We start from the raw sequence: 144,179 nt of genomic DNA, 5'->3' as shown, positions 1-144,179 counted from the left end.
ATGAGGACAAGCTTGGTGAAGAATTGGAGAGGGTGAACAAAAAATGAATCATGAACGATGAAAAGCCTCGTGACACTAAGCAATTGCTAGAGAGGATGGAGGATGCGGTGATGCATTTACAGGTGTACTGGGCAAGTCCTTGGTTGAAACACATGCTGCAGAGGGAACAAGCCTCACTAGCCAAAGGTAAACTGAGGACAAAAAAGAAAGAGATGATGCTCAGCTAAGAAGTGGAGAGGGTCACGTATGATGAAATGCTCTATGAGACTGTGGTGTTGTTAGAGAGGGGGCAAGAAATGCTGTTGCATTTACAGGAGGACTGGATAAACCCTCAGCAAAACTACAAGGAGGTGAAAGGGTTCCTGAAGTGTGACAATTACAAGTGCAAAATTACATATAGCCCCTCATAAATAAACAACAGCCCTGTCATAACAAATATTCCACATAAACTAAGCAAAAGTGTGATTGGTTGTGACAAGATTTGTAAACAGCATTGTAGGTGAAAAAATAGAGGCAAGCAGGCAAACATTAGACAGAAGCAACAAAGTGGCGGAAAGATACGAATCACAACCATCCAGTCAGGTTTACACAAAAAAACGGAGTGGAAATAGGCAGATCGTAGATTGCGATTCTACTCAAAAAGATTGACATATGGTCTTTTGGCTAGATTGCCCACCCCTAGTTGGGTGGATGCTAAATTATTTGATTGGATGTAATTTAATTTTTAAAGCATGAAAGCAACTCACAGATATAGGAAGTGACATGGTCTACTGGTCTGGTAGTACTCACAGAACAAACCCGTTAAGAGCAATATTTAAAAGATTCAGAGTCATTTTTGTCCACTTGACTATATACCAACAAAACAGACTAACAAAGACGGGCGTCCTTCTAGCACCACCCACCTAGGAAACAGCATGTGGTGGTCTGGATCTACCTGTTGAAGAGCTGTGCTCTGTGGTGAAACTCTCGGCCACAGCAGAAGAACATGAATGTGGAGGGCCTTTTTAAAGACTGAGCGCCTTTCAAGTTGCACAATGGGCACCTGTCAAGAAGCTGGAGAAAAAAAAAAAAAATCTCCTCCATATTCATTGTGGTTTCAGTCAGTAGGAGTCATTTATGATCACTGCTTCAGTGTTGGTGTTCCTAAAGCGTACATTTCACAATAACTTGTGGAGAAATCTTTGTTTCTTCCTTCAGTTCGTCAAAGCCTCTTACAGCTGATAATAATCAGAGTGAACAGAGATTAAGGTTGACTGCACTTTATTGATCTATCTTTGCTTTCAAAGTTACAGAGGACAGTCACTCTCACTGTTTCCGCTGTGTAGCTTCTATTTTAGTCCAGTTACCATGACGGAGGGAATGTAAAGATAGATAGATAGATAGATAGATAGATAGATAGAATTGGGAATATTGGTATGTGTGCTTTATCTGTTGGCAGTGCTGCTTTGTGGAGATTGACCCTTCTTAACTGGAGGGAGATGATGCTGCATCTAAAACCTGAAAAATTGAGATTCATAATACGTGTCTTCTCTGATAACTTTGAGAAATTGGAAAATCATTTATGGATTACATTAGAACTGATCTTTAAAGGAGCTATTTGCAAGTGTTTGCTACAAAGCCAACGTTAGCATTAACAAATGTTTTACGTACCAGTCTTGCTGAGAGCTTCTGCCATCGTTGTGCTTATAAGACGAGAGGTTACAATGCTCCCTCTGAGCAGTGGCACTTCTTCAGGGCTGACTGGACACTACAGTGACTCGCTATCAGAAAGTGAGTTTGTGCAATTGCATATTTAATAGTATGTGTCTAATCTTAATCTTAATCTAATTTTACTCCATGCTGAATTTGTAAATAGAAAACTATATCATGCTACATAAGAACTTTATAATGTGGTTATGTTTACATTTGTTCCAGTGCCACAAAAAGAAAAAAAAATGCTGTTTAGAATCATCACACTTGTTGGAGAGTTTCTCTATTCTACAGTAGAGTTTATACTGTAGATTAACTAAATCACTTATTTGATTAATAGTTTCAACACCAGCTCTGAGACTCTGTGAAGTGCTGGGTGCTGATATTCAGACACACACAGAGTTGTATAACTCCACCGTGTCTACCACCCGCTGGGCCAATTTCATGACTTTCAGGAGGAAAACGAGCAGCCTTCTTGCTCTGAGTATATTCATTCATTCACACCGAGTTGAAGGCAGAGGGACTTAAACGTATTGATTGATCACAGAGCTGTGAGAGGCAGAAAGGAATCAGACCTTCAGCTGCATTGAAGGGTCGAATGTGATGGTGTTGATGATGATGGTCTCAGCTCGCTGTGTCTAATTTCTCTTTTTTGATTATAATAGCCCAACACTGCAGGCCATGTATAATACACTGCTTCTGCTTCTGTTGATGGACTCGCTGTCTGTTTAAGGTGTTTCAGTGCCTTTTGTGCTGTGAATTAATGGACGATTTAATCAATGTGTCTATTTTGGGTTTGCATATATTCCAAGCTTCAGTGTTTATTCTGAGATGGTCTGATAGTCTGTTACAGTTAGTGTGTCGTGAACCCTCGTCACACCAGGCAGCAGGAAAATAACTTGAAGGAGAAAAGGAAACACAGAGACGTGAGGAATAGTTGGAGACCCAATTACTCCTTCCATGCCATATATGAAGGACATGGTTTGGTGTTAGAATACAAAAGGCCGCCACAGCCCGTCGATGGCTGCACATTCTGGGATGATTTTTTTTCTCAAAACTCACTGGATGAAACAATCGTTAGTCTTTCCATTTAAAACGCTGCACAAGGTTTTGATCATCAATACAAGCAACGGATAAACCAAGTCCTTATTAAGCAAAGGTAGAGATTTGGGGAAATCTGCTTCTTCGCTTTCTTGCTAAGAGTTAAATAAGAACATTGATCTATGTTCATACTTATTTGCTAAATATGAAGCCACAGCTTAACTTAACTTATTGAAAAACAGGAGGATACAGGTAGCCTGACTCTGACCAACATTAACAAAACTAAGGTTGGCCTAAGGTGATTGGTGACTAGAAGCATTACTTCCGATCTACCCATCACATATTTTTAATGAAAATTGGCTGGTAATGATTGACAGCCAATCAATCTGGGCATCCCTTACTAAAAAGTGAATAAACATATTTCACAAAATTTCAAACTATTTCTTCAGGACTTACAGTTTTAGATTTTTGACTTTACAGATGAGTGTGTCCTTTGAGATTTTAAAGCTTCACCTGTTGCATCTCTGCTTTGTCTATTCTTCCTAGACAGTCACCTCCTCCTTTTTCTTCTTTGTCCTCCTCTCCTCCCCCTGTCTCCTCCAGTCTCATCTGGTCACATGGTCTCTGGCTGCAGATTTAGGAGACAGATGAGAGGATTAGCCTTAGATTTGGTTTGCTTTTTCTCTGTAGAGCTGAGGGCCATGTGCTCCTAAAAAGCAGACAGACAAGGGAGTGTAGATTTCCTCTGCAACCAGGCTTAATAAATCACTTATATCACTTTTACTCTGCTTTCACACCCACATTATACACCACACTTCAGGATCTGCTTAAAATGTTTAAGGGACATGCACAATTTAAAATCTAGTAATGTGCAGTACCTTTTTAAAAAATTACTGGCATCATTTAAAATGATGAGCCAACAAGACTTGCAGCAGCTGAATAAGGCAGATAATGAGCAACATTTTGCTTTTCATTTGTAATTTCTCTTTTTTAGATGGAGCTCTTCAAATGTGCTTCATGGTGTGCAATAACCATTCTTCAAAGGTCACACTTTGTGGCAACCTTTCACAGCTAATTAAAGTCTTAAAATGAGATGAAGAGTATATTACCAAATTATGTCTTAGCATTTCACATGAAACCCTCGTGGATCAACAAGCCTGCACTTTATACTGTCGTCTTAAATTTTATGAAACTTGAATCGATTTTTTCAAATCATCTTATTCACCCATTGTTCTCTCATTTTTCGTAAAATGCCAAACAGAAGAAAAATCAAATATTATGATGATATCTAAGCTTAAAGCACTACTTACATGTGCCTATATACCAAGATAAAGCTTGTGCATTTCCTCATGTTAATTTATTATTGATCTGTGTTTGGGCAACAAAGTGAGAACTTATCTCTTTTCAGTTGCTTGACATTTCAGATACCCATGATACACATTCGCTAAGTCTGAGTGTTTTCTATTATTCTCTCATTCCTACTAAGTTACAAGGAGCTGCTCACAGTCAGTCAAAAACTGCAGGTAATGTGCCTCATCAAAAAAAAAGAAAGTTTCAGTTTGTAGTGCTGATGAACTCAAATATATCTACTGTCTGTGACAATTATCCATGAAACCAAACATATGCTCTTCAGATACACTTTTGTTTGATAGCTTATTAAACGCACTATTGAGAAATCACAAGTAAATTAAAATGCAGAGATTTCATGGCCATTGATTGACTAGTCACCTGTCAACCGATCGTTGACATAGTGAGTAAGTTAATGACCATCACCTGCCTTCACACCTGTTCCTCATTCATCCAATCAGCCACATTTCTTGCATCATCTATTGTGTTTCTCCTCCTTCAACTCGCAGCCATCTTTCTGTGTCTCTGCTAATGATCTCAGTTTGTTTTCGGTTTTATCTTGCCTTTCCTGCCATCGCTGATTGTCTATCTGTTACTGACCCTGTTTACAAATCAAGACCAAGTAACTGCACCTGCTCTACCTCTGAGCCCTGCTTTTGTTCCACGCAACTCTCACCAGATTTTTCACAATACAGTAGCCTATCTAAATCTAAATCTATCTTATTGTATGTATAGTATACATGGTATACTTTAGTATACATAGTGAACATAAATTATTATTAGTCTTGTCTAAGAGGACAGAAGGAGTTTTAATTACTTTTACGTCCACATCACAGATGTACCGACCTTCCTTAATCCATTTTAGATCACTCTCTAATCTCCACATAACAACCTCAGAGTGACTATTTTTCCTCACAGCATAAGCAATATGTTCAACAATTCATACTAACTTTTATTTTATTTTTATTTTTTTTACAACATTAGTATGTGGGTTATGTTACTTTCTGAACAGGTTGCTTGGAGAATGGTTATCTAATCTGATTTTATGGCCCCTCCCCAGTGTCAAGTTCCTATTCTGTCATTTGGTTCTTAATTTTTAGTGTGTTTCAGCTTTTGTGGGTCAGAATTGAGTGAATCAGTTTTTTTTTTTCTCTTCTCCCATGTGACCTCGTGTTGAAATTCAGCTCATGCCCTCTTGTCACTGAATTTGATGACAGTCCATGTACACAAATTAAATGGGAGTGAACCAAGGCATGATCTCAGTGATGGATTGGGGAATTGAGGATCCAATGGGAATTGGTCCTGCCACTGCTTTGTAACAATAAGGCCCAACTCAACTCTATGGTCAGGAGGTGTTCATCACTCCAAACTGACCCCAACAAAACCATTTTGGGGACAAGAGAGAAGTCATTTGGTTCAGTTGTCACAATAATGTCGGCAAGAGCCCTTTTCAACCTTCTACAGGCATGACAAACACACACTGGATAACAAAACCCTGTCTCTGCTCACATCTGGTGAATGGCAAAACTCTGAAACAGCTCCATCAACATGCTATTGAGATTTTTTTTCGTTCTACCTGTGCTGTATTATTGGACAACAACATTTGGATTTGCTTGTGAGATATTGCCAGATGTTTCCTTTCCAAGAGAGAAAAGTTTATTTGGTGGTAAATCAGACAGCTCTGAATATTATCGAAAAATCAGTGCAAACTACAACTTAAGTCACATCATTGTGTTAAAACATTTTTTGCATGCACCTCCTCTATTATACTGTATTTGGTGATTTGCGCAAATGAATGATGAGTGGTTTGTCAGATTAAAGATGGAGGGTTTCTGAACATAACTACAATGACAAAACATCATGGCGCCTGTGTTTTTGTCAGCAAAAATATAACAAAAAATATTTGTCGACAACATATTTTTCATTAAAAAAAAGTAAGCAAGATCTATGATGAAATGTGTCACATTTTTCATCTTCAAAGGAAAACTCAACACTGATGTGACAGGCTGACAAATGCACAAATTACATAATAACTATTTCAATGCAAAGTCCTATTTACTGACCAGCATTCACTCTGGTGTGCGGCTGGAAGCACTGTCAGCAGCCCGGCAGCAGAAAAACTCTGCTGTGTGGTAGAATTTCATAACTAATTTATAACCTAGACAACAACTTTTACTTTCTGACTGTGTGGAAATCAGATGTTTTCACAACCCAAATGATGAACAAAGATATTAAGATGTGAGCTTTTAGATAAAACGTACGAGAGTACGGTGTGGAGCAGCTGAGCTGTGCTGCCACTTCATGTGCAGGGGAGTGAATTATATATTTCTCTTATTTGTAGATATGAGAGAAGAAAATCATCAGTTACAACGTTACTGTTTTTAAAGATGAACCACAAGCATTTGACCAATTGATCTACATTGGAAAACAACTAAAATCTAACTAAAACTAATATACAATTTCATCAAATGACTAAAACTAAATCAAAATAGGCTCTAAAATTAACACTGCATCAGATCAGGCTAATGCAAATTAATATTTGACATTAAATTACCTCCCCCATCCCTCCAGGAATCCTGTGCAATGCAAAGCATCATACTTTGTATTCCAATATAATGTGAATACTGTGTTAGTCTTTGCCAAAGTTTTCAGGACTACCGGAGGGGCCCTGTTTTGATCCAACTCAGATTGTGTTCTGCTCACATTGGAGCCCAATGTGCTTTAAAACAGCAACAGGTGGCTCATGTGTTAGAAACAAATGCCCTGAATACATCAGTGTTCCTCTGTCACTTGTGAAATGATATGCCTGCAGATATGATGAATACCTGCAGGCAGATTTTTCATTAGGGTCTCTCTCCAGGTCGCTTCTCAGATTTTCAGATTTTCTCAGTCATCCTCACCCCACCCCTTCCCCCCAGAGGGAGCATTATCTCTCTGCTTTCTCAACCTTATCCCTCCTGTTTTTTTGCTCGATATCCCTCCATCTCTTCTCCCAATTCCCTCTTTAATCTCACCTCCTGCACACGCGCACACACACACACACACACACACACACACACACACACACACACACACACACACACACACACACACACACACACAGATATCTCCTATCTACTCTCAGGGTCATAGCTGGAGGGTATCCGTATTGTGTTCAAATGACGTCATCCCCTTGGCTCACTGTTGGTGGTCGCCATGGTAATGCTATGTTTAAGCTTATAGCTAAACATAATAAAAACACAATTTACCAGAGGTAAAAGTGCTCTGCGGCCGCCAGCTGCTCGTGTGGAAACAACTCAGCTCTCATTATGAGTTGCAGCATTAGTGTCGTGCTTTCTAATTATTATAAATAACATTATTAAACTGCTACTTTGTAACATCCATTTAAAACAATACAGACCATACTTTTTCTGCTTCAGTAATTTATGGGTAAATAGACTTGAAAAGTAGAAATATTTTTTAGCTTCCCATTTGAAAGTTTTCTTTTAATCATATCCCCAATGTTGATCAACCCAGAAACACATTATCCAGGAGAGTCCCTGGATTACCTGCAGTTGAAGTTTTTTACTGGTATTAAATATATGTTTGAATCTTTAATGGTGATAATTGTAAACACATTACATAACAATAAGATAACAACAAAAGCCATGAATCATGAAATAAATGAATTACTGATGCAAGTTTGCCATGATCAGTTGACCACCGCTCTGATGAATTAAACTCAAAGAACTTAAATTTATGTATTTTTCTGAACCAGTTTTGTAAGACATTGTTTGATTTGGAGGTAGAACCTGGGGGATTGTTATTAAACCTTTTCATGAGATCATTTTTAAGAGCGTAGTGGTCTCTCCTGGCTGTGTACACTCATCCAGTCTCTAATCCAAATGGGTAGCCCCAAATTGCCACGGTTTATGAACTGCTTTGATTGCTCATTTGCACTGATTGTAAAGGTTTAATTAATTTCTTCTAGATGTATTCTTGCACACAAACAGGTTGTTGTTTAATTATGCAACTGCAGGTGCTCCATCTCTCAACTCCTTTCACCCACCAGCAGTGGTGATCCTGTTCCTTTACTAGGCAAATTAAGGCCAGTTTTATTATGATGACATGGATTTATTCCAATTGAACATGACTTTATTTATTCATTCACACTGGCTTTACAATAGCTTGTTTTTCTTTCATCACCAGCTTTTGAGTTGTGAGTTTTTTTTTAACCTTTGAATGGAAACAGGGAGCTTTACTGTCTCTCCTGTAGCAGCTGTCAGCTTGTACTAAGCTTGTAATGTCCATCCATAGACCTTTAAGTATAAATATTCTCTTTATTACAGTCTAAGGCCCTTAATTCAGTCACTCAGCCTCAGCTCTGTAGTCTCTCAGGTCTCGGTTCCCTGCATTTAACAGCCCTGCACTCCCCTGCTGTTGCCTTCACTGCAGACAGCTTCCCCTTGCTTCACTGCCTGTCTGATAAGAGGGAGAAAGAGTGAGACTGACAGAGACAGGTGGAGGGAGGGTGGGAGGAGCAGAGAGGTAGAAAGAGATGAGGGTAGAGGGTGAGAGGGGGTGAAAAGAGAGGAAGATGGAGAGAAGTTGAGACATTGGACTAGACAGAGAAAGGCAGACAGTCAGTGCCATTTCACGAGAGAGAAGAAAGGAGTAGTTGGACGGGCTTTGACGGAGGTGGGCATCAGTGGAGGGGAGGGAGGCCAAAAGCTTCATCACTCCCTCATTCCAAATTTTATTATCCATTTTATTCATCCAGGGCGACTCATAACTTTCCACCTCCTGTGAATTAAAAAGTGTGTATCATCGTCTGCATTCACCGGCTGAGCTGGGCTCTGGTGTCTCTCTCCTGCTTTAAAAGTTCAAATGATATCAGTCTTTTAGGCATCGGAGTCAACAATGGGTCAGTATTTGCATTGTTATGACTCTTTTGATTAAGAAGGATGAGCCCGGAGCTGCTCATCTCTCCATTACCTGTCTAATTACACCTCAGATGATGAAGGAGAGCAGGGGAAACCTTGTTACGGCTAAAAGCCTAATGTCATTCTGGTGTAGAGCCCCACCAATGCATAGTGAAGATTAGACCAGGAAAGTGTCAGTTTGCAGTGATATTATTTTAAAAAAGAATAATGACAGAACAGTAACAGTTCATAGTGAAAAAGTAATCATTACAAACTGAACCATAACAGTAAAGGGCCATGTTTTTTAAATAGCTTGAGTGCAAAATATTTAATGTTACCAGCCGAGAGGCCACATATCTTCAGTTTTCCATTTTGTGATCAAGATTACCTACAGATACCACCAATACTATGTATTGCTTTGAGTACAGATAATATCAACATTTGTTATTTATCATATATGTATTTTAAGTACTTAACAGAGAAGTGTAAAAAGAATGTTTAGCAAAGCATTTGGTGAAATGAAAATGTGTTATCTAGTGGCTTAATAATAATTCCTTCACATCATACTGTAAATCATCACATGCTGATGATTTACACATCTCTCTCACGTACATGATTGTGCATTTGCTAGTTTTTTTTTTTATATATATAGTTTATTGGTGAAATAACATGACAAACAAGTATGGATGAATTCCCCTAAGGGATAAATAAAGTATCTATCTATCTAGAAGATATGGTGACTTAGACATGATAAAACATAATAGACAGTTGACATAACATAGGACACTTACATTGTGTGTTACGTGGGGGCAAAGATTGGAATATGATTGGTAAGGTGTCATGACAGTGTTGTTCTGTAGAGGGACAGAAACAACAAGAGACAAGCAATGCTAACAATGGCCTTACATAATGATTTGCCAATTGTCCTTCACTTCAGAAATGCATTCTGACATTGTGCTCATGGTAGCCCATTTCTGTTTAGGAGCTGGGGTTATGTGTTTGGTCTCATATCCTTTCCAACGATGTCATTTTCAGTTGTCAGAAGAAATATGCAGATTTCAGAATGATCTCTTACACCCGTGTTTGTTATAATTTTTCTGATTCACTAGCACAGGAAGATCAAGCCCCCATTCATCATCCATTTTGCCTCAAATGAAATTGGCCATTACCAACGGTAGCCACTGAATGACCTGTACGTCACCAAGCTTCCAGCACCACGTATCTCATGAAGACATGCAATTGAATGTATAGTAGCTGTGCAGGCACTTAAACTAAACACTTTCTGCATCTTATTGTAAAAATAAAAGTCACATTAAACATATTTTCATGAGAAAGCAGGACATGTTTTAACAAAACAATTTCCTATCTCGCCTTCGGATGGGGAAAAAAAAAAGTCTCCTTCGCGTAGGGGAGTGAGAGATGACTCTTAGTTTAAATGATATTCATGTACGACTCATGTATGTAAGAGATGAATAGTGAAAGTTTACTTTTGTCTGGGAATTTCTCTCTGTTGATTTCGTTGATCCACGAGGTCCCAGACCCCAACAGATGCACTGATTGCAGTGGTTTGACTACGGCAAAGCTCATCAAGTGATGGATTCAGCTGTTCTGCTGAAATTGCAAACACCCCAGTATCATCAACAGAATGAGGCTCCCTAAGAAACTCAGCCCCTGAGGCAGAGGGGAGGTAATTGTTTTTTAAAAGAGAACAACACTACAGAACAAAACATAAACATTAAAGGATCCAAATAGTTGCAGTTTCAACCAAACAAAACACATTCTAACTCTATAAATAACAGTTTTGAATTTATAGTTTATAATTAACACTTTAAATAGAAATTTGGCACAGTATCACAGTAATACAATATTGAAAAATGTGTTTTTACGAAAGCATGTATCTTGACATGCTTATTCTTGTCACGTCAGAGCTCAGTGATCCTATCACAGCCATGATAGCTGCATTAATTGGCCCACAGAGGTTTGTCACGGTGTTGATATGGAGTAGGGCAGGAAACAGGGGAGCCTTTCTGATGCTCTGCTGCCAGGTAAGCTCAGTAAGTCATCTGCCTCCTGCAAAGTTAGAGGGAGAATGATATCTAGACCCAGGGGTCGCATTAACCGAATATGTTCTGCCATTGATGACATTGATGAATTTTTTTAAACAATGACAGAAAAATCTGAAACGCTTCCCATCATTTTGGCAGATTAGGACAGAGACAGACAATGGGTTCTGTGGCATCACGCTCGCACAGGCAGACGCACAGACCTCTTCCATTGTGCGCACAGACTACATCGTGGAGGTAGCTAAATTCCTCTTTGAGCAACACCTCTTAGTATCCAGGTGCTGACAGTGTGTTATGGACAGAAGGCTTTTGGAGCGCTGCAGGATTTCCTCCCATGAGGCGAGTGCTTGCAGAATCAGGAAATCCCACGGTCTTGCCAACTTCTGATCACTTCCAGTGGCGACAGAGTGTGGGTTCAGCCCTCAGAACAAATTACACCCTTGAGAAGTCATCCGTCCAAAGAAAAGACACAAAGCCTAATGACAATTGCCTCTGCAGCAGTCTCAGTTGTTTGAATCCATGAAGTAAGTTTTGAGTTAAGACTGGGCTTCTAAATCCACAACAGGTGGATTTAGTTCAATTTAATTTCTTGTCAATAGTTTCTTCATATTTAAATCGTAATTGTCGAACTCACAGTGTCTTAGTGCCCTCCACTGTCACTGCGGGGGGAAAAAAAATTCATTCACCTGCTTCATGTGGTTTTGACATGAAAAGTCACTGGATTTGGGTTACCCTTTGTCTTTAATTAAAATGTGCCGTCGTTAGTTTGGACTGGCAGCACAGACGAGGCATGAGAGTATGGCCAGACAGTTAAGGTTGTTGTGAGTTATTTTATGAGCATATCAATGAGATGAACAATGAAATATGTGTGCATTAATGAGCAGGTGGGGGGGGGGGGCCAGGCAAAGAGGACATCTCTGTGTTGACAGGTGACTGCAGGTCAAAACTCAGATTCCCACAGTGATTTAGAAGTTCCTTTATCCCCGACCATAGTCACATAGCATAGTTTAATTTCAAGCATGATCCATGTTGATGAAGATACAAAAAACTAGGAAATGCGTGGCAAATTAACATTGTTAATATCTTTTATAGCAAAATGCTATATACTGCCAGAGAACACTATGTGCTAAAAGAAGCCGGAAAAATGCATGAATGTTGGTTACGCCTTTTGCTTAAGTTCACTAACACAAATACGCAAAGAGGCAATGGGCACATCCCTGCAAGTCACCCAGAGCCACAATGAAAATGTTATTACAATGTTGTTAGGCATGGGTAAGTGCTCCATAATGTCTTGATTTGAAAGGCTGAGAGTGCATTTAAATACCCCCCACTTACTCCCCTCCACACTCATCTGAAATCTCACAGTGTTACTCCCCCTCTCACTCTTTTATCAGTGTGTCACTTAATGCCTCTCTCTGGCTGGTTTTAGCAGGAATTTACTTGTCCATCAAGTAGAGAAGCACTTGCTTTAACCGAGTTATACTTCTTTAAGGTATAGTTTGACATTTTGGAAAATTTCCTTATTTACTTTCCTGCTTTGAATTAGATGAGAAAAACAACACCACTCTTGTGTTTGTGCGTTCGGTATTGAGACAGGAGAGCCAGGAGGCTAGCTTAGTTTATCTTAAAGACTGGAAGGAGGGAGAGACAGCGAGCCCGACTCAGTCCAAAGCAAACAAAATTCACCTCCCAAAACCTCTAATGGTGTTTTATCCCATGTCTAGGTAGGGTTGTGCGAACTTAACCATAATCAGAGCGTCCTATCGTCATCCTGTGGCATTGCCGTGTATGTCCCGTTTTACTCATCACTCTCTCTCTCTCCCTCATTGACTCTCCAAATGTTTTGTTCACAACCATAGAAAGTGGCAGGAAAAGAAACCAAACAAAATTACATTTGCTGTACACAACAAGCAGCGCCTCAGTGACAATACATGAATGGTGCTGCACAAATGTCCTGTGCTTCAGTCTGAGTCCTTCCCCTCACTCTCAGGCTGCTTTTGTGCTTTTGCAACACTTGTGCACTCCGATTTTCTTCTTCTCAAAATTTTCCAGCCAATTAAATTGTCACTGCCTCATTGCGGGTGCGTTTGGTTTACTTCTTACAGCATCTCTTACGGATAATTGCTGTTTAACCAGATTCAGCAGAAATATTGTTCTCAAAATCAAATACCACGCTTTTGAATACAGATGGGAAAGAAACACCACAAACCCAGCTGAGGCCAGTAGCTCCAGCAGCAGCAATGATATCGCTCAGCCCGAACTGAAATCTGCTAGCTCCACCAGCCGCAGAAGATATTACCCCAGGGGCAAGCGAAATCAGAAAGGGCCACCAGTCCCACTCAGCTATTCTCCTCCATCTCTCTGCAACAAATCTAATGAGCGAATTACCCAAAACTGTTCCTTCAACTAAAGCTTAAAATTAGCTTTTGTTATACAATGTGCTTGTGTCACTCTGATGTAAGTGTGTATGTCTGAGAGTATTTTTGTGTCACTGCCTCTCCACAGTATGGCAGCCGCCTCATCACAGCTCTCATTCAAAAAAGGAAAGGTCAGGCTCATCCACCTCTTCTAATCAAACATCCATTAGTTAAAGATGTGTAAATAGGCCACCCAGGTCCTACACTGAGGTATGCAGGTTGCAGCCCCTTTCTGACAACCCCTTAATTCATCTACAAATACACACACTTTTGTGGGGCTCACTTGCAGTGTACTATTTCTAATGGTAATTATTACACTGTTACATTCATCTATCTCTATATCTGAAATTATAATCTTAGCAGACGTCCGTTCATGAATTTGTTTTACTTCCACAAAAGCCTCACCAGTTCTTCTTGAATCACATAAGAAGACATTCACAGCACAGAAATAGTCTTGTATCCAGTTTGGAAGAAATTATGATTACATCCACTAAAATAGCTGCAATCATATTATATTTATCAATGACTTTTACTTTTATGGCATCAAAATTTTTGTTAGAGAAAATTTTGATGAAACTGAAAGACAGTAACAGTATTTTATATAGTATATTATAGTTTATAATTCATATAAAAACAAAATAAAATTAATAAATTGGTGTTGTATTGCTGTAACAAGTTGTGTCTATATGCTTTTTAAATTTATTTTACAACAACCCTGTTCAGTCCCAAAACACATATTAATATAAAGATGAGAAAAGTTCTCCTAATGGTGATGTCCAATATCATACAAATAATAAATATAGATAATGAATATGATGGTATTTGCCAAAACTGACTTTTTGAATGAGTGATTAAGTATGGCCTTTTTATATGGAAATAAGTTTTAAAACCAATTATAATCTAGAAGTTGTTCAAGTGCACAGTTCTTATTCCGTCAGGAGCTCAAAGAGGTTTGATGTAGGTAGGAATTGTTTCAGATCATTTAAATAAAAAGAAAAGGCATAAGCTTTTGGATCGTGTTTGTTCTCCCCATGACTTAATTGCTACACTGGAGCCTGGTTGCTGCTGCTTGCAGCTGTAACTGTTCTTACATGTGTCTGTGACACTCAATCAGCCTGAGCTCCTCAAACCATCATGACATCCCTGTCACATCATGACTCAGCATGTCATCACAGCATGTTTGAAATGAAGCCATTAAAACAAAAGACAAAGGGCTGCAGTGAGGGTGTCAGTCACAGAATTCATTTCTTTTTACCTTAGTGCTTTGTCTTCATGATTGAGTTTGATTGAAATTGATCCAATGCTATAATATACAGAGTTCTATTAAGGCAGAGGACTGTTAAGTTCTCATATCTCTCATCCCCTTAAATGTCTGTTGAGCCACTACATCAAGTAGTTAAAACTAATATAAGATATGACTGTATATTATTACATTACTATAGACTTATATAAGAACTGGGTAATTAACAGAAACAGTGATAGCCACTATCACTGAGCAGACAAAGAAAAAGATGGTGTAAATTTACTGAAAATTAGACTGCACCAAATGAAAATCCAGTTAGTCTGAGGGAGGTGAGCACATTTAGGAGCAAAGGCACAGTGTCTGAAATTACAGTGAACATCTGTTGGGTTTTCAAGATGCTCTCTGAGATACAGAAGACTGAAGCAGATGAGCCTAGGTCTGTTAAAAGTGATATTTTTCTTTCTTTAGCATGATGCCTACATTTATTGTTTATGGATTTGGTTGTTGTGAGACCTCTGAGAGAGATTTTGCTGCTGAAAACACTACAAGTAGTTAATTTTAAGTAGTTCAGTTTTTTTGACATAATATCCACTTAACTTGTTGAGCAGGTCATGTTTTAAAAAAACTTCCTCTAAAGCACTTAATGAATGTGAGTTTTAACCCCTTTGTATGATGAACATTGATAAACATTCTTGTGTACTGTTTACCTTAGTAGTTTTGATTTGAACAGTTTTAAATTTGCATGCAAAAAGTGGGAAGTCACAACCAAGTTAAATTTGACCCTGAACAAAAAGTTCAACGTAGGGGTGGGCGATGTGACCATCTTATATCGTGGACCATCTTACTTTGGCATATTATCTACTTTAAAGATTAATTGTACAGAGTAGGCCTACGTCAGTAAAAGCTGCTATATTGAGATATTTAATTTTAAAAGTTCAGTCGCTGCGAATCAGTCCATTGTTAACTGTTAAACAGCTAGCCCGATAACTGCAGTTGGTGACGGCAGTCCTTGTTCTGCCCTGCAGCCTTGGCGAGCTCGGCATAGCACCACACGTACCATTTTTCCACCGGAGCGGAACAAGAACCGTCACCAGCTGCAGGAAGGGACACACGAGGCAGGATGAGCCGGGGCTTGTTTGTTATACGACGTCTCAGTTATGAACATCAGGATTTTAGCAGTACAGGGCAGCAGCTTGTAAATGGCTTGGAAGTGACTGGGGGTTAACATGTCTGACAACAGTAACATTAAAACATAAATGAGCACAGCTTTATTGGGAATTCGGCTTTATCGAAATACTGTAAATGTGAGGAGGAGAGAAGCAAATGGATAAAAGGCTGAAACTGGCTGACACTACTGAGACCCCAGTTGACAGGACAATGAACGCAGGGTCTTGAGTCTTGAGATCTGAAAGCACACAGTTATAGAGACACAGATTTCAGTAGGTTTTTTCATCAAAAAGCATGGCTTTCATCAGAGTGGGAAGACATTTAAATTGCCTGTGCTCAGTCAGTAGCTGTCTCACATAGGATGGACAGGCTCTGGTGTGTTTGACTTGACTTAATTTTAGCCGACAAACCACATCATATATTTTCATTCAAAATTTATGGACATCCATTTCACTTTCAAACAGTGTGGTTTTGTGTCTGTCCCAAAAACAGATGAGTAAAAATGAACACATCAATAAATAATATTGTTAGCTAAATAAATAAAAAGGGAATGTATGAAGAAGTATAAAGTTGTTTATTTTGCCTTCACCTGCTCATTTTATTTTGTAACTTTTCAATTTTCCCTTTTTTTTCTCCAATTGCTGTTTTACCCCATGTAACATTTCTCACCTCCCCAATTTGAAATCACTTATTTCAGTAATTCATATAGTTTAAGAATCTTCATGTTTTTTTTTTTTTGTTGAAAGTGATCATAATAGCAGACATGCTCTTCTCTTCACTGACACTGACAAAAGCTTGACTCTTTGTTAAGAGCCGTTTGTGTAACCCAGCGCTGCTTTCCCGCCTTTGACTCACCTGTATGCATCACACTGTGTAGGTGGCCAGTATGAATGAGCCTTTGTAATTGTAAGCCCCCTCCGAACCCTTTCCCTACTTTGCCGGGGGGACTACCGGTGCAGATACTGTCATTACAGGCACAATGTTGCAGAAACACGCTCATTGTTCGCCGTTGTATCTCCCTCATCTATCTGTTCCCCATTCGTGAAAGCAGAAAGGCTGAGAAAAGTGGTGGAGGCTGACAAAATGAAAGACGCAGAGAGAAAGATGGAGGCAGAAACGGAGATGAAGACAGGCCAAAAGATGAAAGCATGAAAGTTGGAGATAAACAGGTGCTGAAAGAGCAAAGGAAAAGTCAGGGGAGGGAGGGCAAGACGTACAGCCAGAGAAAAAGAAAGCGCCAGAAAAGGAAATGATTGACATGAAATCCTGCTGCCATTCTGCCTGGGGCCTAATTAGAACGCTATTATTGAATCGCTATAATGACGCATCATTTAGCGCGCTGTACTGCTGCTCTGACTGGTGGAGTCGCACCAGTGCAGAGCTCCATTGTTCTGTAACGCCTTTCCCACTTCCTTTTGCGGCTGTGCACCCAGACAAGGACAAGAACAAAAGCTGTGTGTGGGTGCAACTTATTATTCTGAAGGCCAATGTGCGCCTAAGATTAGGAGTCCACCCTCAGGGCTGGAAAGACCAGCTGACACGGTGTTGATAATTTCACTTCTGCTCTCCTGTGCATGGACGGAGATCTTTTTGACTAAAACGTCTCGTGCTTTCCTGTTTGATTCAGTAATTCATTTTGTATGTGGACAAACTGATTTTCATACATGCATGTGCCAAAACTAGCATTAAATACATGCACACCCCAAATACACCCATTACCTTATTTTCTTTACCCACTGTAAATTACTGTTTTGGTGTTGTGGAGGGATACTGACTCTACACCTGTACAGTCCATTGTAGATATTTGGCTCAGCATTTGTTTGAACTGCTTTCAACTGATGTCTACATAACCTGTAGCTAAAATTACTGTCCCATTAATATATTCCCTTTTTTTTTTTAATTGATTATGCAGGCAAGTTTTTTTTTTTTTTCTAAAGGGTGACATATATATGATTCAGCCCCCCACCTCACCCCAGTCATTTTCCTACAATCCCAAATAAACCAAAAATACTAATGACCCCCATTTCATTACATTAACTTGTAGCTCAGAGGGTCTGAGCTTCAAGAGCAGATGTTATAGACTCACAAGAACATGTTGGATGACGTGAGATGAACCCTTTTGAGCAGGAAGCTACACACACAAACACACACACACACACACAAAAACACACACATTGTCAGTGAAATTATCAGTGAAATGAGAAATTATATTTCAGATGCATTTTTTATGGTTGAAATGACAAAATTGAAGAGATAAGAAAAGCAGAAAGGAGCCACGATCAAACGCCACTGGAGATGTTAGACTCTCTGGCCAGCTCATACTCACAAAATATTAAAACCCCAAAAAGTTTCAGCTCTGCATTCATTATCGTTGCAGTGTACATTTAGAGGATATGAATCCTCTTCTTTCATTTCTGCTGCACGAGTATTGCACCCCGGCACAGTGCAATTATGTGATGCTCAGGAAGATTGTTACCCGGGGAACCAAAGTTTGTGGCACTCAGGCTCTTTCTGGCTCCCAGGTGGTAGAATACACTGTTAGAGATATCGGCCACTGCATACACACCATCTGTCTCTGTAATTCTCATTCCTCCCCTCTGGAAGGAAAGGCAGAACTGTAAAATCGCGGCAGCTTCAAGGCTCACAGAAACAACACATCGTGGATGAGTAAGTGACTTACTCACTAATACACTGAGTTTGTACTTTGCTGTCTTTGCCTTGTTTCACCTCTTTGTCCTCCTCTTGTCTGCACTGACATTTTGTCAGTTTGGCCTATCGGTCACATTGCCAGATACCTGAGGGTCTGTAGTCATTCCTCTAAGTCTAACGCATAACTGGCTGATACTCATGTTAACCCTGTGGAGTCCATCTGTAAAAAAAATAAATAAAAAAAATTGACTCATTTATAATAACATGACTTTGTAATCGTGTGTAGAAACAAGTAGAGAAAACCAGTTGAAAACGCTGATGTGGGACTTTCGTCCCAGGCGGCTCATTTATGTCTGGAGACCATATAACATTTTTAAAACTAAATTATTATTTTCAGTGATTTACAGACATTCAATGAAAAAAGGCACAAAACTGTTGACAGATAAACAGGATGTTGTGGATTTATTTAATGCAATTTTCTCCTGTATCTGTGTACATGAATAGTAAAACAAATATTTTCCACCTTTGACCTGTTATATAAGATAATATCAGAGATTCAAGATTTGTACATTTTCATAGGTGCCTGTGTCATTTTAATTTGTTTTGGGTTCGTGGCGGCTTTAAACTTAATTAAATTGACTAAATGACCTAAGTGGAGCTCAAAGGTCTGATTACTTTTAACTATACATACGTAAAAAACTGGTTCAACATTTTTGAAAATACACTAATCTGCTGTCTTGTTAAGAGTTGAATGAAATGATCAGTGCCACTCTAATTTCGGTCCACTAAATATGACGCTACAGCCAGGAGACAGTTTGCTTAGCATAGCACAGAGACTAGAAACAGGGAAACAGCTAGCCTGTCTCTGGGCAAAGGTAACAATATCCACTTACCAGCACCTCTAAAGCTGACCAGTTAACACGTTGTATCTTGTTTGTTTTTTTAATCTGTACAAAAACCAAAGTAAGTTGTGGTTATGTGCCAGGCTATTTCTTGGCCGGGCACAGACTCCATGGAAGTCACTGCTCACAATAACTCTTTGTAGAAAGAGATAAAACTTGATTCTTTCAACTTGTCAAGTTCGCTCTGGTAAAACCAAAAACATCGCTTCTACTTTCAGTGCCAGAAGATCTGTTTTTGAGAGTTTGAGAGTCATGAGATTGTAGAGAGGAAATGAGAGGAGGGTTTGCTGAACGGGCAGGTTTTCGTTGTGATAAGGCTACTGTGGTTATGTGGAATTAATTGTATTAAATGTTAGTGCATGGTGTGTGGAAATTTAGGTACGTAGAAGAAGAAATGTGTTGTTGTTGTTTGTTTTGGTTTGGAGGATACAACATATTCTTACCATAAGAAGAATAAACTTCCTCACCTTGTTGAAAAGAGGCCTCGGTGGGTTACTTCAAATCCCTTATAAAAAAATTATTTAAAAAAAATGCTCAGATTAAGTTCTGAGATGTTGTGAATGGACAGATAATAGTAAAAGCTGTTAAATCTGGATTTCTAAATGGCCTTCTTATTTATTTATTACACTGCACACAGAATAATAAGCAGTTGTATAAGCTCCAGACAAAGCTATCTACTGCAGATGCGAAGACCAGCTTTACTCTTCTAATCAGGACTTGTGTGACCACTGGGCCAAACTCACAAAACGAGAAAAACATAATCTGCTGAAGGAAAAGAACATCAGCTAAAAGCTTGATGGCAGAGGCTTAATTGTTCTAATTACTTCAAATGTGTATGATGCCATTTGTCTACAAAGAGGAGTCAAACAGTCTCTCTGAGTGCCGAATTATAAGTAATTACAGACTCATGTAATTAGGTTATGAAAATACGGAAAGTAACACATAACATTGGAAGTAAAAATGTAAGTTTCCCGTTAAAATAATTATCCGTTCTTTTTTGGTAACTGAAGTCTGAGAGCTAAGGTACAATATGCGTCTATGAAGAACCAGAAGTAGTTATTTACATTAAAGTGGTTCACTCAAGAAGTGTCACAGTCTCCTCAGCCTGTAATTGTCCAGGATAGACAGGCAAAGCCGTTGTTGAGGAGTTCTTTCAGAGAGCCAGGGTATTATCTGCATTTTCTACATGCACCGCTGAATGCCATAATTACTTCTATCATATTTCAGTAGCCTGTGCAACACTCACACATGAAGAGGTTTCACTTCTCCTTGACAGCTTTGCCTTTCAATCACATACCCACCTCACATAGGCAATTACGTCAATTCATTCACATACGTTCACATATACTGTAAAAGAAGACGTGAATGCAAAATTTTATTCTGCAAGTGTAAAGTCAGTCCACTGCCATGTATTCTCTCTTTAACTATTATCTCAACCCGTGTTATTGCATCTTTTCGTCGGCTCTCTCTCACTAGAGTAGACTCAATGTTACTGCTGACCATGTTCTGAAGCGTGCCAGGCGGCCGCTGGTTCCATGGTAGTATGGTGTGATAGTTAATTAGCAGAAGCTGCTTGAAGCTGGTAATCCAAGTATCCTCCAGCACCTGAAATCTGAGCTACCCGCAGAGGGACACAAGCAAAGATCACATAAACGAGTTATTACATTTGACTGCTCGCTATACTCCTCCTCAGACAGCAATTGTCCAATTGTGGCATAGCAACCGCAGCTATGCACAGCGGGTCGAGCTTTGGATTTCTCCACACGTTGATGCAGTCTAGATTAAACACTGTTTAGAGTAAGCTGCACATGAGCATTAGCATGTCCAGCTACCTAGTTTACCAGTTAACTGTTTGGTCTATGAAACATAAGAAAACTGTGAAAAATGTTCATCCCAGTTTTCCAGGCTCCAGGGGGACGTCTTCAAAAGTCTTAGTTGGTGCATCCAACAACATCTAAACTCAAAGATATTCAAACATATGACATTATGAAATATGAACTCGCAGGGTTCAAACAGGGTTAAATGATCTTACAGTTTGCTTCCTCATACTTGCAATGCTACGACTAAACTGTCTCTATTCTCCAATATAATGATGTTTCTTTATTTATTTACGGTACTTCATATAGTGAGGAAACTGACTTTTGTTTGGGAAATGTAGCTTTAGCCTCGGCCTTTTAGCATAATCCCAGGTATATAGTCATATATTGCATATTGAAAACCACTCTCATTTTAAAATGAGTCAGCTGGAGACCAAGTCATGGAGCTTATGTTTGCTCAATTAGCTAACTAGCTGTAGCTGATAAAATCTAACTGTGACATTTGTCACTTGCTCACTGGCTAGAAATGAAATGGCAGCTTCTGTCAATCGCTGTGTGGAAACAGGGGCCTGTTGTTTCCAAAATAACTTAAGGTTTTGATGGTTAATCTGCCACCATTATCACTGTAAACTGCATGTGCAGCGTGAGACAGTGGAAAGGTTAAGGCTTAGCAAAAGTGAAGCGGGGGGGGGGATTAGGGAACGGTTAATGGTGTGATTGTTTGAGCAAAGGAGATCTGCAAGTTCATGAAATCCAAACACGATGAGACATTTGATCTAAGAAGCTGTCCTTTTTATATTATCTAGAAATTATAGCAAATTTACAGATTAAACACTCGGAGCAAAATTAGTTTAAATTTCTGTAAAAAAAAACCCAAAAAAAACAAACCAAAAAAACAGGTACACAAAGTGTCCTCCATCACTCCAGATAAACCAGGTTACTCCCCTTGGATTACTACAACTACGAGCTTTTAAGGCATTTTACAGACTGAACTGCTGCTCGAAACCAGACCAGACCAGACAATGTATTCCCTCAGGGAGAGGAGTGGGCCACAGAGACAAAACCTCTCCAGTTTAGAAAAGCGCCAAGCTGCTGACCCAGTGTTGATCTCATATCTTGCCAGCGCTCCCCCCAGGCTACAAAAATATATGTGTGTGTGTTTGTGTACTTTTTCATTCGATTTGGTGTCAGTGGTCAGTGACATTAATGGGGTAAACAGTGTATAGTTCATTGACTGTCTGGCCGACTGGAAAGAAAGAACTTTTTTGGAAACTTTGCTGTAATGTATTTGTGTGGGAGGAGGAAGAGAAGGTGAGGGAGACTTCAGATATACTTATGTGTATACACAATGAATACCAGTGTTTGTGTGTGTGTGTGTGAGAGAGTGATGGGGTATCACTAAGCCCCGAGGGAGATGAGAGAGGATGATCGTCAGTCTCTCTGGTCCTTTTGATTTGTGTTCCATTAGATGAAGTGATCAGAGTGGCACCACACAGAGTGACTAAGAACAGAGAAAGAAAACGACACAAAAGGCTCTTGTGATGCACAAAGACATCACAGCAGCAGAAAGGAAATGTATTGTCCACTATATGAAAATACTTTGAGCTGTTAGGAGCAACTTAGTGGCAACAAACAAATCACTTCAGCATCAGCAAAATCATTCTGTTTTAATTCTTGAGAATTATTCAATAATTTTACCTTATCTGTCCTTTTTAAAAGGGTAAAAATAAAAACATTCTTTTGGTCATAAATGATAGACTTAATCATCTGGTGATAATGAGCGACAAGTAATCATGCTTCATTTTAATGGGTCATGAGCCAAAGAGCAATTAGACAACGATTTAACACCAATTAGGCTCTGAAACACTTGAGGTCTAAGCCTCTTTGTGTTGGTTTGGAACAGATATCTAAAAGCCCCTAAAGCACCTCAGGGTCTGTCTTCAGCATACATTTGTGAGTTATTTTCCTCCACTCAGATGATAGAAAAAAAAAAAAAATATATATTACTATTAGTCCCCCAGACATAAAAGTAAAGACAATTGCCCATTGGCTGTTAGGCCCCAAAACTTATTACTTACTTACTTTTTTGCTTTTCTGCTTTAGGTTGTGTTTTATGTGCCAGACACATTTGATTGATTTGAGTTACCTTTATGAATGGAGGTGCATTTTCTTTTTATTGTGCAAATAATTTCTGTTATTTATTTTGCTTCTTTTTGCGTCTGTGAAACACTCGGTAACATTGTGGTGAAGTACTATGCAAATAAAGGCTGTTATTATTATTACTTTTTAAATAATATATTTTTCAATGTCATGCTGAATAGTCAGCTTTATATTGTGTCTGTATTTTACTGTTGTTAGTGTTTAATTGTGAGGCACTTTGTGATGTCTGATCTGTAAAGGTGTTATATAAATAAAATCTTCTTCACTTACTTCCAAATGGCTTTTTAAGATGAGCAACCTCTGTTAAAAGACATAGCTGTTGTCATGTGAAATCCTCACACCTCTCATATCGTCAGTCTTTATTTCTGGAAAGAATGACTGTAGTTTTATACTAATTATAAAGAAAACTAGAAAATTCCAGGGAAATTTTGAGTGCCACGGGGGCTACTGCCGGGATGAGTACATGATTTATTTCCAGTGTTCAAAAGTCACCCTGATCATATTCTGGTTTTGAGAAATGTCTTGATATAAAAGACTCTGATATAAAACAATGTCACATCCCTCCATCATGTATTATGTGGGAAATATCTCATATTCTGTGTTTTTTTTTTTAATAAAACAAGAGGCAACATGTCTTCAAACTGGCATTTAAAGGGTTAAAATCCTGAAAACTAATAAACATTTGGTAGGTTTGAGCAGAACTGAAGTGGTTTAAGAGATGTATGCAAAAAAAAAAGCAGAAGAAAATATTGATATATGATGATTTTATAGCATTTTCTTTGTGTGTCCTTTTTTGGACGCGAGGAACCCCAGAGGGTACAAAATGTGTTACCAGTGTATAATAGACCTGTAACAGTAACTGACATTAGATTTTAAAAATATGTAAAAAAAGACACTTTCTTGCAGAAATCCATACCTTCAGCTGTAACACAGCCAAAATGATCAGCAAATCAAAAAAGAAAAGTGAAGAAAATGTCCAAAAAAGAACAGAGGGACCCCTGAGGGTTAATAAATCCCATGAACCGCTATTTAAATTACCACTATTATGTTTTTTTCGGTGCTAAATTTAACATTACTGGGGAGGAGAGCAACGCGACTAGAAGAGACAGCGAGAGAGGGCTAGTAGCTTCTCCTCTCCTCTGTCTCAGCGGAGACCGTCACAACTTCATTCACTCTTTTAACAAAACAAAACAAAAAGCAACGAAGGAAGCAGTAAATGGACTTACATATTTAAGACCTAATTAAATGTAATTTAAGACCTAACATGCGGCTAATGTAAAGCTAGCGGAGCTTGGAGAGTTGGTTATCTGGTTGCTAGGCGCACGCACCAGTGTGCGTCACAGGTCAGGAGCTACCGTTGCCATGGCAATGTTAAAATCCGCCCAGAATTTGGCTTCTACATGGCTTCAAACAATTGCAAATTATGAGAAAACCGTTACTTCTTTTCAAAAACCGAAAAGACCGTGCCAGACACTGAAGCCAGAAGATTCTTACAGTCTCTATTTTATTCAGATATTCCTTAAAATGAGTGAGTAAGCTCAGTGCGAAGACAGAGTGAGATTCTTTTGAAAAAAAAAGACGATTACATTAGGTATCAATGAGAGTGAGACAGGTATTGCTACCGGACTCGGCACCCCCGTTTAAATTTTGTGCAGACCCTGCCTGTCAAAGTTACATTTTATGAATCCCAACAACTATGTCTACATTTGAGAAAGAATTATTTGTCTCCTTTTTACGGTTTGGCTGTGAGTTCGAGTTAAAAATAAAAATAAAGGTTATTTTTTACTGCTTCACGCACTCTAGCCAACTGACGATGTCACTCTAACTTTGAAGAAAAAGTGATTTGCACTCCTCCTTTGAGTGCTCATAGTTTGAAAAGTTTACATGTTATGTAAAAAAAAAAAAAAAGTTCCTGTGTTTTTGAGAGAGCAGAAGTTTTCCTCCATTTTATAGTTTGAATCACATTTCTACGTGCAGGTATGAGAGAGCTGGGTGACTCAGAAAAAAGTTGAAATTTTGTAGAAAAAAGGTGAAATCTTGTGGGTTTTTAAAGAAAATTCGAATGCATTCCTAATGCATTATTTATTCCCAGTATTTTGGGAATAACTTTGGGAAAAATTGGAATTTTAACACCAAAAGTCATAGCACCTCTTTCGGGATCAAGACACACGTTTTGATGTATATATTACCGGGGTTATCTCAAAGCTGTGGGACGAGTTACGCGACAAAATTTGTCGGGAGAATAATAATAAGCCCGAAGGAATATTTTTAGTGCCCCGAGGCACTCCTCTACAGCTAGAATAGCTGAGAGGAGCTGAGCACCCGTGGCACTAATAAGAGTTTCCTAGAAACAATTGCTAATTTAAAATCTAGCAAAAGTATATAAAAAAATATTCAGAGTTCATTATTCATTTATTATTGGAAACATTAATCAACATATATGTTGAATTGCACGCTTGCTTGTAGACACATTTTACATTTTTGCATGCACAGATGACCTGCTGGCAATGATTAAAAGATTATCTAGGTTACATTAGCAATTATTTGGCAATAATCAAGTAGAAGTATAACAACTGAAAACTGTCCCTATTTTCTTCGTAACTCATATACACAAATTAGACAGGCCTTTCCAGGAAACTTCATGAAGATTATAAGGACATTATGCAGCATTACCAACCTCAGAAATCTGATCTTTGGGGATTTAGTCTTCTTCAGTTTCAGTGTAATTTGATAGTAAGTTAAGAAAATCCTCCTGCTTTGGTCTTATGAAAAACAAAATGAAAAGAAAGCAGTTCCTGATAACTTTAGGGGATACAAGATTTCTCAGTGCAACACATCTTTAAGACGCACCATGACTTCAATTATGCATGTTAAGTAATTCCAGAGCATTGGATCTTCCTTATGAGTTCAGTCTGACTTTCCTCCTCCCTGCACAGCTTTGTGGCACTGGTGTACAGTACACAGAGCTCTTGGAGAGGGATGCGATGTGTTCAGGCTGCGCCGCCGCGGGACCAAAGCAGCCTTTAGTGCTTAATGACCTGTCTGTATGGCAGAGATTTAGAGACACATACAAAAGTAGAGCCACAATAGGGGACCCGCTGCTGCAATTCATCTTCATTTTAATTGGGAACATTTTGTGTTGCTCGCTCCTCCACATTAATAAACCAAAGCCCTACAGCAGTTTCTCAAAAACTCATTAATGCACAAGACACAGTCCAAGCCAGGTGTTGCTGAGCAGAGGACACGACAGAAAATAGATTTTTTTTCCTGTTTATCATCTATCTGTCCTTGTCTTTTCACCATTATTATCATCATTGCCATAATTTTTCTTATCCTCATTGTTTTCTACAGCTGCATTATTAAAAGTGATGCTATCTCCAACAAGCAATATCAAACAATTATAACAGAGATGAACAGTAGCACTTATTTAGATTTTATTACTAAGCCAAAAAGACTTGTTAATAGTGCTTTTTCAGTTATTTTCAGGTCTGACCATCACTCAGAGACTCCTTGTTAGACCAGATCTTGTGGGATTTATCGATGCACAGTGTTCAGACTGACTGTCTTGCCCCCTCTGAGTTGAGCCATGTGTGGGAAACGGCACACAGCGAGGGAGAGGCAGGCTACAAAGGGCCATCTGCCGCCTCAAATGCTGGAGCTGTTTTGGGAAACTGAGTGGTGATTCACACTGGCAAATTGATTCATTTCTTTTGCTGATAACCACCTTTTTTTCCTTGTGCCCATATGCTGCAATGGCTTTGAAAAGACCCGTTGAAAAACATGTCTCCCTCACCACAGTGAAAAGGTACAGGGCGGGTGCACAATAACGGCAACATCTTACAATATGCAGTGATGCAATCCAATTCAACACCACAAAGTACAGCTTCAGCAATCACCACAGGGTTAAACGTGCACCTTTCTGAATATCATAAGCCTGGCTTTGCTGCAGGGCTTTGTGTTGAGGTTCATTGTGTTCTATTTTTGCACATTAATCCTGGCTGGTTATTGTTGTGATTGCAGCTGCACGACAAGCTGCGTGTGTATCTGCACATATGGAGCGTATGTTTGGTAAGTGCACTGCAGGTGTGTATCTGCTTTGAGGGACATTGATGGAAATTGAAAAGCTTTGACCGACTCTTATCAGCAACAGTCCATAGCAACAAACCAGGCAGCAAGATGGGGTTTAAAAAGCGCACCGGCTAACCTGCCTGTGCTCTGGAGATCACACAAGCTGCTGGACTTTCCACCCGTCGCTCAGCTTCCAAGGGAGCCGAGCACATGTGCTCTGAGATGGGTGGGCGGGGGTGGGGGGTTGATCAGTACAGCAGCGGTGGTATCTGAGGGAGAAGCTGAATGTTGGTATGTTGTTTGAAATTTACATAAACAAATCCGTCATTATTAGCAAAGGGTACCGAAGCTCGGCTTCCCACCTGTTGTTGTATCCCTTCATCTTCTTCGGCTCTGCCAAGTTTTGGGAGACTCACACACACACACTGTCTCGGAGGGATCAATCATTTTAAATGTCAGCCATGCAAAATTGGGTCTGTCCCAAACTAGAGCTCATTCTGTGAGTCACGGTGGCTTCCTCGAGGTAGAAACAAAACTAAGTAAAGTGACCAAAAAAATTCTGCACAACAAAAGAGACCGAAACAAACCTTGATTTAGACTCCATCCTTCATGTGCTCATGTGCTGCAGAGTTCATCTCAATCTTGCATGCAGTGGGTAGAAAACCATAATGACTCAGAGGAGAGTTGGGATTGTCCCATGAACTGCATGAATAACAAAATGCATGGAAAATGTTTAATATCTTAAGCTGGATACCTCCCTAGGCTAGCTCAGAAAACACAATTAGCTTTTAGCATCCACTGATCTGGTCAGAGGATTTTAATAAAGTGGTGGATAGTTTTTCACAACTTGTGAGGTGTGTTGGAAAAGTGCATGAATGCATGGGGATTTTTTTATTTTTATGTCAGAGGTAAATAGCAGCCTTCTGCTTTGATCAGTGATCATGAAATGAGTTTTCATGGTAAATTGACATCACTGATGTTGGCTGCAGGAGTTTGATGAGACCGCAGTAACAAGGCAAGTTACTGACAGAGCTGCTGACAGACTGTGAGACTGAGAACGACTGCCATGGTGCTCTCACTATCTGAGAGGTTTAGACACACACACACACACACAAAGAGGCTCATACAGACAGGCACAGATGTACACACAGCTGCAAACATACTGACTCATACACTCTTTACTATGCACAGATGCACAAACATGTACACACACACACGCACACACACTTGAGAATGTCACGTCGTCTGGATGAGTCTGACAGTCACCAGGGCCACAAGATCACACTCTTCACGCTCCTGTGGTGCTCTGACAGCCAATACCAGCCACTGTGTGTGTGTGTGTGTGTGTGTGTGTATTACATTGAAATTACTCAGTGACATGCTTCACTGTCTGTCTATCTGTATAATATCTATTTGATATTTGTTATGTAAATATGTGCTGTGGTGTGTTCAGAGTGTTGTTGTCAGTGCATCGTCACAGTTACTTGGATTCCCGCTCTGAGGAAACTGTGACTGTGAGTTTTGTTTGGAGAAACAGTTTGTTACTCACTGATGAGGAACACTTTGCGTCTGTCAGCAGGAAGATGGAATAAGACAGCTTAAACAACCATCAACTTACTGTGTACAGTTTGGACTGCACCCACATGTTAAATATACATTTTCAGACATGGTGAAAGTTTTCTCTTCATAAAATGTGACACCTTTGTCTACAGAGGGATTCTCACAGTCTGCGTCACGTACTGGTTTATGGAAATGAGTGCAGTGTGAAACATTCCTGTGTCAATCTGACGCAAAACCTGCAGTGTTTTATTTGCAAACTGTGGGTCACAGCGAGTGTGTGATTGAAGCCTGTGAGACCATATTTGTCTTTGTGACAGAGCCTCACAGTGCGGCGTGGAGAAAACGCATCACACAGACAGACGGGGAGACTCTCTCTGGCCATATCTGCCAGGGAAGACAAATAAAAGCAAGTAGAGGAGTGTGTGTTCAAGTTTGTTTTTTAATATTAACTAGAAAAAAAACCAACATATTTGCCCGCTTCCTTCACCCAATTCTACACAAAAATAATTCACCCTCACCGAATGAGAGGAGGTCTCCCAATGCAGAAAAGTAACTCACTAGCAAACACGCTCTCTAGTCACAGTATGTGCTGTTGGTAAACAATATTAAAAAAATGCAGCTGTTAAAAATCAATCAAAAGTGTAGTAGTCATCAGTAAACGTAGAGTAACATTATACATTTGTGTTTGAAGGCATCATAAAGACGTAGCTACCACATCTGAAGACATAAAATAGCAGTGTAGGGATCAAAACACATTATATACATTTAACAACACAGCAGCCAAAACCACACAATGGACACATTCTCAGCTAATGTTAGCTTCCCATCAAGGTCAGTTCATTTACTGAATTTCATTGTCATTTTCCACCCAACACGCACTCAACTCTCAATGACACACACAAGGGTGGAACTCACGCTTCTGATCAATATTATAAAATTCCCCTCTCCACACACTGATATAAATAGGACACACAAGAACATCACACTGCCACCTCATATTAATAGTCTTTACCCTTTACTCAGCAGAACAGGTCGCCTGTTGGATTTTTATGTATTTTTTCCACCATTGTTGATTAAAGTCGCAGTGTGAATCAATCTGTTTTCTCGTAGTCTCTGTGTCTTTATCCATGACCTTTTAAAACTTGTCAGCCACCGAGGGTGATTTGTGCCTGAATTCACGGTATTCATTTTAATGAATTGTATTAATTCGCCTATTGAGCTGGCAATTGTTAGAAGATGCTGTTGGCTTTATTGCTGGAGCATTTGGAGGCAGCAGAAACAAGTTCTCGACACAGCGTCGACATACCTTCACCTATTAAGTCGATATGTATACACATCCAATAGATGCGGAGCAACATTATCATTCATTTGTAGTCCTGTTTTTGGCCACCTGATGAATGTAATGTGTCTAATATTTACTCTCTGTTTAGCTCTATTTTTGGTCTCTACCAACTTGTGAGGGAAATGTCTGGTTCTCTAACCACTAAATGCTCCACTACGCTCACCAGTTAGTCTCTAACTGTGTCCGTCTCCTGTTTGGTGCTGAATAGTGTTGATTTTGTCGGCTATTTTTTCATTTAGTCTTAGTCTTAGCCATGTGTCAAATGTCCTTGTTAGTGTTTATCTTTTTTTTTTTCTCCGTTGTTTTAGTTGACTAAAGGTCTGGGCGTTTAAGTCTTGTCTTAGTCAAAGAAAACATAACTATTTTAGCCTAGTTTGAGTCAATGAAAACTGTTGACATTTAATCTTCTTTATTCTCTTTAATCTTAGTCTAATAGTCATCAGAAAAAATATCACCTTGTTTCTTTCCTAAATCCAATGTGCTCATTGTGTGCTGCCGGCAGTGGAGGCATGTACAGCACAGGAAATGGAACTGCTGCACTACGAAAATAAAGAGAGATTTTAACATTCTTATTTTTTAAACTACATTTTAGTCTTGTCTTTTTTTGTCAGCGATATTTCATGTTGGTACAGTCACAGTTGGTGTTTAAATGACATTTGTTCCGTCTTGTATTAGTCATGGGAAAAAAGGTCATTGACGAACATATGTAGTCATAGTTTTCGTTAATGAAATGAACACTAGTGCTGGATAGGTAGTGTATGTTGGGTTTAAAAAACTTTTTCGCCCAAAACAGCTGCTTGTAACGTGTGGAAACAAAGTGGTGGGAGTGAACCTTAAAGTTGCTGGCCAGAAAACCAAAACAATGAACTGAGAGGAACTGCAGAATTGGGTGATTATTTTCTATGGCTTTGACAGTATGAGCGACCCCCTCCGCATGCAAGTAACGATGTAAACGTTTCTTTCCCTAGTGTTTTAGACCTTTTTCATGTTCTTATCTTTCCCCTCCTAACAGTAAGACAACAATGATCAACAGCTCAGGGACTGTTAACAGATCTGTTGGTCAGGCCTTTGCCCTTTTACTGTGCATCCATTAAAGTTTGTGGAGAAACAGGAAAGTACCAGTGCAGCAGGTTGCGAATGCAAAACAGATGCATGCCAACAACAGATGGATCCCCAAATCACCAACCTACCAAAAACATATCTGCCTCCTCGGTTCTCAGCTGCTTCACTGTAAAGTTTAATTGGTTTTTGGCTATGAAAATGCCAATTCATTAGTCGAGGGGGGGATTCATTTAAAAAATGGAAACTATGCCATGCAAAACTCTTGAAAATAAACTGAAAATATAATTTTTTTGAAGCACTTGGTCTCTACAACTATATCAACTTCACAATCCACATCACATCCGCTGTGATTCTGTCCTTGTTTCTTGGGACTCACTGCTTGTACTGGCTACCCACTCTCCTGTCACGTTCTTCTCTTTTTGAACACAAAGCCTGTCGTCTGGCCACATGTAACACAGAGAGTTGCATAATAAACCATTTAACAGGGAAAGAGCGAGTGTCTGAGTGTGTGTGAACTTTTTACAGTCATGGTGGAAAACAAAGACTGGAGGTGAATGTAAGGATGGTGAATGTGAACTCAACAGGTGGTAGCTGCACAGTCCGTCTATATGATAATTGATAGAGACGGTGCAGAGCAGATGTGTTGAACACCGATAATGTAGAAAGAAATATTGCCAGTGTGAGATAACTGTAATCAATAAGGATTTTCCTACGCTGACAGGAGCACAGTGTTTGTGAAACAGGCGAAGACTCTGGTGACATTAATCACAGAGAAAATCAAACACAATCCCTCGGGTTCAGGAGGTCTAATTATAAAGATCGCAGTAGTTTGAAACTCATGTTTTGCCTTTTACAGGACATAATGGAAACATTTTGTTTTCTTACAACTTGTGTGTGTAAGCATGTACTACACCTGTATATAACTGGTAGACTCAAATAAAGCACTTAAAATGTGTGTGACATAGGTGGCTTGTTCATGCGTGGCCACATCTCCACTTATAAAAGTCATTACTCTGTTAATTGCAGCACAACACTTCGTAACATCCCTGCTCCTGCTTCAATTATGGATCAGTTCAGTCACTGGATGACCCAAACACTTCTTCGTCTGAAAAAACCCCAAAACAAAACAAAGATCAAAATGGGGGGAAAAAGCTGCTGGCTGAGAGGAATGAGGGTGATTACTGCTTTCTCGGTCTCTGATCAAAAGTCACGCAGTCTCCCTGTAGAGTCCCCTCTTAACACTTTGATGTTATCTACTCGAGAGGAAGACGAGAGACAGTGTGGTATTGATGGTGATAGGTGAGAGAAGATTACAACTTTCTCCCTTCTTTCTCCACCTGCTTCTTCAGTAAGACCTGATGAAGGAGAGGAGGAGGAGGAGGATGTGGCTATGATTGTCCAGGCTTTAGAAAAAATCCAAAGAAGTGACATTCTGGCCTTCATCATAGCCTTCACTCAGACAAGTGAATAGTGCAGACAGAGATGAGAACACGGAGTAAAAGTTCAGATGACTCCGTAGTCCCTGAGGGACTTGAGCAACACCGTGTCCTTGACGTCGCTGAAGACCCTGCGGATGTTGCTGGTGTCGGTGGCGCAGGTGAAGTGTGGGTAAAGAGTCTTCCACTCGTCCCTCTTGTCGCGGTTGATGGCCTGCTGCTCGTACAACTTGCGGATGTAGTTCTTGGCGTCCTCTGGGTCTTGCCTCTTGCCTGTTACAGAGGTGAGAAGGAGACAAGGGATGGAAGTGAACAACAAAAAGGCAAAGGCATCAAAGGGCGTTTTGACAATCGAGTAATTGTTTAAATCATTTTTCAAGCAAAAATATGAGATGATTCCTCGTTCCAGTTATTTGTCTTATATAATAGTAAATCAAGATGTCAACTATTGTGCACTAAATCAATCAGTCGAGATAATAATAATAAATAGATTGACTGATAATGAAAATAATTGTTAGTTGCAGTCTTAGTTCCTAGAGAATATATACGTGGGAGGACATCAGAAATTTTTACTTTTATTTAACCAGGTATGTAGATTAGATTAGATTAGAAAAGACTAGAAAAAACTACTATATTTTCAATAAGGTAACACTTTCAGAATGCATACTTTCCGATAGAAGGAAGGCACAATTTCAGTGAAATACAGTCAACATTCAGAAAAGTCTGTGCATCTCTTACTACAATAATTTACATTTTCATTTACTCATTCGACAGACACTTTTATCCACATCACAAAAGCTTTAGTGCAGCAGGAACCCTAGCGTAAGTACTAAGTAATAAGTGCAATGAGGTCAGGTAAATAAGTGCACAGAAAGTCCTTTGTAAGTGCTCTTTTGGTGCACTTCTTTACTTGATCTCCTTTCACTTATTAAATAGATGCAACAGTATTATCATTCAAAATCAGAAGTGGAAAAAGCTGGAATAGGAAAAAAGTATCCCTTCTTTTTTTTATATAAAATAGTGGATTCACTTTGATTCACAAAATGAACTGTAAAAGGTTATTTTAAATCTTCTCAACACAGAGATTAAAAATATGGTAGACAATCTTGCCATCTGAGAAAGTTCTGCTCCATTGTTTTCCTGCTGATGTCATTTGGTAGGATAATCAGAAGTTACTGTGCAGCTCAGGGGCGCAAATTGAATAAAAAAACGATTAAAGCCAGTTCTCATGAAGTTGGGGCTGATGGTCATTTTAGTGAGATTTCCTGTTTATTTTCAATTAATGCTTCCCACTTATTACTGGATAACTACCTCTGTCATGTCATCAGGGCCTTATGATGTTGTTAAAGCCAAAGCTGCAAAGCACTAAAATATTAGTCTGCTTGATTTGGATGACAAAAACTTTGGACACCATATGCAAAGGTAACAGGAACCAGAATACGGTTTCCAATGTATTAGTGTTGCAACTAATAATTATTTGCAAATCCTTTATTTTAATTTGTTTTTCATTCTTTAAATTAATTGTTTAATCCTTGTAATGCGAAAAATTACAAAGTTAAAACCGAAAGATATTAAATGTACAACGTAATTAAACCAGAGCTGCAGCCATAAATCGATAAGAGTAGATTATCTTGTGGCTGTGAGGAATTTTGAAGACAAAATAATCAGTGAATCTAATAAAATTGTCAGTTGCAGCCCTAAATTAATCAGAAAAACAGCAAATCCTGCATTTGAAAAGCTGGAAGCAATGATTGTTTGTCGAGACAATTAATTTTGTGTCAATAGATTAATCATTTAATTGACTAATCCCTTCAGCGGTAGTCCAATTCAACAAGTTTATCACTCTGTCAATGTGGGCTACTTAACATCAGTAGACTTGAAGTGCGGTTACAGCAGCAGTAAGAAGGGCCACACAGTCTCCTCACAGGAGCACTGCAACATTAGCAGCAAATAGCAGCCAGTGTTAGGAGCTGCTCAGAGTTGGCGTTAAGGTTAAATTGACATCAAGGAGCTTGACCCGGTGTGAGTCATTATTTTGCCCTGCTAATGCTGATGGTAAAACACAGTAGGCACAATGCAGATACACACACACACACACACACACACACACACACACACACACACACACACACACACAAATAATCACCTCCAGTCACTAATTCCCACCTTGCACACAGACACACACTTCACACATGTGCACCCGGGGGTTTGTGGGGGTTGCAGGGCTTGCGGGAAGCACAGTATCTGTCTGTGGTTGCCATGGGTAACAGAGGGAGAGAGGGTGGAGGTGGAGGATGGTGGGGACTGTTAGGGCGACGCTCAACAGCCTTTCACACCAGAGAAGCTACAGGCTGCAGCCACATCATTAAGCACACCAAGTACCTGGAAGTGACTCATTTGCAATTATGTGTGTGCGTGCGTGCGTGTGTGTGTGTGTGTGTGTGTGTGTGTGTGTGTGTGTGTGTGTGTGTGTGTGTGTGTGTGTGGAAAAGAGGGGGAGCAGAGCAAGAAAGAAAGAGGCAAACTAGAAACAAATAACACTAAAAAACTATAATAATCAGGCTTTGCAGCAATTGGGGGGGGACCTTTCCAATTTAGAGTCAGGAGATGCTCCGGGGCAGAAATCACTTTGCAAATAATTTTTTTTTGGAATGATACATTACTTCCAACAGGTTTGGTAGGATGTGATGCGATAGCCACATGCTCAAAGCAAATTGGCCAGAGGAAAACAACATCACAAGCCCTTTTTGGTCTCTGAAATGATTCTGGACACATTGTGATGAGAAAACACACCTGCAGACAACTAGCTGTCAACAATTGTGCTTGTTGATGATGGGGAGATCTGCAGCTGACCAAGCTCCGCCCCTGGACTATCCATTATATACTGTTGTCATCTCTTGTTTGGATGTTCGAACCCTCACTTTGAGCCTCACCCAAAAGTGACATGAATGTGTGGACTGAATTTTAATAGAAACCAATCCAATTTAATAAAAAACAAAACAAAATGTCAAACACATGGTGGCGCTAGAGGAAAAGTTAAGGGATCACTGAAGTCATTAGGATTCACCATCTTGGAACCTTGATTGTCTTTAGAAAAATTCATGACAATCCATCCACAATTTGTTGAGATATCTCAGTCTGAAGCAAAGTGGTGGACCGACCCGACATAGCCATACCTAGCTGCTAGAAGTGCTAAAAAAAATGACTGTGAATCATAATTCCCGGAGCCCAAAGTGAAATCTTTAAATTGCTTGTTCAGTCTGTCCAACAATCCAAATTCACAATGAAAGCAGCAAATCACATTTGAGAATCTGGAACCAGAGATTTCATAATTTTTGAAGAATAATTCAGAATCAGAATTTTGGGCCATTTAAAAATAAAATAAAATAAAAAAATATCACCTAATAATGAACTAATTGGTTCACCACTAATCTGGTTTATCCAACATGTACTGTTACATCAGTTCAACTTCACTATAAATGAAAACAAATACATGCACATGTATTCACAGTTTACCTGTGAAGCTGGGGAAGTATTTCTGCAGGTCAGAAGTTTGGATTTTGTCCGCCAGGATGTCAGTCTTGTTGAGGAAGAGGATGATGGAGGTGTTGAGGAACCAAGGGGAATGGATGGTGGTATAGAACAGAGCCAGACTCTCATGCATTCGGTTCTGAGGAGCAGAGAGAGGGAGGGGACTGATGACATACAGGAGGCGGCAGCGGTTTGTTTTTAGATTTTGTATTAAGTTTCAATATAGAGGTAGATTTTGTTGTAGGTAAAAGAATTACACCAGCAAGTTTTTAAGAGATTGACTTCAACTTGAAGAGAGAAAAACATGAGCTCTCTGGGATAGCTCGGCAGATTCAGGTGGCTGAGGATGACGCAGAGAGAGGGGGGGCAGTCCTTTTAAAAGAGGAGGGGGGCAGTTTATGACGGTGGTCTGGAGCAAGCGGGCCACTGTGGAGGTTAATGAATGTGTTGGCAGGCTAAAAAGTGGCTGTGAGAGATAAACGGCTTAGTGACAAGATGGGAGGGAGGAACTGGACAGAAGGCCACAAGAGGGCTGGAGAGGCAGGGGAGAGAGAGGGGGGAGAGGGGGAGAGGTGGAGAGGTTTTCTTATGCAAGAGTGAGACCTGCTGGTGGACGGATGAAACGACAGTATGAGACGCACAAGAGACGATGGATGGATGGATAGTAATCAAATAATTGAATCATTGTTGAAGGTCTACAGTAGCACAACATATATATAACGATGAAAACTATCTGAAAGGATCTGAAATTACAATTTTTGATACTTTAATAATATTTGCTTGACAATACTGCATTGGTTTAAATTCTTCTGTTGAGTATTTGTACACTGCAGTATCGGTAGGTCAGTAAAGGTCAGGTAGAAACTAAATCCTCTTAACTTTTAGAAAAACATTTTTTATGAGGTCGTGGGAGGCTGGAGCCAATCCCAGCCGCCATTGGGCGAGGGCAGGGTACACCCTGGACAGTTCGCCCCAGTCCACACACACACACACACACACACACACACACACAAAGCTCTTACTATGGTCTCTCTTTCCTCCAGGACCTGGTCGTACTCGCTGAGGGAGGCCAGGAAGATGAGGGAGGTGACGTTTTCAAAGCAGTGAATCCACTTCCGACGCTCTGACTTCTGACCGCCCACGTCCACGATCCTGTCCCCAGCAGAGGAAGAAGGAAAAGAACTATTTACATTCATTCATAAAGGTATAGTGTTTTCTTTTTTTTTACTGTCTATCTAACAATTAAACTTAGCTCGATTGGATGAGAGGCAAAATATGCTCACATCTCACAAGGATTCAAACTGGCAACCAATCAGTACATTGTTTGCCAGTATACTGTTCAAGTTAACATACATACAGTATATACAGAGCTGTAGCTTTGGTCTTTTGACCAACACATTTTCTATGGTTTGGTTATGTACTTTAGATTTGAAATGTAGCCCTAAAACGCCATTTAAACTGTAAGTTTGCTTACTTTGTCTCAAAAGCCAGGAGGAGCACTGTTTACTACTTTGATTTATTCAGTTTTGTATCGAAAATGTTTATCTCTTTGATTTATGACTTTTGTTGTAAACAATGAAGGTACAAAAATGTGTTTGTGAAAATTATTCAAATTAGTTTTCCTTACTTTTTTTTTTGAGGTAGTGTTTGAAAAGCCCACGCAGGTTGGACATATGTACGTATGACCCAACAACAAAAACGTCTTTGATTCATTCATTCATCTGTCACGTCCAGTGTGCTGGAGTAAGGAAAATGTCACTGTGCAGGTGCTTACACTCCCCCCTGTGGCTCTCATACAGCTGCTAATAAGCCTGTCTGTGAAGTAGGGTTGTACGAACTCTAATAGCGCGGCTCTTTTGTGCAACATGCTTTCACACACATGCTTTCACTCTTTGTACTTTTTGACCATTTTCCACAGCTCATTGTGAATCCAGAAAAATATGTGGCGAAGTTTGCTCATGACAGGACTGATTGTGAAATAAAACAAAATATTTCATACATTTGAACATTTTTTTACAAATAAATCCTTATTCAGTATTTTATTTTGTAATGAAAACGTCAAAATGAATCCTTTCCTCAGTTTAGGTTGTTTCATTCTGAGCTCCACCTCATGAGTTAAGAGTAGGTGTAATTTCATTCGGGAACACAGCGTCTCTTATAAGTGAACTTTGGTTTTCGTCTGCTCAGCTCTGTCGGAGCGTCCTCTGGTCTCGGAGAGAAACAATACCAACAGCTCAAAATAAAACACACAGAGCGACACGTCATTTCCCGGCAGGACCTTTGTTCAGATGCAATCAGAAATGTGATCCTATTGCAGACAAAGCCTCTGCAACAGTCAATAGTACTTTTTTTTTTTTTTCACAGTGCAGTCAACAGTGTCACATTAGAGGTTAGTAATCAGAGGACTGGCCACCTTAGTGTGATGGTCCTGATGGTGAAGGAGTAGTCGTGAATGCCCGTGGTGGGGAATCGAACTCGCAGCACGTCCTGTTCTGTGGGGATGTAGTCTTGGCCAGAGATGCGATCCAGATTACTCATGTAGCTGCAAAAGAGAAGGGAAGGAGGGAAGAAAAAGACAGAGAGAGTTTTACAGCATGCTAGAAAGTGTTTCTGACACTAGATGAGACTTCTGGTAAAACATATTGCCTTTGTTTACATCACATCCAGCCTGGACCATGTAAAACAAACTGAAGTGACACAAGAAGTATGATGAATTAGTGATGAATAAAAACAGTGATTAAAATACATGAAGCCAGCGGTGTGAGTCCATATCACCCTGTGTACAGATGACGGCTTTATGGCTTGTGTTGATACAAGCTTTCATTAGCTAATGTTGACTGTACGTCTCTTATCATGCACACACTATGATGATTGAGCTGCTGGGTAAACACAGAACGGGAATAGAAAAGAGAGAAAACAGAGGAAGGCTGAGCCCAGGCTTTGTTCTCTGACACATCACATACTTTGAGCGTGAGGCTCACACCCACTCTGTGTTCAGTCCTTTCATGATGGTTAAACCCTGTCTGTGGGTAACTCTGCCGTGCTTGTTAAGGTTTTCACTATCAGTTTAAAAGCCAGTCTGGTGAAACTGTATCTTAAATCAGCTGCTGGTTTCAACATGGCTTAGAAATGAATAATTACTGTGAAGAACTAGCCCCCTCCAGTGGTCTGAGTACAGAACACCAAGCGTGAGTGTTAAAGTAAGAAAGAAAAAAGTAAGGGTGTGGGGTTGGTACAAAGACAACAATGTCAACAAAAATGTCACTGGTTTGAAAATCTGAAAGGGGTCTGAAAAATAAAAAAATAATTCATGGCCTTATCAAGAAATAGGTATCCTTTATCTTAAGATAATGTCAGAAAGAGCTTGTTTTCATGAGAACATAATTAACAATTATTCATTATTAATGTATCTGTTTATTGTTTTCTTGATTAATTCTTTGGTCCATAAAATGTTGATTTTTTTTTTTGATTTTCTGTCAATCGACTAATCAATTAATCAACTAATCCTGTCACCTCTAAGCTGATTTATCTCTAAAATCAGAACCAGTGATCACAGTGAGAGGAGCACAGGCTTGAAACAACTTGTCTAAACAGACACAGTCTTTGCTGAGTTTCCACTTGTGAGTTTTAGTACAAAGGTCAGCTGTGGTATAGGTAAACATGAAACAATATGTCGCCAACACGTTTCCTTGTGATACATTAGCTGGCAACAAAATTGTGATGTTGTTAAAACACTTGTGCCAAGCATATTTTATAGCAAATGGAAAGTTGTGTCCTAACTTTAATACAGATATTTAACTGTTGTTCTTTGTCGCAGTTCAGCCTTTTTTTTATGTTCTGATTTTTGACATTACAGTAGAATGATGACACGTGTTGTTATCCCTTATGTTATCTAGCCATGCAGATAGTTTTTAAGTAAACTGGCATGGTATCTGTTTTGTGATTAATAATGATTAATAAGACTTTATTTGTGGTTCACAAAGGGTTTAAAAATCACAGTTAAAAATCAATCAATCAACATCAGCACATTGCTCCAGAAACCGTTTCTTCCATGTCAGCAGTGGGACTACATTCTACCAATGAAATAGTTCCTATAGAAACAGTTCACAGTGACGTCTGTGGATTATTCATCAGTAACATGAACACTGTTACTGGAACGATGACTGATGCACCACAAACAAACTTCTATTCATGTCTATTTTACTGTTTATCTATGAATTGAAAATGATGATGTGATGCACTCACAAATTGTTTAGTCTCAGATGTCTCTAAAGTAAAGAGTAGAGTAAATTAATACAGAGTATTTAGAGGTGTGTTTTCTTCTGTTTTTGCGATGTGCTTTTCTTGCAAAATTCTGTCTACTTCCTATCACAGATTCCTGTATTGTGATATCATCTTTGGTAACTTGCTCTGACAGGGTTTCATCACGAGATACTCTCAGATTTCCAACCCAAACTCAGGATGTGGTACAGTGTAGAGAACGTCCACTACAACACAGATACTCACTATTCTGTGGAATCCAGGAGCTGGTACTCGCAGCGGCGGCTGTAACAGACCCGGATGCCTGGGTCTGCCCAGAGCCGGCGAATTGCGTCAACGTAGCCCCGTTCCAGCTGGGTGATTTGCACTGTGTTTATGTCCTGCAGCCATTTAGCAAAAATCTGAAAGACAGTAAGAGACCCAGCATATCAGAAGATTTTGTGATATACAGAAACTCAAGTATTTGTGAAGTTTAACAACATCCGCCTTGCTCAAGGATTCAGTTTGTGTGTGTTAATGGTGATACTCCCAGCTTCTATTTATAGACTTTAATGTGGGTATTAAACTAGGTTAACTTACCCTGATGCCCGCACACCTGTGCTGGCATCTGTCTTTGTGAGTAACAGTTTGTGTTCATGTGTAAGTAGGCATGTCCTTGTGTATTTCTGCTGCTGGAGGACTGTGTGCTGTATGTGCAAGTTTACCTCGTTCTCCGGGTTGGAGTAGGGGATTTTGAGCATGGTCATAGCGCCCGTCATAGCCTTGATGGCTGTTAAGATGTTCTGGAAGATACATTTGGCAAAGGTTTTCCTCTCCTCTTCTGAGAAGCCTCGTCCGTGGATGATCCTCATCTGTCGGATGAAGGTGGTTTTTCCACTCTCCCCGGTTCCTGCACCGACAATTACATAAAATATGAATTGCCAAAAATACTTATTTGTGGTATGATTCTATCCACAAGGCAAATCGGAGGTTAACAGCACAGCATTAAGGTCCTCAGTGTGAACCCACATGCTGACTGGGGCCTTTTTACTATTCATGTTCTATCTGTGTCTGCAAGGTTTTTCTCCAAGTTTTCCATGTTCCTTCTCAATCTAAAGACATGCGGAGGAGGTGAAGTGAAAACTAAAATGCCTGTAGGTGCACGTTTGTTTGTCTTGCCTCCTAGGACACAGACTGGATAGGTTGTATATAAAACAAATAACAGTGGGATATAAAAACATTCACTGAAAAAAAAAAATGCTGGAAGTTTTTCCATAGTAGAATCCCTGGTCATTTCACAGCAGTTTAGATTCCAGTTTTTCTGTGGCTAAATGGTCTGATATACTAGTTATATTCCAGATTTAACTGTTAACTTTAAAAACTGATCATAAAAAATCATGGAAAAAACCATAGATCTGCACTTAACAATGGATCAAACAACAAACAAGGTGTCACTGACAGTAACTACCCCACAGAGAATTACTACTCAACTCTTCAGTTGCCCTTAACTTTACAAAATATTTTACCAACTTTCAGCTCATTGTTTTGGTTAAACGCTTTGTCTGTAGTCAGTTCAGAGAGGTTCTAAACCAAAACAAAAAAATGGAGGACTGATGTTTCAGAAAATGGGTCTAAAACACTTCCACCGCTATTGATTTACATGTTGATTAATCGCTATTTAGCGCAGAAGACTGGCAGTAAGACCCAAGTTACAAAAAGCTGAATTTCATCACCATACTGAGAGTTATTACAGCATCTATTTCTGTGGTAAAGGGATGAAAAACCATCAAATTACAATAGAGGAACAAGGAGACGTGCATTTTCTATTCGCTGTTCATTTTCAGTGTGAGAAATTCAAATTTAAAGGAAGTGCTTGGTTTAGAGATAAAAAGAAAGACAAAAACTTTTTTTTGATTGCCTCATTTTGATATATTGCCTAACATTTCACTACTTCCTTTATTTTATCTATATTTCTGTATTTCACATTTTCTGGTTGTATGCAGAAACAGGCTGCAGAACCTACACCACTTCGAATCGTGATGTGGTTGTTCAAGAGGACTGCCTGATGCTTTCTGAATGTGAATCATTCATTCACTCAAAATCTTTTAGGAAACAAAATCTTTGCTTTGTTTTTGTGCCTAACACTTTCCTGTAATTTCTCGACACTGCTTTCAAGGAATAACATCTTATCCTCACACTGAACTGTGTTGGAAGACAATGCTGTAAATCTTTTATTGACAGGTCTGTTCCCGTACAGAAACATTTTTTTTTTCAGTAATCTTACACACTGATAGTGAAGGAAATAAGACTGGGCAATTATTCAATATTATTGTTTACTGTGTCTCCATATTATTGAAGGGTTTCCCCCTCAGGGAAATTGTTTATAAGAGGTGGTAAGCCTCCAGGATCCTGTTGCATTTTGTCTTGTTATTCATTAGTTTTCTGATAACAGACTACACAAAAACCACACTCATTAAATGTGTGTGCCATTGAGTATGTGAAATAGTGCCTCTGCTCTTTTTCAATGAATTTTTAATTTCAAGAAAGTCTATACTTTCGCAAAGTAATCTTTATTTAATGTACACGTAATTCTTGGGTAATTTTTCATGGGAAATTCAAAAGAAATCAGCCAGAAGTCAGAAAAAAAGTAGACCTCTGCAAGTCTGGTTCAACTTTGGGAGCAATTTCCAAACACCTGAAGGTTCCACGTTCATCTGTACAGACAACAGTACACAAGTGTAAACACCATGGGACCATGCAGGTGTCATACCGCTCAGGAAGGAGACCTGTTCTGTTCTGTGTCCTAGAGATTAACGTACTTTGGTGGGAAAAGTGCAAATCAATCCCAGATCAAAAGCAAGGGACCTTGTGGAGATGCTGCAGGAATCTGGTACAAAAGTATCTATATCCACAGTGAAACAAGTCCTATATTGACATAACCTGAAAGGCTGCTCAGCAAAGAAGAAGCCACTGCTCCAAAACCGCCATAAAATAAACAAAAAAAAACCAACCCAGACTACAGTTTGGAGCTGCACAAAGGGACAAAGTTCTTACTCTGTGGACAAATGTCCTGTGGTCAGACAAAACAAAATTTAAACTTTTTGGCCATAATGACCATTGTATGTTTGGTGAAAGAAGGGCAGAGGAAGCAGGGTCATGTTGTGGGTGGGGAGCTTTGCTGCACGAGGGACTGGTGCACTTAACAAAACAAATGGCATTATCAGAAAGGAAAATTATATGGACATATTGAAGCAACATCACATCAAGACATCAGCCAAGAAGTTAATGCTGGGTTGTAATTGGGTCTTCCAAGTGGACAATGACGCCATGGATACCTCCAAAGTTGTGGCAAAATAGCTTAAGGACAACAAAGTTATGGTATTGGCGTGGCCATGACAAAGCCCTGACTTCAGTCTAATTGGAAATTTGTACGTGGAACTGAAAAGGCTTGTGCGAGCAAGGAGGCCTACGAACCTGACTCAGTCACACCAGTTCTGTCAGGAGGAAATGGACCGAGAGTCCAACAATGTTGAAATAATTTTAAAGGCAATGCTACCACATACTAAAAGTGTATGTAAACTTCTGACACACTGGGAATGTGATGAAAGAAATAAAAGCTGAAATAAATCGTTCTGTCTACTACTACTATTTTACATTCTTAAAATGAAGCAGTGATCCTAACGTACATAAGTATATCTGACTGTGTGAAAGCATCAAAGCAAAGGCACTGCTGCTGCCGATCAGGTCTTAAGTCATTAAAGCAGCTGTACAGTGGGCCTGTTTCTGGGCTGTGCATCTCCATATTGAGTACCTGTGGTTTTCAGGTATAACCAATCCTAAACTGGACCATTCTTAACATAATCACATGTTGACACATGCTTTACATAGTTTTCTCATTTGGCTGCGGGCTACCAAACAGGCCAAGCAGTTTTAATTTGTATGGTGGGTGTTTCTTATAATAGGCTATCTTCTCAGATTTCACAGTGACCCAGTGTCAGTTAGATTTCTTTCATTTGCTTAATTAATGTATTGAATATTGTTGATTGTCTGCTCTTATAGGCCTCATACTGTATGTTATCATAGAGGAACAAACAGCTGTGTGTGTGTGTGTGTGTGTGTGTGTGTGTGTGTGTGTGTGTGTGTGTGTGTGTGTGTGTGTGTGTGTGTGTGCGCGTGTGCGTGTGTGGGTGGTCACGGACCCAGCAGGAGGATTTTAATTTCCCTTCTCTCTTTCTTCTTCTGCTGCTTGAGGATCCTCTTGATCTCTTTGTCCACAGCGATGGTCCTCTTCTCCTCCTCAGACAGACAGCACATGCAGGTGCGGTGGCACCACTGCCAGCAGCCGGCCATGGCCAAAACCACTGAAATGATACTGTTAATGAATAATCAGCTGTAATAAGCTGATAAGGACTGACAATAAACTCGTTGTCAAGCTGCCATGCAGTGTCCATTTGATGCCCATTAGTTTTTAGTCGTGATTTATTCTGACACACCCCTGGTCCCCTGAAAACTTTTCTTTGTAGCTAAAAACTTAATCGCTGCTTTTACAGTGAAGCATAGTTCTGCCGGATCTCAGTATCAATCATGCAGCCCTCAGTATCTTTAAAATATTCACCTGGTTGAGTTATTTTTAATCAGTTCCGGCTGTTGTGTCAATAGAAATTTGTTCGAGAGGAGTTTGGGAGTTACGAGAAAGCAGTAGAGCACCTTACCTCCAGTCAGTCTGTCACACTCCCTGAAAATGAGCAGGTACAGACTCTGATTGCCTCTCGCAGTCCATTTCCCACCGTGCCCCCTGTCCACAGCAACTGTGGCTGAAGCGCTGGGACAGCGTCAATAGTCCACACTCAGACGGAGTTCAAACACGTATATATATAAATGTTTTTTTCAGCTTACAACGACACAACCAGTAGCTCGGGAGAGTCCACCGCGCCTACAGAGGAATGTGCAGCCTCTGTGGTCCACTGAAAACACTGTAAGTGGAATGCACTCTGGGCGACGCTGCGGCAAGAGAGCGGCAAAGCACCGCAGCAGCGCCGGAAGTTAGGCGGTTGTGCCTATAAAATAAGAGCATGCTGTTGTTCTTTGACATAGTTCTTACCAATTTAAAAAATAAAAGAAACATGTAGATGAAAAAACTGAGTAAACTGCTGGGTTTGACTTATAAAAAAATGTAGTTGAAAACATTGCATAAAACCAGTGATATAATGCAGCCTTGTTAATTATATTCACAAATATAGGCTAGGCTGGCATTCTTAACATTTGTAATGATACTTGTACTTAACCTGAGTTGTTCCTTTTTATGCTTACATCAGTACATTTATCGAACATCTATTTTGACTATGTTTATCAAATTGTAAGATGGGCTATAATGCCAACTGAGTTTACTTTTAAATGAATTACTTACTTGTAACAGAGCATTAGAAAAGAATAGGTTACAAGCCATTAAATGGTCTAAAAGTAGTCCACTCATAATTCATAAAACATTTTTATACATTTCTTGTTTAAAACAGAGAGAGTCTGACTTCCATCTTTAATTCACATATTTCTTTGTTTTGTATGAGGCTGCAGCAAAACATGGTCACAAAAACAGCATTATTTTGAAGGGCCAATACCGGAAAATGACTTTATACAATTCAGTTTTGTTTGAGCAGAATGAATGAGAGCGGTGCGCTACGGATAAAGTTTCGGCTGCGGTAGAGGTTGACTGCTTCATGTTTCAGCTGAGCTCAAGTGAAATCACGGCCACAGTTAAGTTCAACTGAATTATTACTAGTAGGTCTACTATTTAATAGTAAAAAATTAAAATTGTCCTTAGCGTAGGCTGTATTTGTAATCTTTATTAGTCGATGTCAACCCAAAATATTTAGTTACCTTATGTCATGAAAAGTATAATTATTGGCTACTAGAAAACATGCGAGCAACAATGAGTGTATATTATACCCTCGTGGCAAAATGTGGTGATAGAAATATCAGTGATTTTTCAGAGTGCAGCGGGTCATCCGGTTTTTACGAGCGTACTACAGGTATTTTGTCACTCCTCCCCGATTGGATGTCAGTCTTTTGTCTCGGCCGGCAGAACCGGTTTGTTCAGACTTTCATGGTCTCACATATTGAGATCACCTGAGTTCTGCATTACCATGGGAACAAGGTGAGGTGAAAGAGGTGTGTACGTATGGAGGGGTCTTGTTAGTTAATTGTATAAAGGTTTAATACAAACCTTCCTGTACAGTGTAATTACTACTTTTCACGCGATGAACATTATTTTACAGAGGTCCATACAACAGCCCTTTACAAAGCGTTTTAGAATTTGTGTGTGTGTGTGTCTTTGATAGTGATATATATATATATATATATATATATATATATATATATATATATTACAAAACAAATATTATATATATAGTACAAAACACAAGTATAAATTGAAATACATTTTTATACATGAATTTATGCGTTTCCCATTTTATGTTTGTGATGCTTTACTGTGTTTAGAGCCACATGCACATATATTTTTATTATTATTTTATTATTTTTAAATGTATGCTCTTTAATGAATGATAAGTTATTATTACAGTATTATAGTTAGTAGTATTTTTTCATTAATTTGATCACAATACATCCATTTTGTTCTATGAAATCAACATTGCATCACAATTGTCTTTGATGACAATATGTCAAGATGAAACTGGTGTATTGAAAAAAAGAAATTCAGAGTGGAAGCGGGAAAGAGAAGGACACAAGAAAAGTAAAGAAAGACTAGGTTAAAACATAGAAAGAAAGAAAGAAAGAAAGAAAGAGACAGAGCAGTGGGGAATCCTGCATAGTAAATGGGCGTGGACTGACTAACAGAAAATCACCTGCCACATCCTTCCAGTAACAGGGCGTTAGACGTCTGCAGTGTTCACCCGCCGGCAGAGGTGAAGCTGAATTATTTCTAGATGAAACCTTACATACAGCCACAGTGGCTGAGAGACCAGAAAGGAAGAGGAGCGTGAGGAGACTTTGTCCCCTGTCACTGGCTGCTGTGGGAAACAGAGGATGATCAATAATTAATCTGACAACAGCCATCAGACATTGAGACACACAGGAGACGATGGAGCGCGGCAGGCTGTGTCCTTTCATGTAAACATGACTTCAAACAACAGATTAACACACATGAAAAATACAAAATGTTGTTCTGCTGTAAAGAGTTCTTGAATATTATTGTTTGGAGAATGAACAAAGAACCCTCAACTAAAAATGCCAAGTAGAAAATTTAACAAGGGGAATGAAAAATCCCTGTGCTGAACTCCCTGCACATCCTGCGTTCTTTTTAGCTCCATCTTCAACAAAAACTGTTTGACTGAACGTTACACATTTTTGTGATTTTTCCATTTGAAGTCAGACAGGTTAAGGTCAACTGTACAAGACTGCAGAAATTATCATTTTTGATTTCATTACTTAACACTATATAAAAGTGTTTGTGTTGGTCATGCCAGTTAACAGATCGTTCAAAAGAGACTGAATAAAGTTGTTAGTCACTTCAGTGGGTGGAAGCTTGTGGCATGAGTTTCCGCCCTGGGAGGTGTGGGCAGGCAGGTCAGGCTGTAATCTCATGTGTCATGTTTAAAGATTTTCCTGGTCATACCAAACATACCAACTATGCCTTTGTTGACATCTAAAGAACTTTGTTCTTTCAGGTTACAGTATGTGTCTTTGCCATTTGAGCTACAGAAGATTAACAAGAAACTAAGATAAGATCAGAAAAAGATAACAAAGCCTTTATTTATCCCACACCAGGGAAATTCGCTTGTTACAGCAGGAAAGGAGACCGAGGTAGAAGAAGTATAACAATAGAATAAAGTAGAAAAATAACAACTCGATCATAAATAAGAAGGTATTTACATAAGCACTTGCATTTGTAGAGATGTTTACAAAGATATTTACATAACTGGCAGCCACTTATCCAACTTTAAACTTGAATGTATTTTTTTCCTTAAATCTAATCATTGAAGTGGTTAAGGGGACTTGATTTCTGTATTTCCGGCCGCCACACCCCACAGACTAATGTACTCCATTTTAATAAATTTAAGCGATTTAGGTTAGAAATGTCCTGTTTTTTAAAAAATAAAAGGAAGAGATTCTGTTACAGCTCAAACACAGAGAGCACTTCTTTGTGTAAAAAATATTAACTAAGTTTCTATAGCTGTGTTTTATTGAACCTCACTCTTGCGACTACATCACATGTCCACAAGGTGTCACTTGGCTCAACAACATTGCCTGCTGGCTCATTCACATTACAGAGACATGACAGAGTTGTAATGTTATTACCACTGGGATGATGATGGCAGTGAACACCTAAGAAATAATATGCTTTTTGCTTTGTCACCATCATAATCATCATCATCGTCATCCTCTGCCTTATTCTCAGTGCAATAGTAAAGTTGACTGAAATCACTGGAGCGATGGAAAGTTACATCAGTGCACAGTTTTGAGGTACTTGGGCTTGATTGTTTCCATTTTCTGCTATTTCACACTTCCATTTCGCTATATTCATTTGTCATCTGTCAGCGGTGGAAGATTAAGATTTTATACACAAAATATGATGCAATTTTACAGATTAAACTTCCAGTATATAATATAGTAAAAATTTGACTTCACCTTCACCAGCAACATTAAAATGCTGCTTTATGTTAATGGCTCAATAATGATTAGGATTTTTGAAATGGAGCGGCCAAGTTGGGGCTGAGTGTTGTATTATGAAGTTGGCAATTCTTTTTTTTTAATTTTTTTGCATTTTTTGTTTCTTGAACTTAGTTAGACACCCAAAGTTCCTGCTGTGCAGAGAGGCCACAAATTGGCCTTTTCGATTGGATCGATGTAATATGTGACACAATATAATGTCCCATACAGAAATGTAATATATGACATATATGCCCCTTTATCAAGACAGATGTTGCCATATATATATTATTATCACATATATAAATCTTCTGGATATATGAAGATATACAGTAAGTATCAAACATATATGAAATACCCATAGTAAAATGCAAGTTTATCAAAACAAAATACTTACATACTTATATACATATATATAAATATGTTATTTTACATCATATGTATATATATGGAAATGCAATACATGTACATATATTACATTTGTGTATGGGGTATATAATGATGCTTTTGCTGCTTAATGCCCATTTTACTGACAATACTTAGTAGTAGTTTTACATTGTGGTATTACTGTTTTTACTCATGTAAAGGGTCTGAATACTTCCACTGTATATGGATCAAAACATGGATGAATATTTTTTCACAAATTGAACACAAAGTGCATTTCCCAAACTGATTTTATAATCCTCCAAATTATTACTTAATTAAAGCTTAACCACATCAAAACACATTATGCTGAGCTTATCAAGCATGATACATCATAACAGACCAAACTACCCAACAGTATAATAAAGTAGCTGAAATGAGATGAAATAAATCACCAATAAAATGATATTATACAAGAAATATAAAACTATTACCCACTAAAAAGGATTATCATGCACGATTATCATTTTTACTTTGACATTTGAGCACATTTTGCTGATAACAGTATATTTTACTTGAAATGTTTTACTCAAAACCAGACAAAAGTTGTAGATGTCCAGCTGATCATAACTGAGGTTACACAGCTACACCCAGGTGCTACATGAACAAGGGTCATGACATCTATGAAAAAGGGGAACAACTGTTAAATACTGTAAGTGATGGGCACAGTGTTTCTGTTACTCGATCCTGCATCGTACGTGTCACATTACAAAGTAAATAAGAGACATTCTGTTTTGTTATACCAGCTGGAAAACATGAGACACTTTACTCCTATCATCCATATAGCAAGTAGACACCCTTTGGGTGTGTTTTGCTAATTTGGGGCAAGAAATGTTGTGACAACTGTTGTGTTTCTGACATAAAAAATCAGATCTATTACTTGAGTAAAAGTACTAATACTACAATATAAAAATATCCGATTACAGGTGCATGACATGGATATCCTAAAAGTACATAAGTGTTATCTAAAAGTAGCAACTCATTCCATAGAAATTGTTGCTTGTGAGTGACGCATATTATTTCTGATGCACAAATGTGTTCATACCATTATTGTGTATCCCGTAGCGGTGGCTGGTTTGAGCAATTATACAAACTCTGGTATTGAAGTCTATATGTTCCCTCCATATAGTCACAAGATGAATCCAAGGGTAGTGAGATGAAACTGGGGCAAGAATGAATGAGAAAGTAATTTAAATGACACAAATTGTTTTTCATTTTAGGGCTTTTCTTGAATCATTTCTGTTATTATAAAATTTTAAATAAATTTTACCTCTCTGGGCCTCAAACGTTATTTAAAGGAAACCAACTGATAAGTTTGGATGGGAAATATGGTGGAAATGACAAGAACTCGTAGACATCTGAAACACGACAAGGACACACAACTAAACACTGCTTTTTGGAGAAGCGAGTTTGGGACAGAAAGGTCGCTGGTCGAGGACCTGCACCAGCAGGAAGACGTGGTTGGGGGGAGTGAATGAACTGCGCTTTCCCCTCCCTCAACATCTGGTGGAAGTGCCCTCGAGCAGAGCACCTAACGACCCCAGGTGGATGGGTTAAATGCAGAGGTCAAGTTTCTTGTGTGTGTAAACATACTTGGAAAAATAAAAGATGAACTTAATCCTGCTGTCATAAAAATGTAGTTGAGTTAAAAGTATTATACTTCCGTCTGAAATGTGGTGTATTAGATGTATAAAGCAGCACAAAATGGAAATAATAAAGTAAAGTACCAGTACCTCAAAACTGACAAAGCCTTTTTTAATGAGTCACAAGCCAAACAGGTTGGAAACCATTGGTTTAAAGCTTATTGTAAATTAAGTCATTTTAATGTAAAATCTTAATCTGAAAAGTAACTATTGTAGGCCTTACCATAACTGTCAGATGTAGAGGAGTAAGAAGTAGAGATTTCCCTCTGAAATGTAGTGGAGTAAAGATATAAAGTCATATCATAAAATGGAGAAAAACAAATAAAGAACGGCCTACTTTAAATTGTAGGCTACTTAAGCCCAGCACTAGAAGAAATGTAGGCTACTTAGTTTCTTTCCACCACTGCTTGTTTGCCTAGTTTCAGGTGTGAACTCGAGAAGCTCTTGCAGGCAGCAGCAGAGACGAAGAAAAACAAGCAGCTCTGGAGACAGTCAGGATGAGCGTACAGTGAGGGGATGTGCAGGTCTTTGACAGGAGATGGGCGTTGCCCGTCCAGTCAAATGTCAGCAGCTTTCGCCGACACGCCTCCAAAAGGAAGACTTCAGCTCAAGCAAACTTGGGAGGTTAACCATCCAGGAAACGTCCCTCCTCAGACGCCTACAAGCTCTGTTTTCATTCGCTCTGCATCCGTCAATCAATTCTCTTCCAGGCGACGTCAGCAGCAGCGCCACACCGGGGCTGAGGAGTGGGTGACGAGGAGCGGTCACCACCACCAGGAAAAAATACCAGGAGCCATAAAATGCACGGACTACAGGGGTCCATTTGACTGTCAGTAAGACGTTTTCGTACTTTGAGGGTTTGGTCCTGGCGAGGTCTTTGGAGAACTCGAGTTTAATGCGATGGAGGTCCTCTGTCAGGCCGAGCTTTCTGGTTTTTAGCCAGTCGGCTGCAAATCCAGGGATGCCTAGCTGAGCTAACCTAGCCAGCTAACAATTAGCCTGTCCATTTAGCTATCCTGGTCACTGGAGCCTCGGTCTGCGAGAGGATACCTGCTCTGAGGACAAATTGTGAAGCGGTAGTTTCATTGCGGCTGTTACAAGGCTTATTGTTCGTCGATTGCTGCAGACGCTGGGAAAGCCTTTCTGTTTGTTTAGTGGATGGACAGTTTGACGGGCGCTCATTGTCACTGCGCGGGCGTACGGTGTTGGTTTCGGGGCGGCTAGGCTTGCGCTCGGCCGGGCAACCAGCGCAGGGATTGTACAAATGTGGCAGTGGCAGCCAATTGTGTCCCGCTGTCTCTGGGACCGAAGTTGGTAGCTTAAAATTAAAAACCGTATTTTCGATGAGTGTTATTCTCACGGGATATCTAGCTACGCGGGAAAGGGATTAAAAAGTGTTGGCACGCTGAAAATTCATCAACTTGTCACAATAGCTTGGTTGTAACATTAGCTGCGTTTAGCTTATAAACTAATATTAGCTTTCTTGAAAGAACATCAAATAAAATGGTTATTTACACCTTCGCTATTAATGTAAGATGTTTGCAGACGTGTTGCATTGCAAATTTTCTGTGATCAGCTGTCAGTCCTTGTAGCCTAAGGATTTACACAAGACTTTGACTAAGCTGTCAAATATTTGACACTTGACAGCAGTTTTACCATCAACAAGGAAGGCCAGATTCTGCTGCACGCCTATCAAGCTCGGTTATCGGTGTCTGGAAATAACTTGCTGTAAAACGGACTGTTGCTCAGAGTGGGTTTAATTTATTTGATACTTTGTGTGAGGTGTAGCCCGGCGCCCCTTGTCAGACGGGCTTTTCAGCTCATGCGGTGATGACTTTAGACTCCATGATGGCTTGTTGCCTGAGTGAGGAGGCGAAGGAGTCCAAACGAATCAACGCTGAGATCGAGAAACAACTCCGACGAGACAAGAGAGATGCAAGAAGGGAGCTGAAGCTTCTTCTGCTGGGTAAGCCTGCATGGTCTGTAAAGGTTTCACATACTGTCTCAGGCTGGTGTGGCTGGAGACTAGTACTTGATCTCTACCTCTGACACAAACACACACACACAAACACACACACACGCAAAGCTAGCTTTGATTGTACTGTATAGACTTCACATGCAAAACACTGCACCCACAATTGCCCAAGACCCATCGCCCTGATCACCACAGGATTTGCCTGTGATGTGATAAGGGAAATCAAGATGTGGTTCAGGTGGTGTTTCCAGCCCAATGGGAGCTAGTAGTGGGAGAGCTAAGAGCACCCATGAATTTAAATACGCTTCTTAAGATATATATACATTTGAGTGTATAAAATTTACCCGACCATTCTACATATATGTGCTGGTTTCCTCAAAGCTACCATAGCTGTCAATCTTTGGTCACAGAATTAACAGGAGAGATTATTATTATGCCTTTGCTGCAACTCACAGTACACAAATATAATGTGTTTTTTATGGCTTAGAGACACATGAGTAGTCTCTTGCTGTAAATGAAGACTTTCGTTAAAAGTTACAGATATCTGTGTTGTGTCCTCTGAATTTAAAAGTGTTGATATTTGTTTGTTGTGAGTAAAAACCATTTGTCTTATTCTGAATTATGTAAATTGTAAAGTGTGACTTTGGTTAAGAAACGTCATTCACAACCAGCTGTTAGCAGTTCCCACTTATTAACACCTTTCCTTTAGTTGTGTTCCACTTTCCTGTAGTTGTATCTGACTGTAAAACAGGGCTTAAATGATGAACAAGAGTTGTTTTTTAATTAAGTCTGCTACAAGGGAGACAGTGCTCTCTTGGAGTCTGGTCTAGAGAAGGCCTCCACTGAGGTGGCCTACTCTGGGAAATAACTGTTCTCCTGATAATAGGCTGTGCCATTCACAGTCTAATTTTCATGTTTAAGGAAGAGTAGCGGAGCCATTGAGCATTTTTTTAAATTTAATATTACAATGACAGAAAAGGCTGTTCTTTTGTGAATTTCACGCTACAGTGAGCTAAAAGTTTAGGTTTAGCTACAGAACAGTGTCACTAGGATTGGCAGGGATTCAGTAACATGCTAAATGACACTTCAGCAACTCTGTGGTTTGTTGTCACAGGTGACTGAATTCACACTTCCTGGTTTTAAGGATGATCTCACCTATAGCTTCCAACACTGTAAGAAGTAGCAGCTTACAACAAATGACTGTTTTTTGTCTCTGTTCTGAAACAGTTCCTATTTATGAGTTGTACTATCTCTGCCAGAACCTCACGGGAGCTGCACTTGTTGAATGCTGATAGAATGATTATTGTTATAGCTTTAGTGTCAATGATATAAAATGTTAAGATTTTATTAGCAGTTAGACTAGTGGATGCATATTTATCTCAGAATATGACCAGAATAGCTTTCCAGAAAGATCCATTGAGAAACCCTCTAGCTACAATAAAATAGTCAAGTGGATGCCTGTGGAACAACAACTAGTCTGGAGGTGGGATAGAACAAAACAAGATCTCCATTCACGCTTCATGCATTTTGGATGGATTCGACAGCTTGAGAGGGATCTCTTCAAGATGCAAACTTCCAACTTTAATTACATCAGTAAGTGATATGTGGGAGCTGAAATGACAAATAAATGCCTCAGAAATTAGCTGTCATTCTCCCCCTCTTATTAAAGCAACAGGAACAAAGTGGTCATCGTCATACGGAAGATGTTTTAAAACTTGTTTATCTGATGCTAGCTTGTGAGTATGAACAAAATATTTGTCTCACTTGTAATTCACAAATGCGTCTTATCAGTGAGGTTTTTTTAGTTAATGGATAGTTGCTGGCTATATAGCTAGGCTGTATTGTAATTAAACTGCCAAAGTGCACAGGTCATTTTTATTTTGGAGTTTGTGGCATTTACCAAACAGCCTCAGGTGCCCTCAGGACCCTCTGGACTGGAGAAACAAACCATAATTTACATGTAGTGAAATGATGGTGACAAATTCCCAAATCCCATGGTGACATTTTCACAGATCTGTTTTATTCGACCAACACTCCAAACCTGAAAAATATTCAGTTCGCTATCATAAAAGACCACAAAACCAGAAAAGTTTGGCAAAAAAAAATGGCTCAAATCAAATAATGGATTATCAAAATAGTTGGAGATTAATTTTAAGTCAATCAGCTTATAGTTGCAGATCTACTCAAATCATATTTGGATTTCCAGACATAAGACACTTGAAATGACAATTTGAAATGGGGCCTTTTGATTAGAGGATTGTTAGGTACTTCTACTGTCGAGTTGATACTGGATTTTTGAGGCCCATACCAATATTGCTTGAGATTAATCACATTTGGTGGTGAATCAGTGGCCTCCTTTACACAGAATGTTGGACGTGGGAATGTTGCACCTTTAATCTGCCACGAAGAATAAAAGTATGAAGATGGAAAGGGGGGATGGGTGCACGCGCATTGTTGTTCCGCTTTTAAGCCGGCAGCGGAGGTAGGAAGTAATAGTCTTATTGTCGTCTGTGATCCGGGATGGTGGGACAGACAGCGATACTGTCACTGGCATGTTATCTAAAATCACACATTGGGATGGCAATGTACTGGCTTTGTTTGGTTCAGTGTAAACAAGCCAAGGCTACATACTGGGGGGTCTTTTTTAACGGCAATAGAGCGGGATCTCTATTTAAAAGGGGCTAGTTGGACTGGGTTTTGAATATTGCTAATCACACCAATGTCTGAGTCTCCAAGACCTCAATTGTCAGTTTGAGTAGAGTTGTCCAGCTATATTTATGCAAAGTAACAAATGTGAAATAACAGGTATCAAACGGTCGGGAATCTGTTGATATTTTTTTGTGTATTATGACGTCTCTGTCGATGCACTGATTCTCCGCTTATGGAATTAAAGGTTCCAAGTCTTTTGGCCTTGCTTGTGTGTTAATGGTTGGCATCACACAAAAGGCATCTGTTGGTTCAGTTGGCCAACATATTGCCAAACATTGATTAGAATATAAAAGTGTTGTTGGCAGAGAAACATTGTTATTGTCCTGCTTTTCCTGCTCACAGATGAGATGCTGTAAATGTGATTCATTCAATGAGATGGATTTGGAAGAGATCCCTTTTCTGTCCTCGCAACCCAAATTTTTTGATGAAAATGTTAAAGCACTAATTGCAGAAGCCATTTTTTGTTTTAAAATGTGGTGGGAGTTAGCTGTCACATTATTTAGGCTTGTGTCAAAAGGATGTAAACACTGTCTAGCTGCAGAGTGAGTTATAGTGCGCTCTGGTTGTCTCACTTTATTTGGAACTCATTATGGACCTCTTTGATTCTGTTACAGGCCTTCACACTTGATGTAGCTTTTTATTGTGTTTTTGGCTGCATATGTCTCAGGCTTAAGTCTTTTATCTGCAGTTGCTTGTGACTTCTTAAATTCAGTGTTGATTTTATATTTTTATCACTGATTGGGGGAAAAAAAACTTTGGCAAAGTTTTTGTTGTTTGCTTACCAGTGTTGCTGGTAGATCATAAAACACTATAGCTGTAACCAAATATATCAGTTTTCAGCTTGAAATGCTCAAGCTTGGTATTGCTCTGACTCACATTAGTTGATTATGCTGTTCTGAACTACATAAGAAGCTCAAAAACTTTTTATTTAAATGTAGTGGTTATACTGTAGTTGTTTGAAGTTTGGTTTGAAGCAGTGTGAAATGCTTCTATGCTATCTATAAGGAGCATTGGTGGTTTTGTCTGATGTTTTAAGCAGCTGCATTTATTCCAGCTGTTTATCAGCAACAGGCTAGCTTTCCTCGATGGTGTGGTTAGCTAATGCAATGGTAGTCATGCAGGCTGAGGAAGAGTCAGGGTCAGAGGAGTGCTCTGCCTTCTGCTCTGTAGCTAATGAAAGCCACAAGTAATTAAATGTCTACAGCCGGAGCCCAAGGAGCTGCAGTAACGACACCAGTTTGTGAGCTTTCTGCAGTAAATAGGAGCGGAACAGTTATAGTCATTTGCATATATTTTTTAAAGTGCTGATGTCAACTTTTACATTATTTTCACTAACCGAAATTATCAGATGAACACGGAAGAATGTAGAGTATCTGATGATGAGTTAGCTTCCTGTTCACTAGCTAGGGTCAGACAGTTATCAGAAATAAGCGTCATTTCCCCTTGATCTTGAATTTGATCATTTACTATAAAAATTGCCTTTTTCTTTATGACAAAATATTCGCATATTTTTGTGATATATTTTTCTCAGGACTATGATGTACCAACTTATATATTGTATATTATAGCAAGAAATTTAACCACATATCAATGAGAAAGGTTTTTGTTTTGTGTAAACAAATTGAGCTGGTATGTTGTAACAACTATAAAGATATGTCATAAAAGTACCTTGTTAAAATGAGAACAAAGGATAGTATTGGAGACAGAAAGTTTATGTTACGCATTTTAGCAGTGTACAAACAGTGACTTGTGACAGTGAGACACTTCTATGTAGATCTACTGTTGACTGAAGGTTAAGTCAATTATATGGATGGAAAAACCTGTAAAACGTGTACTAATGTGTACTGATGCAATGCTCCACAAGTGTGACATATTTTTTTTCTAATGTTTATATGGTAAAACATGTTTCATAGCAGGCAAATCAGGAACATTTGACTAACTCCTTAAACACAAATACACCAATCAGCAACATTGGTGTATACTATTGTTCTAAAACTGTCTTGATTAATGCATTTTACAAGCTTTATAAGAGGAGGTGCCACCTCTCCCTGCTTCTTACTAAATCCAAAACTGTACGTTCAGCATTGTGTATGTTTGAGGCCCAATTGCTGACAAATGAATGATTGTCTCATAATTTTATATTCTTAAAGGTCAAATCTTGGGTAACCAGACAAATGTAGTCCGCAGCAGGAGAGGTGTGTTGCCTTACGTCAAATAAAGACCACCTTTTGCTAATGTCGGAGGATTTATAACAAAAACACAAACTCCAATATTCCCTCTCTTTTAGCTCTACAAACTCCAGAGAGGAAAATTCTGGCTGTTTTTCTGCTAAATGTTCCACTGTATTCACCAGCAATTCACTAACTTTGCCTGTCTGCTGTTTGGTTTTGAGCAGGTAGTGTACAGTGGGGTTTGACACTGTAGAGAGTGAATGAAAATAGTGAAATTGCAGGTTAGACAGCTGAACCATGTGCAGAAAGATGCTACAAAGCTCTTTTAGAGCTGAGGAGAAGCGCGGAGTCAGGTCATAGGAACTGTGGGTTCAACTGTGGGAATTGGCACCCCCCCCCCCCCCCCTTTCATATGCAAGTTGTCACATGGCCCAATTTTAATATAAAAAACATTCAATACAATATTCAATACGCTTGAATGTAACAATGAAAAAAAAAAAAAGGTCTACTCTTGTAACTACCCTATGATAGACAGCCCAGTGTCAGCTGGGTATGGCTCCAGGATGATGATAAGCGGTATGGGTGATGGATGGATGGATGGATCTCATAACTAAGCTTTTGCTCTCAGTCAGATCAATACCGTTTGCTTCATATTCGAGATTCAAGATACAAATATATAGGAATTTGAGTCATTTTTTATAATTACAGCATACCTTTTCCAATGAATTTTTATTTCATCAAGTGCATAGAAAAACAGTTTAAGGAAGGATGGTGGTTGCACAACTCTGCAGCAACCACCTAAGAAAAATATGAAGCTTGGAGCAAAAATAGAATCTAAAACTTTGATCTAATTTTGTCATTCACCCTCTCAAACATAGTTACCTGGATTCAGTTTCTTCTCGTGTACTGGCTGCTTGTGTGGGCAATAAACACGGCGTTCGTCATGTGAAAGCTCCCCATGAGGAACAGTAGAAAAAGAGGGCACCTAGCAGCGGTTATGAGCCAGATTCAAATCCACGACATCAGGAGCACATTCTGTACACCTGAATGAGCTAAGGCACTAGGCACAGGATATTTACTTGAACTCGTAATTGAAATGGGAGTCAGGATACAGTATATACACACACGCACACACACTGAGCACACACTTCATCTGTCAATGTGCACAGCGCTCAAACAGGTTGGTAGTTTCTGGGTTAATGAGTGTTTGTTTTTTGGCAACACCCAAGGATGTCTCATGCATGGAGCCTACCTACGCCTATTATGGTTTCTTTTAGTAAGTCTTACAGTAAGCCAAACAGATAAGCCCTCTATTAGCCATATTTATTTGGATCCCTGTTAGCTGCTGCCAAGGTAACGACAGCCATGGCTGGCTTCTGTAGAAATAACAAAATTTCAGACAATACAGATGAACAACCCACACACACAGTGTTAAAATAACCCAAAAGAGATTTGTGAGAGCTTGTGTACGTACAGTAGCATCATGGGTCATCATTAGGGCTGCCCTGTGCTATCCCAGCTATCCTCACAGGCACAATAGCAATGCTGAAGGCAGAGTTGGCAGATGCCTTTCTGTATCCTTACTCCCACAGCTGTATGTCTACCAGCACTGACTGACTCTCAGCCAAGGTTGATAATGCTAATCATCACCCACGTGAGCTTATTACCCAGAAATCTCAAATTGCTAGACTCGTATAGCCTGGCCTGGCTCTCTGGTGTGACCAAAACAACTAAGTGCCAGTTATTTTAGCCAATATCATATTGTTTATATCGAAATACTTACTGTTCTGTTCCACCTTGCAGTAAATTGTGACTAAACAGATCAAACCCTTTCAACCAGTTATCCTGCCCGTACGTCACGGCTATCAGTGGGATACTGAATACATTTTCATTACGCTGCTTAATAAATCACAGCCAGGACATCTATTTATTTCTTGACCCAATGTAATTTGTGTGGCACCTTTTTCCAGTCAACAGGAAGCATTGCCAGCCATTGGTGGTCTAACATTGCATTGATTGTGTTGGGCATCAGGTGTTTATAGTTGTCATCCAGTGTATTGTTGAAATTACTAGTTCGTTAAAAGATAAGTCAATTAAAAGAAAATGAATCAGTGATAATAGATTATTATTGTTATTATTATTATTAAGTGTAAAAAAAACACAATTTGCTTGTTTTCAGCAGCTGAAATTTTAGGATTTGCTGCTTTTCACTGTGTCATATCAATCTGATGGGAATAGATTAGGTTTTTCTCTGTTGGTAAGACAAAATAAACTAAAAAACTGAAGAAAAAAAAAATGAATAGACTGTTAAAATAATCAGTTGCAGCCCTAATTTGATCTTAGTTTAGCCTTTTACCAGAGAGTAGTGATATAATCTTTTAGTAAACTTGTGCTGAAAAAGGCTCTTAATGGCTTCGTAGCTGTGTCTGTTTTATCTCAAGTCTACACTCGCTTCTTTACATAGTTTACATCAATTCTGACCATTTATAGATACAGTGCAAAAAAAAAAAAAGTGTAAGTATGTGGGTATGTCAGGATCGTAGGACAGTTGCCTATGCTAACGTTGTACCCCTCTTTCACACAGGAAACCCAGGATATTGCTGAGTTTAGTTATCTGTGTGTGACAACAAGCAGTCGCATTGTGAGAGTTCCATCCTAATATATCCCAATAAATACCTTCATTAAGTTTATAATGCTCAGTTTTAAAACATTATAGTCATTTTGGAGGCTACAATGAGTGGTGTGGTTTAATTGTTCAGCATTTCACTGAGAAGTGTCTCAGTTTTTTTAATGTTTTTTTCCCCACACTATATCAATGGGTGTTCCATGCTATGAAACATACTGTGGATGAATACAGAAATGGATGAGATGGACACAGAAAGGCTTTTATTGCCTATTTTCATCTTTTTATTTACTTTTTATTTAAAGTGATTGAGCTAATTAGTCATGCCCCATTGGTATTGATAATAATTATGACGTAATGTAGTCATGACAGTCAGAATAGAGCCCATGATCCTTGCTCTGACATTAAAGAAATATTTGTAAGTCCAGTTTGACTCTGTGGTGTAACTATACCAGTACTGTGTCAGCCATGCCAACCATTTCTTTTTTCAGAGGTATACATATGCAATCCTAAGCTCCAGTGTCTGATAGATGAAAAAATTGAGTTTCACAGTGTGGTACGAAGGCAAGGCAGGTAGGTGTTTGTAGTTCTGCACTGTTTGTCTGGCGGCTCTGTTGGTTGAGCAAACCGATGTTGACACACCCAGAGTTTCGGCAGTTATGTGGCAGTCAGGTCTGTGAAAGACTGCCCAGTCCTTCTCATGTCACTGCCTGTCTGGCTTGTTATTGCTGACACGTATGGCCCTGTTAAAACTTTCTCACATTTTTTAATGTCTCGATTCATTTCTGAGCTTTATGTATTTAAAATAATGTTAATTATTTAAAAAAAAAGTAGATGACTGGTACAGTTATGAAAATGACTAAATTGTTGAATTTCAGTTTCAGTTTGTTGACTTACTCTGAGACATACTAACCACCTGATCTTAACCACGTGTGAATGGTTATATGTATAAGTTGTAGCACTTGTTTTATCAGTTCAGTCACTGTGCGTATTTGTGTTTGTACACGCGTACATATGAAAATGAACCAGGTCTAGATACCTAAAGACAAAAAGCTTCAATGTTCTTTTGCATATTTACACAGCAACACATCAATGGTGGGCAAGTTCCCAACTAAGTGAGGTTGAAGACAGATCACAATTATTTGAGGGTTTGAAAATTGAAAAACCTGTGTCCATTGGGAAATACTGCTGTTCCAGTACAAAAAGCATTTTGATTAAATGGGAACCAAAATAGGCAAAATGATTAAATTGACATCCGAGTCCTTTAGAAGGAAAAGTATGCCAGGAATTTTCTCAAAACTGGAATAGAGATCCTGTGCTTGCTGCCCCCTCTTTCTCGGTCTCTTTTTTCATTCTTTCTCTCATAGATCTAGATGTGCTCTTACAGTTCGCCTGCTCCATGCGGACATGTTTCAAACACCCAAATGCAGCACAGGAGAGACCTGGATCCTCATCACTCCTACCTATTCCCTCTAGTCTTCCTCTTATTAAGAAGGCATGTGAAAAATTATGGTCATTCAGACTATCTTTGAAGTGAGTAGATGAAGATGTAGCTGTAAATGTTACAACATGGACAGTTAGCAGGAGGAATGGTCTGGCCTGGTAGATGTTGGTGTTTGTGCCTGGTGCCCACTAGTCCATCCATTTCTTTTCTATAGATGGGCCAAAAAATAAGTTCCAGATTCAGGATATTTTACAGCTGCAAAATGCATTTGTTTTTAACAGACTGGTGCCAGCATTTTCTCAGGTGTGTGATTTTGCTCCTGCAATGAGAAGTCTGCAACACCATACTAGAGCTGTGTAATAAATGTCTGCTTTGTGAAGGCATATATATATATACAGGAGCACCTAACATGATAATGCAATCCAGGAACTTTCATTCAATACAATCCAATACAAAAGAACTGCAAATTACTAATAGCCATGTTTAAATATCATACTTGTCAAAAATATAATATTAATTTGTGTTTATAAGAAGAAAGTGAAGATGTAGCAGTTTTGATGTTATGTCAAAGACTTCTATGTATTGTGTTGCAGCGTTGGCCCATCCTAGAGGTGATAGTGACTGTAGCATCCAAGTAAAGTAGGGCTCAGACTCAGGAGTTTTAAAATCCTAACAAATTTTGAGATCGGTTTGTATCACACACAGAAGAAACTTCACAGATGTTCTGATCTTTGATTTCAAACATGCACACACAGCAAGATTTGAAAATAATGTCACATCACACACAACTATACACACTACACGGCTGTTATAAAGATTATCATGCCACGGGGAGCAATGCACCACCTCATGTGATCTCATGTCACATGATCTCATCGGGAAAAGGATGTAAACAAAATAGAGACTGTAATGTTAGTAGTACTGTGCAGTGACGAAAAAAGGAAAAAACAAACCTAAATGACTCACATTATCAGATAAATTATCTATCATTATCTAAAAGTCCCTTGTGTACATTTGTGTTGCCGCCAAATCTCAAGAACCACAATTATTAAGCAAATTAGACAGTCAATGGTTTAGGTGTTCATGAAGCATTTATGGTGTGGTTTGTGACTCAAGGTTGTGCAAGCATGATGCTTGAATTAAGGAAACCAGCTGTAGTTGAATGGGTTGTAGAAAACACAGTAAAACAGTATAGACTAGCGAGAATCTGCTCTGTTTTTCGCGTACGTTATTACACTGAATCAAACATGCCGACAGGTAACAAGTTAAAGGAAAGATCAGAATAAATGAACGGAGATCATAACAAATTGTTATGCTTCCATACAGGGTATGAGGAGGCCCTTTATAGTGTCATGCTCATGAAAATAAGAATCATACTCTGGCCTTCGTAATCACTGGATCTCAACCCAATTGAACACCGTTTGGAGATTTTTAACTCTTAGTAGAAGACTAATTATAGTTTTTTAAATAAATCCAGTGGAACAAAAAGTACAGCTGTGTGGTTTAGAGCTATGAAGTAACAAAAAAGCAAATACTCGAGTAAACCACTTCAGAATTGTACTGAAGTACAATACTTAAGTAAATGTATCTGGTCACTTTCCACCAATGCTTCATATTGATACAGTTGTTGTGTGCTTGCTATCAGAATAAATGCTATAAACAAACTGCAGCAATCGTGAACCTTGTGTTTGCCCAGTCAGTGATGCTCAGTATGACAAGGTTAACCCCAACTGTGACCCAGGAACTAAACCTAGAACTTGGCTCTTCTGGTCAAAATAGAGCTTAGGATCTAAAAAAATGTTATTGGAAAAGTTCCTGCGGGCAAAACAGGCCTCTAGACAGTCATTCAGTCATTTAGTTCCGTACAGTCAGACAGGCCTTCAGCAAGCCTTTCCCAACACTGAGCTCAAGTGGACATAGCTTCCTGTTTGATGTGCTTGGGGAAGTTTTAAGGAATCATTTACTCAGCGCGCCCCTCTCCCCCACTCTGTCACACTTTGCACCTCCTTCCTTTCCCTCTTGTCTGCTCGATTCCCTTTTGTTCTTTCCCTTTCAACGTGGATGCCAAACTCTGCTTCAAGTTATTACTCTTCATGTAAACCGGAGCTGAAATGTCTGCTGTGGCCTCCAGCTGGCCTGAACCAATGAAACAGATTTGTTTCAACTATTTTCTCCTGTTCTTTGTGAGTTAATGGTTATTTAGCAGAATGACTAATACCCTGGTCAGTGCATGATGTGACCAGAGTGACACGGTTCTGCCTCGGTTAACGGTCACGGCTGTGTGATTATTGGGCTTCTCCTCACTTTGCTGTGTTGGGGATTTCAAAATGGCTCAAGGTCTCTGATAAGCCTGTGTTGGTTCTCTGTGCCCTAAAGTTGTGAAGTCTCTACTTTATCAGCTAATTCTTACATGACTTTTGGCCTCATTTTATTTGCTTTGTATATGAATCTTAATAAGGAGGTGAGGCCTGTAGGGACCACCTCTTCTTGCTATTAGGAAAAGCAGAGATGGCTAGCTGTGTTTTTAATTTGAGACATGATGTACATTGTTGCCCAATGATGTTTATTTCAGAATGACATAACCTTTTCTTCAGGGATTATCTCAAATTATAGACTACAAATTTGTAACAGAAAGCTTATGTTTCAAACTGCAGTGACGACGTGGAGTTTAAAAGAGAATTTACCAAGCAGTGAGGTTCCTATGAAAAGATCCGATTGGATTGCATTATGGGAATTGTAGGAGCCAGTGCTTTTAGAAGTTGCTTCTATTTAATTTACTTCCTTTTTTAAAATTTTGTGCTATTACATTTCTGAACTAGATAATTACGCAATATGTTTTTAGTATTGATACATGCCTTATAAAAAAAAAATGGAAAAATGCTTTCATTTGAGCTTTCAGTACTTTTACTAGGGCAAATAATAGCCATAATAATTTGAATCATCTTTCAACTAATTACCTAATTGTAACTGAACATATAATGAACTGAACATATAATGTTGAAGCATAAATACGACTGAATTTATAGCACTGAAATATTTTACTTTTAAAACCGTCTTATCTGAATATATGTGGTCTGAATTCCCTTCTTTGAAATGATCAGTAATCCATTTCAAATTGTGCAATTTCAAAATTTAGATTGAAAGTTCAAGAGGTCAATATTCAGAGGAGAAACAGATGCATGAGATTCAAATCTTTATTTCTGTTGCTTCCATAACTTTGTAATTCCCTTCGCCCGAGAAGAGAATAGTGGCTGAGGATGTTGTAGGATTAAAAAATTGCACGCTAAAGTTGCATGTTTGGCTGGGCTCTGTGGAGACGTACTGAAGCCTATCAGCTGGGCCCATCAGCTGGTGTTTTGTGCCATGTATTTATGAGTCCAGAGCAGGAGTTGCCATGGGAACTACCATTACCCCTCAGGAGTAGCTCCAGTGAATGTACAGTAGCTTGTCCATGAGAAGTGCTTCTGCTGGGTTTTCCAGTTAGTAAGAGGAACAATGAGATCTGTTGAATTAAGCTGATCATGTCTGTAAGACATGCCCCTCTCCTCTGGTTGTGTGTGTGCTTGGAAAATTCAAATACACACAAACACAATTAGCCCACAAAGTTGATGTCTCTATCCCATGTCTACTCCCTCCATTCTCTGCTTGTCGATTTTAAACTTACCTCTATCTACTCTGGACACTGAGTGAGGAAAAGGAAAGCAGAGAAAATATACGTAGTATTTTTCTTTTTCCTTACTCCGTTCTTCACATCCTAGTAACACCCCTCCCTTCTGTTCAGCTCTTTAGTCAATGAGAAAGTGAACTCTCCAGTGCTATTTCTTGACAGCTGCTATTTATGTCCCTCTGTCAAAGACGTACTTTGTCTGAAGGGGAAACTCCAGTGTTGCCTGACCTGCTCTCCACAGTGAAAGATCCTGTCTGGTTAGAGGGCAAGCAGCGCTCAGGGCGCTCCTTCACTGTACACTCAACTGTGCTCTTCAGTCAGCGCCAGTCAAACTTGACTCGAGTCATCCTTGGAAGACATTTCAGCTACTTTGCCTTGGGAATACCAGCTGTACTTTATAACACAAAGCACATTCCATTATCTAATCAGCCACTACAGTTCTGCTCAGACAGTGTGGCTGTAAACATTATCAGTGTCACTAGTAGGCTAAGCTGAGAGTTGTGGCATTGAGTGAAATATCAATTGGCCTGCCAAAATTTTATTTATTTGTCCAATACTTTTTTATACATTATGACTAAATATCTGCAGCTGTACTTTGTGTTTTAGCAAATGACAACATGCTGACTCACTAAACTAAGTTGGTGAACATGGTAAAAAGCACTGCTGTGCCTCACAGACCCGCTAGAGCTGTTGACTCTTTGTCTTGTTTCACCTCCCAGCGAGGAGCTTGAGTAGTGGGGCGAGATTCATGTTATTGATCCTGTGTTTTAGTATCACCTACTGTTAAGGAGATGCATATCAAGCCCCTCGAGGACACTTTAGTTACTTGTTACACTTTGAAATCTACACAGCTTTGTTTATACTCCACTGGATCTGTGTTTGTGTTTCCACACCGACAATCCGTGCAGACCCTCATGGACATGTGCAGAAGACAAAATTTACTCCATGAGCACTAGGAATGTGTGCGATTAGTTGACTAGATGATTAAATCATTTCTTATATTCAGATTTATTGCTTCCCTTCAGAAGCTGTGATCCCACTTGTTCTGAAAGCGTAGTACAGCTCACCTTGGCAATTTTGACTGTTTTATGAGTGTTTTCTTACTTTCGGACCAGTCAGCTAGTCAAAATTTAAATTTCCATTCAACAGGGAAACTAGTCATCAGGAACATCCCTAATGAGGACACTCACAGCTGTACAGATGCAGAAACTATGATTTGTGTTTTGGTGTGCACTTGTTTGTTAATTAACCTGTCATTTGCATGAAATTGTTCTTCAGGCTGCAGTCTTTTGGTCTGTGGGAGTAATACATTGATGCTCTGCTCAGTCTTTCTGGGAAAAAAACAGACACAAAAACAGGCCATGCAAAATCATCATTCTTAAAGTCTGTCCATCACCTCTGAGCATATCCTCTCCATATCAGTTTTTTTTTTATTGATCAAACTACACACATCACTGACATCTCTATGGGTTCCGTAAACCTGTGATTGGCATGTGTCATTTTTAAAAAAATGTATCAACTAAATTGTTATATGATAAATAGAAAAAGTATAATAACTAATTGTCAGTTGCAGCCCTAGTTTAGATCAGTAGAACAAAGACACGTGAAAGGTAGAGACCAGAGAGTGTACTGTGGCTGAAACTGCAGTGACTCAGACATGGATGTTGGGAGAAGTGAGATGGAGAGATGAGCGGTGGAGAGCTCGAGTAGGGTTGTAGAGAATAGGTGGTGAAATGGGGGTGGAAGAGAGGAGGATTGTTCTGGAAAGAGAGCTGCAGAGTGAAACTAGAGGTTGAGTTTGGGTTACCTGCCTTGTCTTCTGAATGTTCCTCTGTGGTTGATGACCACAGTATAAAAAATTCTGATGCCTTCATCCTGACTCTGGCATCTCCTAAGCCTAGAGTGGTAGTTTGCTCACAGAATATGCCCATATAAAGATACAGATCCTGCAGTGGAAGCTCTCGTGGAGAAGTTAGTGTGTGTTAGAGGGATCTGTGGGGCTCAGTGTGTCTCTTTCTCAGCATGTGCAAGTTTCCTTCCCTATGACTTGGTCTTTTCTGTGTGCTTTATGCACATGTGCATATGCATGGTCACTGTGATACAAAATTGGAGGAGTGAACTCAGTTTACCCAACTCTTTGTTGAGCTGAGGTGAGCCATGCAGCCCTCATCTGGTTACTCTGGGCTGCTCCACTTACCCAGACTGTCAGTCAGGCCTCTGTGGTAACCACGGCCAAAACAATGCAGTGCACATCTCAGGACACTAGAACCAAGATGACAAGAGACTTTTTGACTTGTAGGACAATGGCTAGACCACAATTAGACCCAGACAAACATTTGTCATATATATTTTAGGCTTTTAGTCTAAATTCTTATCTAGAGTCACTTACACCAAATTATGCAACGCTCACATTGCTTGATCATCAGAATTTCCGAGGCCATTCTGCCTCAAAGTGCCCCAGTGTAGTAACAATAAAACAAAAACACTTGAGGATATTTTTTTTTCTCATTTGTGTAAATACACATACAGAAAATGGGAACATTTTACTATTTTCATGGTCATCAAGTGTAATTTCACAGTGAGCGAACCAGGACCTGAGACCATGTGAAAACATGACCAGTTCAGCTGAGCAGCCTGTATGGGTAAAACACAGAGACTGGGGTTGGTATTGAGGTCTGGACTATTGCCTGGGGACATGATGGTGCGGATTCCTTCACAGTCTTGTGTATCAGCACCAGGGTGTAGGTGGAGAGACAAGGTCAGCCTGTTGCATGGACAGGCCAGTTTATTACCACAAAAATAAGTTATATTAAAAGGCCACAATTTGTCTTTTTATTTTATTTTGCTTAGTTTGCTCTTAGAGCAGCAGAAGCACTACATGAGTTCATGATACATTTGATTGTATTTTTAATTCATTCTAAGGTGTAGGTGGGATGCAGCTTGCCTTTATTATTATTATGCTATTGTGTTATTATGGTATTGACCCATTTTTCAAACAAATGTTATTTTCATTACTTGTTCATTCCTAGCATAGTATTTTTTTATTCTATATATTTATATTATATCTTTATCTGCACACAATAATTATCACCACATCTCATTTTAGTTTTTACTGTAGGTGACTATAATGTTGTATTTTGTTTCTGGGGCTTGGCAAAAGTGGGAAGACAACTTGTAACTTTTCACCCTATCAGCAATGTAGCATATCTAATTCTGACCACTAACCTTGTATGTCTTTGTCTCTTCCTTTCAGGTACTGGAGAGAGTGGCAAGAGCACTTTCATCAAGCAGATGAGAATAATCCATGGGTCAGGCTACACAGACGAAGACAAGAAGGGCTTTACCAAACTGGTGTACCAGAACATCTTCACCTCCATGCAGGCCATGATCCGCGCAACTGAGACCCTCAAGATCCCGTACAAGTATGAACAGAACAAGGTGTGTACTGTCAAGTGCTGGGGTGAAAATGTTAAGGCGTGATCAGTTAATGAAACATAGGTACATCCAAATACTTTCTAGTTTGTGAGGCATGTGTACATTGGTTAGAGACCCAAACTTATTTTCTCCATCAACTCCTTCATATGAGTAATGGGATCGTGCAAGAACAAACTATTTGTAAGATGATGTCATATAGTTTTGTGCACAAATCAGGATTTTGCAACATTTGTTTTAGAATCTGAGGTCGGTTAGAGCGCTGTTTGTTTAGTCACGTCACGTTTTTGACTCTCAAAGGAGCAATTTGAAGTAAACAGCTGTTGCTAACATGGGCTATGTAGCAACGGCAAAAACTACATAAAATACATATTGGTCCTTTTAACGCTTCAATAATAAAGTAACACCTAAAGATATTTTATTTTAATCAATGCTTAGTGTGTAATAGTATTTTTAACCACTGACATGGTTAAACAGGAACTCCAGTTTTACACATCAAAGTCTGTCCTCATACAATTGAATCTGGTCTCAGACTTAAGACTTTTGTACCCCACTGTATGTGAAAAGAGGATATTTAAAGCCTTAAAGGTTTGCACAAAATCTGATATATTACCTAATGTGATGTCCCTTAAGTCAGTGTGGCTTGGAGCATGTGGCTAAATTAGCTGCTGCTAGAATAAAACGCTGATTCTGGAACCCATTTGTGGGTAGTTCAGGTGCCAGGAAACAGAATGTGTGGAATGAAAAAGGTGATATGTCTGATTCTGCTTATTAATTTGATCTTTTTTTTTTTCTTTTTGTCTATTGTGAGACTGACACTGTCATATATCAAATCAGAGGAGTACTCTTTTACTCGATTTACTCAGATTAAATGATTTCACTTTAACCAAACAAGAGTCCTCTCAGTAATGTAAGAGCTGTCATGATGCACGATGATAAATGGTGGCCGTTAAGCTATGTTTCACTATGTTGTGGATGGGTTCGGTGAATCAGGTACTACTTGCATTTACGTTTCAGCCTTTCAGTCGACTGACTTGAATTGTAATTGGTGAGAAGTTTTTGTGTCTTCCTCATGGTGACAAATGACTTCATTCAAGCAACAGAGGCCACTCTGTGTCTTAGTGTGAATTCTCAGTCGGTCTCCTATGAAATGCCGGGCTACTGTCAGCATGGCCAATAATCACTGTGCCTGACTGCTCAGTCCAACAGTTGTGTGTCCAGTTTATCTCATGCAAACCACATTTAAATTGGTCATAAATCTGGCAGTAAAATAAGATATTAGGTAAATTGAACTGTTCTTCTCCAGTGAAATATAGTCAGTGAGAATTTACCATTATATCTGAATGAAGAGGACATTTTAAAAGTGGGGATGTACACTTAATTGAATGTAGCACTACAGACGTTGCGGTTGTGTTCACTACATGAATATATTCCTCAGGATTTTGAAAATCAAACACTTTTGGAGATATGTTGTATTTGGACAGCATTACATGTGGATTTCATTTCACATCAAATCCAAAAGCACTGTGTTCAAATGCTGTTGTTCACAGTTTTCTCTTTTGCTTTGTTACTTTTCTCTTAGAATAATGCCCAGGTGGTGCGCGAGGTGGACGTTGAGAAGGTGTCATCATTCGATCAGCCGTACATCGGCGCTATAAAGATGCTGTGGGCTGATCCTGGCATCCAGGAGGCCTATGATCGCAGGAGAGAGTACCAGCTCTCCGACTCAACCAAATAGTACGTCTGCAATGAATGACTGGTTATTTAGTTTATGTGTAGAAATGGCGAATTAGTCTCAAACTTTTTTTTAGTAGTTTTCTGACTGTTACACTCAAGCGGAGGAAGGGAAGCGAGTTCTTGCAGATGGGGAGAGCCAGGAAAAAGAGGTAGTGTTGGCAGGTTTATAAACGAATCATAATAATATCACAGAAACCTTCATCAATCCATTTCAGACTAATATGGCTCTTTAAAAGGAAAAACGAAAAGACTGAAAGAATTCAACTTTATGCATAGATGTATTTGTGTATTTTTTATGAGCTCCTGCTGCCTGTATGCATGTTTATTTTGTAATTGTATGTTTTTGACAGAAAGCATTTGTTTGGGTGTCTGTACTTATCATATAAATGTGTATGCGGTTTGCCTACATGTGCATCTCTGTCATATGTTCCCTCCCCCTCCACAGTTACCTTAGTGATTTAGAACGAATAGCAACACTGGGGTACGTGCCCACTCAGCAGGATGTGCTACGGGTTCGAGTACCCACCACCGGAATCATTGAGTACCCATTTGACCTGCAGAATATTGTTTTCAGGTACTGGCGTCAAGTGCTGCCGATGATGTCACTGGCTGGCCAGCTGCTTGACAGTTGGTCAGTCAGTTGGAAACCGTCGATGCCGCTATGTCCATCTACCCTGTGCTGCACAGCAGGGCTCAGCACTTTAACACATCCCTGATGGTGCACTCTCAAAGACTGGCCTCAAAAACAGGCCCCAGCCCTCCTGTCAACACTCACTAGAAAGGCAGTTTTATTTTCACCCGGATAGTCAAAGTTGGCCTTTTTGTGCTAAATCATCTTTTTGGAGTCAAGTTAAAGGTTCCTGCTTCCCTTAAACATGCAAACCTTCACAATGAGCACTTTGAGGGGGAGCAGAGGGTTGTTTTTGTCTTTGAGAGCTTCCATCAAGGATGAAGCTAAATTTCTAAGAGAAAATTTGTGGGGTGATGGTACTAAATGGCACCTAATCCCCTCATAACTCTTGGGAAAGTTTTTTTTCTTTTGTTACATCTGGACTATTCCACTTGCTTTTGGAGGGGGTGTGCTATATCTGCTGTTATGCTTCACTTTCTCTTTCCTCCCTATGTCTTTTGTTGTCTTTCCTGTCTCTAGCTATCTAAGTGATCTGGATCGTATTGCTGAACCATCCTATCTACCGACCCAACAAGATGTGCTTAGGGTTCGAATCCCAACCACTGGGATCATAGAATACCCTTTCGACTTGCAAAGCATCATTTTCAGGTAGAAGAAGAATTACACTATTTTTACTAATCCCAGTTTTTCATTCATTTAAAAATCCAAAAGGCTCTCTGAAGTTTGAATCAACATGTGTCTGTGTTTCCTACAACGTGTTATGCCCCCATCTGTGCATTTAAACCCAATGTCTGATTATGTCTCCAATCTATTCTGCTATTTACAGTACATTCAATGTGTATTATTGCAGTAGATTCTACCAAAGCTGAAATGATTAGTCAATTAGATTATCAACAGAAAATCTGTTTTGATAATTTATTAATCGTTTAAAGTTATAAATCTTAAGATTTAAGTTCAGGTTGATTTTTGCGACACCCGTGGTTACCATGGTAACAACAAGTGTGGTTTAGTACTAATGCAGAACATTCCCTGGGCATCTACTTTGTCAGAAACACAACAGAGGAGTAACTGGTGTATTCGTTTACAGCACAGCCAAACAATTTTGGTGTGTTGATGAAGAATTACAACCATGATCTGATTTCATGCTGCGCACTGTGCAGTGTGCTTTCCACACATATGTTACATTTCTGAGAAGATGGAGGTGTACAGCCTTTCACCTGCAGTTCATCATCTAACAGCTCACTGTGGCTGCTCCTTCTTGTTCTGCTACTACCTTGTAAAAATTAATAATCATCCCCCTGAAAAAATTATTGCTGAAAATGACCATTGTATTTGTTTTGCCTGTGAAATTTCTTAACAATAAAAGCCTCCCTATTTTTTAACCAGTAACATGCTTTTAATGTGAAGCTGCAGCAGTATAATGTTCTGTTTGCATTAGCAATAATTTAATACAGCTTTGTTATTAAGAGAGTGAACAGCAAGGTCATTGTCAAAAAAAAAATTGCACTGGATTAAAAGCATGCGTTGTGTCCTATGAATCTGTCATGCATAGGCGGGCAGTCTGAATCCCAAAAAATCTAAAGGATTTTAAGTTAAAGCAGTTCAAGCAGAAATTCCAGGCAAACATTCAGGAGTTACAGTCTTAATGTTTTTTTGGGGGGGGAGTTTGGCTTATGTGATAGTGGACCATCTTTGGGTTTTGGACTTCCAGTGGGATAAAAAAGCACAATGACCTGACCATGATCACTTTGAGAAATTTTGATCAGCATTTTTGACTATTTTCTGACAATTTATAGATCAGACATTTAATCCAGAAAATAATCGGCAGATTAATTGATAATGAAATTTTTTTTTATTGTAGCCCTAGTTTCTATATGTATCTACATTATCACTCAACTTCAGTCTGTTATTTGGCACAATAAAAACAGGCCTTGATAATGAGTAATTGTATATGGATGCTTCATAAAGATTCCCAAGCTTAAAAGGTTGGGAACATGCAAACCTAGAAACTAAAATGCTCATAAAAGGCAGTATTTGTATGTGATCATCCCAGCTTTTCTGTGTTGCCCAGAGACACATAGCGACAGGACTTGGCACAGAGACAGTCGTAGGACCTGCCACCAATACGCAGAGCCCTTCCCTTCTTCCTTCTCTTGCAAAAAAGAGAGAAGATGAGGAGATAGAGATGGACCCATGGAACAAGAGTGATTACAGAAGAGTGCAAATCAATAGGAAGCCATCATGTCAGCCCCCTCCTACGCTTGGCAAGGCTAGAAATAACTCTGCTTGCAATGACGTTGTGCTGAAGAGGTTCCCAGCTGCCCTGCTGCCGATAGGCTCTACTCTGCTTGGTTGGGTTGTGCTGCTGATGGTGAATCACTACATCCTCTCAATGACATCAATTTTGTGTTAAGAGACCAAAAATCCAAATATGTACTGGGAGTGAATGCGAGGTGTCAGGCTTTATCGAAAGAAGAGCATGATTATTGAGGTTTCTCAATTTCGTGATTTGTGTATGTGTGTCATATTCTTGTATTTAAACATGGAGCACACTTGATGCAGGACGAGAAGTCCCCCAGCCCAATATGTGGATAGTAACAAGCACATGTGGGATTAAACCACTTCTGCTTGCAGCTGACAGGGCCGTAGCCGCAACAAGGAAGCCTTTCATAGACAAACATCTCCATTAGGCTTGCTTCCTTCTCTTTTAATTGGCTTTTGAAGTCACAGAAAATGTCATTTCACTTGGCTTATCCAGCATAGGAGAGCTTATCGTACTAAGTAGGTCACTCATCCTTGCTAGAGGAAAAAAAGGAGGTCGTCTGATGTGAAGGAGTTTTATTTTAGGCCGGCTCTTCTAGAGGACTCCATTTATCAATGCCCTCCCTCCTTCTGGCAGATTTACTGACTGAGTTCACCTTTGTGATGTGTGATCAAACTTCCACTGTGTAGTTGTAGAGTGATATTGAGTACTTAGTGAAGTTATCTGTGGAATTGAAACTTAAACTCACATAACTGATGAGTATTTTTTCAGTTTCTTTATTTTTATTTTCTGTAGCAGTTTAGTTAGTTTAAATGGATAAACCAATCAACCAATTTAATATCATTAATGTCCATGCCCTTGTTTTAGTAATTCAAGGATAAAACTCAGTTGATCAAGGTCTTTAGCCACAGAATCAAAACCTGTATAGCATGCCTTACAAGCCTTTGTTTTATTTTCTTGCATTCTTCAGTGCTTCTTCCCTCATTTCCCAACTCTTTTACATTCCTTTTTCCTCCAACCATTCCTTTTGTCCTCCTCCAACCTTTATCTATTGCTCCACTTATTAATCCCTCACATTTAGAAACCTTTTATTGGCACTTCTAAACATGGTAATATTTAGCAGATTTACTTTATCTCTTACGTGGACTCTCCAGCATCTGCTTTGAGTAGAGGGGAGAGAAGGATGGCATTGTTTGTACACACACATACACTTCCTTGTAGTTATTTTGGTTCACCTAAGGGAAGCTTTGCTCTGTCCTCTCTGTGATTCACGCTGCAGGTTCTCTGTTCACGTTTTTTCTCTTTTATATTCTCAGTGCAAAAAGGATGTTTGGCTTGAACTACACTGGACTCTTTAGATATTATATTGAAGTGATCTTCTGTCTGTCAGACCACAATTGACCTGAAAATATATTGACTGGCCACCACTGGAAGCTTAGTGTAACTGAAAATAAAGAAATTTAAGTGACATTTTTGCAAAGTGAGTGCGTCTTTGCACTGATAAATTTTCTCCTGGAAAATCACTCTTCTGTACTGAAGTGACTCAGATCCTTGGCTTGTTCCTGTATGAATCACTTCAGGGTTTCCTCTGTAGTGGCTCTGTTGCAAACTTTAAAACAATTAAAATTAAATGTAATGTTTGATTTAGATTTGGGACATTTTTACATGATATTCTGTGGTTCAAGTTCAATTTGTTTGACACCCATGGTAGTTCCAAAGATTTAGCAAAAGTTAAATCTTTGTTATGATGATTAAAATGCATGCTCATCTTATAACTTAACTTCTAAATTGATTAAGTGCTAATTGTAATTTCTCTTTCTTGTCTTTTTGTGTGATTCTTTTTGGCCAACTGTTTGGCGGCCCTCCATCTCATCCCATCATGTTCCAATCAGGATGGTGGATGTTGGGGGTCAGAGGTCAGAGAGGAGGAAGTGGATCCACTGCTTTGAGAACGTCACTTCCATCATGTTCCTGGTGGCGCTCAGCGAGTACGACCAGGTCCTGGTGGAGTCAGACAATGAGGTGAGACAGAGACACGGAAATAACTGTGATTTCAGAATTGTTGAGTGCGTACACAACATTCAGCACATTCATACCAAGGCTTCAAGTCTAGATTTATTCACCTTCTTGAACAGCGTGCTGAATTTCTTCCTGCTGACACTGGATATTCAAACTTTATTCGCCTGGACACGTTCACAGTTAAACAGTTGAAAGCAGCTGTATTCAGCAATAAAGCAACCTACAATAAACTCACTTAATGCTAATTGCCAAGCACGAAGGCAAAGTTAGTAAGTAGTTGGTGAACGTAGTGGAGCATTTACTTTCTAAAGAGCCTGATATTTCCATCAAGAGTTGAGAGACCAAAACAGAGCTAAAAGAAAAGTGAATGAATTCATCAGGTGGCCGGTAAACACATCCAAATAGAAATAAAGGAATGCAACCTCACCTGTCCTGCGGGTTTGTGGTTAACGGCAACCTATATGCAATGAAAATGTAATTTTACAATTTCAGTATTCTATTGAACGACTAAATATCATGTTCACTAAAAAAAACATTTTTTATTAAATCAAATCAGTAGGTCAGCACCACTGATGCTGCCCCTGCAAACACAAACACACAGTAATGTATCGAAGAGTCTCTCACAACAATCAGAATAGAGGTCCTCGTTCAGTTTACTCCACAGATACTTTGTTTGCCCATGTCGTCGGCTCTGTCTCCTCTGACTGTTGAGATAGAATTATCGCTAATAGAGCTAATGAGATCAGCCCCTGCATGCCCTCTGCTCCTCTCCTGACAACAAACCCTTTCTCTGACCTGGTCATAACTGGGACAGCTTCATAGTCGACATTTTACCAGGGTTGATATTTGTCCACTCAGTTTGTTAATTACACACGCATATACTGTACCTCATCTGCACTAGGCCTGCTCAGGTGCGATGCCTTATTCAACACACAAGGACAGGAATATGTTTTCATTCTTTTCAGGTTGTCATTTATTTGCTTTTCATGCTTGTGATGTGTATATGGTCACACATATAACATATGACACCATTGTTAAACTCTGTTTCTTAACGGTTGACGGCTGAGACAAGGCTAGCCACCGTTCAGGCTTCACAGTCTGCTGAGATTATCCTTTCGTGGTGACAGGCTCAAGACCAAGACTTTGCACAGTCAGAGCCTGATGAGATTGTTTTCAAACATCTTTGATTTCAGCGGGTCAAGTTTGGCCAGGATGATATTACAACTTGCCAAGACGAAACCGCAGGAGTGATGCTGGCAAGGAGTTTAAATCAGGAAGAGGAAGAAGAGTCATTTTTAACAGCAGTTCTCAGCTTTAAGTAGTTTACCAGGCTTCCAACTCTGCTCTGTTTGCTGGACAGTTTTGTTGAAGCAACAAATCTTACATTAGGAACATGACTGGAACAGTTAGCATAATGCGAAAAGTGTCATGTGATTCTTGAGTCTTGGTTTCTCTTCTGTTACTGCAACACCATGTATTCACCACAATGCTGTATTCCAGCTGCCACACCATAACATCCAGTTATATCCATCACTAATATAATGTCTGTGTGTGAGACTTTGTCTGACAAACGTAAACACAGTCTCTGATATAACCTGATTTTTTTTTTTTTTTTTTTTTTAAGTTTAATTAATTAATTAATTAATTTTTATTTATTTATTTTATTTTATTTTTTTGCCCCTATGAAGGTTTAAACGAAACAATGAGCATGTTAGCTTTACTAACTGGCTATTGATTGATCACAGCTAAGTGATGCTTGCAATGTAAGCAACCAATAATAAGATAAAGTAAAGTATCATATAAAAGCAGGTTTAGCTGCTTTTTTGTTTTGGTTGGCATTTGTCTTTGAAGAGAAACTCAATGTTGGTTTCACTTGGCTGCATTTTTATTATCCCTGGTTGTATTTTTGCTGCTGTCTGGATTGTATCTTGTTTATTTTTTAATGAACTTCTAGTATGGCAGCAATTCAAAGACCCCCGTGCCCCTCCACCCAAAACAGAAGTCGACCAAAAAACGGCCCATGATTAAGTTTTATTTTAATCACTCAGGCTCTGCTTGTTCTGCTATTAGCTCTATTCAGCTGCATCTGCAAAGTTTCATCTAATACAGATACAGATAGACAGCAAACAAAGTCAAGGTTATGCCTGCAACATTTTCGCATTCATAGACTCAGCACCAGTAATGTAACTGGCAGACACACACAAAACACTCCTCAGTTTTGAGGCTGCTAATTGAGTGTTAGCCCAGAATTCTTTAGAAGTTATCCTTGAAATCAAATGCAGACCTTGTAATAAGTTATGTAATATGAATATTAATATATATTCTGTACATGAAATAATAAAACTCCTGTTTTAATAATTGCATTTACAATAAAGAGTGAAGCACGCAGAATTTGAAAAGTCTTGTATTCTGAATGTAATCTAACCTTGTGTTTCTTTTCTTGTCCTTACCCCTGTCCTTCCCGGCCCGTGTCAGAATCGTATGGAGGAGAGTAAAGCTCTGTTCAGGACCATCATCACATATCCCTGGTTCCAAAACTCCTCTGTCATCCTCTTCCTCAACAAGAAGGACCTGCTGGAGGAGAAGATCATGTATTCTCACTTGGTTGACTACTTCCCAGAGTTTGACGGTAATTTGATTATCCTTGATTATTTTTTTTTATCTTTAGTTCATTAATAGCTCTTAATAGCATTATAGATTTCATGTAGTCGCCTTGTCCCTGAATAGTTGTGTATTGTAGGACCGTGCTGTTAGCTGAGTCTCAGAAGTGAATTCAATTTAATTATCCATACAGGTGAGAAGTTGAGACATCAGTCAAACCCTGGCTCTAATGCTGTGGCTGTGCACTTTTTTTTCTTTGCATGTTTTCCTTTGTTTGTTCTTGTCCCCAGACAGACCCTTTTTTTTTTTTTTTTTTTTTTAATGGCCCTTGGCCATTATCAAGATTAAGCTTGCTGGTTTTTGTCATAACATTGAAAGTGTCTGTGTCCCAACACTGTCAGCATCAACATCTGCACACACACTTTTTTCACTCTCAATCTCTAACTTTATCTATGCAAGGTCCTGTCACTTATATTTTTGCTTGTAGAGCGACATCTTCTGGTTATAATGCTGTACTACAATGTAACCTGACATTCAGCTTGAAGTGTGACTGAACACAGCAGTTCTCAGTTCTGCTTTTTGGCTTTTGACCATATAAAATAAAAGCAATACCTACTCACCCCTTCATCATAGTCATATCTAGAATCAGCACACGTCATCCAGAAGAATTTTTTTCCTGTTTAATCATAAGGATGCTCATATTTGAACCCGTACTGGGAAATGCAATTACAATTACATAATGTTAATTTGACACAAAAGAACAATAAAGGCTCAATGATGCTAATACGATGCCCCGTAAAAGCTAAAAGTAGTGGTTCTTCTTCTCCTAGGTCCCCAGCGAGACGCTCAGGCGGGTCGAGAGTTCATCTTGAAGATGTTTGTGGACTTGAACCCAGACAGTGACAAGATCATCTACTCCCATTTCACATGCGCCACCGACACGGAGAACATCCGTTTCGTCTTTGCAGCGGTCAAAGACACCATCCTGCAGCTCAACCTCAAAGAGTACAACCTGGTGTGAAGGAGAAACGGAAAGAGAGGGAGAGAGGGAGAGAGAGAGATAGCAAGCAAGAGACCTGCAGCCCCACACACACACACACACACACACACACACACACACACACACAATGCAGAGTCCATTTGTAGAAACACACATCTGCATGGAACATGCTGCTGCTCAAAGAAATAAGCATTGCTTAACACTTTATCTGACCAACAATAGCCATGTTCTGTCCTTCATTCAGCCCCTCATTTGTTGGTTTGCCCTTTTTTTTTTTTTTTTTTAATAATTTGTTTTGTGGTTCTATTAATTGCTTTTCTTGCACAAACACACATGAAACACACTCAAACACTCCCTCCATTTGTCCCCCTCTATTTGGGGCTTCGGTCTGCTCCAGGGCACTTTTTGGTTCTCTTTCAGCCCTTGGCGTGGCGCACATTTTTTCTTTCTTTCCACTACTTTATCACCAGTGCTTGTGTGTACGAGGTGGGTAGAGGGCCTTCTCTGGGTAGAGTAAGTTTTCACGGACAAAGGGCTCTGTCCCCTTCTTCCTGTTTAACTCATGCATGCTATACACTACAGAATGAGGCCAGGCTGCAGATCTTGGACTGTGCTCGTCTGAAAAGGGTAACTAATGATGATGATAGAAATATATTATCAGGCAGTGCTGGTGTGCAGTGAGGTACTTGGTTCCCCGTGGGTCTTGAATTGTGTATTTTTATTTGATAACCTTACCCCAAACCAGAGCACAGGAGCTCTGTTGAATGTAAATAAAGTTTTCATGCTGCTCACACAGAGTGAGGGCTAGAAGTTAAAATTGAAGATGATTACACAAAGAAATGCAATGCTCCAGAAAGAGTCACAACATGTTCCTTATACACTGCCCCTCATTTTAAACTGCTAACATACATCGTGAAACAAAAAATTAAGAGACAACACTTGTAGTATTCACATATTTTATATCAACTTCGCCAAATTCAAAACACATACGTTTGTTGTGTAAATATAATTACGTTGCCAATATTCTGTTCATCCCTTAAGTGGTTCAGATACTAACAAAACATATTTGGGAACTGGTATTGCCAAAAGTAAGTGCGAATTTTCTCTCATGGTAGATCATTCAGATGTTGATGGCATAACAACTCACTTTGTGTGGCATTTCTTTTATGTGGACAGTTTTCTGAATCACACATGTATTGGTACTGTGATTTATTTTCTTTGTTTCCTTCGATGGTGAGAATAATCTTCCTGTGCACAACGTGTGAATGATGATACCAGATTAGTACGGTGCAATAGTCAGTTGTAGATGAAATAAAGCTTTTGCGCTGCCAGTTAGCTTCACGTTGGTCTTGATCATCCAAATGACTTCTCTCTGTAATCTTTTTTTTTTTTTGTATGTCTAATTTATCAATCAGATCTACGTATTGTTGACACAGTAAATGAGACTTCCTCCCTAGTTTCAGCGCAAAATTTTTCCAACCAAGGAGATGGGAGGAGATTTTATACTGCTGTAAAATATCAAAACTATTTTATGGACAAGTGTTCTATCTTTCTAATGATAATTCATATATTTAGTTGTGGCAGTTCTGTTTTGAAATGCTTGACAATGGAAAAACATGTCAGGTTTGTGCTTTATGCAAATAGGAAAATGAAAACAGACAAAAACTTAGTTGTTAAATATTTACTGTTCAAGGATGCTTTTTTTTTTGTAATTTCGAAGGATATGTGTTGGCTTTGGTACCAATCCCATATCGTGTCTCTTGCCTGATAGTTGTTTAAATATTCCATTAAGCTGAAAGTTGATAGATGGCTATTTTTGTCTTCACAATGTAATTCAGGTAAGTTTTCATAACTTTTTCATCACAAGGGCTACTACTAGCAGCTTTGGTAGAAATGAAAGGTCTCTGTGGATGGCATAGAGCAAAAGGTGAAATTAATCAACGAGGGGCAGGAGGGGAGTGTGTCGACATCCTTTTGAGGGTGATGGCCGCAGGTTAAGTGAGGGAGGAATGCAGCAGTCTGCAGAAGCCTACATGATATTCCAGAGGGAAGTCTGGTGGCTGTTTGGCTCTTTGTTCGCTTTCTTTTTGCCTTTTAGAGAAGGAGAATGGCTAATGTCAAAAGAAGCGGGGTTTCCCAAGGTGAAAAAGAACATTTTTAGATTTTTAGTGTCTGAGTTGTCGCACCTAAACATCCTTTTTGCTCGTCTCATGACTTGTGTGCTGATCTTCTTGGCTTTACAATCATTTCTGCTATGTATTTCTGCATATTTGGCTTATCTTTTCATTGGTAGTGTTTCCACGACTGACTTTGGCATTCCCCCGTGTTGGAGTCAGAAAAAAAAGGGAGTGCTTGGACGTTTTGATTTTTTGTGCACATTTAATAAACTGGGTCGGATGAAACATAAAAAAAAATGATCACTTATCTTTTAATTGTTTGCCAAATTGTTAACACATCAAATTTTCTTGTGAATTTTCTATAGAGCATCCATGTGTTCTACCTGCTTAGCCTTGATTTAATCTAGATGTACCCTGTGAGAGTAATCCTCGCAACTCTCTTGCACATGTGTACATTGTGTTGGTAAAGCTGTTGTCTTGTACATATAGACTTGGTTTATTATGAAACACTTAATGAAGGAGGGACATGCATAATTATGCTAAGTGCCACATTTTTTTTATAAGTTGAAAGGTGTTAAAAGGCTCTGGCTTTGTCAAAGCAAGTTTAGTCTGGCTGTGATCTTGTTTATTCAGCTTGTATTGGTAAAGGGTTTATCTTTGGTGCTTCACCCAACATTTAAAAGCCTTTCCTTGAGCAGTTTTTCCCATTTTTAGGGTGAAGCTTTGCACACTCACACGCTAGCAGAGGTTAATATTGTTGGTGCCACAATTCAGCACACTTCAGTTTGAAATTAGGAGCTCATGTATTTTGATGTGAATGAATAAACTATCTGACAGACTTTATCTGAGTTTTGAAAGGAATATTGTGTTCTGCTTCACTGCTGGGAAAACACGGTAACACTATCGTGTGTTTTTTAAAAACTCTCAGCTTGGCTTTCAGGGAGCACAGTCCATTCCCCTGAACTGTAGCTGACCACCTTAAGAGCAGGCGTGTGGCCCCTTAAACTTCATTCTCATGTAGATGATTTATTGTCGGGCGAATTAACTTGAATGGGCTACAGTGAGGATGATGAACAAAATGAAGGTGACTGCTCCAGTACCAGAGTCGGCATGATGACGCACTTCTATAAAAACTTTGTTGCATCAGTTTTCACTTGCTAACAATATTTTTGGACTTCATGCCTTGTCTGGTTATAACAGCACCAGAATCAACACAGAAAAAGTCACATGGCTACACTACCAGTGATTAGAGCCAGAGCAGAGCTGGGTCAGTTATATAAAATCCTTTCCATTGATCTGTAGTGTATTCAATTTATCTCCATAGAATGCAAGTTGGAGAAAGTTTGTACGACAATCTAGTACAAAACACTGTGCCAAGCAAAATCAATCCGCAACAGAAAAGATATAAAAAATTAAACGTTTGTAGTAACTTGACCCAAATCTGTGGTAAAATTATTTAAACTTTTGTTAATCCACTTTTACAGAATGGTTTTGTTTTTTCAAATGAAGCTTGTGTGTGAAGCCTCAGTATTAATGTATTTATTGAAACACTCGCCAAGTGAAGGTACTGAAATGGCCATTATAATATTTTGGTGGTTATAATAACAAGTGAGTGAATATGCTGTGTGTTTACATGTCCGCCATTCTCCACTCTGTTTTTTTCCCCCCTTACTTGATTGGACTGTGTATTCTTTCCCTGGGTCGAAGGCACTGAAACTGCACCACTGCAATGGGCCTGCATTCATGCAACTTAGATGTCCATTCAAGCGCGCTCGTTGGTACTCTAAGGTGTGTGTGAGTGTGTGTGTGTGTGTGCGTCTGTGTGTGTGTGTCTGTGCGTCTGCGCGTGTGTGTGTGTGTGTGTGTGTGTGTGTGTGTACACTTTTGATGGCTATTGCTTATGCTTGAGATCCATTCTGGTTAGAAGGATGGACATCAGTGATATTAAAAGCTATCTTTGCATCTTTTTTTTTTTTTTTCTTTTGTAAGGTTGACACACCTTAACACGTGTATTTAGGACCACTTAAGATGACTTTTTTAAAAGAGTTAAAATAAACTTTGTGTAGTGGTGTACAAATTGAAAGTAATGTACTTTTGTTTGATTTTTTTTCTTCTTTTTTTAAGTATACCAAATGTAAATTATGTACAATGAGTGTGCCAATCCCCTTTCTTTGTAAAGCCAGACTCTTAACAAGTGCCAATGTTGTGAAAAATCAGAGGGCCTGTGAATTTCATGGTCCAGTTTTTAAAACAAATAAACACTAAGTATGTGATTAATTAACGAAAGAAAGGACAATTTTATTCTATATTTAAGATTAATAATGAACTGCTGTTTTTAAGATAAATGTCATTTTAACTGCATGTGTTTGTCAGGTTGGGGAGGGAGTGGGTGGGTGAGATACTGTATTCATGCAACACCCTCATGAAAAGGGTTCTAATGGTTATTGATTTACAGTATTTTAGCCATATTTCTCTTTTGTATGTTTCATTTCAACCACTGTTGCCTGAACCTCATTCAAACATGAAAATGATTTTCATAGCCTTCTCCTTTAAATGTTTTAAATTGGAATAAAATATGTTCCTATACTCTCTCATTGCATCCTTGTACATTTCCTTTGGAGTGGAATAGTTTTCTTACAGATTGTCATTTTATGCCCAGTACTACAAAGCATGTATACTTCATATTGCTGCCAAAATTTTTCAGAGTATAACTGCTTTTCCTACCTTTCAATGAGCTGCTGGTTTGCCTTGGTACTACATTCAATGGGAATGAATTTAGACTCTGGAGCAACTCAATTCTCAAAAAAAAAAGGTATTACTTTAAAGATGGGTCACATTAAGTTAACTCCAAATAGCATTTGTCAGGTTTTTGTAAGAGATCTGGCTCTAATTTGTAAAAGAGTTTTCAAAGCAAGATGAAATGACCAACAGAGCTCCATACAAGCAGGATCATTTTTGTGCAAATTACAGGTGTATTATACAAAAATGTATATTCAGCCATCTTCAGCATCATGGCAAAATATGTAAAACTGCATCAACAACTACACCTTTAGCCCTGAAGACACTGAAATCATGTCCTTGGTGTTATTTCTAGGAATTGGGGGGATATCGTGACATAAAGAGAAGTTTATTTATACAATTATACACATATTACATGTGTTTGTTTTTAAAACCTTATTCTGATAACATTTTAATGCTAAATATCTTACAACGTGATTGAAATGAATTTCATACCTGGTAGCACAGAGAAGACTTGTCACATTGTCATTTGGTACATTGTTATTGTAATGATATATTATAAAGATATTGATTAAAGTGACTTTTTATACTCAATAAATAAATAAAATACAATTTGGTAGGCGGCCAGTCCAAAGTTTGGGTGTAGTTACCAATTTGTCTAAAATCCTTGCTCAGACCAAATAAGGATATGACTGTAACCTGACCTGTAACAGTCTGCAACTGTGCTTTAGTTAGACCTTTTTACAGAGCCGCATGTAGTTTTGTCTAAAGGTTCTCACAATCATTTATACAGAGCTGACCGTATTCTTTTACAGCCATAAACTGTGAAAAGGGGCTCGTATTAGTGGGATTACTTTAATGTCTTTATGGGACCTGGTTTCTGTGAGATAAGAGGAGGCTGGGGTGAAGTTATGGCTGCCAGTGCGCTCCTCCTCTGACTGTGAGGCTGTGCGGTGACCTGTCCACAGGAGGCGCTAGCAGCTCAGACATCAGCCGGATGATGAGGTAGATATGCGGTGTGTAGATCTGCGCGGCACCGCGGCGCTCACCGCTCATCTACCCGCCGTGTTTCTGTGTGGGGCGTTCAGCTAAGCAGCGTCGTGCCTACCTACCAGCTCCAGGAATGGACTGACTTTCTGGCTTCACCAACACTAACAACCTCACTCTGTTTCTCCAGGACTGCACTGTTCAAGGGATAAACGTTCAGAGTCTGGGAAAATTTCAATTTGAAGTTGTTTTTTTTCTACCGTATGGGCGACAACACAGATTATTTGCTGCCACTGGGATTCAGTTGAGACGAACCCGCAGACATTTTGTTATTTCTGAGAATTAGACTGTTTTTTTTCATCTTACTTTCTCATCAGTACAGTCGCAGCTGGCTGAGGAGCGCAAACTGAAAGCTTTGAAGGGCCAGCAGAAGACGAAGGAAGAAACCATTACCATCCGCCAGCTAGCTTCATCCTAAACACCGCTGTGTTCATAACGTTATTAATTTACCCGCGTTTAGCTCGCATCGCTGCCGCTGGTGCGTTGAGGCGGAAAGCTCGCAAAAGCGATGAATCATTTTGACGGACAGCTTTTGAAGAATTAGCTAGCTTAGCCAGTGAGGAACCAGCACTGATTGTGGTTTCCTGATCACAGTCACTGTAAATACGGGGTCGGGACAGGCACCGCCGAATGGTCTTGCATCACCCAGACAAGACACCGACTCTTCTACCTCGCTAACGGCGGCAAAGTGCATCACTTATATACAGCTTAAATTTTTTTTAGGGGGGGGTCGCTAGCTACCGTTAGCTACTCACCCTGCTAACGCTGGACAGCTCCTGTTTAAGGCTGGGCTAGCTTTGGACAAAGGACCAACGCAAGGAAAAAATATAAACACGGGGTACACTGTTAATCGTGTTTGGGAAGGAGAGCAACAAACAAGGAACTGACATGATGTTTCCACAATCAAGACACTCAGTAAGTGGCTTTTAATGTGACATTTACTATGAAATAGGTGCTTTCTCCAGCTGGTTTATCAAATGAGGTTATTTAAGCAGGGAAATTACGCATGCAACTTGTATTTTGACAGCATGTTGAAATTCAGACAGAGCCATCATGAAATGTTGGGGGTTTTTGGACAGAAGTAGCTGACGTTGGTTTATAAACGCAGTGTTTAGTTCTGGTAAGTTCTGCAGTAGTGTCTGTAGTGATCATGACATAGAGAGAAAGCATTTTTGTTTTGGCTTGACACTGTCCCAACTTTTCCCAGATGATGCCATTGAAATCATCCTCCAAATCAAACAGCTCTAATGAATACTGTCCTATCTCACAACCAACTGATTTTTACACGCCTGTGTCAGTTTAGTTTCAGTTTGCCGCATTCTCCAAAATGCCAAAGCCAGATATGTATTAGCTGTAGTCCTGCTTATAACATTTCTCATAAAGGGAAACAAAATTGAAGTGGTGTTGTTACGTCATCACGTGAAGCACTCAAAATACACTGTACAGTATTCTGTGCAGGTGGGTGTCTTTATGACTGGAAAAGGCACACATCTCTGTTCCCCTAAATCTCAAGTTTCCATGGTAACAGAAACTCAGTTCAGGGCATGCATTCATCACTGATGAGGGCTCACAGCCCATTGGTCATACATTTATGTTTAGTGACTGGCAGCCAAGGACTCAAATTAAATTGTTTACATTTTTTGCTTGTACCCAGGCTTAAAATGACAAATGAAGTCGACTCCATCATGCACGGTCCCATAAGAAACTGAAATGTGGTGACCTTCTTGTATTTAAACCTGCTAGTTTTGGTTGACATTTCACTTTTCTCCTGCAAAGGCAAATATAACAAAGAGGTATTTGTGTAAGTGTGGCGTAGGTAAACACAACAGCAAGAAAGCTGTTATGTTGCCAGGGACTGTGCCCTCGTTTTTTCCCTGGCAACGTCTTGTCGCCACCACTAGTTCTTTTACTGCTGAAAGGGGAAGAGTTGTTTGCTGAAGCTAGAACCTGAATGTCTTTTGTGACATGAATGGTTTGCCCTTTGGCAGTCAGTCTGTGTGGCAGCCTGATTGTGCTGCGCTGTGGTGCTGCTGCTGATGTGAGCCAGCTGATGTGTGGGAGCAGGATGTGAGGATTTGGAAACCTCTGGTCACAGCCTGGCTTGTCAAAAGAGTAAAATCCTGGCTTAGCGGTGCATCCCACAAGTTTAACTCAAGTGTTTTGAAACTGGTTATCTAAAAGGATGTGTTTATTTGGACAACTCCAACTGCAAATCCAAAAGCCCACTACAGCTTTGGTTTCGTTCTCCTAATGACTGTCCTCGATCAAATATCTGTTATTAAATAAAATCTTATGGTGAAGACCCATTGAATGCAGTGCAATGCCAAGATGGCACTTATTCATTATTCTATGGGATGTGAATTTTTTCCCTCAGAAAGCACTGTGGAATAACAGTCAATGCGAGACTATTGTAATGCAAAATATAAAGGAGGGGTTGAAAATTGAAAAAAATTCAATTGCCGTGGTGGAAAAGGAAGTTTAGTCTTTACCAGTGTGGTTAAATGTATGTTGAGGAGAAAATCATTATTGTAGTTTGTCTGATCCTTCTCTTCTATGTCCTTTGCTTTCAAATTTGAGATACAAACAAAAAGCGCTGGTTGGCATGTCTCATAAATAATTAGTAGAATCATAGGTTTCCTATTAACTAATGAACAAGCTACTCGCTAGTCTGCAAATACATAGTTACAGCTTTCAGTGAAAAGAGATGAAGACGAAGCTCCATGATTTTCTGGCCAGTGAGTCTCCACCATGTAGCCTTTTAAAGAGGAAATATTTATTTAGCTCATATAGTGTAGCTGCAATTTTTTAAGTATCCTAAATTTAAGTCACAGACTGTTGTCCAGTTTTAGGTTCAAAGTACATTTTTAATTGTGCTCATGCAACGCTTACAATATATGGTAAGGGACAGGATGCCACTGATGAGGAAGCACTGCTTCCACGCTAGCCATCCTCTCCTCTGGGTGAAGTGGTGAAGCAGTCACCTCCTGATGGGGTGAGAACTCAGTCCCCTTTTCCAAGGTGAGAGCAGCTGGGTCACTCCACTCCTGTCCACCTGCCTGCCTGGTTGATAGGAGGTTATTTTTCTAATCCAATTGAGTGCCCTTATGCTGCTTGATTGAAGTATTAAGTCACAACACACATGATTTAAAACGGGGTGGGAATTTAGCATATCTCATCACCAGTGCTGCAGCTGGTTCAGTCACAACCCCCCACAATTACACCTGTGTCCCCACCCTTTTCCATAGCTTTTTACATAAATATACTATACATACACACACGTCTTCCCTCTTCAAATCCTGCTTCATCTCAGCTGCTGCTGCTGCTGCTGCTGCTGCTGCTGCTGCTGCTGTCACAGGGTCCCGAGGATGGGGAGAATGTGTGACACCCATATAGATATGAGTGTCAAAGATAAGGAGCTGGAGGATGAGAGAGTAGCAGCACTGCCTCATAATGACAGATGATGGATCTCTCAAACTGGCTCAGTCACCACTGAATCTGCTTTCGTTTTATTTTCCTTTGTTCACGCTGTAGTAACATTAGCGTTAGACTTCCAGACTGGCATATAAAATGAACAAATGTGTTGCTTTTCCATCATGGATATTAGGGCTGGCCCCTACCAAAGACTTTCCTAGTCAACTAATTTTCATTATTTAAAGCCATTAGTCAACTAGTTGTGATATTAATTTAATTATTAAAATAAATAATTTTGGACATCATCAGAAAATGGTTTTAGTTCCAGGGCTGAGGAAGAATGTAAGTAACATTGTTACTACTGTGCTACATCACAGGGAAATACAAAACCGTCATAATGAGCCTTTAAAATTAAATTTTTATAAACACAGACACAAAGCAAGTTGTCTGATCACAACACTGACAAAAGCAATAATGATTCTGAATGTGACAGAACAATCAGCAAGGAAACTGAATGATAGGTGAATGTTTACCTGGAGAATTTGCATGTCATCATACATGTAACAGCGGGGCCCAGCTGTCTAAGTGATGTCTGTCCGTGACTGACTGAGTGACGGACTTTTGCCACTTCCTCAACTAACATTTGGTCGACTATCGGGGGGGCAGCCCTAAGAAATATGAACAATCCTCTCTCATCATGATGCATCTAATTTACAGCAGCAGAGGACTTTCAGTGGAAGCTGTATTGGTGGTGGTGGCAATGTGTGGCCACAATGGATCAAAATGCTGTTAAAGTGTTTCCTGTGTGAATCATGAAATCTTGCCTTTACTGGGACACTACATGTAAAGTGGACGTGAAAGGGCCTAATACAGGATGATCAGCTTTTAGCTGTTTCGTATTCAGACACAAGAGAAAGATATTCTATCTAACAATGGGCCAGTTCATTGTTCTCCCATTTGGATGATTTTTGCTGTCTTTCTGGAGATGCAAGGTATAAACTATCAACTATTCTTGAGTTTAACATTTTGTTTTGGTTATAAAGGTGCATATTGTGTGTTCAAAAGTCATAGTCATGCCTAGTGTAAGTGCTTACTTTTTTATAGATTTACTGGGATTTATTTTCCATATTGTTATTATATCTGTAAAACAAAGATGACAAGGAATGATTTTTTTATTTCAGAAAGTTGTCTGCATTAGATACAAAGAAGACCCAGGTTTCACAGGGATTCATGAGTCTTTTTTCTGTGGGCACATATTAATCCACCGTCGCAGGTTATGGGCACAGTTCATTGGTTTAAGAGGAAAAAGCCTCATTTGATAGTGGCACAGTGCCTGACCCAGTTGATAGCATTTGCCATATTGTTTGGGTGTTGATTAATCCTAATGCAGCTTCAACAAAGCTGACTGTGGCGTGAAAGTGGAGCAACAGAAAGGCCTGGTGCCAAAGCCAGAGTGTAGCACAAGTAATATGGAGCCAAAATCTCTCAAGTCCCCTGAGCCCATGCTCGACTGTAGAGATGGCCACAGGTTGTACACACACACACACACACACACACACACACACACACACACACACACACACACACACACACACACAGACACACTCCCTCCTCCTCCTGCTTGTCTCTCTTTATCATGCGTTTCCTCCCAGATCTGATGTAGTGGTGGGAGGGTCAGGGGCAGAGGGTGCACAGGCATTATTAAGCCCACTTGAATTAACAGAACAGCCCCCAGCCTTTCCTCTAAAGCCTCCAGCTGGGGGGAGCTTAATCCCCATGGTCCCCTGTCTCGCCCATTAAACAAACTCCCCCCCACCCCTACTCCGTGGCTCTGCTGCAAACACACACACACACACACACACACACACACACACACACACACACACACACACACACACACACACACACACACACACACACACACACACACACACACACCCACACTCACACGCGTGAGCAACAAGCCTAGCTGTGTGTGTTTGTTGGTGGGGGGCACTGGACATTAGCGCATGCACACGCACAGACACAGAAGAAAGCATGAGTGTGGCACACAACTCACAAACATACACCTTGGCTCTCCTCTGTGCTGGTAATTATTGCTCTAGTACATGCATAGAAAGAAAAGAATTTTTCCCTTTCACCCATACGTGAACAACAAAGACACACACACACACACACACACACACACACACACACACACATTCTTACCAGCCTCAAGGGTCTTATCTGCTTTTTGTATCTGGGGAACAAATTGAATGTGGGGCTTGACACACGCAGGCCAGCAGATGTCTGGGTCGTTAAGGTTAGGCCAGCTGATTAGCATGACAAACAGCCCCCCCCCCCCCTTCTCTCTCCAAAACACTCCCACCCTGCAGGAGGCCCTGCTTTTGAGTAGTGGAGTTGAGGCCATGGGTCACAGGTGATGTTGATTTTTGTGGAGGGCCACAGTGGATGACTGTCAAAATGCTTTGGGGTTGGTTGAAAAGGAGGGGTGTAGACTGGTGCAACCCTTCTCTTGTTGAACACATACACTGACTTGGAGTCGAGAAGATACATATGAATACACATTCAAATACTCTGACTTATACTTCCTTTATAACAGAGCTCCGTACAGCCCAGTATATGAACTTTGTCTTATAATTTATGTGGGGTCATTTTATGCCTTTATTAGATAGTGCCAGTAGAGAGATAACAGGAAACGGGGGAGAGAGAAGTGCAACAAAGGTCCCCAGCCAAACTGGGATATCGCTGCTCATCGTCAGCATCTTAACCCCTAAGCCACAGGGTGTCCCAAGTATATGCACTTTCAACCTGTGTTTGGCTTATTACACGAGAATGTAGTTACAGGTCATCCAACATGTGGTGCAAACTTAAACCAAATTTTAAAAAAAATCAGCAAAAGAAAATGTGAATTAATGCATCTTTCCATGCATTACTGTTTGGATATTTGATGTTGGTTCATTAACAGTTAGTGGCACTAAATCTCCAGTCAGGTGCCATTAAACCATTAACGAAGAAGATTGTACAACGAGATAAGTGAACACTGTTCTTCATTGATTGTCTGCATACTGTCTTCACTTGGGGACGGCCCATACAGTCGACACGGCCATAAATTTGGGGCTGTATGCCCCCTGTGGACACTTGAGGTTGCAACTGTCATTTTGTATACTGTAAATCACTGCCAAATAAGTGAAAGACATAATCGGCAATATGGATAATCCAATATCAGTATATATTGTATTATGGTATGTTATCTGAAAAATCAATTGAGAAACAGTTTATAAGTGAAAAAAACAGATAGAAATGTCTCTTTCTTGGCAGGTCCAGGTACTTCCAAATAAAAAAATAAATTAAAAAAAAAAGTTTTTTGATATTATCTCACAGCATTTATTGATATATCACCAAACTTAGAACTGAATAACAGTCAGTTTCAGTTCCATTTCCTTCTTGATGCCCATGTATCTCTCTTTTGCCCTCTGTCTCTCTCTTTTGCTCACGTCTTTAGATTAGTCAGGCCAGTTATGTAGACTAAATGAACTACAATAAATAAACTTAACAATATTAAGAGAAATCCCAATCCCCAAGCTTTGACCCTGGATGGGAGGAAAACAGTGTTACTTTGGTCTGTGGTATCAGTAGATTCAATTGGTCATGCATAGATGAGGTGAGCCAGCAGTTTTACGGGCATTGCTGCCAAATGGTTTTCTGTTTAGTTGTTTATATGCCTAACATGATGAGCGTAATTTTCAGCATGTCAAGATTTCTGATTTGGATCATATTAACTCTGAGATGCATTATATGACAGCCATATGTCAGCAATGTATTCTCTTTAGAGCATTTTCAAAAAGCACCTCATTATACAGGTTTAGGTGTGTTAGCGAATATAGCTAAAGCAAGACGGACACATATGCAGACATACGCACTTTCTGGACCTTCCCTTTGGAGTTCACAGCGTACACCAGAGCAGCCTCTGGCTTGATGGAAATACTGAATCAAGGCGACAGAAAATATGTCACTGCTCTATGAATGATGCAGTCCCCTGCTGGGCCAATCAGTTAGAGAACTTTCCCCTTGTGGTTATTGATTGTGTTGAAAAGAAATAACCGGAGAGAAACCAACATGAATTGTTCAGAAATGTACAAATTAAATGTGATTAACAGATTATAGGAAAACATAAACACGGAGTAGCAAAAGCATACGCTACACGCGAGGGGATACAGGACAGCTTATTGTGTGGTTTATCGCTGTCGTCAGATAAAACATACTATGAAAGGTTTTCACAAAAATTTAAATGATCCTAAAAATATTTAATTTTCATGTAATTATATCATTGTAAGTAGGTCCCTATAAAGGTAGATGAGAATAAGATTTACAAGCTGAATTATTTGTGCACTTCTTTGTTGTCTTGGGCCACTTTGCCTTACATAAAGTATCGCAGGAAATTCACCAGAAAGAACGTGAATATAAATAAAAACAGATGTCAGCTGAGCTGTACCAGGTTTTTGGCTTTGCTTGAGTCTGCAGGAGCTACAGATGTGAATATGTGTATGTGTGTGTCTCTGCAGCATTTATGTACAAGGCGTGCGTATCGATGTGGGGGTGGCATGTAGTATAGGCTGTCATTTTATAAATTCATAAGCAATTGACAGCTTTGTTTGTGTGGGACGGCCTTTTGTTGTCTGTATACATTATTCTTTCAGCGTATGTGCACATTTGCGTGTGTGTATGACTGAAGGATGTGCTTGAAGAGAAAAAAAGTAGAATAGTAATGAGTTTGTGCTTGTGTGTGTGTTTACATGCACGTTAACACGAGCAGACGACAGCTCATCAGGTGGTGTGTGTGTGTATGTTTTTGTGTGGGAGTAAACGTAGGGGGTGTGGGGAGTGGAGTGGCTGCATCAGTATTCAGCAGTGTGTGGGAGGTAGGAAGGAGGGAGGGAGGGTGGTGGTGGTTTGGGGGGGGGGGGTGTCAGCCCTTCCCCAGAGCAGAACAGTGCGATGGGCTGGAACAAAGCAGCTCGGCGGGGGCCTGCTTGATTGGCCCGGCCCGGTCAGGGCCCTTAGACCTGCCAAAACGCAAGGCACTGCACCAGTCCAGGGAAGAGAATTAGCTGCTCTGTTTGTGTGCCTAAGAGCAGTAAGGCCTAGACTGGAACAATATGTCACCTCATCCCCACCAAGATCCCATTCAGACACTGTGAGGATTCACAGCAAGGCCATGAAAACCTCCCTCGCTCAGCCTGTTTGTCCAGGAGGGGGGAGTTCATCCACTGAGAGACGGGCCTGCTTTCTATCGTGTTGTATTCAGAATACATGTTGGCAGGTATTGTCATCACCCTGCTGTGGGGTTGGCGCGCTGCTTGTCCTGACTACCACCAATCCCATCTGTATTAAAAGTGCTTGATATTTGAACGGTTGTCACTTAGGCTAATGAATTTTCTTCAACCTTCGTGGATGTGCAGACCAAAAATAGAAAAAATTTGAATTATCAATTAAAAAATGCTTGTGACTGCATTGATGTGGGCGTGTTACGATAACACAGAGAAGATCTGGAAGGAATTTGCAGAATTACACTGTTGGTGTCACAAGTTATTCTGCCAGGAATCTGTATATGTTTTTGGCCAATACAGTGTGTTGCTAGATGACGTAGCATTTCATTGTTTGTCAGATGACCCTGTGTTTTTCAGGCTGGAGTCCTCAGTATTGCTGTAATGGGTATGCTCGAAACAAATTAGTTTGTACGATGTGTTGTGCCTGCTGTCAAAGAGAGGAGCGAGAAACAATACTAATACTACTAGATATCAGGATAACAGCACGCATCTTTTCTTGAAGACATTTATAGCGTTGCACTTGTTTGTACATACAAATAAAGACCAAAGTAGTTGTGTGTTGTATGCAAGAGAGACATTCAAATTCTGTTTACTTTCTGCTGATGGCGCTCCTGGCCATTCGCTGTGTGAAGTGGACATCCTTGTTTTAGAAAGTTTAAAAAAAGATGGGCATTCACAGCTATAGGTGTGGGGGGAGGGGGCATCAGACCTATTGATGTCTGAATGGGGTCTAAAACATGCTGAAATCTCATCATACTGTAGCATAATATAAAGATTACATTGGGACTCATTAGCAGATAATCAAAATTAAATGACTTGGATTGGAATCAAGGGAAAAAATTGCACTAACTTTTAAAACTTTTAATATGCACACACACAAGAACTTTAGTGCCGTCACCTCGGTTGAACAAATTAAACAGAAGTTCCCTGGTGTCAGCCGCATGCTGGTACTCCAGCTCTCTGCTTCCATTGTCCGCTTATTTGTTGCGAACTTGGGGACCAATCTTCCTCTCCTCCCTCCCTGTCTTGCCTTCTTTGCCAGGTGTTGTAAGTAATAACCTTGGTTTTTACAAGCAGGCATCAATCATCTGCACCACCGTACTGGGTGTAATCTTAAAGCCCCCCCCCTTCTGCGAGGATGGCTTTAATCTCAGCCATGGTCTCCAAACCCACAGCCATGTCGGCCTCACCACTTTCCCCACTCTTGACAAATTGCCCATTTCCCTTGGCTTTGCAATCTCTGCACTCTTGTGTTTGTGTGTGTTGTGTGTGTGTGTTGTGTTAGGGGATGTCTGCCCCCACCTTGTGTCTGCTGCCTGTGTGTGTGTGTGTGTGTGTGTGTGTGTGTGTGTGTGTGTGTGTGTGTGTGTGTGTGTGTGTGTGTGTGTGTGTGTGTGTGTGTGTGTGTGTGTGCGCGTTTGTAGGTAGAGTATACTATATTTTCATGCATCTGTGTTTGCAGGGCAGTGTGCCTTAAGTGTCATGTTTGTGTGTGTTTGGACTGTGCGCTTGGCTGGCCTTGCACAGGGGGTCAAGATAGTTCTGCAGAGTGGGGAGGGAGGGCGAGCCATGCCAAGCCTATGTTTGCAAGGGCACTTCACTCGACGTGATAAAAGTAGAATAATCCCCTTTAAAGCGTCTTAACGAGGTCAAATCTGTTGGGCTGCAAGGGGGAGGTGTGATGAGTGTGTGTGTGTGTGTGTGTTTGTGTGTGTGTTGTGGGGATAACACTGCAGAAATGGGGGTAAGCCTTGGCTTGGTTCGTGAGAGATAATAATCAAAATCAAATTCCTGGCCCAAACAGGATTAGGCTCTCCCCATGCTCTAAAGCCCCTGTCCAGAGCGGCTGAAGACACAATCCTATTCCTCAGCCTCTCGTCTCTCTCTCTCTCTCACACACACACACACACACACACACACACACAGACATATACATACACTAAACACACACACGCTGAGCAACTTACATAGCAAGGCTCGCTTGGCCCAGACAGAGTTGGCCAGGGTGAGCTTGGATGCAGGCCAGTTAGCCCTGTCCCTCTCTCAGATCACTGGGCACATACGCTTTAGTCCAAACACTAATCCGGGATATTTAGATGGAATTGTTTTGTTGGAGCTATTCTTAGATGGAGGATGTGATCTTGTTTGGTGCTGGTGTATTAGCAAAAGGCTTAAACCCTCAACGTCTGGCTCGGTGAATCATGTCATGATGGGTTTTTTTCTAAGAGGTTTGCCTACATGTTAAACACATACTCCATCTTTTCACCAACAGATATAATTGTCCCCTTCAACAGTGTGAATTCTGCATGTAGAAACTTAGATTTTAAAAAGGCTGAAAAAAACATCTGGAGAGTTGATACGAAGCTTTAATGCAGTAAGGCTTCATATCTGAACACCACTTTCTGTACCTGCTCGCAACACTTTTCACAAAGGCATTTATCCAAACCACAAACATACTGCATTCACACCTAGCATAAATTTACCGCTACGATTTCTAATCTTGTCACCAAACTGAAACTGAAAACCACAGCTGAAAAAGGCTAACGATTATTTTGCTTTTAGCAGAAGTACTTTACCCATCTTTTCAGTGATTTAGAAAATGTGTTATCCTTGAATAATAATGTTTCTGCATCTGTCCTCCGCACTCAAATTGGGCATTGGGAGTGTGTGATGGACAGAGGAGGCGGATGGCTCAAATGGCATCTTTAGGACTGTTGCTATGGAGCAAAAAGACAGGCTGGCATTGAAAAATAGGCCAACTGTTAGTCAGTGTAGATCTTGTACATTCATTTAAAAGTGGGAGTGAGATAAGATCCAGTCATTAGTGAGTGATTACAATGCCAAGGCTCCATCCCTACCCCCAACACACACACACACACACACACACACGCACACACACGCGCATACCACACGCAAACACACGCCGACTGAGATGTAAACAGTCAGGCAGTGCTCCAGGAAATACAATCCCCACACTGCCACTGCCCTCAGGCAGGATTTATACTGAGGAGGATGTTTTCCAATGTATCCTGCTGTTATTGTGTGTGTGTGTGTGTGTGTGTGTGTGTGTGTGTGTGTGTGTGTGTGTGTGTGTGTGTGTGTGTGTGTGTGTGTGTGTGTGTGTGTGTGTGTGTGTGTGTGTGTGTGTGCGCGTGCGCGTGCGCGCGCGCGTTTGTGTGTGTGTATGTGTATTGTATTTCTGTGTCTTAATACTCCACTGGATCTAAGTACTGTATTCATGTGTTGTTGGTGTGTCTAATCACTGTAGTGTGATCTGTGTGTGTGTGTGTGTGTGTGTGTGTGTGTGTGTTTGTGTGTCTGTGTGTGAAGCCGAGCCCCCCCTTGTAATCTCCATACCTTCCCATCGCCTTTGTCGGCTGATCTATGGAGCAGAAACAGCCTTAGCCTGATTCTTATTTAAAATAGACATTATGGTTCACAGTAGATTTCACATGGATTGGACCAGATGATGAGGCCAGGAAGGGGAAGGCTGTGTGTGTGTGTGTGTGTGTGTGTGTGTGTGGGGGGGTGACGATGAGTGGGCTTTTGGTTGGTGGGTGGGGGATGGGGGTGGGGCAGCAATTTCCTGAAACGATGAATCCCATTTATTCGCCGAAGACTGTCTCAATTGCCTCACCAGCGCACAAAGCTTTTTAATGCTTTAATTACGTCTCAAAGGAGCAGGGCAGAATCAAATTAGAGATTGTCCTACATTTAGGTGCGGTGCGTGTGTGCGTGCACATCCATGTATATATATGTGTGAGTGTACTATGCAAATTTAGCATGTGAGGAAGAGTGTGTGTGTGTGGGCCGTTGTATCCTTGTCTATGATTCATGGCAGTGAATATTTGTTCCTCTGGCAGCCAAGCATCATAGCTTATCACACCCTACACACGGATACACACACACCTATTCACTGTCTCTCTTTTGCTCTAACACACACACAAAGACACACACACGCACACACACGCACACAAATATCTTTTTCCGTCACATTCACACTGTCTAGGCTATTCCTCTGTAACACAAACAAAAGCGCGTGCGCGCACACACACACACACACACACACACACACACATTAGCCAAGCCTCTCTCTTGCACAAACACATTTCCACTCACACAGCATGTAGGCACCTTTTTTTGTCACAGCAGATGGCATGTGTCACAATATTACGGCAGTATTTCATTAACATTATGGGCATCCATCTGTTGTGGGCTCTCAGGCCCCCGTAGAGCACCTTGTTTTGGTCACTGACAGAGAGAGAGATAATAAACATTGTTAGCTGTGTATATTGCATGGAGCTGGGAGAGGCCTACATAGTCTGGGTGTGTAGTGGTAAAAGTATCAGGGCAGCACTGTGAGAATTGCCCTTCGAACTGCTGCACTTTGCTTGATATTGCATCCAGGACTCAGGCTAATTTGTGGTGACCTTGATGGAGAACTGCTGGTAGACCATAATACTCTAACATTTTCTTTACATCATTCACAGAGCAAAATAATGAATATGACTGATCTAAGATTGCCACAGTGGACTTAGATTATGTCCTTTCAACTGGGTGTAGGAGTTGTGTAGTTGATGTGTTTTTTGTTCAAAACTATGGCTTAAATTATACCTGTTCCTTTCCTATCCTCTTAGCAAGTTTTTATGCTAGTGTTTACCATAACATCACAATACAATACACCAATTTCATTGTCAAGTTCTGGTCTATGTTAGAAATCTATTTGCTTGGTGAAACTCTTCAAGCAGCCGTTATTCCCATGTTTAAAAACATGGTATCTTTTGCCTTTTGTGTAGAATCTTCCGCCTGAATGAGAGTGTTGCTGTCATAATGATTCAGCCCATCAGAATTACTAAACTGAAAGTGTAGAGGACAAAATAAACTGTAGAGTATAACAAAAGCTTAAATGACAGCTAATGAACATTATTAATCCACGAAACTGAATTATACTAGAAAAGCTCAACCACAGCAAATGACATTTAGAAATACCATCAAAAGTTTTGTAGAAAGGCTGATAGGCAGTAGGTACACAATAGACAACATGTTTCTGAAAATAAATAAACCTTGAGAAAACACAGTGTAATGTCAATTTTCATTTTTTCACTGCTTATCCAGATCAAAAATATTAACACAGCTTTGATTTGACCCAACTTACAAACTACAGATAAGGTTACACTCAAAGAAGTTAACTATTCAACCAAATGTAATTTAAACTACAAATACATTACCATGCATATACAGAATATAAATTTAGTATGCCTGTATTTGTCAATCACAGTAAACTTTTTTGCCTTACTAGTTAAACTGAGCCATTTGCTTTTATGTTTAGGTGTGGTCTGTTCGTGTTTGTGTGACTAACAAAGTCAGAGACCAAAAAAGTATCTTTACAACAGTAACATATTGTGGCCTATATACACAGGGCTATCATCACTCCAGTTATACATAGTTAAAATACTGTAACCATTCAGTGACCCTAGGCAACAAAAGAAAATGATGACTGGTTTCAGCCTTTTAGCCATCTGTAAAACTTGCTGTCAGGCCCTGCTTAATGTTATGGTTTCTACAACTTCTCAACAGCATGTAAAGGCATGTTATGAAGTATAGTGATGACTATAAAGATCACAATAAAGCATAACTTAATAAGAATGATTGAAATTCGGGAGTTGAGACTCAGAAATCTATCACTTTGTTTATAAATGCTTCTGACACTATGTTTTGTCAAATTTTAATTTGATGAGTTGGAAATATTTTAACTTTTTGCTGTCACTTCCAGAATTGCGAGCAGATTGAACTAGACTCATACAGTGTTGAGGAGGTTACACAGAAAGGGTATTGTACTGAGTAATAAAAATCCCAATATGCCCCTCCTGGTCTTTGTTGGATTTTATGATGTCCTGCCTTTAAAATGCTCTCCTGTTCTTGCCCTCCTTCCCCTTGTCTTTGCCTTCCTCTGTCCGCTTCTCTGCCTCCTTCTGTATTCCCTGTGGAACAGGATGCCCGACCTGCGGCTGTTGACTAAGAGAAACTTTGGTATTTTAAACGTTTGCATACTGCGCTACACAGAGAGGAAATGGGATCTAGGGCAACAACTCTGCCCTCCGGCACAAGGGGCAACCTGTATGCAGACACACACAAATACACACAAAACCACACACACACACACACACACACAGTATTCAGAAACCATGCCAGTACAGGGAGCAGTTACTGCAGTGTGGCTGCCTGTAGCTAAGTGCCTTGTGTTGACACAGGCTCTGTGTGGCACAGACCCATATAGCCGACCTGTTGTTTGCTGAGTTTGGTCCATGCCATACTGGCTGGAGAGATAATGGAAAAGGTTATTTTGCTTTACAGTCGCAGCCTCTGTCTCCGAGCAGCAGCTAGGTTTGGGTGGATTGGGGGTTCATGTGTGTGGCAGCAGGATGATAATGTCAGCACTTCTCATGACATTTGAAAGTGTAATGGCTGAGGTCACTGTGCTCGTCACTGTTTTGCAGGGCTCTGTTTTGTTTTGTTTTGTTTTTTGAATGACCTCCTAACTGTCAGTATGTCTCTTCCAACGTTAATGTTTCTGAGTTTCCCAAATGTGGGTGTTTTTGTACATTATCTATAATACTTAATTTAATATCCAAACTGATATTTAACACCTTCAGTATATGTCTATACCCTGGGAAGCTACAGCAGGAATTCATCCCCAACCCCTAAGCATGTCAGAGTCGAGCACTGCCTACTGAACCACAAAGCAAAAAATAATTCAGCCTTTGAAGCAAGAGGTCTATTCCTACAACCTGAAGCAATCCTGTTGCTTAGCATATTCTCTGGCCATGGTTCTGTGAATGTGAAGCAGCCTATTTGTAGTTAAAAATGAAGCTGAGCGACATGCCGTGGGGAGCAGGGTACAAAGCGACAGGTCATTCCTAACAGCAGCGGGCTAGCTTCCCGTAAGTGCTGCAATCAGATTTCTGATGGTTTTTTTATGCCTGCTCAATCGTAGTGGGAAAATGTCGATTTTTTTTTTTCCCCCCACCTGACCCATTATGCAGCCTGCTGAGAAATAATGAGATTTTGTCCCTATTTGGGTTTGATGCTTGCTGTGCTCTAACACACAACCAGGCCATCCACCGCTGCCTGGGGAATGTAGTGTGGACAGAATTACAATAAGGGCTAATAGCAACATTCAGGCTAGGTGAAAGAACGATGATGTAGCTGTCTGTAAAAGGCCCAGAGGAAGTCTTCTGACATGACATGGGTGGCATTTGGTGCAGAGTTTTATCCAGCGTGCCTTTCAGTTAACATTTAGAGTATGGCAGGGTCCACTATAAAACCACTAACCCCGACTAGGCCAGTACTAGGCTACATAGGACCACATTGGACATTATGGAAATGTTGTGAGCTAAGACCTTACTGTTCGTTGTCAGTGCAGAGAGCAGGTAGCATTGAAGACCTTTTCCATTACAGGAAATTGACAACATGTGATATACCATAAGAACCTCTGTAGTCTGTAATCTCTGTACTCTGTAGTTGTTCGGTAAGGAGTGTTGCAGATATTGTTGATTTTCTGTCACATTTAAGCTGAATCAAGGGCACAGCTGGGGAAGGCACAAGCTGGTGGTGCCTCAAAACAATGTCTAGCATGTTAAACCACTTTATAGCTTTCTGGTTTGCTCCACTGCACACGTTGTGATCCTCTATTATGTTGCTTTTTCATCTTTTTATTTTATTTTCGTACACTTTTTGGCTGTGTTGTAGCCCACACATGTGCCAGACACCATACAAGTGGTGTATAAGTATAAGTGTTTGTGGTCGTCATTCTTGCTGTGATGTGACAAAACATCTGCTTGACCAGTCACATTCAGCAGCACTGCAGGCAGCTGCTCAAAGTATCTGGAACTTGCATTTAGTATTACCTCCTGAGCAGAGCTGAAATTTTGTTCCAGAAACTCGTTCCCAAAAAACTTGTGGAGAACAACTGAGGAAAAGTAGAATCTGTAACAAAGAGCTATATGTTACATTTTATTAAGTAACATGTTTTGCTTATGGGATGTGGGCCAACGCACCAACTCTCAGTTTCTGGGGCTACATGTGTAATGTTATTTGGTGATTGTATTGTGGGGCTGTCCATTGATTTGTCAGGTATTTTTTACGTCACTGGATTAGCCACATTCTGATTTGGTTGTTTCTTCTAAAAACGTTTTTATATCACACAATCTCACAATATGTATCTCCATTTAGATATACTCTATAGTTTGCTTATACTGTGGTAGATGATCTTACAGTATCACCTAGTCTTGCTTCACACACACTTTACTACAAGCATACAGGCACAGCTTGTGTGATGTCGCAATGTGGCAAGGAGAAGGATGACGTCAAACAGAGAATTTAACAGACATTTTATTTGGAGCTAAATCTTTTAACACATCAAAGGGCTCAACACAGTCTCAACCGAGTTCCCAATAAAAATATTTATAATCTGCGTTACCCTCCTTATTTATACAAGCATGATTTATTCTAGCTTGAGTAAGCAGGTTTACATATTGTCACCCAAACTGAATGTTGGAATAACAATAAGGAATGTTGAAGCACTAACACATATTGGATTAGAAGTTTGACTCACGCGTGTGTCATCAATCAATCGCCTGCTATTGCTCACAACATACGCTATTGTTCATAATGGCCGAGGGTAATAACTTTTAAGGTTTCTTCGGCTTCGTAAAGACGCTGCCAATGCCAGAGCAAGGACAGACACAGTCTGGGTTATATCTATTGAAGATTAAATATGGGAGTGTCAATATCCATTCATGGCTAATTGTGGCTGTGTGTGGTTTAGGTCTGTGTGCAGGCACATAATTTCACAGTGATTGAGATATATAACAGAGCAGTGTATATTTGGGGGTTTAGAAATCTGGCAGAAACAATGGGCACGCATGTTTATGCTTTGTGCATGCATGGTTTTAGTCTTGAATATTCACAGGGTTTTATGTGTTTGGCCCCTTGTGTGTGGAAACATACTTGGCAGCCGATTTCTTAGTAATGCCATTACTCATTGGACTGCATCAAATTGAAAACTGCTTGATTTTTATGTTCATGTTTTTGATTATTTCTCTGACTCAGCTCCCTTTCTCTGTTGTTCACCCCTCCTCCTCTGTCTTACTCTTTCTCTTTCCACTCGGTCCTTATTTTTTCTTCTCTTGTGTTTTTCTCTTTGGCAGGCTTCATCGCAGCAGCTGAAATTCACAACCTCTGACTCCTGTGACAGGATCAAGGATGAGTTCCAGTTCCTCCAAGCACAATACCACAGGTGCAAACAGAAACACTTTTATGCACAGACACATTAACACAGGCAAACACCAAGTAGAAACAGTTATATATGGCGGCCTGATAAGCATAGTTCTTTGTAATAAGAAGTATATCTCCAGGCTATACACGCGTCACTTACTGTTTTTCTTTATTGAACACCTATTTGTAACAGTAGCTACAATGTTGAATTGAACCACAGTATGGCTGCAAGAACCTGCCATATCTTACCCACAAATGAGTTTTGATGTGGATTTATGGCCTTTTTTTTCTCCTTTTTCTCATCATGTGTCACTCACAGTTACACTTTAAAACGACTTTTTAGTTATCTTTAAATTAACTAGTAATTTGCAACTTCCACTTTATTAATTTCTATCAAATACTAAGCTGTTTGGTCAGTGTGCTGCTGCTCAGATTAACATGCAGATATGTATCTCTACAGACAAGCACACAATTATACATGTATGAAGAATAATGTTTTATAATGAAAATTAATAATGACTAAACATTTACTTTGGTTTAAATGGGGTTTAAGTTATTCCAAGGAATTTCCTCTGGAAATCAAGTTGCTTTTTAGATCAAAACAACTATATAACTAAAATAACAGTCTCAGAACTGAGTCCCTTTTCCCCTGTTCTTGTACCAAATTGCATTAGTTCTTCATAAAAAACATTAAAGAATGATTTGTAAATTATTAGGAATAATGGACTTGTAAAATAAAGCTATGCCAAAAAATGTAGCTTGAACTTGAGCGACATCTCAGCAGTCTATTGTGATGAAATAAATATGTCAGCCTTTGTTCCTCTATTCCTGAACTCTACCATCACGCTGCACACTGAAACATCCTTTATTGACTCATACCTAAATCAATCTCGTTGACCCTCGGCTATCGATCTTGCTTTACTGCTTAAATGCCGCTACAGTGCCAGAAGTCTGAGGCACTTCCAAAGTGCCTGGTCCAACCTTAACTGATCCGTTTGATAGCAGTTATAAAGAGGGGGGACGCCACGGGGTCTGCATCTCAGTGAGAGATCCTCTCTTTGTGAGAGTGGAGTCTTTGAAGCTCGCCTTCCTTCCTGAGGAGGTTGGTTTGTTCCTCTGTACCTGTTCTCCGAGAACCTTCCAGAGGCTTGCCTCTGCCGAGACAAGCGAAGGCAGATGAAAGCCTGGCATATTGCGTGCAAAATCCCGGCTCTGGTCTGATCGCTCTTGTTTGTGGAGGATTCTGAAGCTGCAATAACACTGTGTGTGTCTTTTTCCTTGCCTTTGGTTTTTGTAATTCCCACAACGGTGAGCAGCACCGTTTAACCCTCTTCAGAGAGACAGGGCGCAGTTGAAAGAATACCTTTTTTGTCTGAGCATACAGAACATGCATACAGTGCCTACTTACTCAGGAGGGGGAATGGGATGGGATGGGGGGGGCTTGGGAACCACAGACGGGGCTTTGTAGCACTCTGCTGCTGCGCTGTGCTTGTCTGGTGCTGAAGCCTTTAAAAGGCAAATGTACCGCAGGCGTTCCCTCGGGTATAGTAGCAAGCATTGTAGCTGTCGCTGTCTTCCTCCTCCCACACCCCCTCCTCTTCCCCCACCTCCTCTCCCCTCCCCTCGTTCACATGCATAAATAGATCAGGGAATACATAAATCAAAATAAAGATGACAGCAGGAGCGATTTAGAGACGGAAGAATCGGCAATAAAACTCCATCAAAGTGTCGTTTGAGAGTAGCGGTACAGGCCCAGGGGCTGCTGAGCACCAATCAGAGGAGGCACACAGCCAATCCCAGGTAGGCTGGCAGCAGGGAGGCCTGTCGTCATGACAACCCACCACATAGCCTACGCATGAACACAAGGATAGCAGGATGGGTTTTATGTAGGAGGTTAGGGGAGTGTTTTGGATAAGTGGAGGCTGCTCGTTCACACACAGGAAGAAGGCGGTACAATAAATTCACCCCTCACCACCAACAAAAAAAAAAGCATTCCCCATCCCCTGGACAGCTGATCAGGTTTGGTATCTGTTGCATGTCGTGGTGTGAGCTACCATGATCATCTAACCTGTAAACCAGACCGACCATGTTTACAATAGAAGACATGTCCTCACCTTGGACATCTGTTCTCCATTCCTTCCTTGGATTATTGAAAGCTGATCCATTTCTAGATCGGACAAATGTCTAATGAAAAAGGCGCTAACCTTTAGATGCTAGCCTTCTAGTAGATGCTAATCAAATATCAGTTATGCTTCTTTAGAGTGAAATCCTTTAGATAGAAATCAGCACATTGGAAGGTGCACTGCAGAGACATCACAGTAATAACATCTTAAAAACAACAATAACACAGCTGTTTAAGTATCTTGTGTTTTACTGCTCAACTGAATAATTACAGCATTATTTGAGATTGTTAAAAACCTTTTTTACTTTAATGTACCACAATTAAAGATAATTTCAACAAAGGATAATTGCACACAGGGCCATCATTTGGCTTCATTCAGTTTCAACTCGTGGGACTTTTATGAAGGCAACTGATCACTAATAGCTGACAGACTCATTTAACAAAATTGAAAACACATCAGGATGCTGATATTAGATTATTAACTTTTACATTTAGAAAGGGGCTCTGTGTAATGAGTGTAGCGAGTGTTGGGAGCATCATGAGCGCTGAGATAAGACGGGAGGGGACGTTTCTGCCTATAAACAAACACACAGATTCTGGGTCATTACATGACGGATTTCTGTGTGCTCCAAAATAAATATTTCAACCATCAGTTTCTAAACTGGGGGGCGGGGTGGCAATCTTGCCATGCAGCAACTAGGTCCTAAGTTTGATCCTCACTCTTGTCTTCTTTTTATGCAAGTTATATATTCTTCTAATGTTCATAAGGGATTCCTTCAGGTCCACTTGTAAGTTAATTTGTTGTGTTGTGTTTGCCCTATGATGAACTGGCAACCTCAAGGGTGCTTCTCTGCCGTTTTCCCCAATGCATGCTGTATTAGCTTCCAGGCCAGAAAATAGATGGATTAATTTTTTCAGTGCGTGCAAGAGAAGTATTAACATAAAGTAAAAAACACAAATATACTGTATCATCGAAACACCAAAATGATCCACTGATATGTAAAACATAAACGCAAGCATGAACTCGTGCTGGAATTGTCTTTTAGATATCAAATAAGAAGCATAATTATATATTTCAGTGTCATAATATTCATCATTAACAAAACTGTAGCTCAGACAGGGATGAACACTGAACCAAAGCTGAAGTTAACTCCAGCCAACACTGCAGCTGCTGTGATAATTATAGAAGAAGCAAAATACTGTTTGTAAGAATAAGCTCACGTTATTGGCTGCTTGTAACACTGTTTTCAGTCTGCCAGTTAAGACTAACAGTGATGAAGATTCAGCCGGCACTGGCTGTAATCGGGCTGTCATTCCTGCAGACAGCTGAGAAGAACATCCCAGCATAAACATACACACAACATCAAACAGGTTTCAGACTTCCCCTAAATCTGAACCTATCCATCGTGTGCCTGCGCATATCTTTATTTGATCTGAGTCTTATCCAGTCCTCACATCAGATGATGCCTTCTGAGACCGACATCAGGCTGACTTGTTGACGCGTCATCCTTTGTCCTGTCGCCTCGCATAACATCAGCTCTGACATGATTACAGCTAATGGCTGTCGCAGGGACTGGGTCACAGGAAACGCTCCAACACTATATTTAGACTTTTTACTTCACTGCCTCTTCTCTGATTCAGTAAGCAGACATTTTGACTAGACACATCTCTGGAGTTCAGAATGAGTTTGACCTCCTCCTGTCAATTGACACTTTGCCAAGCTCGGTGAAAACGGTGCTGCTGACTAGTAAAGGTGAGGATGATGACGGTAGTAATGATGATGACGGAGGGGGCTGGGGGGGTGGTGGTGGTGGTGGTGATGATAAAGATGGTAATGGTGGCTGAGATGATGACAACAGAAGTGGTGCTGATGATGATGAATGTGGAGGCAGTGATGAGGGTTGAAGTGATGATGAAAGTGATGACACTGCTGTTGGTGAAAGTGGAGGTAATGATGATGAAGAGCAGGGAGAAGTCACCTGGTGTCAGCACTTTAGGAGGAGGACTGTCAAGCTGACTAACAAGGTCTGACTCTGTGCTCCTCTCTTCTCCCTCGCTCCCCAGTTTGAAGCTTGAGTGTGACAAGTTGGCCAGTGAGAAGTCAGAGATGCAGCGCCATTATATCATGGTGAGTGACGCTGTGTGCATGTGTGATTCTTAAGTGTTATTTTGTCACCATATGTTCTGCCAAAGTAATATTTGATTATTGTGTAAATTCCTTTTTCTGTTGTTCCTATGTTTTCACCCTCTCTGTTAGTTAATTCTCTTTCTTTGCCCCCCTCCCCCCCCTTCCCTTTGCAATGCAATAATTTAATAGGTCATTCCAGTTAATTACAACTCAGATCTTATTTTCATAAGTTTGGCCATCTGTTCTATGTATTCACAAAACCTGTACTCACCAAGATAGTTGCTGAAATCTGTAGTCAGACTTAGGTTACGTCCACACTACTCATCCAGACGACAGCTTTAGCTGCGTATCAGAAATTATCGCCGTCCATTCTATCACTCCTGAAAACGCATACGTTCAAGAGCAATAACGTACACTGGGCATACGTGAGCCGGTGTAAATGGGAAGTAGTTGATGCAGACTCTGTTTTCGGTACATGAAAACTCCTCTGAGTAGTAAAAGACATGCATTTTTTAATGAAAACCCAGAAGAGAGAAGATTTTGGGGTTGTTAATTGATTCAGAACAGTTGAAGATGAGAATCAGAGTTCTTATCCGAATCCCCCCCCCCCCCCCCAAGTAAAATTAGAACACGCACAATTTGTTATAATCATCCATCACAGTTCCCGGTTCAGGTATCTCCTATTGTACTCGCCATGCTTGTACACACACACACACGCACACACACAATTCTCTGCACTGAGGGATTATTGCTGATTTTGGACGTGCTGACATTTGGTTTTATCTGAAATTAAAAATATAGAATGTGGCTACACTGTTGGCTTGTTTACCCCCAGTCTGACAGTTTGACGGTGTTCTGAGATCTCAACAGTTAATTTGGTTAGAACAGTGGTACTATTATTATAATATCATAACATACCCACTACAAAAAATAGACCATAATTGAAATAAATTGGAATTGTCCTTTGATTATTCGCTCCCTTTTTGTTTCTGGAGTTACTGTATGTGTGAATCTTCTCTCCCCAACCCCCGTCATTTCCTCTCTTTCCCCTGTCTCTCTCCACACATACACATTCACACACAAACACGCACACACAGATGTGCTCGCCCGCTCTCTGCTCCACCTCGGGGCTAATCTCATTGTTGCTGGCCGTGGCTGTGTAGCCGTCTGATGTTTTGCCTCTAATTGATCCTCTGACTGGCTTTAATCTCATCTAATCTGTGCCGCCGCACTGCTCTCTCCACCATCAGCCAGCCAGCAGGCACACACATATGCACACACACTCGCACACTCACTCAGGCATTGTCAGCCTGATAGCAGCCGTTCACACACATAAATACACACGTATTGACACAGGGGCACGATCGTGTAAAAAGGCGGAATGAAGAAATGATGGCTCAAATTTTTCAAATGTAAAAATGTTTAAGATGTGTTGTAATATCTCAGCTATGACAGTCACATATACATTTTCTTTTGTGTTTAGTGTATTTCATTGCTGTGATTTATCTAGATTATGGTAAAAGTTGAAATCAGCGTTTACATGGTGTACAGAAACAACGCTTCCTCAATTAGCCAAAATTACATGATTTCTGTGATGGTTGGGTAAATGTCCAGCAGGATGTCATCAACCTGCTCTTACCTGAAGGCAAACATTACTGACTCAGGAAACATGCAAGAGAAAATACAAAGCACTTCAAGCAGACCAATCACATGTTCACATAACCTACCGAGTAGTTGTGATTACATTTTTGAGTAGAGCAGACTTGGAAGTTACAGGCTTACATCAAACATACCTACACAGATTGGAGCTGCAACAATTTGTCGATTTATCATTTAGTCGATTGACGGAAAAGTAATTGGCAACCATTTTAGTAATTGATTCATTGTTACAGACAACATACAGCTGCTGGTTAAAGCTAAGAAATAGGAGAGGAGTGCTATTTCTCTTCATCATATCTAATAGTAAACTGAATATCCTTAGGCTTTGGGATGTTTGTCAAGTAAAACATACAATTTGAATACATCACCTCAGGCTGTGGAAAATTATAGCCAACAGTTTTCACTGGCATTTTAAATGAGTTGGCAGATTAACTGATGATACAAATAATCGTTTGTTGCACCCCTACCATAGATACAAAAAAAAAATTGTGGGTAAAGGTGAGTCTGTTTGCCGTTGCAGCATGGTTACCACGACAACAAATATGAAGTCACCTATTAGGTTGTTAGTCAGTGAAGCAGTGGGGGCTCCACAGATGAATGGAACAAAGTAATTTCTACAATGTATTCTATGATTAGACTAAGTGCGCGTCTTTTGAATTCATTAGAACAAATTACATGTTTGTTCATATTTTTTTTTTCTTTTTTGTAAGTGACAGCTCTAATTGGGACTCTGATACTTTGACGCAGCTATATTAGCCATACCGTGGTTGTAATCAAATTGTGCAAGGATGTTTGCATTAGCTCGGGTCATCAAATATTTGACTTGCAAATATTTTCCTCAAAAGTAAAAAAGGATTTTCTTCAGTTGAAACCTGCTTCAGATTTGGCTCAGAATGTTCCTATAAAATTGAAGTATGAATGCAATATTGCTCCCCCTCCGCTCACACATGCACAAACACACACAGATGCACCATGCACGTCCACACACACACACACACACACACACACACACACACACACACACACACACACACCTTTAAACGCACTTCCACTCCATCAGTGGCAGGCCTGGCCTTGTATCCCCACAACGACCGCCCACCCCCCACCCCCCCCACACTACTCCTCTAATAGCATATCAGGTTGCCCCACTCCCCCGGCCAGCGGCAGCACCTCCATTTCCCCAGCGCTGTAATTACTTTAGGGAGCTTCTGCGTGGGCCTGAGCAGCTACAGAGAAAAAAGAGAGAGAGAGAGAGAGAGAGAGAGAGAGAGAGAGAGAGTGTGTGTGTGTGTGTGTGTGTGTGTGTGTGTGTGTGTGTGTGTGTGTGTGTGTGTGTGTGTGTGTGTGTGTGTGTGTGTGTGTGTGTGTGTGTGTGTGTGTGTGTGTGTGTGTGTGTGTGGGCGCACCCATACATGTGCATTCACATACAAGATAGACCCAGTGTGAGATCGACCAGAAAACAACAATCATGTGCATGTGAGAGAGAGCAAGCGAGTGATGGGAGCAGTGCGTGTTTGCGTGCACATTTATGTGTGAGAGATCTGTGTGCTGTTTGTTTTCCAGTGACAGAGCCAGTCCCCCTGCAGACAGAGTGGGTGATTAACAGGGTTGACGCCTAGAGGGTGGCCCTCTCATTAACACTGCACACACGCACACACACACACACACACACGAACACAACAGAGGCTCTTTTTCTACTGTCTCTCTTCTTCTCTCTCAGTTCCTTTTCCTGTTGTGTGTCATCTGTTTGTATGTGTGCATGCAGACGGGTTTCTGAATGGGAATATGTTTGTCAAAATCTGCTATCTTGGGATTCATTAAGATGTCATAAATGTGTCATGTTGGGTTGAGGGTTTACTTTGTGTTAAAGGATAATTTTGTTTATTTTCAGCCATGGTTTTTATTACCAAGAGTTTAGCTTTGTGATTTATAGTTCTAGCGAGAACTGCATATCCACAGGGGAGGCCTGGAAAATATTATCACTAATTTTTATCACCTGTAATTTTTTTATCACATATATATATATGTGTGTGTACTGTATGTTTTTTTATATTGTGAATCATAACACACATTTTGTTGTCTCAATTAACAACACTGAGCAAATACTACAGAGTTTTAGTCTGATTTCCCGTTACAGTATAATCCATATAATCACCAACTATACAACACATGATTTGTCACACACTGTAAATGGTGCATAATAAAATGTTAGTATGGAGCTCCTGCGCAGAGGATTTTCTGAGAGCAATTAAAAGAATTTGATGCCTGTGTTGTTATAACATTATTTTTCTTTTTGTCCTGTTCACTCTTACTTTCCAGTACTATGAGATGTCCTACGGACTCAATATTGAGATGCACAAACAGGTGAGTCTTCATTAAGTCCTTATAGAAAAAACTACTCTGTTCCCATTCATTACATAACATATAAAACAGTTGTATTTCCATGAAGACCAGATTGCTTGTTAAAAAAAAAAAACTGAAACACAGAAGGATGCATTTTTTGCTTATGGTCAGACTGGATTCAAACTGATGGAGACATGCATGTTTATGCAATCTTCATATGTCAGTGTGTTAAATGTGTTTATTTTGCTGTAGTTGATAAAGGCTATTGGTCTGTTGTCTGGTCTCGTCTGATCTGGTGTATTGTTGTAGTGTGTGCCAGTGTGGACTGTGAAACTTTCCATGATGTAAAAAGAAAGTCCATATTTGTGTATTTATTTCCATATTTCTCTGATCCCGGATGCCTGAAAAAAAATTGTGTATGCAATTTCTATGCAGTTAAATATTCAAGGCTAAAGCCATTGTACGCAAATGGCTGGTTCACAAGATGAAGCTGTAAACAATTTCCACCTGTTAGAACTGCAAAGTAATCAGAGTTACAGGTGATGGTAAATTATTTGCATGTTTTCCAGTGTTTCCCACAGAATTAGTTTCTATTTGTGGCAGTGGCTGACAGGAGGAGGGCTTTCTTCATTTTTAGATAATTCTGTATATAAGGTGCTCCACTGCAAATATTTTAATTGTCATGTATTTGTGACAAATAAATAACTGATCAATATGTACAGCTCCATTGCTTCATGTTGTGTCAAACAAATTGACATATGTTTTGTTTGGATTGATTACATTTTGGGTGAGCGAATCAATGCGCTTGGCACAGCTCTACTATAATAAGATTTCAATATAGAAAATCAATATGCGGCGGTCAATGTCGATATTGTGGCGTGCCGCTACAAATATATCAATGAATGAGAAACACTGTTTTCTACAAACAGGAGTCTCCTGGATCATTCACTATGCTACACATTATGATTATGATTTTGCCATTTTTTTGCTGAGGGCAAATGGCTGTAATATAGATTGTAATACTACAGTGGCCATGGTGCTGTTGCTATGAAGAAGCCAAAGAAGAGTCTGTGATTGAAATGCTGGTTTTTCACTAAACCTTTTCACTCACTGACAGTTAAAAGAAATTCACTACCATCTTTTCCGTATCTTCATTCTCTTATGCACCAGTCTGCACCAGGTGTGTATTAGAAAATGTTCCCTTTGACAGAGAAACCATCAAGAGCTTTTTAACTTCTGCCCGCCATTAGACAGCATAATTTTAAACTTTGTGATTGGATGAAGTCTCAAGGACTACCAGTCCTTCATTGCAGTCCATTTATCACAGTTGCTTGTTGTTCATAATGGTGATTCAACTGGGAGAGTTTCATGGCCATCAAAACCTTGGAGGCGCTCCAGCTGCCAATCATCTGACATCATCTATGAGATAAAAAAAAAAAAGAAGCTGAATAAGACATACGTCCAGAACCTTGAACATCTGAAGTAACTCCTCACACTTTGTTACTCTGTTGATGCAGGCGCAGATGTGCATTCCCAACCCCATTCCCCCACTACACACCTGCAGCTCACTGATTGGCAGGTGTGAATTGCAGAGACAATCTGAGTGTTCAGGGACGTCTGAATAATGTCACCTGAGGCTGTGTAAAATCCAAGCGCCAAGGGCTTTAGCTTTTTGCTGTTGCCAGATCAGTTTTTTCCCACTCCACACACAGTATTACAGCTGTGGTGAGTATGGAAATGTGTATAAGGAAGTAGGATTCTTTAGGATTTGCAGAAAAATGTCCATTATAGTTTTGGCTGCACAGTCATTTATTACAATGTGGATGTTGATATTGGCAACAAACCCTCATTTATACAATGGTTATATGTATTTGGCAGACATTTAATTTCTGCAATAGTATTCTCTTTTACATGCAAAAACAAACAGTTATCATTTTCCCAAATCAAATGAAAGCACTGATGTTGGATCCTGCAAAGCATTTTGAAACAGAAAAGAAAAGGAAGCCTTCACACAGGCAGGGGAGGGGTGAGAAGTAGATGTTCATACATCAGTTTGTGTGGCTGAAGCTGGGGGAGTAATTTATGCTCAGCCTGTAGGAGGGAGAGAGCGATGGGCCTCCGAAGGGCCAGCCCTTATCGGTGACCTCGTCTGGTGCTGCCCGTCCACACACACAAACACACACACTGTCTTATGATTGACGGCGCATGCTGACAGCCATATTGGGAGAACCGAGTGTGCTTTGACAAATGGACACACACACACACACACACACACACACACACACACATACACATACAGAAGTAGCAGCTTCCATGATTTAAAGACCTTCACAAATATGCACCCACACAAACTCTTAGGTAGGAGGCACAGCACAGGCACTGTGATACATTCGGGGCAAACACACACACACACACACACACACACACACACAGAGACACACACACAGAGAGACACACACACACACACACACTTGGCCTTATGTGTGTGATTCATCACCCCCCTTTTCCTTTATCTGACAGGGATGAAATTCGTAGTCATTGTGCTTGTGTGTTTGCGTGCGTGTTGTTTCATATGTCTCTGTGTTTGTGTGTGTGTGAATGTGAATCTCTATTAGCGCATATGCTTATATATTTGTGTGTGTGTTGCTGGCACATGTTCATAAGCTGTTGTGTGTTATTGTTCATTTGTGCTCCTGTTGAGTGTGTGTGTGTGTGTGTGTGTATGCGCGCGCACATGTGTGTGCATGTGTTCATGCTTTCTTTGTGCACAATGTGAGTGGGTGCGGAGAGTCGCTAGTTCCATTAGAGAGAAATTGAAGGGGATGTGTGGAAACGAGTGTCGAGGAGCATTCATGTCTAGGCCTATTGTGCAGAGCTAGCCCCCTCCTCCTCTTCTGCTCCTCCTCCTCCTCTCTCCACCTCTGTCTCTATTTCCCTCTCTTTCTTTCTCTCTTGCACTCTCACACATTCAATTGCTCCCTCTTGATCACTCTGTCCTACTCAATTCAAAAAAATGCCTCTCCACTCTGTCTGTTCACTCCCTCTCTCTCTGTTCTCTTGTCTCTTCTCGCTCTCTGTTTCTCTCTGTTTTGTCTTGGTGAGGAGAAGCAAGGTTGAGTTGTAGATTGAACTGGGAATATGTTGAATGGAAATGTATTATTGCTGGGTCCTCTTTGTCTTTCTGTTGCTTTGCTTTTTACCATGTTTTTCTTCCCGTACATGTGTGTCCTACCTGACAACATATTCATCCATAGACAGGTGACAAATTAAAAGAGAAACCTGAATAAATGAGTGGAGAAACATAATGAATGCAGATGCTTCCACACAGGTGCACTGTATGGTACAATTAAGCAGTTAACATCCAATCATGCCTCTGTGGCAGGTATAAACATGCTGAGTAGGCCCGGTTGGTTCTGATTTTATATTGAGATTTTATATAAATTTTATGGCAAGAGGAAAAGGTCTAAGTGACTTTGAAAGAGGGTTTATTGTTGGGGCACAGGAACTTCAGTCACAAAGACTGGCCCACTAGTGAGTGTTAGATCTATGGGAAAGACATCAGTGAATTGTGGTCAACACATTTGATGACGGTGATGCTCATGCATTTGTGCGATATGTAAGGAAAAACAGAATAGCAACCCTTCCTCAGGTCACTGATAATGTCAATGCAGGACATGATCAGAGTGTGTCAGCAAGAAGAGTCCATCAACAATTACATAGAGAGGGACATTATAGTAGAGTTGCAGCACATAAACCCCTCGTTACAAAGATTAATGCACATGTGAGAGTTGAGTGGTGCAAATACCATAGACACTGGCCTACAGAGATGTGGAAAAAGATATTTGGTCAGATGAGTCATCCTTATTCTTGACAAGTGGGCGGGTGCATGTGTGACGTATACACCAAGAGAACAGTACAGACCTGAAAGCTTGACCCCTACAGTGAGGGGATCTGGTGGCTCTGTTATGCTGTGGGGGGCATGTTGCTGGCATGGTTTGGGTCCACTTGTCCCTCAGAGGGAAGGGTCACTGCAAATCACTATAAAGTTGTTCTGAGTGATCACCTTCATCCTATGATATACAGTTTCTATCCTGATGGGAGTGGTTATTAAAGAAGGGTTTGGAGATGGAGGACATGATATGCCATCTATGGTTGCGAATCTCTGTGGAGTTCAGAGACTTGTAGAATCAATTGAAGCTGATCTGGCAGCACTAAGACACTTTATGCTGGTTTTTCCTTCAATTTGTCACCCGTCTGTTTATTTTGAGTGCATAGTTTACAGTGGAGGAGCTTTCATTGTGTGTATAAAGCAACGTACATTGTCTTGTCAAGCAGACATCATTATATAAACAATACAGTATAGCCAGCTCCTGACATATTCATCATTCATCCTGTGGGGACTTGCGCCTAGCAGACACACACAAACACAGAGTGAAACAAACTGGGGACAAACAAGAAACACAAGGGGGGGAGGAGTGGGTACCCAAACCAGTGGAGGTAAATGTACAATACTTCTCTCTGAAATGTAAGTAGAAGTACAAATGTATACAAAATGTACAAGTACAAGTGCCTAAAAATAGTTTTTAAGAACAGGACTTGAGTAAAAGGTTTAGTGATTGTGCCTGATGTAGATTCGAATAGAGCTTTTAAATGTGAAAGTACGGTGCATTTTTAGGTTTTGGATCTTTCTGAGATATTTAGAAGTATCAAGTCCTGGTGTACTCCTGGCAGGAAGCAGTAGCACGAGACACTCAAATAGTGAAGCTCATACAGAGAGAAAACCAGGACACCCCGAGGCATTTTTGTGAAATGTTAGGTTTGTTTAGGCTGCCTTCCGTGCTTCCTTGAAACACATTTTAAATCAACTCAAACACATTTTTGTCTCGGTGTTTGCTTTCCCTTTTGAGCCTATGTTTTTCAAGTGACAAAAGATAAAGCTTATTTAAATTGGCAAAATAAAGGCAGACATCTACAGCAGCAATTAATTCAGTCTGCTGCCGATCCTTCATGTCTTTGTCCGGTCTCCCAGTCCAGTTTTGTATTGTGTATGTTTTGTGTGTACACATATAATGCTCTTGTCAGTGAATTTGTGCTTCAGTAGTACTTGTGGAAGGCTGGAAAGAAGCAAAGAAAAATGTAAAGAGAGGACAAAAGAAAGAAACAAGCATTCAGATAGAAAAAAAAAAGCTGAGGGAGAAACGCAGAGAGGAAGATGATAAAGAGCACGAATAAAAGAAGAGACAGACGCAGAGTTGGGGAAAAAAGAGATAGACAGCATAAAGGGCACTGAAAAAGAGGAAGAGTCATAGTTAGCATGGAGCGAGTCCCGCAGAGACATTTTAGAGAGACATTTCAGAGATGTCAGGGAGTGTGTATGTGTAATGATGAGCGGATAGGAGTGAAGCGCTTGATGGGGAGCTGTGCTCTGCATGCCTAATGACTGTTAGGAGGGCCCCTCTCTCCTCATCGCGCTACGAATTAGGCTCTAACACAATTACTGCTGCTTTGCATATCTCAGACGGATTGGATGATTACCAACCAAATGTGATAATAGACCTGCATGTGAGAAAGATAGGAAGTGTGCATGACGAGAAAGAGGAACGGGTGTGTGTGTGCTGGCTTGGATGATTGTTACATTGTGTGTGTGTGTGTGTGTGTGTGTGTGTGTGTGTGTGTGTGTGTGTGTGTTTTGAGAGAGTTTTGAGAAAGAGTATTAGGTACAAGCAACTTAATTAATGAACTGATAAAGGGATTCTGATATGCCTGATATGTGCAACTGTGATGGTAAGTGTGTGTGTGTGTGTGTGTGTTCATGTGTATGATGCAAGATATGTGTGCTCCAGTTTGAGAAGGTCATAGCAGATGTTTCCCATACCAATGAGAGTGTGGTTTGAATCGCTGAATGACAATTTATATTTAATGAGGTTTTAAAGTATGAGAATAGTGATGTGATTCTATATTTTTTTTTATTGTCAACAAATCCTACAAGAAGACCAAACCAGCAATGATTTTATCCCACTACCAAGTATTGCATTCAACGAAAATAAAAAGACATTTTGGTAACGCTTTTATATTTTAAACGACATTTTAGTCTCATCTTTTTTCGTCAAGGATATTGCATGTTGATAAGTAGTAACTAGTAAATAGTAACAGTTTCATTTAAAGTTTTAACTGACACAGTGTCTAGCGATGTCGATGCTGTCTCATCATCGTCTCATCTTGGTTATGGTAAAAAAAGGTTGCAGAACATATTTCGTCATAGTTTTTTTTTAACGAAATCTACACTGCTGTTGCTGCTGTTGTTAGCATGTTAGCCATACAATCTGGCACAATTTATGTTTACAACCCTACATGTGCTATTTTGTCTGTCCCTTGTACGTACATTTCTGTCATTAGGATGAACACGGGCACTGTATTTTATTAAATACTCTCAACAATAATAAATGTGTATTCATCAGCATCTGAAAATACAAATCCACTATTTGGATTATCTCTCACTTGCAAGTCTCTTTGGATAAAAGCGTCTGGCAAATGAGTAAATGTAAATGAAATGTTGCTATTTTAGGAAATTATTTAGCCTTCTTAAAAAAAATGAAACTATACTTTTGCCCATTTTTAAAGGTTAATATCTTAAGAAGGAATCAATAGGCTTAGGGCTAAGTGCCACAGAGAGGGTAGGGAAGACAGAAAATATTAAGAGACGGACTAACTCATCGTTGGTTTTGTTCTTTTCATGGGATTTGTTGACAGTAACAAAAAATTCAAATACTGCCCATATTGTCCTTGAACTAAATGAGTCTCTCTCCACAGGCTGAGATAGTGAAGAGATTGAATGGGATCTGCGCACAAGTCCTGCCCTACCTGTCTCAGGAGGTAATCACACACACACACACACACACACACACACACACTCACACACACACTTACACATACACACTGACACAAAGACGTCACTAACCCCCTGACCCTCCGCCCTATTCCTTACATCCTGGAATGAGATCATCCTCATTCCCGCCTCATTACCTCTCCACCTCTGTGACCCCTCTCTCAGCTTCCTTCCCTCCTCTTCTCTCCTCTGTACTTCTCTCCTCCCGCCATTCATCATCACGCGCTTCCTGTGTTCCCTTCCATCTCACTTTCGCTGTATTCCTCCCTCCCCCACCTTGACTTTCTGCCACATTCAATCTGCCCCCTCCTCCCAGTCTTCTGTCTTCCCTTCCCCCCCTCCCTTTTTGACCACTGCTTCCACTCCCCTCTTCTTCCCTCCCTCCCCTCGCAACCTCCTCCATCCCACTCCTCTTTTCCTTTATACATGTGTGTGTTTGTGTGTGTCAGCGTAATAAATGGTTGTGTGATTCAGATAAGCCATGCTCTTATCTGCCCACCAGGGGGTTGACCTCCACCCATTACAGCACACCAGCCGACCATACATTCACCAGTGTCACACAAGAAGCCTTTTGTGTGTGTGTGTGTGTGTGTGTGTGTGTGTGCGCGCGTGTGTGTGTGTGCGTGTGTGTGTGTGTGTGTGTGTGTGTGTGTGTGTGTGTGTGTGTGGATGAATAGCTGAAAGATGGGGGGTGCGGGGTGGGGGTATCACCAGAGAGGGTTGTTGGGTCTCTGTTGGGACTACTGATATTGATCTAACCTTTCCACCTCTCTCCCCACAAACTCTCCTTCCCTTGTTTCTGCTTCAATTTTATTGTCTCCCTTACTTTCCTCCTCTCATATTCACTCCCCCCCACCCCCACCCGCTGTCTCCAGCACCAGCAGCAGGTCCTGGCGGCCATAGAGAGGGCCAAGCAGGTCACCCCCCCAGAGATGAACTCCATCATAAGGGTACGATGTTCCAGCCTCAGCCCGTCTCAGGTCTTGTGATGGCTGAAAAAGCGCAATTATTGATTGTTAACATCAATTCTTTTTTTTTTCTTTTTTGACCTTTATTTATTTGTTAATTGTTTGTGAAATGTTCAACAATTAGCTTTGAAATGAGTTGGACGAATTAACTTACCCTGCTTCTTTATCTATAATCATTAATGTAGTGGTTAATCTAAGTGTGGGCAAATTGATATTTATATATGTCACTATGTATTGCAAAGGTTTTCTTATTATGTCGTCACTTTTCTGATTTATGCACTTAAATAGCACGTTAATGCCAAAGAACAGACACTGGTGATGAAAGAATCTGTGATGCTCACATCACAGGCTTCAGTTTTTTCTAAACAGTGCAATAAAAAAAAAAAACCTTTTCAAAAGACTTATGTCAGTATTGAGTGAAAATGAATAAACAACTATCCTCTAATAAATACTAGCTTTGTGAAACATAATATTTATTTGTTGTTTTCACTGAGGTTTTGTTAATTCAGATCAGTTCAAAGGAATTTTTTATAGGTATACTCCTGTAGGACTTTTAGAGTGATTTAGTATTCGAATAATGATAATTATAATAATCTTTATTAATATGGCTCAAAGTTTTACTTCTGTTAAGACAAGGGACTTGCAAATGACAGAAAAAGAAATCGTCAAACTTGATGCAGCTCTGTATTATCCTGACATTTAAGTTCCTACTTTGGACAAATAATTATTCCCATTATTGCTTCATTTTTTTGTATCTGAAATGCCTGAAAACTGTGAAAAATGTCTGTAATCATTTCCTGCAGCCCAATGTGATGTCATCACATCGCCTGTTTTCCAAAAGCTCCAAAATATAAAGTATAAAAAATATTGGATTTATCATCATAAGACTAAGAAAAGCAGAGATCTTCAAATGACAGACTGGGACTGGGGAACAATTGACATTTTTCTTTTAAAATGACTTAAACTATTATTCAGTCAATAAAATAGTTGCTTTTTCTGTTGATCGACTAATCGATTAATCAACTGGTAGTTGCATGTCTAGTTTAAATTCCCATACTGCAACTCAGAAGCATCTTTCATTAGACCCTACCTTCCTATATATGCCCACGTCTTTTGAACTCGAATGCCTGGCCTGATGACATCATCAGGGTTATTTTCTCTGATGTGACACAGCTCCTTCAGACCCACAGAAGACATTACACAGTTGGCTTTTTTACAGGCTACGTAGTTCTTACCATGATGAGTGATGTGATCTTAATGTGTAAACTTTGTGGCTTAAATTCCTTTTTCTTTTTTTTTTTCAAATATCAGAGAATACTCCACTCAATACTGTGGTACCCTCTGACCTGAGGCATGGATTGTCCTTTTACATGGGTACAATTATTTGAACAGTAAAAAATTGTGGCTGTAGTGTTAGTCAGCTACACATACTTTATCATTATCAGCCTTGTGCTGGCTAGCTTAGCTACTCCATCATTTTACCAGACATTTAGTATTAGATCGGGTATCCACTCCATCATTTTACTATGGGTCAGGTGTTAGCTAGCCTAGCCACTCCATCATTGTGATTCACCTTTGTGTCTGCTGCTTTAGATACAGGGTACAGGTCTGCATAGGCCTGTATTTGGGATTGGACCTTTTTTTCCTTACTGGGAGCCACATCGTTTTATCCATTTTCTGATTACTATCAATATCTTCTTTTGATAGCCGCTGATATCACCATAAATACTTATATATTCTTGCAGGACAAGTATCATTGGAGCTCTGCTTGTGAATGTAAAGCAGAGGCTGAGTAAACTTGGGCAGTTAGATGCTGTTTACGAGAAGTCAGTTAGTATTGTCATAAACATCAGCCCACTGATGTGTCATCATGTTGAGTGTGAGCACAGTGGGGGGTGATTAAAGTGCAGAGGCCTGGCAGTAACAATTTGTCTTTTATATTAAAATGAAATACATGTGTTTCCCATGGTAGGTTTTTATGTGTATTTGATATATGTGTCATTTTATGTTTTGATTATGTGTGTCTGGACATCTTTTCATTTTTAATACCATATCACTCCCTCCCTCTGCATATGCTTCACCTTTTTCTTGGTGTTTGCGTTGTTTTCTTGGAATTATATATTTAAAATTGAATCTATTATAAATAAGTTATGTATGCTTCAGATTTTCCATCTTCTACCAAGCATGTATTTTAGCTATCCATCTGTCCTATTGTGCTTGAGCTATTAGTGCTGCGCCTCAGGCATTATATATTAAACTCAAGTTGCTTCATATATTAGGTCTGTGCATTGCAGATTTTGCATATCCTACAGTGTCAGTGTTTTGCAGTGATTTGTGTGCCGTATCCGTCCTGCTGTGTCTAAGTTGTGTCTGGTTGTCTTCCATGCAGCAGCAGCTCCAGGCTCACCAGCTGTCTCAGCTCCAGGGCCTGGCCTTGCCTATGACCCCCCTGCCTCTGGGCCTGAGCCAACCGACCCTCCCCGCTGTCACCACCTCCTCCAGTCTCTTCTCCCTCTCCTCCCTGCTGGCCTCCCAAGCCCAGCTGGCCAAGGAGGAGAAGGCGTCACGTGATGGAGTTGACAGCCACCGTGAGGAGGACGGAGACAAGTCTGATTAGATGATGTTCCCATTCAGCTCTGTTTTTATCCAGAGACCTGAATCCCCAGATCCAAGCCCCCTTGGCCTACAGCCTCTCCCCTGGTCTCCCTCTATCCGACCTTAGCTAACATGGGCTTTAATCCCATCACCACCATCACCACAGCTCCAGCTACAGATTCCTAACCAACTTCCATAATTGGGGGAGATATGGCACCTGCCCCTCATGTCAGACCAGTCCTGATTCCTTCATATTTACCATACCTGGATTGTTTCTTTATCCCCCCTTCTCTCCTCTCACCATCACAGTGTCTCCCTCATGTATCCTGTGTAATTTCTTCAAACACACAATTTTTTTGTATACGATTAAGCTTTGTTTTTCTGTTTATTTTTTTTAATCAGGACTACTTTCTATTTCTGTTGCTTCCTGCCATCCTGTAGCTCTTTCTCTCAGTTCTTCTTCCTGTTTAGCTTGTTTTTTTTTTTCCCTCCATGCCTCTCTTCCTCTCACTCTCCCCCACCTCTTGCCTCTGTTCTAAGCGGGTCGTTCTTAGGCAGCACTGACCTGTGAGACTGAACGCACCATACTGTTGGTGTCAAAACAGGCTAAATGTTAAACAAAGGGATTCTTTGGCAAGCTGTAAAACTTGTCGCACACAACACAGGAGTCCTACAACTAACTTTCCTAAGATAAGGTCTCACAGAGATCAGTAGTGTTGTTTTTCTTTTTTTGTTTTGTTTTGTTTTTTTTTTGTTTTTTTTTTTCTCTTTGCCAGTTCAAATTGCATGCGTTCATTCCAAGCTAAAAGTTGGCTGTGAAGTTAAACAGTGGATTGTTATGGATCAGAGAAATGTTTAAATATTGCCCTAATGCCCGAGCTAAAGCGAAAGAAATATTGCTTTCTACAGCTACTGTCACATCCTAACCAAAAACTGCTGCTTGTAGAGCAGAAATGTTGTAATGAGAAGACACCTCCAGACAAACTAGAGATTTTGTGTATAATCCTAAATTTATATGGAGAAAGGAAAAGCACCTTCTTAGAGCAAACTTCATGCTGAGAGCTGTCAGACTAGATAACAAACCCACCTTAGTAAGTAATCCCCCCGACTTATGATCCTTGCCTGACGGTGCGAGATATGTCAGATAAATCCGCCCAGCACCTTAACTGAAAGGTGACATTTTTCATCAGAAGTTAAACAGAGCTGAGGTAGCAACAAAAACAACAAAGGTGCCACTTGACTAGTGCACCATCCCACCACCTTTCTTATCCTTAATGTGCACTAATATTAGAGCAGAGACTTGAGAGGAGAGAGTGTGCATGTAGTGTGTTTGACAGCAGAGGGCAGCGTGCGTCTTTGAAGAAACGTCCTAGACGGGTTCAGGCCTGAGCCAAAACAAGGAGAGGACAATGACAATGACAGAGTACAGGCTGTGTCACAAGGGGAATGTGTACAAACATAATATACAGAGACCAGACTGGTGACATTAATCTCTGCATGCGGTCAGTCCCAGTCTCTGCCATGATTTTTGAGGAATAGTCCTTGGTCTTTCTCAAGGAACATCTCTGTCCCTGTATTAAGACGGAAACATGGTCCCTCTGCAAATTCAGCTTTATACTGTGCGTTTTGATTCACCACCACACTTGAACTACCACTACATTATATAGACGATTGGACATCTACATATAGCAGTGAGTGGGAAATCTCCATGATCAAACAAACTGATATCAATTTAGATCAGACAGATGAAGCACTGAAAGCTTCCTCAGCTCTGATCTCCCTCAGCCCTCCACACCTACACAGGTGTTTTCAATGACTCAGTTACTGTGTCTGATTAGACCTCGTCAGGTGGAAGCTGGGTTAATAATGTGATGTCACTAAACTCTGGCTGTGTCTATAATCTCTCTTCATTTGCTGACATTGGCACTACATGTACCCTCTGCTGTTTTATTTGAGTATCAGAACTGTCAACGTTATAGTACCCTGACAGCAGTTGAAACACGCACCATACAGTGTAATTACAATGTCCCCAGCTTGACTTACGCAGAGGAGTTTTGCTGCATTTTATTCTCCCCCTCATTCTTCCATAATTTCCTCTCATTCCTTTAATGGCTACGTTTGAATAAAAGAAAAAAGAAAAAAAAAAAAAGATTACTCACTTTATAGTAACCTAATGACTGTTTATAGTGTAGGGAACAGTGAATGGGGGAATGTGTTCAGATAAGCTGTGTCCCAATTCAGGGGCAGCATCCTTCAGAGGCTGCATTTAGAGACCAATTGCGTCACAGTGGCGCGACTAGGCTGGCCCATTTCGAAGGCTCCTTCGAATCCGGCCGAGAAATGCGTCCTTCTTTTCCTGGGGAAAATGGCCCAATCTATCCCATAATTCATTGCGAACCGCTAATGAAAGCCAACAGTGAACCTGAGGATTACAGCAACAACAAATGTAAGTATTGGATTTAGCTCAGTCCAACAGCTAAACGGTACAACGGTTAAAACCAAGGGCCTTAGAAACTCAAGTTTTTGTTAAAAAAAAAAAAAAAAGAAAAAGTTATGTGTTGTCAATGTTGCTAGGCGAAGGTAGCCTCGCTTTGCGACGCTAGCTAACGGCGGGCATAGCTGGTGACGCACAGCTTAAGTCCTCCGTAGACCTCACCGTCTCATTTCGGTTCGGCCTTTTCAGTCTACAACGGCTAGGGTTTGATTACGTTTTGCGATGGATTCTGACTGACATGAGGCATTCATGTTCGTTAGGCTTTCAAGCATCTGTATTATTAAGGGCAAAGTCAGATATGTCAGAGTTCAGATTTCCCCAGTTTCCCAAGCTGTAACTCCGATATGACACTAACGCGTAACAGGTACAACAAAACTATGAGAAGTGTAAGAGAGATGTCAATCAGGCACAGTTCGTACTCACCTGCAGAGTCCTGGGAAGAGGTCTAATTAGGCAGCATAAGTGAAAACACCTGTGTGAGATGACAAGTTGAGAAAGGATGAAATTCAGCATGTTCCCCTCTTTGAAAATGTTTAGGGTGTTTTGCAAACGCATACATTTCCAGCAGAGTAGCCTCTGGTAATCAAACCTCTTACCTTGATGCTGTTGTTCACAAAGATTGTCTGATTCACTATCAGTCTAATGATGAACTGTGTTTGTTTGATTGTTGATTTGAAGACAGCCTGTGCATCATAACACACACCCTTTCGTGAATAGATATGAAGAGTTTCATTCAAACAATCCTTTTCACACTTCTTAAAATGATTTCTGGCACAATGATGAAGAACATTTTATTGTTTTAGTAACCATAAGACATTTGCTCATAAAAATGCTGATTCATGTGCAATTTTGATACATTGGCAGTGGAAATTCAGGAAGGAAAAAATACAAAAATTAAATATAAAGGAATTTCAGAATAAAACCCTTCATGTGTCCAAAAGTTTAGATGATACTCTGTCGATGACATTGGTGGGGTGACTCCTTCAATGATGCCCATCGTTGTGTATGTATGTGAACAAGGTGTGTATAAACAGTTGTACAGGTTTGGCAGTCAGTGATAAACCACAGAGATGAATCGCGCTGCTGTTCTTACTACAAACGCTAACGTGCTATTCTGCTTGTGAATTAAGCTCGCAGCACATCGTCCTCCCATCTAGCTACATACTGTACTTGTAGTGATATGCAGAGCATGTAGACAAAGCGACACACAAACACACACATCAGTGCATGTCTGCAGGGAAACTGAGATTGATTTCTTTCTAGTGGAGACATTTTAAAAAAAAAAAAAAAAAAAGAATGTTTAGTCCAAATTTTCTGTGATCAATGCACTTGTTTTTTTTTGTTTGTTTTTTTTTCTCTTTGTTTTTAAATATGAATCGATATGAACTAGAACCAGAATTACAAAGCTGGCGTTATAAACATACAAATTAAATTCTATGTATTTGTTAAAGTAGTAGGAGGTGCTCACCTCTGTATACAGTTATACATAGAAAGCTTTATGTGTATATGGCTGCATCTTCTCTTGTCTGTCCTGGATGATTCTTGTGCTATTGTGTTACAAAACTGATGTGACACCAGGGGGGAAACTGCAGTACGTTGACCTTTTGCCCTTTGAACCCTTTCCTTGTCTCTGACCCCCACCCCCCTTCCGACCCACCTCATCCCCTTTACTCCCATGCCACATCCCACCTTCCCAACTTTTTGCCCCCATAGCGTGAAGCATTGTAAGCGTTTTGAGCTTTGTAAAGGTCTTTTTTTAAATACTTATTTTGTGTATAATGTAAAACCTGAAAGTGTGTACTTTGGCAAAAAAAAAAAATGTTTTGTGTCTGAAATCATAGCTTCATTTAAACAAATAAACAAACAAAAAAAACTATAAAAAGTACAACAAACATTTACTATAAATAATATGAAATGTTCTGCAGTAAGGAAGGACTTCTGGTGCCTTACAAATAAAGTCAATCAAATCATACATTTTTCTCCTCTTCTTTGCCTCACTTTGAATGTCTTTCAGTGTAAATCTTGTGTTTAATATCTTACCTTTTTTAGGCAGGCATTGGTTCCAATTCATCTCATTACAGTGCAATGAAATCCAACTCGCAGAGATCTAAAACATGGTTTGGGTATGTGATCCATCACAGTAAACATGCCTGGCTTTATTTTTTTGTTGAAGTTATGTGATGGTGGTGATGCAGCTGCCAGCAGAAACAGCAGGTAAACCAAACAACAATCTAACATCTTAGATTTTGACTTGGCAAAGTGGGGTACTGTTAGTGATTTGTGGCTAACGCAGGAATGGAGCCTCCCTCATGCCTTTTTCTCTCCCAGAGAATGTTATTGGTATTACAGATGTTATCGATTGCGTTAGATGCAAGCGTTTACCTTGTTTTTTCCTCTGTTCCTTCTTATAAACTGCTCCCCTAGCTTGCTGCTACATCAAGTGGTGTTTTCTGAATTGTCATTGTTTAAAAGAAAAGGTTTTAGGGCATTTTTATAGTATTTATATTTATATTTAAGTTATTGTCGAGTCAAAGAATAGCAATATGTTTTTATGTATTAAAACGCCTTAGCATTATAGCTGTTTGTGGCTCCAGACAATTGCCCACTTTGTCTAATGTAAGAGTGTAACTCTGTGGCTGCCAAACATATACAAGAAACCAAAATCACATTGTCCTTATTACAACATCTACTTTTGTGTGTGTGCTGGTTTTTATTTTCCAATAAAACTGACCATGGATTGAATCCTTTTTGGCAGCTAAATATCAATTTAGGATGTTCAACATGGAGAATTCTTCATATACGAAAACATTCCCTTCCTCCAAAATTGCAGCAACACATGCAGCTTTGACAAAAATGTCAAATAAGATGCCATTTGAATTTTGTTGCCTTCTGAAAATGACTAGAACCAAAGGCTATCTGGAACATAAGAAAACAATCTAAAGACACAACATCCCTCTACAAAAACAGATTAAAAAAGAAATCCTTGGAATCAGTGGTGGTTATGGAACACAGCAACATCCCTATACAGTTGTCAGATTCATCTGTGATCTGGATTAAACAATTTCCAAATTATGTTTTCTAGACTTAAAATATTGTCACATAAATGTACAAGCCAGACAATCTAAGTTCACAAGACTGACTTGGTGAGGCTGAAATTCATCGTAAGACCAAACATCAAAGTCTATCTTAATGATTGTTCAAGAAGTGTTTTCAGATGCATGAGTTTACTGATTCTGTCTAATAACTACAGGAAGGACGACTGGCAGATGAATTCAAAGAGGATGTGATGCCTTCCCACTGCCTGAAGGTTCCTGTAGTTCACAGCAGATCCACCAGGAGGAAGTGTTGATTTACGTTTAGCAGCACCTGGACTCTGAGGTGAAAGCAGCAGGTAATTGCTCTGAGATATTCTCACATGTGCTCCAGTGTTTGTGTGTCACTGTGGAAGGGGGGAGCTTCCTGTTCTTTTTGCCTCCTTGATGGAGATTTATCTATTCTGCGCCACATGTTCGCACAATTGATGTGACATCTCTGAGACGGTGGATCACGGCCTGTTTGGCACCTGCGTATAATCTTCATTTAGACGCTCTGTCTAGTAGTTCTGAGACATAACTTGGTTTGTTGGATTCACAGCTCCTCCTCATTCATACAAATAGACGTGCACTGATAGGCAGGTAGATGCACATGTGTGTGTGTGAGTGAGTGAGTGAGTGAGTGAGTGAGTGAGTGAGTGAGTGAGTGAGTGAGAGAGTGTGTGAGTGAGTGAGCGAGCAAATGAGTGAATGACAGCAGGTCCTTGCTTTTTTTCCTCATTTCCTCCTCTGTCTTCTCACTTTTTCACTTTCCTTCCCCTTCACTCCCTTTCTGTGTTTGCCTATCCCCTGTGTGTCCATGCAGGCAGATGAGTGTGTATTCCTGACTGTGTGTGTGTGTGTGTGTGTGTGTGTGTGTGTTCAGAGATAGAAAAGAGAAAGAGGAAGGCTTGTGAAACCTCAGAGTTCCTGTGGTTGCAGCCCTCCTTCCTCCAGCTCCCTACAGACAGCTCTGGATCTGACACTTAAATAAATATGAAAGTGCCCTATTTTTTCTCTTTCTGTCTGAGGATTCACACACTCCTCACAAGCAGCGACACAGAGGCAACAGCAGAGGGGAGGTTTTCTCTCATCCATTTCTTTATACTGAGCACATTAGAGCCTGTGGAAAAAGATGGAGTGCCACAATCACACTCAAGTTGTTTAATTAGCAGTACCTGAAAGGATAATGCTGGTGATATTTTATATTTTTCTCACCCTCAACAAATCCCATGGAAAGCCCAAAACTGACAATAAATTGATCCTAACAATAATTATTGCCTAATAGAGCTTATTCCTCTGTTGTCCGAAAGCTATTAAATAACATCATTGAGCCACATCATTGCACTCACAATGTCCTGCAGCTGTATATTCTCACTAGGACATGAATTGTGTATTAATCTGCCATTAAAAATAGTCCCTAAAAAAAGAAAAAGCACAGTTTACTCATTTGCTTAAAACTACAGTACGCTGTTATTGGAATTTACTTATTTGCTTCTTAAAAAGTTTAAGTATATGTTTGAGACTCATTTTAATATATTAATGTCTTCAGTTAGATGGACTGATGCAAAGTTGCAATATTGTAAACTAATATTTTATGTGTTATTTTTTATCTCTGTTTTTATTGAAAGAGTATTTATTTCCTATGCTCTGGTAATTAGCATCGATTGATTAAGTAAGGATTACTGTAATACAGGCTCATCCTTCTTCACCTTTAGAAGTTTGAAACAAATGTTTTTGTTTTTATTCTTTCTCTCTCTTCTTTTCTCTTTTTTGAGTACCCCTCAAACCCCTTCTCAGCTTTTTTCAGCTACTATTTCAGATCACATGCATATTGTACTACTAAGTGTAAACTGCAACAACTGAAGTAAACGAATGAACATGGGGGAAAAAAAATTAAAACAAATTAATCAAATTTGAGAAGAAAAAAATCACTGGTTGCTCACAATTCCTTTTTGACACCAAGGAAATATCCTGTGATGAGAGGCCACAGTTAGACACTAATGAAGCGAAGTCTGTGAGCTACATCAGGCAGTCAATTTGAGTCTGGTAATTCACATGATGTTTTTCTCACTACAACATAAATCCAAAGAGCTCTGCTCACTCTTTTCCTGCCGCGCACTTCACACCACTCACCTGAAAGCCACACTGTCACTTGCTGCCTTTGCTGCTGCTGTTCATATACAGTTGCACTTCAAAAGCCGCACCTCCACCCCAGCGTCTACACATAGGCTCTGAGTATTGTCATCACTCCTCACTCCCTGCTGTGCTGAGCTTGATGCTTCTGTGTTGGCAATGCTGTACATATTCTGCAATTGCATAATAATCTCTTCCATGTGAGGTGTCTGATTGAATTTCATTTTAAAGGATCAAAAGTCAAAAAGTTTGGGAACCACTGCTTTAATAAAAACACTAACTGTTGGCCTGAGAAATACATGAATGAGTGTACACTGTGTACACAGTCCTAATAGCAATGCACTGAGGGCTGTAGTGGGAAACAAGGTTTTGTGTGCGTGTGTGTGCATGTGTGCGTGCGTGCAATGATGATTATGAGTGAGCAAAAAGAGAGAGACAGAAAGAGAGAGGGAGAGAGCGAGAAGCGTCTTGATTAATCATGATTGACTCATTCAGAGCCCACTCGTCTTTTCCCCATCGCTCCCTCGCTCCCTCTCTCCTTTATGGCTTGATTACGGAGATGTACTCTATCTCTCATTGCCTCCCCTCCTTCATCCCTCACTCTTTTTCTCCATCTTTTCTCTCTCTCCACCCCCCCCCCCCAACCCCCACCCCGCAACCCCCGCTGCGCTGGTTTATTCATCCATCCCCAGGAAAGGAGGCTGTCAATCTCCGTCTGCCGCCTCTCCATCCTCTAACCCGCCGCACATCCCTTCACCCATCCCTACATCCATCCATCTACCTCTCCTATCCATCACTGACACTCTTTTTCCTCTTTCTTTCCTCTTTCTCTCTTTCTGTCTCACTCATTCCTGCCACTTTGAGACTCATATATATACATTTTCTCTCTTTCTCTGTTCAAAGGCTTCCTCTATTTATCTTCATCCCCTTTTTTCTTGTTTTTTTCCCTCTTCTGATTTCAGAGTTATCTGTCGTTTCCTGCGTGTGTCTGTCAGGCACACTCACAGGAATGGAAAAAAGCAAATACACAAATTTTACTTCCTATTCTTGCCGGCACTCTCTCTCTCTCGCTCTCTCTCTCTGTGTCTGTGTGTCTCTCTCCCTCTCTCTCGGCCTCAGCTGGAGGAGCAGTCAGTTTTGACACAGTCCTGTCTAATACAGATGCTTCCAGAGATGCACCATGGGAAATCGTCTCTTGGCCTGCTTTTCTAATCTTGTCTTCTCTCTGTGCAGTTCCCCATTGCGCGCACACACACACACACACACACACACACACACACACACACACACACACACACACACACACACACAAACACTCGTGTGTTTGTGTGGCATGTGCATGTGTGTTAAGTGTGCACAAGTTTGCATGTTTGTGTGTGCATGTGTGAAACTGTATCTAAATACTGTATCTAAATGTCTGTGTGTGGGCATGCAGATACCGTGAGTGTGTGTGTGTGTGTGTGTGTGTGTGTGTGTGTGTGTGTGCGTGTGCGTGCGTGCGTGTGCGTGCAGCAGCTGGTTTTCTCCAGCAGCAGGAAACAGAAAGAGAGATGAGAACTATTCAAACTTTAATGGAGTCATATAAGATACAAACAACCCCTCTCTCTCTTCTTCACCCACTCTGTCTGTCTGTCCTTTCTCCTTCACTGACCTTCCTCATCTCCCTCTGTCTCTCTTTCTCGTCCTCTCTCTGATATTTTCATCTTTTTTTAATTTTGCTCTAACCTTATGCCTCTCCTCTCTCTGTTCTCTCCTGTGTTTCCTTTCCACCGTTCTCCTTGCTCATTTTCTATTCTCTTCATCAACTCACCCCATTTCTCTCACTCCTCCTTTTTAGTTTTGTCTTTCATCTCCTATCCCATCTTCATGTTTGACTCATAACCACTTGCTCGCCTTATCCCTATTACTCAGTCTATTTCTGTCACTCAGTTCTGTCTGAGTCTCTCTTGTTTTACAGCCTAATGACTTTGCTTTCAACCAATGCCTCATCATTTCATCTTCTTTCTTTCTGTCTTTCTTTCCTGGACAATGATTCAGAAATTTTTTCGCTGATGGAATTACCAGCACTTTCTGCCCTCTTACCAATTGCTGTCTAAGACCCCTTGAGCAAAGCATGTGAAGGAAGAGTTTGAGGCATTTTGAGGGATACACTTGCTTGTTTTCTTACTGAGAGATGAGAAGATTGATACCACTGTCATGCTTGTGCTTTAAATATGGAGCTGGAGCCAGGAAAATGTTTAGCCAGTGTAGTGTAGCTTACCGTAAATATGGAAAACAGCAGGGAACAGCTAACCTGGCTCTCCTCAAAGTTCAAAAATAAACCAGCACCTCTACAGCAGATTTTTAGTTTTGGTGACTATACAGGTAGTACCAAAACTTTATTAAACTCACAATGACAAGGCTTTAGGAGAAATAACAAATTGTTCCATTACGAAACTCCTTTAAAACCATTTAAAGCGAATATGCTAAGCTAGGCTAAATGCTTCCATACACCAGGTCCACTGGGTGCACTCCAGTACAGTGTGGGGAATATGATCCTTTGCTTTCTTGCTGAGAGTTAGATGAAAAGATCGATACCACTCCTATGTCTGCACAGTACATATAAAGCTAGAGCTAGCTAGCTTAGCATGAAGACTGGAAATGGGGAGACAGCTAGCCTGCCTCTCAAAGTTAACAAAACAACCGACAGCTCTAACGCTCACTAATTAACATGTAACAGTTATTAACAAACAATATAAAACATATTTAGTGGTGAGACTGGCTTTTTTCCCCCCTGTTCCCTCTCTTAATGCTACGCTACGCTACGCTAACTAGCTGCCGGTAATGTTCAGACTTGAAAGTGGTGTCAATCTTCTCATCCATCTTGTAAACAAACACAGTTTACATTTAGTGTTTCTCACCAAAACACATTGTATGCATCTTTGAGGCCTGACAAACTTGTCGATTGTGTGTCTGCCTTATTCATCAAACATTTACAAAGCTGATATTTGACACCTTACATCTGCATTTAACCAGATATAGTCTTGTCTTTCCTTCCTTTGCTATTCCTTTAACCCCAGCAGACCATGTATGGATGCTTTGAAGTTATTTTTCTTGGTTTAGCAACAGCAAAACAAATTTCCTTTGCAATCCCAGGTCTTCTTTTTTCTTCCTATTTGATTTTCTTCTGTGATTTTTTTTTTTTCCCTCTCCTCTCTCTCTCTCTCTCTTCCTCTCTCCCTCTCTCCCTCTGTCTCTATAGTCTCTCTACCCTCACTGGTAATGTTGTTCAGTGTAGAGCCCTCCCTTGTGTGGTTAGTGGGCTGTTACCCAGCTGCCTCTGATACTTCCTGCCTGTCACTTCCAATCCTGGTGACAACACGCCTAAAACACACACACAACAACACACACACACACACACACACACACACGCACCCTCGCCTTGTCTTTTACTGACACACCATCGTTTGGGAACGTTATTTAGTTGCCTGTCCAACAGATATGCATAAACACACACTAATGTTTTTCATACACATACTTGCAAAAATCATGTGTGTATCACAATACACACAAATGCACTCGCAGACATTCAAAGACACACACACACAGCTGCATATGCACACATGCAGGAAAACACACACTCATGGGTGAACACACACTGGCAGTCATACATGTATGTATATGAGGATATGAAGTTTCAAGAACATATGCACTCACAATAACACACACACACACACACACACACACACAAACACTACTGGCACACAGCAGTGGAGTAGACTCCCCATCGCTGAAAGCCAAATTCATTTAGCAAGTGCCCTCACTCTCTCTCTCCTCTCTCTCGCTCTCCAGCTCTATTTGCAGCCTGCCTCACTGCTCCTCCTCCTCCTCCTCCTCTACGTCTCCTGGCTGCCAGAAGAGAAACCAGGTCTTCTCTTTCTCTTCCTCTATCCTCTGTCTTCCTCTCTTTTTCATCTTTTTTCTTCTTCCTTTGCATTTGTCCGTAACTCCCTCTCTGTCTCTGTTTTTCAGTCTTGTCTGCAGTCTTTCTCGTGCCTGTATTTCTCACAGTTTTTATGGAACAATTCATGTTCAAACAGATTTAATGTACAGGCTACAACCACATGGGCTGTATGTTTATACTGAGATGTCAGCTGCATGTTGCGATCTTTATCTGCGGATGGAGTTTGCTCACTTGTCATGGGGATTTATTTACTTAGGTTACAGTACATGATGACCACTTAGAAAGACCATGAGATGTGGTTGAAAGCTTCATAAACAAGTTAGTAAGTGGACCCTGAGTTTTTATTTTTGTCTAGGTAAACAAATGTATTTGTAGTCACAATACATATAGTCACATATCTGTTGTACATATAGTGACATGTAATTTATTATCCATTTTTAATAATAAGGACAAACTTATAATTAATTTGTTGCCTTAAAGGTTCCATAAACGATTGTCAGTTCCACTAAATGTCACACTAGACCACCAACATCTCTTGCTCCACAGCAACGCTGGCAGCAAGCTAACTAGCGATAGCAGCATTTAATGAACAAATTCAAAATACCGGTAACAGCAAGTTAGCTAACGTTATCATGCTTACTCTAGCTGGTCACTAATGAAAACAGAAATATAACATTATGCACCCATCAAGTTACTTACGCATCAAGGAGAGGAAAAGCCAATTCCAAGTCCGAGGCCCTGGAGCCCTTTAGCAGCTCGTAGTAGGATGACAGGCACACAGAGAGGGCGCCAGTTAAGACACTGACAGAGCCGTTAAAAACTAAAAACGTTATGGATGTTTTGAAGGTCCACCGGCCAACCAAGATTTCGGCCTGTAGTCCCCATGGTCAGTCCGCCTGTGTTCTGGTCTTATCTGCTTCTTTGTCGGAGGCCTTTTTTTGCAGGAAAACGTGGTTTCTTCACTGGAGGAAATTCTGTAAGGTTGCTTTCACTTGAATGCTGCGCACTGCACTGTGTGGGTGGTCTCATTGTTTTTATAAACATAGTGTGGAACAGAGCTATTACTCCACGATGTCTTTACGTAGAAAATAGATGTTTGCTGCTATATTATTGTTTAAAATCATGTTTAGGGAACATACAAGTCTCTGTTACCCCTTTTCCACCAGCTCGAGGGCCAGTTCTGAGCCGGTGCCTAATCTCATACCAATTCTTCGCATTTCAACAGCCAAAGAACCGGCTCTCGGCCAGGAAAAGTGAGCGGCAGCAACACTTTGCTGGTCTAGAACAAAGAACTGCTTACAACAGGGGCTGAGGGCGGGATTATCATGATTGACAAGACCAACTAAAACTTTGTGCCAAAAAAAAAACAGTGCTAGCTTAGCATCTATTCCGCGTAATCCAAAGAAGAATTAAAACCAGAGGCCTCAGAATGGAAAAATACTTGTAAAGAAAAAATTTGCACAAAATTCTGGTGCGACCAGGCCTTTAAATTTTGCATTTACAGATTAATCAAGTTGGACAACAAATCTCATAACGTTAAGAATAAACTACAGGCTTAATGCCGGTTGTTCAGTGTGCTCAATTGGTCAAAGGTAATCATTTTAAAACAATACCTAAACAATGATATTGGGGAAAACAATCCAGTATAGAGGAGGCAGATACCCATATCTCCCCTGACAGTAGCCTCAGTACAACAGAACACAATTCAGTTACATGCATTTTGAATAAAAGGCCTTACTGCTATAAAGAACAAGGTGACAAGATTCCTCTCACCTGTTCTCTGTCTGCTGTTGTAAGATGCTTTGTGAAACATAGCAAGTACACCAAAATGCTATACCAAAGTAACTCCCAGATCCAACTGAAAATCACATATTGCTACTGCTATCTAACATTTCTAAACATGTCAATTAGAGAATATATAGTATATATTTATTTAACGCTTGTTGTAAACCTACAATTACATTTTTTATGCTTCAGATACAAGTGTTCCTAAATTGGTATCTGTGCCTTTTCAATCTTCACACTCCTTTCTTTCACTCGCTCTCTATTTTTCCTCCAATAACTTTATTCCTGCTGGGTTTATTCCAGACCACGCACTGTTAGGAGAAGGGTTTATTTTCTTTGGGGCCCTGCAAGGCTGAAAGGGACTCGCTGTTGATGGGCCAAGTTGGCAGCTCCAAACTGAAGATTAATAACCAGAGATCACTGCAGCTCTTTAGACTTTGCATTAACCTGATCAAGGAGCTTTAACCAGCTAAAACAGTGTACATTTTTAATTCACGTCTACAACTGTCATTAAAGGATTGATTTTTGCATTAGCATCTTTCATTGATTCTTTTTTACCTTACTTTTATGTATCATAGCCTTTTGCATTGCTGGTATATTCCTTGCCTTGTTTTCTCTCCTTCTGTTGTCGGTTTTGTTTTTATTCCTTTTTAAGTGTTTTGAACCTATAATGCTACTACAGCTACTACTACAACTAACTCCTTAGCCTTGGTTAATCGTTCTCTCCAGCACCAGTAGCACATAATCCGCAATATCAAGCTATAAACTTTGGAGGAAAAACAAACTGGGGAATAAGAACACATAAGAAAGGAAAAACTGAGAAAAATTGCAGCTAAAAAACAGATTGGACAAAAATGACCTGGTATATTCGCACTGACAGGTCTCGAGATCATACTGAAGTGTTGTTTCCATGTATAATATGTGTTGACAGTTCATGGGTTCATGACCGGGCCTGTCCAGTCTATCACTCCAACCTCACACCAGGGGCCTACCTATATCCCATGGCTGTGTCTGGTTGGCCCTGTTGTTTCTGGAAAGCACTTTCACCATGATCCTCATCACTAATTCATCCGCTTACGACCTCCATCCATCAGCGCTAGCTCAAGTATGAAAACACCTCAGGCTATCTCACTACAATAGTGGCCTGGCTTCCTCCTCGTGCCATGAAATCCACTCAGCTTCTTTTCTTTTTCTCAGATATACCTAAAAAAAAACCTTCTCCCTATCCCACTTTGACTTTTTTCTTCAATTTCTCTTCTGCCACATCTCGGTTTTATGTGTTTCTGCCTCTTGCTTTTGTTTTCTGCCTTATATTCTGTTTAAACTGTTCTTTTGCCCCTTACTTTTGTCCGGCTCTCTGCTTTCCATTTCTAGCAGTGTTTATCTGTGCTCACCCCTAAAAGCAAACATTACAGTGAGTGCCAATGACAAGATAATGGTCTGCTTGTAGTTAGTCTCTTAAACACATTAATGCTAATGTTAGATTCTCTCGGCCCCTCTGTGCGCTTCACAAATGTGTTGCTGCCAACACGTACTTCAGAATTGTAATTTTGTTGGTTTTCTATTTTTTTCTTTTGTTGTTCATCCCAGCTCTGCTCCACATGGATCAAGTCTGAACTACTGCTCATACAGTGGAAGCTATTAAGTCATGTTTTGATTTTTTACACCTCTTTTTACCTAAGGAATTATTATTTGGGCTGTTCTCTGAAAGAGTTTTTTTTTTCTCCAGCAATGGTCTGTGGGAACCATTCAAAGTGTTTTGTATGACTTCATAAATACATGGCTGTCAGGCTATAAAATGTTAGATTTGCTCAATTGCTGGAATGCCGATTCGTTGGTGATACAAGTGTTTTCAGCTGTCATCTGTGATATTCTACCCAGTCTTTCGCTAGCCCACATCTCAACAGTTGAAAATCCATTTGTCTCTGTCCACATTGGTTTTTATCCATGCTACAACTGGGGTTTATAAATATTTCAACAACTATTGGATAGATTGCCATGAAATTCTGTGCAAACATTCATGGTGCTCAGAGGATCAATCATTTTGGTGATTCTCTGACTTTTCTTTTAGCACCACCATGGCCTTGTTCAGACCTGGCCTTAACATCCATCTTGGATGATCCAAGAAAACTTTTGAGAGCCGATCACTCAGACCACATTCAGAAGTGGTCTGAGCCACATGTGGCCACATTCTTTTAGCAGTGCGAACATAAATTTGTCCTGGCCACATTGAAGGACCGTCTACTCTACTGACATCTTCTGCCACAGTTTCATAAAAAATGAAATATTTTACTATTTCAAATGGCTAAAACCTTATTTCATTGTGGAGCTGTGCATAGCGCTTTGATTCACTCAGCGACATTTTGCCGCTCCCTCACTCTCTCACAAACACATTAGCAACAGCCCGTCTATATTATAGGCAGACTGGCTATAAACAGCAATGTAAATTTGCATATAGAGCTGGGAAGTGAGATCAAATCACAGGTGGTCACTCGAGATGCATGTGGACATGCACTGTAATGCCATGTGTGAACTGATGTACTTAGAGCTGTCCACTTGTGATCGGATCACTTGAGACGTATGTTGATGGCAAGTCTGAACAGGACCTGTTTGGCGTTTCTGGTTTTGAGTGAGATGTCTTGGAATGTGGAAAAGGAATTTATGTCACCTTCAGGATGAATTTTAACAACTCTGGTGATTGTTCAAGTGCCATCATCATATCTGCAGATTCTCAGAAAACTTCTGCTGTTAAAAGTAAGAGTTTCATTGTTTCTATGGACGTTTATGTGTGATGGACATCAAAGATAATTTTATCATTGGAAGGTGTAAGACACACTGAATCTAAAAATATGTGCATCATGTCAGTGTGTTCAGATTTGACTAATTTCTGACAGAAACTGCTGCAGTCGGGCGCTGAGGATTTTAAAGTAGCCTGCCCTCCATGAGCTGTCTGTCACTGCCACTGAGCACTTACGGACCGTGTTGATAAGCAGCCAAATCAGCGGGCCACACTACAGTAACTAACTTCCTGTAGTTTTCAGAACACATGCCCCTTTCACCTCGCACAGTATCTGTACCTCATGTCTCTCCTTCCACACCTCCCTTACAGTTTTACAGTTACCACCGTAATGGTTCAACAAACCCAAATTGTAACAACCTGTCCAAATCAGTTTTTACCCGCCCAAATGTGGAAAACTGCCAAATCTTGCAGCACTGGTGGCAGGGGTTAGTGTATGGAACAAATAGACAGTCAACTAGCCACAACCACTAAAAACACAAATATTCAATAAACAATGTCAGTAGATTGCTTTTTGAAAATTTACCACCCTTGAGATGTATATCTTGAGGATTTTTTTTTTGTGATTTTTCTTTATTACAATTACTGTTTGGTTTGATATGGTCTGAAGTTTTTTAGAAGAAGTTTCAGATTGATCTTTTGATGAAGCCAACAGGGAAGGAAATGTGTAAACACTAGGGCTGTTTGAGCTGCAAAGCTTCAGTGAGGGTTACCAGGGAATATTCATAGTCTGTCACATGGTCATGTGTCACTGTCCCAGTGTCAGTGCTGATAATGTTGAAGATGAGAGATGTGATACACAAAACTATCATTAAGATTAAATGTCCTCGTCTGAGAAGTAATAATAAATAATGTTGAATGATGATGGATTAGTATTTGGGCTATTCTGTATTTTGAGGTAATGCATACTGTATACAGTATTATTGTAATAATAATAATAAGAAACGCAGCATTCAGATACTAAATTGGACATCGATCACCATGGCAACCAGGCATTCACTTCAGCCCAAGTAAACACAAGCCCGCACCACATATTTTTAAATCCATGATAAACTAAATCTAAACCACTTTCTGCAGCCTGTCATGTTTGATAAACTTTTGAAACCCATAGTTTCAATGTGAGACTTAAACAGAAAGCTATAATTTATATAGTGGTTGTATGCCCGCATAGCCAGCTTTTTCTGGTTACCTGTGCAATGTAATGTTAAGGACTGCATGTGGGTGGCTATTAGAATAAACCGTTTCTCCTCAGTGAATCCTCTGTCAGCTGAATTACTCAGTTGTCAGTTGTAAATATAGCAAGCTTTAGACAGATGGGATAAAGATGGAAAGCTACATTTTTTAGGAAGTGCTCAAATTGGGCTCTTGGTCTGTGTAAATGTCTGCCTCCTTCGAATCTGCGTTTCTGCTTGTCTTTTCCTCCTTTCTCTCCCTCGACAGTCTGTTCTTACCTTCTCAACAGCACTTCATCCCCCTTGCCAACTCTCTTCCTCTTGTCCTTTCTCCCTGACTTTTCCTCCCTTCCTACCTCACTTATTCACTTCCTTTTTCACACAGTCTTCGCCCCCACCATCCGACCAGTCCTCCTACCCTTCCACCCTGCAATCTCTTCCTCCCTTCCTTTCTCTTTACTCCTTTCCCTCTGTCCCTCCCTCCTTCCTTCCTCTCTCTCCCTGCAGACAGCCATATGAAGCTCTGTAAATGGCATGGTGCTGTGTGGTTGTGATGTGGTCTGACTGTGGTCTGTTTGCACTGCCACTGCGGTTCATTCTGCTTACCAGCCTGCTGCTTCACCCCGTCTGGACCCGGCTGGCTGGCTGGCTGGCTGGCCGGCTGGATGGTTGACTGACTGCTGCGTAATTGAGGCGGTAGAGCAAATACACACACACACACACACACACACACACACACACACACACATTTACACGCTACCTCAAGCCTGTCATAAACTATCCTTGTGTGTCACTGAAGACGCAGACCAGCCATCAGCGTCCCGTTGCTGCTCTGTTCCCCGCTTAATGCTCCCTGTTGTCTCAATACTCTGTCAATACCACCAAGCACCATTTATCATCCCATAATTGCAACCTGCAGAAAGCTGGTCAGCGATAAAGCTGAAAATGATTAACGTGATGACTCATGCTACTTTATGTGTTAGTCCAGCTGATGGGAACTGTGATATATTTGCAAGAGGGAGAGGGTGTAGTCTGTGTCTGCACGTGTGTAAGAGTGTGTGTTTAGCTGTGTGTAGCTATTAGACGGGTAGATCTGCATACAGTAGAGTGGTTAATGAGCAAAGGGAAAGGAGATGATAAGGAAAAGGAGGCAGGAGGAGTGGGAGAATATAATCAGAAATATCCAGAAACAAAGAAAGTCAAAGTGTGAGTAAGAGGTTTTGGGTAAGGGTGGGGTTAAGGTAATAAAGTAATGTTTTTGTGCTTAAATGTGTGTTTGTTCATGTGCGTTTCACCTTCTGCGAGGAGGCAAGAGAGAGAAACCGAGTCAGACAGGGAGCAGACAGAGAGGCAGAGAGGAAGAGGGAGCAGGAGGAGGGGTGCTGCCAGAGGGGGAATGTTGGAACATAGAGCATGCTGTGTTGATTTGATTAAATTCAGTTCTGTTCTATTTGCAGTAGGCCTAGTTACTCAGCTATATTTGTACAGCGCTGTCTGCTGAGTTTTAACAACACCGACACAGATCTTCAGGAGAACGGGAGGCCTGGGATTAGACTCTGAAAAACACTTCTAAAAAGGATACACCAAGTTTTTTGGGGAGATTAGCCCCGTTTGTCAGTTTTATGGTTTATCCATTGCTACTGATACCAAATTAATACACGTGTCCCCGGTTTGCTCCTGTGCTCGGTGCTAACACTTTAACATAGACTATGTAGTAAGAATAGGCGACTAACAATATCACAAATTGAAAAAATAAGGATGTGAAACCGTGCAAAATATAAATGCTCAGCAACTCTGTGAACACTAAGAGACCCGTTAAACTTACACAAAGTCATATAACACATTAGTTTGAAATACCAAGGACTACTCCTTCATCCATATAGGCGATAAGAGTGGTGGTGATCGTGTATGGCTAAACATCACTGAGCAAAAGATGAATATGTTGCTGCTCTTCTGAAATAGGGGGAAAACTACTAAAAGGTAACAACTGCCTTCTAGCACTCCACATTATTTATGCTGAAGTGTTAGTGTGGAGCATATGATCCTCCAAGGACACACTGGTGTTTTGGATGTCTGTGGTTGTGTTATGAGTTATATTGACACACATGACAATCCAAACCAAAATCATGAAATCACATCATCTTGAATCAAGCTGAGCTTATGAATTCCCATGCTAATCCTGCGGTCGCTAGGAATGCAGACAAGCACTCTCTCTGAGATGTAGAATCAACATTGACCGGTATAAATTGATGTATGCCTTATAAATAACTGGACTACTAATAACTGGAATAATTTATGTAGTTTACATGAACCCTGCTCTACTTGCTAACACTGAAAAGTCAAAGGACAACTTTTTCCCATGTCTGATTGGCTATATGGCAGCTCACTTTGATAGGTACTGTAGGTGTGTATGTGTGTTAGTTCACTGGTCTTATTCTGTTGGAACATACTCAGTTGGTTGACCCACTGTTACAGCAGCAATCCAGACTGCTTTGGGTTGTTTTTAGCTGATCCTCGATGTAGAATACTGCCAGTAAAATCCGCGTGTAAAGGGATGAAGATCTGGTGTGCTAAATCTCTACTTGCCAATGTGGCATTCAAATATTCAAATCAAATCATAGTCTGTGTAAATATTTTTGTGTTGTTTTTCATCTATATCACACACATCTATAGTGTGATATAACACAAGCTTCTCTGTCCTCTTCTCCTTTCCCTCACCTGCCCACTATCTGTCGCATCCTCTTGTTTCTGCTCATCACAGCTGTTCACCCAGCTGCACCTCCTCTGTAATTCACCCCAGTATTTAAAGAGAGCAAGTTCACTGTCTCTACCAAATTCTTTATTGCTGTAGTAAGGGTTTGAATTATAGGGGAGATTGGGGGGGGCCCCCAATTAAGACTTGGACCCCCCCGAAAGAGGTAAAAACAACAGTTTATATATCCTTCTTGTATTACGCTACATTTACCATATTAATGCTTGAAATAACACCCCTGAAGTAGCCCGTACCATTTCTACCATTTCCATTAGGTAAATGTAAATAGCAGTAGCTAAGTATCTAGCTCGTTTAATACACTTTATTTCTTACCTGCAGAGTTTCTGAATCACAGTTTAGCTAACTAAGGTTAGCTAGCTGAAAGCTAGTGTGTGTGTTGGATTGTCAAAAGGGTTCACTATAACTGAGACAAATTAGTTCATACAATGTGTTGTCTAACCATGTCTAAAGGTTCAAGGTTGTTTGAAGGTGATGCAAAAAGGCTGCTGTCTTAGCCTCCTTCTGGCTACGTCACCTTCTTGATCTTTATTCCAGGACAGGCCTTTGTTGTTTTGACAAAATTAATTTGTACAATTAGTAATCGGGACAGACACTTTCAGACAGTCTCTCCTCATAGGCATTCATTGTATACTATAGACCAGTGGTCCCCAAACTAAGGCCCGCGGGCCGGATACGGCCCGCCCCCACATTTGTCCCGGCCCCCTGAACTATTATTATTTATTTCATTAATAGTGTTATTATTTATTTCCTGACTTTTTTTTCTGTGAAGAACCCGGAAAGGGTTATTTGGTTATGTGTGGCTTTCTAGAAAACAATACATTTTTACATTTAGGCACCCCTGCGATCGTCACACTTTTTCTGTTACAAACTGAACCCGGCCCCCCATCAGAGAAGGGAAAAGTTATGTGGCCCTCACAGGAAAAAGTTTGGGGACCCCTGCTATAGACAGTCTGACAAGCACTTCCTTGAGCATGATGCAGCCTATGATGGTCAGCATGAGGAAGCTATGGTTGGTCCGTTGTGTGTGTGTGGCCGTTTGGAACAGCTATGAACACTTTCCCTTTACAGACATGATTGGATGATACATAGTATAAACTGGTTCATTTCAAGAATACTGAACCCTTTAGACAATGTTACAAGCTCTTCATTGGACGCACACTGAGGCCATCAGAGCCGCTCACCAACCTGGTGCCCAAAAACAGGAGGCAGAACAGGAGGCTGAAAAAGGCTCTAAGAGCTGAAAATCTAGGACATATTAGCTGTTAATGATGCGAGCCAGTCAGTATGTGTGTATTACACAATATCGCTCTTACTCTGCAACTTCATGACAAACTACAACAAACATTTAGCAGATGCAGGCAGAGAGAACAGTAATGCAGCAATGTGGCTGCTTGTGGTCTGAATGCTCAATGTTGCCAGTGAAATCATTGACGCCTTAATAGGACCAAATGCTTCCTCAAGAGTTCAATAAGCAAATATTTCCTGAAAACAAATCCAATTCCGGCTGTAACAAGTAAGAGATTTGAAAAATATTGCTTTCTAGCGTAATTCAGTTGAGAAAGCTGAAATTAATTTCATTCAGATGAGTGTGGGATTCAGAGCTTCTCAGAATGTGTTTATGAATTTGATGGATGGATGGATGGGGCTCAGTGAATCAGTGTGTTGATGCTGAGTGTATAGCGTTCTGAGTCAATGTCTGGTGACAGCTTGGGAACAGTCAGCCAGCCAGCTCCAGTCCCAAGGGACACTCA

General features: G+C 40.2%; 3 protein-coding genes and 1 long non-coding RNA gene across 7 annotated transcripts in view; 3 read left to right on the top strand and 1 right to left on the bottom strand.

Moving 5' to 3' along the window:
- Positions 1–29,445: 29,445 nt before the first annotated feature.
- LOC130170753 (guanine nucleotide-binding protein subunit alpha-11-like) lies at positions 29,446–45,612 on the bottom strand. Of its 2 annotated transcripts, none has more exons than XM_056378356.1 (8): positions 45,347–45,612; positions 44,834–45,006; positions 41,360–41,544; positions 40,902–41,056; positions 38,809–38,937; positions 37,418–37,547; positions 36,381–36,534; positions 29,446–33,137 (listed from the first exon to the last, which is right to left on the bottom strand). In XM_056378356.1, exons 2-8 carry the CDS (start codon positions 44,982–44,984, stop codon positions 32,932–32,934), a joined length of 1,110 nt encoding a protein of 369 aa, XP_056234331.1. In that variant the 5' UTR covers positions 44,985–45,006; positions 45,347–45,612; the 3' UTR covers positions 29,446–32,931. The 2 variants fall into 2 exon arrangements, with proteins under 2 accessions (XP_056234331.1, XP_056234330.1); XM_056378355.1 differs by having other exon boundaries at positions 44,834–44,995.
- Positions 45,613–52,096: 6,484 nt separating this feature from the next.
- LOC130170754 (guanine nucleotide-binding protein G(q) subunit alpha-like) lies at positions 52,097–84,344 on the top strand. 2 transcript variants are annotated; one of them, XM_056378358.1, is made up of 8 exons: positions 52,097–53,330; positions 69,207–69,391; positions 70,968–71,122; positions 71,568–71,696; positions 72,273–72,401; positions 75,909–76,038; positions 78,511–78,664; positions 79,467–84,344. In XM_056378358.1, exons 1-8 carry the CDS (start codon positions 53,195–53,197, stop codon positions 79,655–79,657), a joined length of 1,209 nt encoding a protein of 402 aa, XP_056234333.1. In that variant the 5' UTR covers positions 52,097–53,194; the 3' UTR covers positions 79,658–84,344. The 2 variants fall into 2 exon arrangements, with proteins under 2 accessions (XP_056234333.1, XP_056234332.1); XM_056378357.1 differs by lacking the exon at positions 71,568–71,696.
- Positions 84,345–85,566: 1,222 nt separating this feature from the next.
- On the top strand, positions 85,567–126,723 carry tle5 (TLE family member 5, transcriptional modulator). 2 transcript variants are annotated; one of them, XM_056378361.1, is made up of 7 exons: positions 85,567–86,454; positions 103,490–103,578; positions 107,743–107,806; positions 111,785–111,829; positions 118,619–118,681; positions 119,570–119,644; positions 122,055–126,723. In XM_056378361.1, exons 1-7 carry the CDS (start codon positions 86,428–86,430, stop codon positions 122,277–122,279), a joined length of 588 nt encoding a protein of 195 aa, XP_056234336.1. In that variant the 5' UTR covers positions 85,567–86,427; the 3' UTR covers positions 122,280–126,723. The 2 variants fall into 2 exon arrangements, with proteins under 2 accessions (XP_056234336.1, XP_056234335.1); XM_056378360.1 differs by having other exon boundaries at positions 85,568–86,454; positions 122,052–126,723.
- A 1,258-nt stretch (positions 126,724–127,981) lies between these two features.
- The window catches only part of LOC130170760 (uncharacterized), a 23,711-nt gene continuing 7,513 nt past the window's right edge, over positions 127,982–144,179 (top strand). Inside the window, exon 1 of the long non-coding RNA XR_008828036.1 lies at positions 127,982–128,142. This is a non-coding gene — a long non-coding RNA (uncharacterized LOC130170760). The remainder of the gene's footprint in view (positions 128,143–144,179) is intronic.

Source organism: Seriola aureovittata, chromosome 6, assembly GCF_021018895.1.
Source record: "Seriola aureovittata isolate HTS-2021-v1 ecotype China chromosome 6, ASM2101889v1, whole genome shotgun sequence".
Taxonomy (NCBI): Eukaryota; Metazoa; Chordata; class Actinopteri; order Carangiformes; family Carangidae; genus Seriola; species Seriola aureovittata.
Note: the sequence above shows the minus strand (reverse complement) of the source record. Positions and strands in the feature narration are given on the sequence as shown.

Coding starts and splice junctions, on each gene's coding strand:
- tle5 (XM_056378360.1), top strand. CDS start 86,428: ATGATGTTTCCACAATCAAGACACTCA. Junction 111,830..118,618: donor ATATTGAGATGCACAAACAG/GTGAGTCTTCAT, acceptor CTCTCTCCACAG/GCTGAGATAGTGAAGAGATT. Junction 119,645..122,051: donor AGATGAACTCCATCATAAGG/GTACGATGTTCC, acceptor TCTTCCATGCAG/CAGCAGCTCCAGGCTCACCA.
- LOC130170753 (XM_056378356.1), bottom strand. CDS start 44,984: ATGGCCGGCTGCTGGCAGTGGTGCCACCGCACCTGCATGTGCTGTCTG. Junction 41,545..44,833: donor AATTAAAATCCTCCTGCTGG/GTCCGTGACCAC, acceptor TTGTCGGTGCAG/GAACCGGGGAGAGTGGAAAA. Junction 41,057..41,359: donor ACTCCAACCCGGAGAACGAG/GTAAACTTGCAC, acceptor ACTGTCTTTCAG/ATTTTTGCTAAATGGCTGCA.
- LOC130170754 (XM_056378358.1), top strand. CDS start 53,195: ATGACTTTAGACTCCATGATGGCTTGTTGCCTGAGTGAGGAGGCGAAG. Junction 72,402..75,908: donor TTGCAAAGCATCATTTTCAG/GTAGAAGAAGAA, acceptor TGTTCCAATCAG/GATGGTGGATGTTGGGGGTC. Junction 76,039..78,510: donor TGGTGGAGTCAGACAATGAG/GTGAGACAGAGA, acceptor GGCCCGTGTCAG/AATCGTATGGAGGAGAGTAA.